This window comes from Malania oleifera, chromosome 5 (genome assembly GCF_029873635.1).
Source record: "Malania oleifera isolate guangnan ecotype guangnan chromosome 5, ASM2987363v1, whole genome shotgun sequence".
Classification (NCBI taxonomy): domain Eukaryota; kingdom Viridiplantae; phylum Streptophyta; class Magnoliopsida; order Santalales; family Ximeniaceae; genus Malania; species Malania oleifera.
The window spans coordinates 111,152,262-111,296,440 of NC_080421.1; the positions used below are offsets into that span (position 1 = coordinate 111,152,262).

The window sequence follows — 144,179 nt, forward strand, 5'->3', positions numbered from 1 at the left end:
TGTGACACATTTACCTAGCCACTTTCAATTGTGACACATTTACCAATTTCAGCTGTGACACATTTACTCAGCCACTTTTAGTTGTTACACATTTATCCAGCCACTTTCAGCTGTTTTACCCAGCATATTTCAGCTGTTTACCCAGCATATTTCAGTTATTTACATGGTTGCATTAACACACACAAGCAACATAGTCCATGTCATGCTTTATTCACAATGCATTACTTAACGTACATCTCATACATTTAACATATATTTCCACACAACATTCTATTTACTCATGCCACAATTTAGCAATAAAATTCATACACTGCCTGTAAAATAAACCAACAAACATTTAATCTTTATATACTGAAAATACCTTTCATTTCTTACATAATTATCCTGAAAATATTTCTCACTTTCATCAGTTCATTTTTGCATATACATATCTAATAAACAACCCTGAACTCAAAAAAATATAATTTAAATAGTTGACATTTTACCCATACCGAAACATATACACGTTCATATAACACAATTTATTTTTCCATTAAATTCATAAAAATTTTGATTTAATATATATTTTTCCCCTTACCTTGTTTCTTGAACTACGCCAACAGGGACCCCAAAAAGATGCCTACGGCGCTCACCTGAACCCTGAAATTAAATTCCTAGTTCCAATAAATTATTCCTGAATAAAATATTAGTTAAATATTTTTTAGGGCCATAATTCCTAAATAAGTAATAATACCCTTCAATATAGCCAAATTTCCCAAATCCCACCCTCACTTTGGAGTATGGTCTAGAAAATCCCAATTGGAAAATTACCTACACCAAAATGACGATGACGACGACTAGGATCCCGTGGTGGTGTCCAAGCATCGATTTAACCGCATATTAACAGCGAAATTGAGAAAATAGAAAAAAATTACCCTTCTCCAGGAGCAATACCTAAGTTATTCCCATGAAGAATCTGTTCCAATAGAATGTCGGCAACGAAACTAGGATTCCAACGGCATCTTCCGTTTCCCGATCCGTCGCAAACTCGCCGAGAAATTGAGAGAGAGAGAGACGGAGACGGAAGTGGCTGCACACTGTACGCAGGAAGTTTCAGGGGGGGTTGCCGCCTGCTCCATCTGACTTCTTCTCCTTCTTCTTTCTTCTTCTTCTTTCTTCTTTCTTCTTTCTTCTTCTTCTTCTTCTTTCTTTAACTTTACTTTATATATATTATAATAAATTACTTATACATATCATTCTAATTAGTTTTTTTTTTTAAATCCAATGTAAAAATATTTAATTTAATAACTAATTATTTAATTATTTAATTTATCTTAATTTAATTTAATTTCTTTATTTTTATTTTTTTTTCTTTTTCCCACGCCATTCCTTTTATTTATTTATCTGTTATTTTATTTATTATTTTTTTTCCCAAATTATTTTAATCCTTTTAAATTTCCGGATCTTTACATGTATGGTGCCTAAAGTTTCTTCAGTGCTCCTTTGAGCTTGAGAAATTATTAATAGTATTACGGACAAAGAATACTTGTGTATATGAATATATATAAAAAAATATTAAAAAAATAGCAGGTCGTTACAATACATGTCCAAACAAGATTGGCCCACATAGGACTATCAACCATACAACAAACATGTCCACACGGGACTATCAATCACACATATTACAGCACAAACCACCCTATTCATAGTAAATAGGTAAACAAAATCCTCTCATACCACTGCTAATGTTTACCCTCAATATAAACGTCCATATAACGACCTCCTCATACCACTGCCAATGTTATATGACGGTTATATCGGGTACGATATAACAACCTCCTCATACCATTGCCAACGTTATATTGCAATTTACATGAACCACAACACAATTCAATAACAAATCCAACCATTCAAACACGTCCACAAAATTACCGCAGTATTTTCAACCAACCAAAATTTTGCAACCCAACAATATTCGCCATCACAATGATTCATCATTCCACGGTACTCACAATCATTTAATTAGCAAAGTTGGTTTCATGCCACACGATTTTTCCCAATATAATATATAAACAAAACCATATTTTCATTTCCTGCACCATTTAGTATAATTTACCTAAATATATATAAAATTTCATGCCCAAAAATTATCCAGTTAAAAATTAGTAAAAATCTATTATAAAGTATTTTCCCTTACCTACTCCTCGGGATTCCTGCCTAAACCGAACAGAACGAGACCCTATATTTCAAAAATTTCAACTTACTCAAATCTTAGAAAAATACCCATTTAATACTTCTTAGGCTCCAACTAACAATATTCGTTAAGAAAACTCCAAAATAACTCACTTACCCTGATTTTGGGATGTTTCCCCAAAAGCCCAAATGAATGATCAGCTCTTGCAGCTTTGTAGAGAACGATCCTACGAACCTCGTGGTGCTTTTGGATCGTCAAACCGAGTCAAATTCAACCTGGAATTGAAAAGAGAAGGTAGAGGAGTCGTGGTTAGAGAGAGAGAAACAAAAGGAAGAATGAATTCTTCCGCTGAAAATTTGATTTTTGCCTATTTATAATCAACTTGCCACGTGGCCTCGTCGACAAAACATCTAAACTCGTCGATGAGCCCAAGAACACAGCTTGTGGACGAACTCAAGAGCTCGTCGACGAAATTCAGATATTCGCAACCCTCTCTTGGTAAACCCTTATTGACGAGACATGCATACTCGGCAACAAGGCTCATAAGATTGCACGTCGACGAGAAAATCCAGCTCGTCAACAAGCGCCTGCTTATTACCCTTTAAAATTTCTTTTCCCCTTTTCTTCTATTTCCATTTTTCCTTTTATTATCTTTATTGTTATTTTAAATAGTTAGAATTTTTCGCGTTGTTACACTTTCTCTTTGATAAGAATCACTAAAACTCGACACTTAATTTATGTTTGTGAATGAAGGTAATGGTTCCATTTCAAATGAATGTTCAAGCGTCTAGACTCAAACGATCCCTTAAGTGGTCGGTTGTGTGATTTATAGGCAGGAAAATTCAAAGAGTTTCATGGTAAATATAATAATATTCAATGTTGTGGGGGTTAGTGTCTAGTTAATTTAATATTAATTTGTTGAAGTTTTTTATCTGTACTGTGGTATAATCAACAAATTAGACTCAATCATTTTAATTCTTATGTTTTGAATATATGTGTAACACCCCGACAACAAAATAAAATATTTTTCCCTAGTTTTAAATCCAAACATTAACCTAAATAGTGGAAAGCTAATCATATAAAATAAATCTACACATAATACAATACCAGAGTGTCAAATCAACCCACGATATACAATCATCACTGTTCTCTCGAATCTACCCTTACTGATACTAAGGGTTTACAAAATATGCCACCCAAAAATACTCACTCTCAAAAAGGGCAGTACAACAACCCCTCTACTTGCGAGCCTGCTCCGCTCGCCTAGCTGGTTCACCTGAAAAATAATTCAACACTAGGATGAGCCAACGCTTAGTAAGATGAAACATGTTATGACTAGTGTGTGGCCACTGAGCTATAGTTTGGTAAAAATAATCTGATTTAAGAATAGTATGAATAGCTGAACCTGAAAATGCTGATATTACATAATGTATAATAAAACCATTAACTACATAACTTAACATGTCAATCTATATGAAATTACTTTTCATATTAATACTACTATTCCTGAAAGTCGGATAGTACTCATAATATCTGAGAAATTTCCCTAGATGGCTATATGTCATGATTTAACCCCTCATAACAGGGTTGTGCGGCCCGAAGGCAGGACCTATCCTGGCTGGCCTACCAGGGTAAGTCAACTGAACTTTGACATTCTGATTGGCCCCCTCAATCTATATCTGATGGAGAACCTGTCCCGACGTAGGCACGATCGACCTCATACCACTTACTATATGAGTAAAGTGGTTGCACTCTGAACTAAATATCTGTAGTTACGGTACCGTGCTCTGCTGAATCTGATCCATCAAGGTCTGATACTATATAGGTAGCTGATATCTTTAACATACTGTTTTATCATGATTTCTGAAAAAACCATAACCCCATAGAATTTATTTGAAATTCTAAATTAATTGACTGAAAACCTGATTTCTGTATAACTGAACTGTTATCTGTATAACTGAATATCGAGGCGTTATGGTACTAAAAAACTGATTATTCTAAAATTAGTGGAAATACATTTTTATGAGTATACTATATACTGAAAGTCCTTTATTTTATAAGCATGTAAATATCATGGTATTTCTGTTCATAAGCTATAAACATGGTATTCATGGTTTGTATAAATACGGTACTGTACTCTAATCAAGTCAAGCCGCACTAATAAATATTATCATAATCAGGCTCTGAAAAATCGTATATATATAATTTGAATAATAATTTGATAACAACCTATATTTTGTACTAAAATCATAATGAAGTTTCCTAGCATAGCATGTTTCCCTTACCTGACTACTGAAAAGCCCCGTATGGTATACTCATCCAACACCCGTAGGGCTTCCTACTCAACACCCTAAAAACAACATACGCCAGAACAAAATATCATTATTTCTTTGTCTCCATCATTTCCTACAACTGCCAGAAGGCCAAAAACTGAATAAAAGGTCTTACCCTGATTCTAGGATGAAATCCAACTTCATCCCACTGACGATCCGCTCCAGTAGACTTAGGGAGAACGTCCCCAGGAGCGTCGTGGTGGCCTTAGATCGTCGATCTAGCGAACTATGGGGCTGATATCGAAGAGAGATGGAGGAGAGACCATAGGAGAGAGAGAGAGAGAGAGAGAGAGAGAGAGGGAAGGTTTGCGTTGAATTTCTACGATTAAACCAAGTTTAGGACTATTTATATTGCGGCCTTCATCAATGAGCCACATCTTCTCATCGACGAGGTCTAGAAGGAGGTTTGTCGACAAATACCACCTCCTCATTGACGAAATTCAGAATTCAAAAAAAATAGCTGCTCGGTATTTCCTCATCGACGAGGTCCTCATGTATCCTCATCGACGAATTCCCTGTGTTCGTCGACGAGGCCCTAGGAAAATTCTTGGGTTATTACATACCAAAATGCAATGTCATCAACGAACGCTTTGGCTGCCTCCTTTTGTTACTGTTTCCATTTCCCTCCCTCTTTATTATTTAAATACCATTATTCTTCGGGTCGTTACAATATGTTTTTAACTTACGACTCATATTTAGAAGGGTTTATTCACTTGAAACCTGTTACAAGTACAAGGCTTTGTGCAGAGGCAAGGAGGTCTAAAGGGCCCCTAAGCCCTTCGTGGACAAAACCTCCTCTTGGTGTGAGGTACGATATTTTTAAGTAAGCGCATAGTGTCATTATATTGTTATATAGGGACATTTTGAGATTTTCATATAGGGGCTATACACATATGGTTGTAGCGTGGGATTGAAATCTTAAGACAATTTTCATTGATAATGTAGAGACCCGAGAAATTTAAATAATAAGAAAAATGAGGAAATTCAGTTTGGTAAAGACCAAACCATCGACAGTTTGGTGAGGGGCACAAAAATCGTCGATAGTTTTGTATTTACTATGAGTCGATTATAGGTAAAACGGTGAAAAAGGCAGGTTAAAAACCCAAACCGTCGACGGTTTTGTGAAGGGTGCAGAAAGCCGTCAATGGTTTCATCTGCAGTATTGATTTTAAAGGAGTTCTGCAAGCTTCATTTTGGGAAAACAAATAAAATCTCTCTCTCTCTCTCTCTCTCTCTTGGAACCCTATGAAGCTCTCTTCCTTCTCTTTTCATTTTCGCTCCAATTATAACCCGAATTGACGTTCAGAAGCTACCACAAGGATCTAGGGATGATTCTCTACAAGTTAATTGGAGCAGATTGTTGATTTGAGATTCTTGGGCACCACCCCAAAATCAGGGTAAGTATGATATTTTAGGATTTAATTGATTATTTGGAGTGTGTGGGCCTAGGGAATGTATTAAATGATTAATATTCTAGGGTTGAGTTGATTGAACTGGGGATAATGTGATTTCATGGTTTGGAGTTCTGAACACCATGGGTGTGGATTTAGGGTTTTTATCAGGCCTCTCAGTAAGCAGGTAAGGGGAATAAATTATAAAAGTTGTTTTTGGAAATTACTGGTCGAGTAAATATGTGAAAATGATAATATGATATTTTTCCTGAGATTATTATAATACGAATATCAAATAAAATTGTGTGGAATATGATTTATACTGGAAATGTGTTTGAAACTTGGCTATGTGATTTGCACTGAGAATAAAGAGACTATGATATATATATATATATTGAAATGTTTTATGTAGAAATGAAAATAATGGGAACCAGTTATGTTTTATATACTAAATTGTGATATCATGAGATTTGAAATATGAAAAATGTTAAAAAGTGGAATAAATTTTTTTTTATTTATTGAGAACGATGAATTGTGGTATACCAATGTGCATTTTACTAAAAAATGATGGAACATGATATATATATATATATATATATATATATATATATATATATATATATATATATATGAATAGAAAGATTATCTATGATAAATGAGGACATAAGAAATATCGGTACGTTTTATTGAGAAATGTTAAAATACGTGAAATGAGATATGTACTATTATGAGATGGAATGTGTACTGATATGATGAGAATCAAACAAAAAATGATTAGAATATTACTGATGTAATTAGATGAACCAAGATACTGAAATGAGTATACTGAAATGTGAATATTGAAATGAGAATACTAAAATGTGAATATTGAAATGAGAATTCTGAAATTTGAATATTGAAATGTGAAATAAGAATCCTAATGGTTGATTGTTGGATAAAGGGCACGGTACCGTTGCTAAGGAGGTGTTAGTGCAACCACACGGTCTTGTGGAGAGTGTGGCGTGGCTGTCGATAGAGCCAGTAAGAAGGGTAGTGTTACCACCTCACGTTTGGACCAGGAGTGGGCAGGCCAATCGTACTACAGACAGGCAGTTCATTATGTTGATCTAACCAAGTAGGCCAACCATAATTAGGTATAGCCTTCAAGCCGCATGACCTAGTCATAATGGGAAGCATGACGATGTGAATATCCTCAGGGCAAACATGATTTATAGATAGAATATGTATTTGTTACTGGTGGACACTCATGAGTTAGTTTGTGAAATGAAAATGAGAAACGAAAGAGTGTGAGTTTAATTGCATAAATAATTAGGGCGAAATATAACACTCTGCTTGAGGACTTACTGAGTAAGGTGAGTGCCCTGATAAGTATCAGTTGTAGCTGCACCCGAGTTAATCGCGTAAGGTTACAAGCGATATCAGAGCAGAAGGGCGCTACATGTATGAGCATGTAATCTCCCCTATCGTCGAGAACTTTCGCTGATGAATATTGATTGTATATGTGTAAGTATAAGAAATGGTAACATAGCTTATGAAATTATATTTTATATCTATATGATTATGAGTACATATCAGTATATTTTCTCAGATGATATAATCATTTAAATGAGTATATTATGTAATAACCCCAAAAAGGGTTATAGAAGATGAGTAAAATGATTTCCAATAATAATAATAATAATAATATTATTATTAATTAATTAATTAATTAATCGGGTTTAAAATAAATAAATAAATAAAATATTTAAAATTTATTTTTATTTTTATTAATAAAATCTATTATTAATAATATTAATTAAATATATTATTATTATTATTATTATTATTATTATTATTATTATTATTATTATTATTACATCACCTGAAGCTTACGGAAGCTTCAAGTGGTTCTTGGAAGGATTCACGCCCCCCCCCCCTTATCTTCTTCTTCTTTCTTTTCTTTTCTTTTCTTTATTATGCTGCTCTCTCCCTCTCCTCTCATTCTCTCTCCCTCTCTCCTCAATTTCGTGACAGATTTTCGCTCGATCGAAAATCCGAAGATACCGCTAGACTCCATTCTCCGCTACTGTCATTTCTATCGGAGTGGATCGGTGGTAGGAGTGGCATAGGCGTATTCCCTGGGGTAAGCCATTTTTTCTTTTTTCTTTAATTTCTTGCAAATTATAAGCTCAATTGACGAATGGACACCACCACAAGAATCTAAGGATGATTCTCTACAAGTCTAGTGGGACAAAATTCTCGTGGGAGTGTCGAGCCAAAATCCTAAATTTGTGGATAAATTGTTAGGAAATCTTAAACTCAAACAGATTACGTTTATACAGGGTGTCTTTTGGAAAGTCCGATTTACAAATGGCACTCTGCTGAAATTTTTCTATATCTTTCCAAAATTCTTCTTGTATAACTGTAATAATCACCCATTGCCCAGGATTTTAGTTCAAATGACTCTTTTTGTTGTTGCCAAAAGGGGGAGATAGAAGGGGGCAAAAATAATGGGTTTGTTTTAAATACATTAGATGCATATTGTGAGGGGGAGCCTTCTTAGGCTTAACCCTATATTTTTACTTGTTGTATTTGTCATCATCAAAAAGGGGGAGAATGTTGACCTTATTGGTCATGCCCGGTTTTGATTATGATAAATACTCATTGTATCTAATGGGTGTTTGAGAGTTTGTGTAGGAACTAAGATTGTTAAGATCAAGATGTGCACAAAGCAAGTTTGAAGACCGATTATCGCTCTTAATTGTAATATATTTCATTTGAGAAAATTGGTCTGTAATAGTAATTAGGACATTTGATTTGTAATAAGCTCACACACATCACATGCATGGTTTATTATGTAAGGTCGACCGACACCAGATTCTTTCGGTTTCTCTATTTTGGACATAAATGACCCTAGGACACACACATTTGCACTTGCATATATTAAGCACTTGAATAGGGTTTGTATGTTTCAAAACGGGACCGAAATGCACACTTGGTGCACTTTCGGTCGACCGGCCAAACACAGTTCATTTTGGCCTGATCGACCAAACCGGACCTGGGTCAATAGTTGACCAAGGTCCTAGTTGACCGAACTAGGTAGTTCAAAAATCCCGATCGACCGAAACCTCCCTGGGTCAACATTTTGACCATTTGGTCGACCGAGCCAATTTTGTACTCCAACTACCTAGTCAACCGAGGGTCCTTGGGAAAAATCCCAACGGTCTGGTCGACCGAACCAATCAGTTCAAAATGGCCCGGTCGATCAAACCTCAAAAATTTGAAAAATTGCCTTCTCCCGGGTGACCGAGCCTTTAGTTCAAAATTCCCCTAGTTGACCGAACCATATGAGATATGGTCAATCAAAACCTTTCTGGTTGACCGGACCTCTCAGGTTACCCTGATTTTTACTGCAGTTAAATATTCTTTAAACAGGGTTAAAATATTTGAAACATCATTAAACTTTATTAATAATGCCCAATAGGTCCCCAACGGTCATATTTCCTCCTATGTCTATATATATGAGTTCATTTGTGAAAATTGATGATGCATTAGTAGATTTGATTAGGGAGAAATTCTCTGAAAATCCCAAAACTCAAAATACTCATCTTTGAGCCTCCAACACTTATTCTTACCATCTTACTTCTCAAATACTTTTGTAAGTGTGATTTAAGTGTTGTTGTTCCTTAAGGATTGCTCTTTCAAGATTGTGCTTGTGTAAAGTTATTTTATTTGAGAGCACATCCTCAAGTGTTCTTAGGTGACTTTATTAATAAGTCTTTCCTAAGAAGACTTCATTGGAACTTCTGAGTATTGCATCGTCATTGCAATATCTTGAGAAGTTTATATTTGTTTTTGGTTACAAAAACTATTTTCAAATCAATCTCAAATATCTAGTGTGTTTCATCTTGATAAATCTTTGAAGAGATATTTGTTTGTGTGACAAAAATCTTTGTTGCAATATTCATTGATTTACATCATTCATTGAATGCAAAGATTAAACTCTTTTTGCAAACAAAACATATATATTACTTGAGCATCATACAACTGAGAAAATCTGCTGATTGAAATATATATATTGTCTGACTAGTATCTTTGTGTGAGCTATTAGATTGAACACATATTGTGATACAAAGATCATACTGGTTGATACTCTCACGCGCTCATTACACTGATAGCAAATATTTTGAGAGTTGAAATATTGGACGACACTGAGCTTACATATTATATCAATTGTGGTGTTTGTGATTGCGCGTATCTGGGTACACATCTGCTTTACTTGAAAGCATATTCATTATACCATTTGGTTGTATTTTTAAATACTGTTGTATTTCCAGGCATGGGCCTGAAGAGGGAGACTTGCCCAGGAATAGTCCCGGATTGGCTTAGCCCTGGTTAGGAAAGCTAGGTGCGTTGTCCTGTTAAGGCATGTAGGTTGAGGTCAGCCCGCTAATTAACCTAGTTAAGGTTGAGGTCAGCCCTGTGTTAATTTGACCTGGTTGTAACCGGTGTCGCTCCACCCTTAAGTGAGCTATTAGTGGAATCCTCGAGCTTGCGAGCTAGAGGCGAGGACGTAGGCACAGTTGGCCAAACCCCGATAACATATCGTGTGCCTTGTTTATATTTCCGCATTTTATATTTACCGCACATGTATGTTATGGTGTGAATGATGCTTTTGATTAATTTCCATATCATTTTTATCTATGCATTCAGAAATTGCACAGACAAACCCTAGGTCATGTATATATCGCCATTGGATAAATTTACCTAGGAAAAAAAGTTTAAATTTCCAATTCACCCCCCCTCTTGGGAATACACCAATTCTAACAAGCATTAATTTAGAAATGCTAAAATATTGAGCATCTGAGGCTGAAGTAGGATTTCTAGAATTTAGGGCCCAGGTGAGCGCCACGGGTGTAATTTTGGGACCCGCAAGCAAAATTCAGAAAATTAAGTGTGGGTGTTAAATGATAGTTTAAATATTAATTTGAGGTATATGGAGCCTAGGGAAGGTTAGATGAGTATTATTTTAGAGAAATAGATTAATTCATCTGGGGAAAGTGTAAATTGTAGGAGTTAAATTTCAGGCGCCAAGGACGTGAGATTTTGGGATTCTAGAGAGACTCTCAGTAAGCCAGGTAAGGGGAATAAATTATAATAGTTTTTTTATGAAAATTGTGGGTTGAGAAATATGTAAAAATGACATATGTTATTTTACTTGAAATTTATTAAGATATAAATATCATACGAAATTTGTGTGGCATATAATTTATATTGAGAAATGTTTAAATTGAGTTAGATGATTTACCCTGTGAAATATGTGATACTGAAATCTGTTTTAATATGAGAATTGAAATGTGGGAAAATGATGAAAGTGAAATGTGCAAGAAATGTATTCTCTGAGAAAATGAAGAAAGGTGAAATATGGAAATGTGTTTTGAGAAATATTGAGTAATTGTGAAATAAGATATGTATATGATAGTATGAGATGAGATGAATTATGAATTGAGAAAATATCATTTAAATGATGAAATGTGTTGAGAATACTGATATTGAAATGTGAATATGTGAAATGAAAATATTGCAATGTTAGTTCTGCAATATGAAAATGAGAAATGTGGAAATACGTGAAATATGAATGATAAAATGTCAATACCGCATAATGATTGCGGGTATGTGGTGGTAAACCCTGTTGGATGGTTATGATATTGAGCACGGTACCATTGTGAGTGGTATTAGTGCAACCACACGAACTCTTGCAGCGTGTGGCGTGACAGTCGACTGTGTCATTTTGTAGGGTTGTTGGGCCCCCTGAGTTCGGATCAGGGTTATAGGCCGGCCAATCGTACTACAGACGCTATATGTGATATGATATTTGATCTAACTGGGTCGGCCAACCGTGATTAGATCCAGCCTTCGGGCCGCACAACCTTGACCATGGCAGAAAGCATGGCATGTATAGAAAGATCCTTAGGGTGGTCATGAGTTACAGACGCGATGTTGGTATTTGATACCGAGGATACTTATGAGCCGAAAAATAAAGTGGAAATGACAAGTGAAAGAATGATAAATTGGTTAAAATGAGAAATGAAAGAAAGAATGGAAATTGAGAAATAAAGAATGATAAAATTGAGAAATAGAATCGCGTGAGTTAATAATATAAATAATTGAGGCGAAGTGAAACTCTCCACCTGAGGGCTTACTGAGTAAGGTGAGTGCCCTGATAGATATCAGATATGGTCATACCTGGCTGCATAACGTGTTATGGTAGAGGGAAGCTACCTGTATAGGCGGGTAATCTTCCTTATTCTTAGGAACTTCGCGGATAATTATGTATTGGATATCATTGAATTTGATAAATAGTTTTAAAGCTTATTAAAGCTTGTGTTGTATATCTATACGATTGTGAGAATGTGTATATCAGTGTATTTTCTTAGATGAAATGGTGATTTGAAAAGTAAAGTGTATTATAATTGTACTCATATGGCCACACACTGTAAATAATTTATTCCTTTTTATTAAGATGTGTCTCGCCCAAATTATCTAAATTTTTCAGGGGACAGAGATAGGCCAAGTGGTAGAGCTCTATGATCATAGGGAGCTGAGACCCTGATATACAGGGTGAGTTTGGACTAGGGAGGTGTGATTCCCTTGGGTTGTATTATTTTTGGGTATATTTATGTACGTTGATACTCTGGGTATTGTATTATGATTGATATGTATATATTGTCTTCCGCTGTTAGGTTGTATAATAAAATAAATTTTTACCCAATACCCAATGTGGGTCGAATCGTATGAATGATAGTAGAATTGTTGACGTGGCCGATTTGTGGATTTATGATGTGATTATTTATTTATTATTGATATTGAGAAAAAAAAATTGTATGAAAAATCGGGGCATCACATTTTATGTTATAACTAAACTCATACTGTCACACATTGTGAATAATTTATTTCATCTTACTGAGAGGTGTCTCTCCCAAATATTTAAATATTTCAGGGGACTGTAACAGACCAGGAGATATAGCTCCAAGATAGAGGGGAGCTGGTTCCTTAATAATCAGGGCAAGTGTTTTGTGTTGGGGATGTGTTTGTGTAATCCCCCTAGGGTATGTTGTTGATTTTGGAGATGCGTATAGATATGTATATATATGGATGGATAATTCTCTAGTATCTGTATTATGGATGGCATGTAAATTTTGACTTCAGCTATTAGGTTTGTTTGTATGAGATAGGTTGTGTACCCAGTACCCATTTTGGGTCGGGTTATGTTAGAATGGTATAAGAGTTTTTGACGTGGCAAATGTTTGATTATTATTTTTATATATTGGAGAAGAAAATAAAAAAAATGGTAGGAAAATTGGGGCGTCACAATTTGGTATCAGAGCCTAGGTTGCTAGGTTCTGCAGACTTTAGTAAACAGCGGAATACAATACCAGGGTTATAGGAATGAGTTTTGATGAGAGTAGGATATGGGTAGATAGGGATGTGAGTCAAATATTTTTGGAGGATAAAATTGAAAATTTTAGGTTCTATCTTGCGGCTTGGAGGTAGGAGTTCCATGGTTATTTCTGTGATTTTCTTGGGGTGACTACTTCAGGAAAACTATAGTAAACTATCACTGGTTCTTGTTTCTAAGTGGTAGGACTAAATCTTAAATTTGGATTAAGAATGTTAAGATGAATGGTTATAGAAGAATACTTTATGGGTTTTAGTTTGTTGAGTATATTAGTGGCGTTATGATGATAAAATTCTAAGACTGTTTTGTACCATTTTCAGGATGAATCCTAGAAGTAGCAGTGCATGTGCTGGAGGGATGATGCAGGGCCTTCCGGCATGGGCGGTGGAGACCCCGATGCAGTGTTACGTAGCATCACCCAACAGGTGATGGCTGAGATGACTAAGAGTTCAAGGGAGCAGAGCAGCACGATTGAGCAGTTCACACACATGAGACCCCCATCGTTCTCTGGAGGGGTCGACCCATTCCCGGAAAAGAACTGGGTCGAGGATATAGAGGAAATGTTTGCAATGCTCCCATGTATCAAGGAGCAAAAGGTATCTTTTACTGCATTCAAGTTGACTAGGGAAGCAAAGCATTGGTGGAGATCAGCGAGATTATTAAAGGAGCAGAGACCTAAGCCTGTAGTGGTGACCTGGAGCTGCTTCAGGGAGTTATTCTTCGAGCGATACTTTCCTACTAACATCAGAAGTACAAAGGCAGCATAATTTTTGCACTTGACACATAGGAAAATGACGGTACAGCAGTATGCCACCAGATTCATTGAGTTATCTCGGTTTGCCCCGTATATGGTACCAGATGAGAAAAGAAAAGGAAGGAAATTTGAGGAGGGTCTGAGACAGGGTTTGTAGGAGTAGGTAGTGGGCTTTCAGGTCCGAACCTTTTCAGAGCCAGAAGATAAAGCTACAGTGATTAAAACCAACCTACAGAGAGGTGCTAGAGCATAAAGCGAGAGAAAGAGGCCCACGCCTCTCAATTTCCAGGTAGGTTCCAGCCAGGGACCTTCGAGGAGGGAGGATAGCAAAAGAGGTCAGAGATAAGGGATGGGAGATCGAGCGATACAGGGCAGATCGATGCCCCTTCTCTATCCCAGATGCTACAGGAGACACCAGAAGAGTGTCGGGTCAGAGAGATGATATGTTACCGATGCTATCAACCTGGCAACATGGTGAGAGACTGCCGAGCACTACCAGTTATTGCACCCGCTCCTAGACCATACCGAGGAGGTCACCAGGCACCCCGAGGCAGTCAGTAGAGGAATACCGCCCCAGCACGAGTATACGCTCTGACACTTGGAGATGCTGGGGTGGCAGGAGATGTCGTGACAGGTACTATTTCAATTCTGTCATATGAAGTTGCTAATTTTTTTGATTCAAGGGTGACTCACTCTTTTATCGCCCGAGAGTTTATTAAATTTTGTGAGATAGAAACTCAGTCGCAAGACATCAGTTTGTCAATTTCTACGCCAACTGGGACTGTAGTTTTATGTAGGAAGGTACTTAAGAACTGTCTAGATTATATTTAGGGGAGGTCTTTACCTACTAATTTGGTCTTTTTAGAGATGCATAGGTTTGAGGTGATTCTGGATATGGACTGGCTAGCTGCCCACTATGCCAGTATTGACTGCCATCAGAGAGAGGTAGTGTTTAGACCTCCAGGAGAGCAGGAGTACTGATTTGTGGGGACATGTGTGTGTACCCCACTACAGAAGTTATCCGTCATTCAGGAGAGGAGGTTGTTGCTGGAGGGCTGTCAGGGATATTTGGCTTGCGTGAACGAAGTATCAAAATGGGAGCTAAGGTTAGAGGATATCCTGGTAGTGAGGGATTTTCCTGATGTATTTTCCAAGGATTTGCTGGGACTACCTCCTGATCGTAAAGTAGATTTTGAAATTGACCTAACTCCGGGAATAGCGTCGATTTCTAAAGTATCGTATAGAATAGCACCGAAAGAATTGAAAGAGTTGAAGGAACAACTATAGGAATTGTTAGGTAAGGGTTTTATTCAACCCAGCGTGTCGCCCTAGGGAGCACCGATATTGTTTGTAAGGAAGAAATATGCGTCAATGATAATGTGCATCGACCATAGAGAAATTAATAAAGTGACTATCAATAATAAGTACCCGCTTCCCCGCATCAATGATTTGTTTGACCAGCTATAGGGGACACAAAGTTTCTCAAAGATAGATCTACGGTCTGGGTACCATCAGGTGAAGGTCATGGTGGAGGATTTTTTGAAGATGGTGTTTAGGACTCGGTATGACCATTATGAATTTATGGTTATGTCATTTGGATTAACAAATGTTCCTGCAGTGTTTATGGATCTGATGAATAAAGTCTTCCACCAGTATTTGGACCAGTTTGTAGTGATGTTTATTGATGACATACTAGTGTATTCCATGAGCCCTGAGGAGCAAGAGGAACATCTGAGGATAGTGCTTCAGGTGCTAAGAGAAATAAAATTTTCTACGAAATTCTAGAAGTGCGAGTTCTAGCTAGAGCAAGTTACCTTCCTTGGACACGTGGTATCCAGGGGTGGTATTTCGGTAGATTTGAGCAAGATTGAGGCAGTAGTAGACTAGGCACGACTTAAGAATATGCAGGAAATCATAAGCTTCTTGGGATTGGCTAGGTAGTATCGCAGATTTGTTGAGGGCTTCTCTAAATTGGCAGGTCCTTTGACTAAATTGACCAGAAAAGGTGCAAAGTTTGAATGGTCTGGTGAATGCGAACAAAGTTTTCAGGAGTTGAAGCAGCAACTCATCACTACACCGATTTTCATGATTTCTTCAAGAGAAAAGGGTTTCATGATTTATAGTGATGCATCACATAAAGGGCTCGGATGTGTTTTGATGCTGTAAGGTAGAGTTGCAGCATATGCCTCCCGATAACTGAAAAAATATGAGAAGAATTATCCTACCCATGATATGGAGTTAGCCGCGGGGGTAGGTGTGAGTTTTGCACTGATCATAAGAGTTTGAAATACTTCTTCATACAGAAAGAATTAAACATGAGGTAGAGGAGATGACTAGAGCTGATAAAAGATTACAACTGCACCATCAGTAACCACCCGGGAAAGGTTAATGTAGTAGCTGATGCTCTGAACCGGAAATCAGTAGGAGCAGAGGTGTCAGTAAGGATGATTCAGAATCTGATTCAGATGGATCTAGAAAGACTTGGGGTGGAACTCATAGAGGACGATCACCAAGCATTTATTGTCATTTTGGTATTGTAGCTGACCCTACAGGAGAGAATTAAAGTTGCTCAGATGAAAGACATGGAACTAGATAAAGTACATAATGGTCAAGAAGCAGAATTCAGTATCTCAGATGATGGGGTTTTGAGGTTTCATACCCGGTTGTGTGTGCCTGTTGATGTTGAGATTAAAAGAATTATCCTGAGGGAAGCACACTGATCCCTGTATATTGTACACCCTGATAGCACTAAAATGTATAAGGATCTTCGAGAGTCTTTTTGGTGGAGCAATATGAAGAAAGAATTTGGTGAATTTGTAGATTAGTGTTTGATGTGTCAGCAGGTAAAAGTTGAGCGTCAGAGACCGACGGGATCATTGCAACCCCTTCATATTCCTGAATGGAAGTGGGGTGCACATTATAATAGATTTTGTCATAGGGTTATCGCTGACACTACATGGACAGAACGCCATTTGGGTAGTCATAGATCGACTGACGATGTAGTGACTCGAAAATTATAATAACGAAAGAAATTAGGAAAAAAAGGGATTTTTGGCTAAGGTAGGAGAAAACCGGCGATAGTTTTTTGAAGGAGTTAGAAAATCGACGACGGTTTTGGGTTTTTACAGCGGTCGGGTAAAGGTAAAATGGTAAATTAAAGGGCCAGTTAATAGAAAACCGGCGACGGTTTTCTGAGAAGCACAGAAAATTGGCGAAGGTTTTCTGGCCAGAGCTGAAAGTTATAAAGAACCTAGAGCTGTATTTTTTTTAAAAAACAAATCAAACTCTTTCTCTTTCTCTCTCTCACTCTCTCTTCAGAACCCACAAAACCCCTCCCCTTCTCTCTACAAATTCCGCTCTGTTAAGCCTCGTTTCAACGATCAAGTTAAGCCTCGTTTCAATGATCAAGAACCACCACGGGGTTCTTAGAAAGATTCTGTACAACGTAAGCAGAGCATAATTTCAGATTGGGGTTTTGGGGCACCAACCCAAAACTAAGGTAAGGATGTTATTTGGGTTTTTTTGGATTGAATATTAATTTATTTAAAATAGAAACTTAGATGTGAATATATTTTTGAGGTTAAATTGAGAAATTGAGATTTTGGTATAATTTAGGGTTGGTGTATACACGGCAGGCAGGCTAGATTTTCAATGGGAGTTTTTCCTCAGGGACCCAGGTAAATGATAAGGAGTTTATAATTCAGGAGATGGGAGTATGAAACTATTCTGGGAAATTTAGTTGATTGACAGGGAAATATATATATATATATATATATATATATATGTGTGTGTGTGTGTGTGTGTGTGTGTGTGTGTGTAATTTCAGGATTATGGAATTATGAACGCCATGGGCATAAGTTAGCAAGTTAGCAGACAAACTTAGTTTGCTAGTTAAGGGAAATATGCTATGCTAGTAAATTCAGAAATTTTATCAGTAAATTATAGTATTTGTTTGTTAAGATATAGGGTATCAATTAAACTGTTTTACAAATTTCAAAACATGAGTTTTATTAATTGTGTTGCCTGAATAGATATTTTGTTCAGTACTGAGTTTATACAGCTTTTCAGAATACCATAATTTACAGTATTTTTGGCACAAACGTATATTTTACCAGATTTTACAGAATTATAAATTACAATGTATATATACAAACAAATATTATATAGACAGATATTTTACAGACATACATTTTACATGCAAATATTATATAGACATATATTTTATAGTATTTACAGAATACCATGATTTCCAGAATTTTAAATCTATAACACTCAGATATTACAGTTCATTCAGTCAGATAATACAGATCAGATATACAGTTATTTTAGTCAGATATTACAGTATTTACAAATTAGATTTACAGTGTTAGGGTTATTTTGGAATCATGATGAAACAACAAGATAATTATACATTAGTATTATATAGTATGAGACCCTAATGAAATATTTCAGTCAGGTTAATTATTTCAATCAAATTTTGTCAGTAGAGGAGGGTACCGTTGCTATTTCAGATCAAAGTGTAGCTACATATCTCAGATAGTGTGTGGATTTCTTTCAACCATGCCTTTGGAGGGATTGCAAACTCCCCAGAAATCTGGATTGAGATGGTCAGCTTAACGAAGGAGAGATCAGTTACCGTGCTTGGAGGGATTGCAGGCTCCCTAGTATTTTGGGTTGAGGAGGCTGGTCTGATGATTGATAGAGTATCAACCGACTTATCGTAATGGGCCAACCACAGTTAAGTCCCGACTACAGGCCGCACAACCCTATCATGAGGAATTAAATCATGACATACAAATTTTCAGGGTAGTTTTCACTGTTATATATACATATATATACAGATTTACAGGATCACAGCAGATATATTATAATACTAACAGTATGATTAAATAGAAAACTCAGATATTACAGATGCATTTTAAGCCACATAGGTGTGAGTTACATAGTATTATATTTTACATGGTATTTCAGTTCAGTTATTTATCAGTAGTTATTTATGTGAACTTAGTTGTCACACACTAATAATAGCATATTTCTTCTTATTGAGCGTTGTCTCATCCTAGTAAATTAACATTTTTTAGGTGATCTAGTTAAACGAGCAGATCAAGCTCGCAGGTAGAGAGGTCGTCTACACTACCTTGTCTACAGGGTAAGTGTTATCAGGGAGTTGTATATTTTGGTAGCATTCAAGATTTTTTGAGTAGAAGATACTGGGATGATGTGTAATTATGTATGTATATTTTGGAGAGATATTGAATTCTGGTATTGTGTATATATGGTTGTATAGTTTTATGTTTTCCACTACATAAGTGTATTTCAGTAGTCATTATAGAGGTATCAGAGTAAGGTAATTTACAGTCTATATTCAAATAAAAAAAATGGTATGAAATTTCAGGTCGTTATAGACGAAGACTGCCCATTTCCTTCCTATCAGAGTTAACTACTCCATGAGCAGATTGACAGAGTTATATATGCAAGAGATAGTTAAACTTCATGGCGTATCAGTGTTCATAGTATTGGACTGAGACTCATGGTTCACATCTCGTTTCTAGAAGAAATTGCAAGGAGCCATGGGTTCCTAGTTGACGTTTAACTAGGGGTGAGCATAATTCGGGAAAACTCAAATTAACCGATTTAGTCGACCGAAATTGGTTGGTTCAGTTCGAGTAAAAAAACCAGTTCGGTTGGTTCAATTGGGCTTCACCAAAATTCGGTGAATTGAGTTTTCGGTTCAGTGAACAGGAATATAAATTCATTTAATTGATTAACCGATTTAATAATTAATTAAATTTCAAATATAAATTAATATATGTTAATTTGTTAGGGATAGGGGAAAAAAGGAGGAGCGGAGGAGCCGAGGAGGGCTACTGGTAGTAGGGTTTACTGTGTAGTGGTCCACTGTCCTCTCCACTCTCCAGTCTCCTTAACCTCTGTACCACAGCCTCTGGACTCTAGAGTTTGGTCTAGGTTCTCCCTCTAGTTCTCTTTTTGTCCTTCTCGAGTTCTCAGCTTCTCCACTTCTCAGTTCTCCCTCTTCAGCCTTCAGTATGGCCCTCTTTGGCAATTCAGCAGTTCGGCAGTTGCCGCAGTTTGACTATTCCATTCCCTTCGGCTCGCCTGACATCCCTCTTCGACTTACCTGACGTCCCTCTTCGGCTCACCTGACGTCCCTCTTCGCGGCTTCGCCTGACGTCCAGAATCCCGAATCCCTCTCAGTTCTCCCCTTTCGCGGCTTTACCTATCCCGAATCCCTCTCAGTTCTCCCTCTTCACGGCTTCACTTGTTTCGAATCCCTCTTCGGCTCTTCGCGTGGCAATGACTCTTCACTCAAGTACCTTTGACCTTCCCCTCTTTCGTCGTTTAATTCTTCTAGTTTTTTTTTTTTTAATTTTCTTCTGTTTGTTTTTAGTTTTATTATGCTTGCCTAATCATTATCAGCTAAGCTTTTCTTGGTTAGATATTGTATGGCATCCATGAGCTTATGTATTTAACTTAGAATCTTAGATGGTGCTTTCTTTTGGCTTATGGCTCATAATGGTGCTCTTCTTTTGAAATGTGTTTACTTATATTATAGTAAAATAATGAGATATAGCCTTTGTGGAAATTTGGTGGCTTAGTTATTTGATTTGCTGATTCATTTATTTGTTGTTCTTGGAACTGATCCTCTGTTGATATTATCTGTTATGATATTGTTAGTTTGAAGAATTTGTGTAATTATTGCATAAATATGTTGTGTTGGTGCTTTCTACAATGTACATTTGGAGAAGGAAAATAAATTTACTCACTTTATTATTGCACTTTACCCTTTTTTTTTTCATATATTAAAGGAAAAATGAGTGATGACTTATCTATGGATGTGGAGGTGGCAAACTTGGAAACTAATCCTCAACATCAACCTTCGAATCCCAGCATGACAAGTGAGAGTGCTACTAATCCTTCCATTGAATCTAAACAAAAAATAAGAAAGGGAATGAGACCAAAATCTGAAGTGTGGGATCACTTCACTAAATTCGTGACTAAGTCTGGTGAAATTAAGGGTAAGTGTCATTATTGTCATAATGATTATTGTGTTGATCCTAAAAAAAATGGTACAAGCACACTTAGATATCATATGGTTAGATGTGCACAAAATCCATATGTTGATGAAACAAAACAGTCACAATTAAATTATCAACTAGCCTCAAAAAATGTAGAGGGCACAGAGGCAACTCTTACAAATTGGAAATTTGACAAAGAGGCAATTAGAAAGGCATTATCTTACATGCTTACTGTTGATGAATTGCCTTTTAAAATTGTAGAGAATATGGGGTTCAAACATCTTATGAAAGTTGCATGCCGAATTCCATCAAGATGGACAATTTCTAGGGATTGTTATGACCTTTACTTGGAAGAGAGATTAAAGTTGAAAAAGTTTTTGAAAACCTCCTTTCAAAGGGTTAGTTTCACAATTGATACATGGACTTCTTTGCATAAGGTCAATTATGTGTTTGACTGCACACTTCATAGATCATGATTGGAAATTGAAGAAAAAGATTCTTAACTTTTGTCTAATTTATAGTCATAAAGGTGAAGAAATAGGTATGGGCATTGAGAGGTGTTTGCTTGACTGAGGAGTTGATAATGTGTTTACAGTGACTATAGATAATGCAAGTTCAAATGACATTGCAATCGCCTACATAAAAAAAAAGTTTCAAGTTGGAAAAAAGACATTCCAGGCGGCAAATTCATTCATATGAGATGCATTGCGCATATAATTAACCTAGTTGTGCAAGATGGTTTGAAAGAAATGAGGGATTTAGTTGCTCGTGTTAGAGATACAGTTATATATGTTAAGATTCACCAGCTAGGTTGAAAACTTTCAAGCGTTGTGCAAAAGTAGAGAAAGTAGATTGCAAAAAGATGTTATGTCTAAGATTATCCCTGAGTTAATCTAATAAGTTTTAAATTACTCCTTTTTATGAATTTATAAATACATGTGAAAAATAAATAAATAAATAATATATATATATATATATATATGTATTCCCTCAGAGCTTAGGGTATGTGATGCCCGAAGGCTCATACCCTCGCAATAAAATCATAGGGATAATGAGTAAGAAAATATACTCCCAAAATTCTGAAATTGTATATAGAATTTTTATAGGAAAATACTTAGTATGAGAGGTTTTAATATATATTAATAAGATAATAAACTAAGAAATTAAATTACCATAATACATGTAATAATAATAGGGATACATATATGCTATATATGCTATATATACTATATAATAATAAATTGCTATAATACCTAATGACATATCCTAATAATAAACCCACCTAATAGATAGTAATGATATACACACAATAATAAGAATGATAATGTAATACTAAACTTATAACAATAATAATAATAATAATAATAATAATAATAATAATAATAATAATAATAATAATAATACTAATAATGATATATCACACGTAATAATAATAATAATAATATACAAGCATATAGTAAGATATTAACATCCTATAAATATAATGATACTCACTTATGAATAATCAAAACCCTCAATATATGCACATATGGAAACAATTAATTCCTAAGATAAATAACGATGTATACAATAGTCATTATGGAAACAATTAATCCCTAGAATAAATATAGGATATATACAATAATAGTTATGGAAACAATTGAAGTCTTACCATTAATATACAATAACAATGTGGAAACAAATTAAACCCTAGAAATTATGTACTTTTATAAACATGTAAGGAAAATGAATATGATTATGGACAATAATTCACATCATGAATCTATAAAATATGCACAAACTCTAAAATATTAATATACCTTAATATGGAAATGTTGTACATAAATATGGAAAATAAATCAAATTCTTCCAAACCATATAAAAGCCAAAGAAGTAATATACATTTTATGGAAACCCTTAAGATCAATATTCAATGGTATGAAATCCCTAAAATTAGTACACAATAACAATATAGAGACAGATTAAATAAAACACTACTCAAAACCCTAATGACGTAAAATAGTCAAAACCCTAAACTAAAACAATAACCAAAACCTTAAAAGATAATATCATGAAAATAATGTAAATAATCAAGAATCATGAACATGCGTAAATGTTACAATCCTAAACAATAATACACAAAATCCCTAAATATCCTATAAACAATAAATATGATAAATATCCTAAATATATCAAAAAGCCTAAATAATGTCTACACAATAAAACAAACACCCTAAATAATATGTAACAATAAAAATAAGTATATTACAATGATTACAAAAAAAAAAACAACGATAATATAAGTACTTTAAACAAATATACAACAATAGCTATGAAAAATAAAAAATAAAAATTAAATGATATAATCCAAAACCTACGACAATAATATTAAGTAATATACACAATAAAGACAATGAAACTTTAAACCTAAATTTTAAATATTAAAACACTACCAATAACAACCAAAATAATAACATTAGATATGTGTATGTAAAACCTGAATAAAAATTCTTACACAAGGGAAGAAAATACTGAAAAAATTGATGTCAGATATACCTATATAAATATTATCATAAAAAGAAGAAAAGCCCCGCAATAAAAAGAATAGAATCAATTAACATTTTCCATGCATAAACAAAAATAATTAAAATTTAAATATGAACAAAAATCCTGCAATAAGAAGAATAAGATTAATTAGTATTTACCATTTAAAAATCAAAACAATATTACTATATTAATTATCTAACAAGTATAGTTTTAACAAATAAAACAAAATAAACACATAATAAGAAAACTTAAATAAATAAAAGTGTACACAGCATGTAAAATAAAATAAAAACAAAACAAAAACTAGTATTACAACGTCAACAATTTTACAATAATGATATTAATCAATAAAACTTAAACTTGAACATTAAACAACAAAACAAATATCCCTATAATAATAGAAAAACAAAATAAATCACACATCAACAATATTAAATTGATTTAATATACACAATAACAAAACTATAAACAAGTATATGAATACGTTATAATAATGAATCCCTACCACCTAATCCAAAATATTAAACATTCGGCTATACATATTTAAGCAACAATTTGTTTACCCAATAAAGCATTATTTAACATATATTCAATATTAATACCAAAAAAATAGATTTGAACTTTAAAAAAAAAAAAAACGTGGGTGCGTGTGTATATAAACGAAGTGTTGTGCGTGTGTAGGCAGAGGACTCACCGGGAGGATGGCTGGAGATACTGTGTGGATGTCCGGTGAGTAGCCATGGAAGAACCGAAGAGCCTACAGTGAGGAGTGGGTGCTCGGCTCTTCTGCGAAGAGCCGAGAGGAGCAGCAGGCGGTGCCTTGGCTTGCTGAATGAGGGTGGCCGGGGCTGTGTTTTGCTGCCGGAGTTGATGACCGGAGTTGGAAGGCCCGCCGCGTGTTGCAGTGAGGTGATGCTGAAGGGCGACGACGGTGACGGTGGAGAAGGCTACCGGAATTGCTGGTTGCTGCCGGAATTGCTGGTTGTTGCAGGAGCTTGGCTGGTGCGGTGGTGGCGTGATTCAGCTGGTCTGCTGTGAAGAAGCTGCTGCGGATCTGTGGTTGTAGATAAAATCTGCAGAGGCTGGGCGAGGTTGGATGGTGAGTGACGAGAGAGACAGAGAGATGAGGGAGGAAGAAGAAGATGGTTAGGGTTTTTTTTTTTGGTTGGTTTCTTGGTCTCCTGCTGCGCTGCTGTCCCCTTCCCCGGCTGTGAGAAAAGCCTATAAATAGGCTCCCCAAAACCCTAGCTACCAATAAATAATAATAATAATAATAATAATAATAAGACTAATGAAAAATAATAATAAGAATAAATAAAAATACTAATAATAATAATAATAATAATAATAATAATAATGATAATAAAATAATAAGAATAATAATAATAACAAAAACAAATAATAATAATAATAATAATAATAATAATAATAACAGAAATAAATAATAATAATAATAGTAATAATAAAGATAAAAATACTAATAATAATAAAAGTTAAAAATAATATTAATAATAATGAAAAAAAATAAATAATAATAATAAATAATATAAATAGAAGTAAAAATAAAAATAAAAGTAATAATAATAATACTAATAATAATAATAATAAGAATAAATAAAATAATAAAAATACTAATAAAATAATAATAATAATGATAAATATATTAGGCCTGGGTAAAAATGGGGTGTCTACAGTTATGTCTAGATGTGAGTACTAAATCGAATTCCACTTATCTAATGCTAGACACGACTCAAAAATATGAATTGGCTTTTGATAGGTTTAAGGATGAAGATCCTTTATTTAGAATTGAGCTTGAGACTAGGGATGGCATACCAAGTAGATTTGATTGGGAAAAACTTAGAAAGTTTGTGATGTTTTTGGAACACTTCTATGACCTCACTTTACGAATTTCAGGTTCTTTGTATGTTACAAGTAATTCATTTTTTGATGAAATTAGTGGGATTGATTGTCTTCTAAGAGTGTGGGAAAGTAGTGATGACCTAGAGTTGAGTTTAATGATCATGAAAATGAAGGATAAATACAACAAGTACTGGGGAAACATTGACAAAATGAATATGTTGATTTTTGTTGCATCCGTTCTTGACCCTAGACGTAAGTTGGGATTTGTACAATATGCACTTTCTACAATGTATGAAGGTGAAAAAGGTTTATTGCTAGGGAAAAAGGTTCAGGATACAACATTTGAGTTGTTTGGTGAGTATAAGAAGTGGTCACAATGTAAAAATGAAGAATCAAACAAAAGTGAAACTTCAAGCTCCACTAGCTCCACTAGTCAAGAGGAAGTAGCACAATGAAAGTTCAAAGCTTTGTATCAAAAGTACAAGACTCAAATTGGAGGTGGAGAAAATAAATCAGAGTTAGAAAGGTATTTGGGGGAGGATTGTGAAAAAGACATGGACAACTTTGATATTTTGGAGTGATGGAGGCTAAATAGTCCAAGGTTTCCCATCCTTTCACATATGGTTCGTGACGCAGTGCCTATCTCTACAGTTGCTTCAGAGTTTGCTTTTAGCACTGGTGGGCGTGTTATGGATGCCTTTAGGAGTTCTTTGACTCTTAAAATTTTGCAAGCTCTTATATGTACACAAGATTGGATCCGGGGTTCATATACTCCAATTAAGGTTGAAGAAGACATTGATGACCTTGAAAATCTAGAAAAAGGTAATATTATATTTACATATTGTCAAAAATTTTCATTTTTTCATTGAATGATTAATTATTACAACTTACAAGTGCTTTTATACAATTTTTTTAGAGTTGTCAATGGTTGCATTGGAGTCCACATTTGGTGAATAAGTCAATCAAAGAAAGACAAAGGGTTAGTTTCATATTAAGATTATGCATAAATGTTTTGTCATAGAAATTACATGTTATCAATTATCATTATTGACAATATATAATTTATTGTTTTGGCTTATTGTTGAAAACTTAGAATTTTAATGGTTTGTCATTTTCATATATTTATAGGTTACAACACAGGCCATAGAAGCTAACGAGTGGGAGTTTGTAATATTGTAAGCCATGAAGTGGTAGCTGATGTATGAAGCATTGAAAGCCCCAATTTTTGTTTTAATTTTTCAGAAACAATTTGCATTTCATGTTTGTTTTTGGTCTATAGTATTATAGTAAGGACTTTGAACTCTTGAGCTCAAAGCCAAGCAGTCAAGCATATGTTGTAGATGATTAAATTTCATGTTTTGTATATGATTATGTTTTTTAGGAAGAATTTCAGGATAGTTTTAGGAAGAATTTTAGGATTAGATTGATTAGAATTTCATGTTTGGTATGCTTATTAGATTTTATGATTTTATCTAAGCATGGTTCTATTTTTAAATTGATTAGATTTTATCTAAGCAGCATAAGGCACCTAGTTGGGCAGCTTGCCAGATCTGAGCCTCTGAATCTAATGGTTTCAATATGAATTTGTTTCTTGAGAATTAGGAGCTGCTCAATTAAGCTCATGGTGGATAATGTAATGGTGTAAATTTCACTTTTATAGGTTAATAGTAAAATATTTTTTTTATTAATAAAATGAATAGATGCAAAATATTTTTTTTTAAATAAAATTAATAAATGAGTTGCAGAATTGGTAAAAAAATTTATAATTATATTCTGTTTTTAATAATTAGTTTTAAATAATTTCGGTTAAATTTGGTTAATCAAATTACCCGAATAGGTAATTCGGTTGGGCGAGATTCGGTTAATATCCCTTAGTCGGTCGGTTTAGTTAATGGAAATGATTAACTAAAATTTTTTATTAATTCGGTTAATTAACCGAATTTCACCGAACCAACCATTTGCTCACCCCTACGTTCAGCACAACATTTCATCCTCAGAGAGATAGGCAGATGGAGAAAACGAAATAGATAAAGGAGGATATGTTACGAGCATGTGTGCTGGACTTTGGGGACAGTTAGATACAGTTCATACCATTGGTCGAGTTTGCTTATAATAATAGCTATCAGACTAACATCGAGATGACACCATATGAGGCGTTGTATGATAGAAGGTGTCGATCCCCGTTGTACTAAGAAAGATAGATTTTGGGGCCAGAGCTGATACAACAAACTCATGATAAAGTCTGACTCGTCAGAGACAGGATTAGGACAGCACAGAGTTGGTAGAAAAGCTATGCAGACACTCGTCGACGAGAGTTAGAGTTTGACGCAGGGGATCATGTATTTTTGAAGATTGCACTAATGAAAGGGATTATGAGATTTGGAAAGAAGGGTAAACTAAGCCCTAGGTACATTGGACCATTTGAGATTCTTGAGAAAGTGGGTCCAGTGGCCTACAGATTGGCATTACCATTGGTGCTGTCTAAAATTCATGATGTATTCCATGTATCCATGCTGAGGAAATACGTCTCAGATCCTTCTCATGTGATCGGTTATAAGGCACTCGAGTTTGGTGATGTTTTGTCTTATGAGGAAGTGCCAGTGCATATTCTGGATCAGAAAGAATATGAACTACGCACGAAAAGAATTCCATTGGTAAAAGTGTTATGGTGCAATCAAGCAATTGAGGAGGCTTCGTGGGAGTTAGAGGAACAGATGCACCAGAGATATCCACACCTATTCAGTAGAGCTCAGAACTAAACTAGTAAGAATAAAAGTAAATGACAGTGTATATATTTTGACTTGTATAGTGTGGGGTAGGATAGATAATGTTTTTGGTTTTAGGATATGAATGGTTTTGGGAGAATTTTCTTTGAATGATTGTAATCTGCCATAACCCTCCCTTGTAACTACAGTATTCCTTCGCCATAAGTGAGAGTAATTAATAAAAAAATTTAGGGTTTTCCTTAAGGTTAAAATGTGATAGATAACAAATTTTGAGTACGAAATTTATATAAGGAGGGGCGAATGTTAAGACCGGGAAATTTAAATAATAAGAAAAATAAGGAAAATGAGGAAATTCAGTTTGGTGAAGACCAAACCATCGACAGTTTGGTAAGAGACGCAGAAAATCATCGACGATTTTGTATTTAATGTGGGTTGATTACAGGTAAAACGGTAAAAATGGGAGGTTAAAAACTCTAATCGTCGACAATTTTGTGAAGGGTGCAGAAAATCGTCGACGGTTTTGTCTACTGTGTTGATTTTAAAGGAGTCTTGCGAGTTTCATTTTGAGAAAACAAACAAAATTTCTCTCTCTCTCTCTCTCTCTCTCTCTCTCTCTCTCTCTCTCTCTCTCTCTCTCTCTCTCTCTTTCTCTCTCGCAGAACCCTACCAAGCTCTCTTCCTTCTCTCTTCATTTTCACTCCGATTATAGCCCGGACGATCAGAAGCTACCACAAGGATCTAGGGATGATTCTCTACAAGTTAATTAGAGCATATTGTTGATTTGGGATTCCTGGGCACCACACCAAAGTCAAGGTAAGTATGATATTTTAGGGTTTAATTGATTATTTGGAGTATGTGGGCCTAGGGAATGTATTAAATGAAAAATAGTTTGGGGTTGAGTTGATTGAACTGGGAATAATGCGATTTCATGGTTTGGAGTTTTGAACACCGTAGGCGTTGATTTAAGGTTTTTATCAGGCCTCTCAGTAAACAGGTAAGGGGAATAAATTATAAAAGTTATTTTTGGAAATTACAAGTTGAGTAAATATGTGAAAATGAGAATATGATATTTTGCCTGAGATTATTATGATATGAATATCAAATAAAATTGTGTGGCATATGATTTATGCTGAAAATGTGTTTGAAACTGGGTTATTTGATTTGCACTGAAAATAAAGAGACTATGATATATATATTGAAATGTTTTATGCAGAAATGAAAATAATGGAAACGAGTTATGTTTTATATATTGAATTGTGATAATATGAGATTTGAAATATGGAAAATGTTGAAAAGTGGAATACAAAATTGTTTTATTGAGAATGATGAATTATGGTATACCAATGCGTATTTTATTGGAAAATGATGGAACATGATATACATACATACATATATATATATATATATGGTTAGAAATGTTTTCTATGATAAATGAGGAAATAAGAAATATCGGTACATTTTATTGAGAAATGTTGAAATACGTGAAATGAGATATGTACTATTATGAGATGGAATGTGTACTAATATGATGAGAATGAAATAGAAAATGATGAGAATATTACTAATGTGATGAGATGAGCCAACATACTAAAATGAGAATACTGAAATGTGAGAATTGAAATGAGAATACTGAAATGTGAACATTGAAATGAGAATTCTGAAATGTGAATACTGAAATGTGATTACTGAAATGTGAAATGAGAATCCTGATGGTCGATTATTGGATAGAGAGCACAGTACCGTTGCTAACGAGGTGTTAGTGCAACCACACGGTCTCTTGGAGAGTGTGGCGTGGCAGTTGATTAAGCTAGTGAGAAGGGTAGTGTTGCCACCATGCGTCCGGACCAGGAGTGGGCAAGCCAATCGTACTACAAACAGGAATCGGGGAGGCCAACCGTGGTTAGGTCCAGCCTTCGGGGGACACAACCCAGTCATGGGGGAAAGCATGATGATGTGAACATCCTCAGGGCAACCATGAGTTACAGACAGAATGTGTATTTGTTACTGGTGAACACTCATGAGCTAGTTTGTGAAATGAAAATGAGAAATGAAAGAGTTTTTAGTTTAATTGCATAAATAATTAGGGTGAAGTAAAGCTCTCCGCTTGAGGACTTACTGAGTAAGTTGAGTGCCCAAATAAGTATCAGTTGTAGTTACACTCGAGTTAATCGGGTAAGGTTACAAATGATATCAGAGCAGAGGGGCGCTACCTGTATGGGCATGTAATCTCCCATATCCTCGGGAACTTTCGCTGATAAATATTGGTTGTATATGTGCAAGTATAAGAAATGGTAACATAACTTATGAAATTATATTTTATATCTATATGATTATGAGTACATATCGGTATATTTTCTCAGATGATATAATAATTTAAATGAGTATATTATGTTACAACTAAACTCATACTGCCACACACTATGAAAAATTTATTCCGTCCTACTAAGAGGTGTCTCACCCAAATATTTAAATATTTTAGGGAACCGTAACAGACCAAGAGATAGAGCTCCAAGATAGAGGGGAGCTGGTACCCTAATAATCAAGGTAAGTGTTTTGTGTTGGGGATGTGTTTGTGTAATCCCCCTAGGGTATGTTGTTGATTTTGGAGATGTGTATATATGGATGGATAGTTCTCTAGTATCTGTATTATGGATGGTATGTAAATTTTGACTTCCGCTGTTAGGTTTGTTTGTATGAGATAAACTATTTACCCAGTACCCATTTCGGGTTCGATTATGTTAGAATGGTATCAAAGTTTTTGACATGACAGATGTTTGATTAATATTTTTATAAATTGGAGATGAAAATAAAAAAAAATGGTATGAAAATCGGGGTGTCACAGATAAGATAGTAGAAATTGTGCAAAAGTTTTATGGACATAGACACATTAACAAACCAAGTAACTTGTTACATTTTTGTTTTCTTTTATTTCTCTCTTAATTTGCTATATGAGTGTGCATATGCCTAGCTTTCCAAAAATTGGTATAAAAGCACTAGATTTGTGCTAGGTTTTTCTAGGGTTTCTATATTCATAGCAATAAGGATAGTAGGGTGAAAACTAGATTTGACAAGTTTGATAGGAAAGGAAACTTCAATTTATGGAAAGTGCAAGTAACCAGTATTGTTCAATAAAAGGTTTACAAGGCACAAGCAAGGTAGAAATTGGAGAAGATGGATGAAGACGATTGGATGGAGCTAGAACATATCATCTTCAGTGCTAATTGATCATATTTGGGAGATATTGTCATATGTGATGTGATGGAGGAGAAAGCTGACAAGGCTCTAAAAACAAAATTAGAGAGCCTATATATAGCGAGAATATTGCTAACAAATTGCTTTCAAAGAAGCCACTAATATTTCTTCATATTCTTGAGAGTGGGGTTCTGAATAAGCATATGAATTAATTTAATCAAATTCTCGACAATTTGCTCAAAGTGGGTATTGGGATTGAAGATGAAAAATAATGCATTGATCTTGTTATCTTTTCTTATCCCTTCCATTGAACACTCAATTATAATATTACTCTATAGGAAGTACACCTCGATATATATATATATATATATATATATATATATAAAATTAAGTGTTCAATGGAAGGGATAAGAAAAGATAACAAGATCAATGCATTATTTTTCATCTTCAATCCCAATACCCACTTTGAGCAAATTGTCGAGAATTTGATTAAATTAATTCATATGCTTATTCAGAACCCCACTTTCTATAGGAAGTACACCTCGATATATATATATATATATATACGGTTTCCAGGTTAGGTCAAATGAAGCCAGAAGGACACTCAATAAGGAGGACTAGGAACCAAAGGACTTGGTTGCTTTAGGCGATAGTTCTTTTTAGGATAGATGCACTATGGATTTTGGGTGCTCCTTTCATTATTGTCTAAATAAGGAGTTGTTTGATACATATAGGTAGGTTAATAATTTTTAGGGATGATCATCCTTATCTTGCAATTGTTGTTGGTACTATGAAAGTTAAAATGTTTGATTACAATGTTAGGGCATTACACAAAGTTAAACACGTTTCTAAGTTGAAGAAGAGCTTGCTTTCTCTTGATGGTTCTCTGTATGGATTTTCAACAACTCTAAGGTTAGGCTTTAAAGGGTAAAGAGTTGATTACAATCTACATTGGATACTGTGTAATACAATATTTATGGGAAGTGCAAGAACCACTCATTAGATACCAACACATTTGACACTACACTCTAGCATATGGGTTTAGGACATATGAGTAGGCGAGGTATAACAAAATTATATAAGAGGAAATTACTAAAAGGATTGAAGAAGTGTAGAGTTTAATTTTACAGATATTGTGATTTTGATAAATAGTGAAAAGTGGAATTCCAGTTATCCTCCCAAAAGAGCATGACCATTGTTGGAATTGGTGTGATCACGAGAGGGGGGGGGTGAATTGGGTTTTAAAACATTTTGGCTAATTTGAACTTTTACCGATTCACCACATGTCATATCCCATTCAATGTACATGCGTGTATGTAAAACGATTTTAATAATGAAAGCAAACATACACGTGTACAGTATATCTTATTTAAATCAAATGTGTGTATGCAAATAATTATGAAATTAAATAAACTTTCACACACATACTGAAATTAAAGTGCATGAATTTAAATAAGATAGAGAGAGAGTGACACACAGATTTGTTATCGAGGTTTGGCCAAACCAGCATACGTTCCTGCCTTAGGCATGCCCCCAAAGGATTCCACTAACCCTGCTCACTTAAACGGGCGGAGTAGAAACCGTTACAACCTTTCCTTTGGGATAAGGTAAATCCCAGCTCAATTACCAAGCTAAACCCAACTGGTCTCCCTTACGACATGGAGACACCCTAGTTCAATTTCTCGTGCTGAACCTAACCAGTCTCACTTACGGGGCTGAGACTCTCTAGCTCAATTTATAGGCTGAACCCAGCCGGTACATTTAAAACTATTTTTGTACATAAAACATACTTCTGAAATTATAAGCAGAGATGTACACATTAAGCTCAAAGATATGCACTCTAATATAATATGAGTTATGCTCAGTAAAGAAAGGGTGTTTTCTCAAAACAATATTTTCAATCTTTGAGAAATGATGTGTATGATAAAATACTCAAAGATATGACTCTAATAAAAATATTCTCCCAAAAGTATTTTTCAAAGAATAACTGAAGAACATAGGGTTTTGCATTCAACTAATTTTTGCGCAAATAAAATATACGTGAATATATGTTCTCGAATGAAGATTTTTGCAAATAAAAATTATTTGGAGAAATTGGGATTTAAGCTAAAAAATATTTGTGCAATAGAAAATTTCTCCCAAGAATATTTATCAATAGAAATAACTAGGAGAAACCAAAGCTACACTCTCAAAAATGATTTTCAAAAATAAATAAAAAGTGAGAGTATATGCATGTGAATATAAAAATAAATACCTAAAATAAATATACTCTCTTCCAAAGTGATTTCGAAATAAGTGAATGGAGAGAGAATTGAAGAGTTTTTTTTAAAAGATTTTACCCCAAAAGAATAATTTTAGCAATAAAAATTGATTTGGGGAAACTCTGATTAACAAAGGTTTAGAGAGAATTTGGAGTTAATCAAAGTTACTAATATGAGTTATGGAGGGGGTATTTATAGATTTTTAGAAAATTTGACCGTTGAGGGATACGCTTGGTATTTTAAAAATGTTTAATTAAAAAATTAACGACGTTTTAGCCCTTAAAAAATTTCCAACTCGAGAGGTTCGGTCGACCAAGGACAAGGTTCAGTCGACCACTTTTATAAGTTCGGTCGACTAGGGCAATTTTAAACTATAGATTTGGTTGACTGTCTCAGGGAAATTTTGAACCCTTCATGGGTTCGGTCGACCATGGCTAGAGGCTGGTTGACCATTCATGAGGTTCGGTCGACCAAGGCCAATTTGAAGTACAAGGTATTTGAAGTACAAGGTTTGGTCAACCAAGTAGCTGGAGTGTCAAACACTTTATGGTTTGGTCGACCGTGTACGGTACGTTCAAAACAGAACGATCGACTGAGGGAAGTCAATATGTTGACTTCGGACTTATTTGGTCAACCAAGCCAATTTGTGCATGCTGGGTTCGGTCGGCCAAGGCATGATCAAAGGTTGACTCTGTGGGTGAATAGTATTTCGATCGACCGTGGTAATATTACACACAATCAATCGATCGACCGAGCATGCACAACTTACAATTATGCCCTCAGGGTGAGTTCGGTCGGCTGAAGTGGTTTAACATATAAAAGGTCGGTCGACCGACGCTTTTTAATTAAGCCTAAAAATCTGACGTCAGTCGATCGAAAAGCTATTCCAAAACCTTTGTTTGATTTTAGTTTTTATGAAAAGGGTTTTTGGTTAAACTCTAGGTGCCATAAGGTCAGTCTACAGTCATTTGAGCATTCAAGTCTTATCATGCAGGTGCATGCATTATTACAAACCAAATAATAAGAAAACTTAAATGCAATACAAATTAAAATGAATGTCTTCGTCTTTTGCTCTCCAGTCTTCATAGAATATGCTAGAATGATGATAAGCTTGAAGTTCCTCCTAACTTCCACTTCCCTTTATGTGTGTGTTTGAATTAAAGACATGTTCAATCACTAAATACACACATAAGTAACGTGTGCTTTGTCAGCATCAAAATAGGGATCAAACTTAAAAAGCCAACAGTCATTCTAGATTATTTTCACACTTATATATTGGGACATGCAAAGGTGCTAACCAGGAATGGAGCTAGTACTTTGTTAGCTTCATCAACAATTTCTCTAGGAAACTATAGGTTACTCTATGAAGAAAAAGCCAGAGGTACTCTTCAAATTCAAGTAATGGAAGGCAAAAATCGAGAAACATATATGAAAGTCAAATAAGTGCTTCATGTTAGATAATAGGCTAGAATACAAGTCAGATGAGTTCCTAAATTGTTGCTTGTGTTGAGGGAATGATCGAACATCTTAAAATTTGTATTACTTCGCAGTAGAATGAGTTGGTTTAAAAGATGAACAAGGAACTACTTGAGAAAATTAGGAGCATGAGACTACATGTCGGATTGGCTAAGCTTTTTTATTTTTTGGGGCAGTCGTATAATTTTTTATATTATTGACAAGTCACCTCTATCAATCTAGATGGTAAAATGGCTAAAGAAGTTTAGATAGGTCACTGGGTTGACTGCTCTACATTGAGAATCTTCGGTACCCAACATAACTCACATTCCTATGAGTTTCAATTAAAAATAGACCTAAATCCAATAGGTGCATTTTTAATGGGTATGAAAAATGGGTTAAATGGTTCAAGTCGTGGGATATAGCTAGAGGACAATAAGGTGCAGATGAATAGAGACATAGTGTTTAATAAGGTGTCCATACTAAGGTACAAAAAAGATGAACAAAGCAATAAAGTTGACATAGAGGGACCACGAATGAAAGTGGAGTTTGGTCGACAATAAAATTAGTAACCAAAGATGCCATCTATTGAGCAATATGATCAACGAGAATCATATGAGTATAATGTAGCTATAAACAGACCCATACATATTACCTGAGCACCAAAGAGATATTGCCTTGGGGATATGGTCTCCTTTGCCTTAGTAGAAGTTTCGATCCGTATTATTTCCAAAATGCCTTCCAAGTCTAGAGAGAATAGGAAGATGGAAGCTATGATGGAAGAGGTGGATTATTTAGACAAAAACTAGACTTGGGAGTTGGTGGAACTTCTTAAAGGAATAAAAGCAATGGGGTGTAAATGGTCATTCAAGAAGAAAGATATTGTTTTTAAAGGAGATAGTATATAATTCAAGGCTATACTAGTTTTAAAAGGGTATTTTCATAGTGAAGGGACAAACTATGTTAAGGTATTATCTTTAGTTGTCCGACATACTCCAATTCAAGTTTTATTGGCCACAACAACTTAATTTGATTTGCAGTTAAAGAAGTTGAGTCTTAGACTGACATTTATTCACAGTGACTTGGAGAAGTAGATTTATATGGAGTAATTGGGAAGTTTCAATGAATTTGGGAAGGAGAACTTGGTTGCAAGTTGAGGAGATCATTGTATTGGTTTAAAGCAATTACTAAGGTAGTGGTACAGACCCTTTGATTCATACACAATGAGTATATGATATTCACATTATGAGTATGATTATAGTGTCTACTTTAATGTTCTAGTTGGTAGTTAATGTTATCTTCCTACAATTATTTGTGGATGATATGTTTGTCCTAACTTATAGGCAATTTATCTTCCTACTATTATATGTGGATGATGTGTTAATTAGTGCAAAGAATATCTGTGATGCTAATGATTTAAAATATTTGTTTTTTAAGGACTTTAAGACGAATAATCTTTATGCTTCAAGGAAAATCATGGGGATGGAGATATGGAAAGATATGAAAGATTGGAAGCTTCGGTTTTTCTAATACTTACATAGAGAATGTGTTTGGGATATTTTGCATAAGTAATTTTATGCCGATGTCTACCTTATTAGCACATTATTTCAGAATATCTTTAATAAAATGTTCGCAATTAGAAGAGGATGTGGAGGATACGTTGAGGGTATCATACACTAATGTTATGGAATGTTTTATTGTTTTTCATGGTCTGTACTCATCTGAAACTTGCACGTGCAAGTAGTATGGGGAGTAAGTTTATGACAAATCCTATCAAGGAGTAATGGAAATCTTTGAAGTGGGTTCTTACGTATTTGAAAGGCATTGTGTATTCTGATATTGAGTTTAGTACAATATAAAATTCAACTTTTGTTGAGGGATTTTTTGATGCAAATTATACAAAAAGATTTGGATGATAAGAGGTCTTATGTTTACACAATGGCAAGCAGCTTTATCTATTGGAAATTCATCTTATAATCAATTGTTACTTTATCTACCACTGAGGTAGAGTATGTGATAGTGATAAAGGTTGTGAATGAGGCTATATGGTAAAAGGGATCAGTAATTTAACTTTGAATAGGGTAAACTATTCATTTGTATTAGGACAGTTAAAGCTCCATTCACTTAGAGACAAATCAAGTTTATCATGTTAAAACAAAACACATTGCAATCATATATCACAACAAACAAAAGTTTATTGCTATTAGTAAGATTTAGTTGGTTAAAGTGGTTACACAAGAAAATATAACAAATATATTGGGGAAAGTTATTACTAAGGAGAAATTTTTGCATTACTTGAACTTACTCCGTGTTACTAATTGTTAAACTAGTGGTTTGCAACTTCAGATGGAGATATATGTCCGAAAGTTTAAGGGGCGAATGTAGTGCCCCGAACCTGGTGGTGCCCGGAGTGCTTTTTCCTACTCATATATCTCTGATACCATGATCATAACGACTCGAACCCAAACAGGGGTCCCAGGTGTCCCTGTCCGTAACTCAATATAAACATGCAACAAAAGATAATTAAACCTCAAAACATTTTACTATAGTTCTAACCATCCCAATTAACCATATGTGTCTCCATGTTATAAATTACATCCCAAAATAAAACACAAACATAGTAACCCAGTGCCTCACTTACACTTACAATAACTCAAAAATCTAATCCTAGCACCATAGCACGCTAGGCTCGATTCCCTGTAGGGCTTGAAAAATGAGTTGGATATTAGGGTGAGACACTTTTCAGTAAGACGAATTAGATTAACATCAGTGTGTGGCTATCATGAGTTTTAATGTGATCATAAAACATTCATATATTTAACTTTAACTGAAATGGTGTTTGAAAACTATACTCATACCTGTATAACTGAAAATACATAGTTTCCCTGATAACATACTTTCGGCTCATTATAGCCCATTTTTCATAAATAACATATATGCATAGAGAACCTTCCTGATTGGACTATCATGTTACATCATATAACATCATACATCATATAACATCATGTATAAACCCCCATGATCGGGTTGTGCGGTCCAAAGATTGGACTTAGCTTTGGCCGGCCTACCACCAAACTAAGGCTAGCCTACCACCAAACTAAGTTAACATGATTCATCTGCAAGTATGTCTGTAGGAACGATTTGCCTTACCGCATCCTGGTCTAGACTCAGGAGGGTTCCTCAACTCTTTGCATGTCAAATCGTCTATCTATTGCCTACACTTCTACTACAGTGTGGCTGCATTGGTCCTTCTTACTAGCTATGGTACCGAGCTTCCATAGTATTGAGTCCCTCAGGGTTCATAAACCACATATGTAATTTACATAGTAAAAATAGTAACATGATCTCGTTTTCATAATTCAATATAAAACCATCATATTCATAATTCTGTATAGAACCTCTCATTTTCATAAATCAGTATAAAACCGTTATATCATAACTTTCGGTATAAAATCGGTATATCATAACTCTCGGTATAAAAATCGTCATTTCATAGATCCACATTATTCTTAACATTTCCTGAAATCAGTATAAAATCATATCTTTCACTCTGTAATACCATAAAAACATCAAGTTTAATTATATAATAATAATGAACATTCTTATGCCACTCGTTTTGAGTGATACATCATAATATCATAAACTGTCCAGGGAAGATATGATAAATCATATATTTGAGTTAAATTAAACCCTATAATATGATATTGTTATAATATATATAAAGCAAGTAAAAGAAAAAAAAGAAAAAAATAATAATAAGGAAGCCAGAAGGCTTCCTGCGAATTGTAGAGAAGCTTCATGCGTCTCAGTCTTCTTCTCTTTATGTTATCGTCATCTCCGTCTCCGCCTCTCTCTCTCTCTCTCTCTCTCTCTCCTCAATTTCATTGGCCTAATGAGTGTCGATCGAGAAACGGAAGGTGCCGTTGGATTCCTAGTTCCGCCACCGACATTTTTGGGTAAGATAACTTTCCCTTAATTTCTCCATTTCTCGTTAAATCTGCTGTTAAATCGATGATCAGGTACCACCATGGGGTCCTAGTCGTGATCGTTGTCATTTTGCCGTAGGTAATTTTTCAATTGGGGTTTTCTAGGCCCCACTCCAAAAGGAGAGTAAGATTTGAAAATTTTGGAAAATTGATTATATTAAAATAGTATTTTATTTAGGATTAATTTAATGAAATTAGGATTTTTGATTCAGGGTTCGGGTGAACGCCGCAGGTACTTTTCGGGGTCCTTGTTGGCGTAGTTCAAGAAACCACGTAAGGGGAAATTATATATTAAATCAGATTTTATGAAACTAAAGGTAATAATTTATGTTATATTATATGTATGTTTTGGTGTGAATTATTAAAATGCTAACCATGTAAAACTATTATTTCTGAGCCTAGAACCACTTATTTAGTTATGTATTAGTGGAAATGAACTGAAAATAGTGAAAGGAATTTTCTGGATAATTATGTAAGAAATGGAAATTGTATTTTCAGTAATTAAATGCTAAATGTGGGTTGGCCTATTTTACAGGAATATGTATGAATTTTACTGTTAAATTGTGTGGCATGAGATTTTATGCAAATATATGTTAAATGTATGAGATGCAGACTAAGTAAGTAAAGAATTGAAAATAAAATATGTTATTGAGTATGTTGCTTGTGTATGCTAAATGCAACCATGTAAATGTAAGACAGCTGAAAGACAGTCATATTAGCAGATTCTAGCACACTTCTGTGTAGATTAACTGATGACAGCTGAAAGGAGCTATAGACTAATTGATGATGGCTAAAGATCAGCTATAGTACGAAGGAAATGAAATGAAAATGTTATTCAATGACAATGGAATGAAAATGACAAATGTGAATGATGTAATGTAGAAGATCACGTAAAGTGAAATGCAATGCAATGTTTAAGTTATGAACATGAATAGAAAAGTATGATTGATTAATAACAAAGAGAATAATGTATTATGACATTAGAAGTACCTATGTACGTAGAACACGTTATGATTGAGTGAGGCGTACTTTTCGCCTGAGGACTTGCTGAGAAAGGCAAGTGCACTAGTAGCTTTAGATGTGGCAGTAGCTGCATAATGTACTAGGGCAGATGGAACCTACTTGTATGGGCGGGTAAATTTTCCTATCCTTAGGGGCTTCGCCGGTAAGCTATTATTGAACGATGTGAGTATGAGATCAATCTAACACTTGAGGGCTTACTGAGTAAGGTGAGTGCCCTGGTATGCTTTAGTAGTGACCTTAGGGTTAACTAAATATTAGAGCAGAAGGGTGCTACTTATATGGGCGGGTAATCATCCCTATCCTTAGGTAATCTCGTGGGTTAAATCTCTGTATGTGAATGATTAGGTTCAGAGAATGATTTTAGTATTTATGATAACGTTTTGCAAATGATATTAAAATAAAATTTATATACCTTATATTAGCCACACATTATTTTAATATATTGTTTCTTCCCTTATTGAGATGTGTCTCACCCGAATATGAATTTATCTTTTTCAAAATTTCCTTAAGATCAAGCTTAGAGAGCTCGAGGTTTTATCACATTTTTGGGAGATATAAGAAAAATGGTATAAACATTTTAATGATGTTTTTGGAAATGTAGATATTTTATGTTTTATATTTTAAGTCTTCTAGATTTTATGAATGGTTGTGAAACATATTAGTGTTGTGAATACTGGATGTTTTTGGGGATATTTATATATGTTGAATACAAGTGGATGATTAATTTATTATGGTTGGTAGATAAGAATAGTAAACTCTAGTATTATATAATGAGAGATTATATTTATGTTTTCCGCATGTACTAGTATGTGGATTATCAGGGAAATGAATGGATTAGTAGCACTCCGGGCCTATGCAGGGGGTCGGGGCGTTACATGACATATTTAAAATTGTTTATTCACTTGAAAAATGTTACAAGTAAGAGGAATGATGTTTTCAAGCCAAAGATGCGAAAACCTCATTTATGCTTAAATTGAGTCAAGTTCACCCCCTTTTGGTATGGTACGACATTTTCAAGCCAAGGGGTAGAGTCGTTATATTATTAAATGTGGGCATTTTAAGAGTTTTGGGAGCTATATATGGATGCTTGTAGGTTGAAATGATAAGGTAATTTCGATTGATGAGATAGTGAGGATTGCATAGGAGAAAATATTAGGTGCACTAGGTGTACCATTTGACTGGTATACCAACTCAATAAAAAATGAACACTTGTGTTGGAGGTGAATTCGTTACTAAAAAACTTGAATAATGAAATAGAAAAACTCCCTTCACACTAAAAAACTTGAATAATGAAATAGAATAACTCACTTTACACTAAAAAACTTAAATAACGAAATAGAACTCCCAATAAAATAGAATAACTCCCTTTCACATTAAAAAACTTGAATAATAAAATTGAAGAAATTATGAATTAGTAGATATTGGTAAACTACTCAACCGTTTAGTTTTTTCCTCATTTGGCTTGGTCCTTTGTGTCATTTGTGTTGCGAAGTCCAAAAACCCTTATTCCTAAACCCACAACTTGAGGGAGGAATGAACCAGCAGCGTTCCAGTAATTGAACAGCACAGACCTCTGGACAAAGCAAGCACGCTCGTTGTGGGGGGAATGGCAGCCATGGCGGGGCAAAAGCATTGTAGTCTTGAAAGCGGACATTACCTTGGAGAGATCTCCGCCCTCTGTTTTCTCCACCTCCCTCCCCATCTCTCTTCCTCTCCTTATCTCCTTGCTGGTACGTTTCATTATTCAATAACCTACACTTCTTTTTTCGGTTTTAGCAGCTTTTTGCTGTTTCTGATTCGAGCTCGTTTAATCTTCTTCTTCTTCTTCTTCTTCTTCTTCTTCTTCTTTTTAAATTTCTCCGCTGAATATGATTTTTTTCCTCGAGTAGTTTGTTTTATTTTACTTTCCGGGTTTGAAACAAAATGCGGTGGAAGCGATAAAACTTCAAGCTTCTTGTTGGACTTTGTCCTTGTGTTCATATAAATACTGCACTAAAAACCCTTTCTTTGTTTTTGGAAGCGTGGGTTTTAGGTCTCAAGTTTGAATCTTTGTAGATTTACAGTGAGCCGAGTACAATTTTGTGTTGCATTGTGTCCAAATTCAAGCAAATCTAAATCGTCAAAACTCCAGCTCCCAAGCATGAAAGATGTACATTCTAATTTACGTTTACTCGGTTATGCAGGGGACGTTGTGATTAAATGGATAATTTGGTTTCTCCTTCTCCATTGAGCCACACAATTTCTACTGAGAGCACCAACGGAGACGAATAAATAGAATTTAAGGCCAAACTATTTTTCAATTCCAGTTTAGGTTAACTGCCTAAGGTTATTCTTATTTGTGTTCTTAAAGTTGAAAATTTTGACTGGCCATGCTCTGTAACTAGGTGTAACATACTATAGAACTTGAAGCTGACATTTCTCTGTTTTTTGAAATTGAAGGCATATATCATACTGGGGATTCCATCTGTTGATTTAACCACATGAAATGACTTTGATAACAGAAAGACCATTGCTTCCTATTGCATTTTATAACTAACTGTTTGTTATGTAGTGGCTCAAGTTTGCCATTATTGATTGGCCTACAATTATGGATAGATTGACTTATGGAGTTCAGAATCTTCAGATAGGTGGAATGATCCTGATTAGATAGGTTAACCAATCTTTAGGATAGATTGATCGCCTTGTGTAGTTGTTTTTGTTATAATCAAACACCAAATCAGAAGCAACAGTGAAACAAATAAAAAATATAAACAGAAAATATAATACAAAACAAAGTCCAAGATTTAGCTGTTTCAGCTTTGAAGCCTACGTTTGCAGGCAAGTGAGGAGAAAATTCTTCACTATGGATTAAATAGAGGTATAGTGAAAATCGGAATCACACAATGCTCAAAGCCTTGAGCTGGATAAGCCCAATCGCCCCAACGGCCCAACCTCACCCCAATAAAAGTAAAAAATGACCAAGCCCTTTGAACGTAACAAATATATATGACTCACAAATACAAAAGGATGGTCAAGTAAGGTCAATCCTGTCTTTGGCTCCACCCCTTGGGAAAAGACCATATACAGTGGGCCCTCGAAAAGGAATTCAAGTCAAATTCAAAAAATTCCACCCACAACCTCAATCACCTGGCTTGAATTTTATTGAAGTACTAAACCACAAAACAGTGAGGCGGAGTATCATATGCAAGGCTGTGAGCACTCCCAAATTACAGTACACTTTAGACTTTCACTAGCTTAGTGTCCTCCATGAGCTGAGGAGGAACAATATGTACTGTACTATAGTGGAGTTGGCAATGTATGTATATCACAGTTTGTTCTCACCTTGATACGTCATGTGCAGTTAGTTTTGTGAGAATTAAGCAGATATATTGGGAAGGAACATTGGCAGGTGGTGAAATGGATTCTTTGGTATTTTCAGGGAGGTACTATAGGTGTTTGCCTAAAGTTTTCCATTCATGGGGGGGTCTTTCACATGTTATGTTTTTGCATTTGTCAGTTCTATTGTCTGTTGGAAAGCACCTTTGCAGCAATAGTTGTGTTGTAAACCATAGTTTTTAGGATCTTATGATTCATGAGTTGATTCATACGATTCGTATCAATTCCACCCCAAATGGATTCAAATCATACTTGAAAATCTAAAAACAACTGAATTGTTGCCGAATCTATTCACTTTGTGAATCTAATGAATTGATCTGAGTCTATCGATTCACACGATTCTCTAGACCTATCATATACAAACCCAACTAATTTAAAACCCAATAATACATTTCTTTTTTTCATTGCTTTTGTTTTTATATGTTACTTTTCATTCCTTGTCTAGTCTACATTAGTTTTGTGCTAAGAAAGATTAGAAAAGAACTTTAGGTCTTATGTTGCCGTCATGAAACTATTCATCACTCTTGGAGGAGTATAGTGTTTGGCCATTGAGAAGAAGGGGTAAAATAATCATTAGCTAATGATAATACTTGCGTTTTGTTGTGTTTTTAAGATTCAAAAGTTGACTTTTTAGTAGTATATTTAGTAATTATCAATTTTTAAGTTAATTATTTTCATTTTTTAATCCAAAAAAAACATGAAATATTATTATTTTTTAATTGCTGATAAACATTAAAAGTTCGAATTCTTATTAATTTTTCTTGAGTCCTTCCCTTAAATAGTTTAAGTTCATTTTTTTTTTTAATTATTTCTTGACACATTTGGCATTCCTTACTTTTCATTGTTTAGGGAAAGCTTACACATTAAATATGATTTTTTTTTTTTAATTGTCAAAGTTTAAAAGTAATTTACTGTTTTGCTTCTTGTTCATGTATCAATAAATGCATGTCCTTCAGAATTGATTTTGGAAGTTTGTACGGAATCTTACTATTTGATTCCATTCTTGATTTCCAAAAATGGAATTTTGATTAATGATTCAAATCTCGATTTGACAACTATGTTGTCAACTAATGAGGCAGACCACCATAGAGGCACAAAGAAGTTATTTGGTTGAGAGGGCTATTTGAGAAATCAGTTGGATTATGTGTTGACATCTGTCCATTATGATAGTTAGAGTGTTCACTTGACTAAGGATCAATTGCTTTCCCTTTAATTTCTAAAAAATATGCCGTTTAGCGATAGATGGCAGTTCATGGTTGGTTTAGAGATTGTCTTGCTATTTTTTATGAATGACTAAATGGTATGCTTCTTAAGTTAACATCAAGATGCATGTAAGTATTAAATACATCATCATCATCTAGCATACATAGTTACTATTTGTTGTTCATGGTTGGTTTAGAGATTGTCTTGCTATTTTTTATGAATGACTAAATGGTATGCTTCTTAAGTTAACATCAAGATACATGTAAGTACTAAATACATCATCATCATCTAGCATACATAGTTACTATTTGTTGTATTATTATTTATTGTGGATATCTTGTCCAATACAGGAACAGGTTCACAAATGTTACTCTATGATCTAGATGGGGGAAAACTTTTAAAATCATTTCATGTGTTCAAAGGCATCCGTGTGCATGGAATTTCTTGTAGTTTTACTAATTGCGTAGAAGAACCCCTATCCTCTATGCTTGCTTTCAAGATTGCTGTGTTTGGAGAAAGGAGAGTAAAATTATTTACCCTAAGCATTGAGATGGTATTAAGACCCCAAAATCATATGAAAGTATGGGTGGATTTGGTTCTACTTCATTTATTGCCAAAATATAGTCACTGGGTTCTGGATGTTTGCTTCTTGAAGGTAAGAAAAATCAAAATTCTCTTGGTGCTGAACCATATTCTTACTCTAGCCATTTCTAAACGGATAATTTTGAAGATTCATACTTGTATGCTGTTAATTTTCTGGTGGATTTGTTTTAGGACTGCATAACTTCTCTGCGTGAAGGGAGGTGTTTTCTTGCTGTAGGGTGTAGTGACAATTCAGTTGGCCTCTGGGATATCCAAAGATCATGTGTGATTCTTGAAGCTAGATGTCCAGGTTTGTCTTCGTGGGTGGGCGTCAATATTCATGACCACTTGATTTTCTATTTGAGCCAATGCACCTAGGGTTAGCTAGTTAAATTTTGAGTGTGTTTGGGTTTGCAAGTGTCAAAATTTTCTGCTCCCAAAATTCATTTTCTCGATACTTGTTTTTAGATTATAGTACTGAGTAATGTTTGGAATCAAGGTTCATGTTGTGCACTGATTGGATCAAGGTTCATGTTGTGCACTGATGTTGCTGAAGAATTTACTTGCTTTCAATATCTTTTGAGAAACTTGTAGAAGCAATGAATACAGATGAAGTAATAACTCATCTATTTATTTTGTGGTTTGGTTATCTTGTGGGACAAAACTAAATAGTTTGGATAAATTTTATTGTTGAGTTCTGGAGGATATTTTTGGTAATATTATATTTGTTATTGCCTTCCTCCTTCTGACACTCTTATTCAATTGTAGAAAGGTGCCTTTTGTATTCCATGAGGTTGTGGGGTGAAGAACTTGAGGCCCTCTGTATTGCATCTGGAACAATCTACAATGAGGTGCCTAATCTTTTCAAATATGTTTTGTCCAAATTATCACATGCTTCATTGCCTCTTTTAACAACTTTGCAAGTGTGTTAGCACTATAATATTGAGATTATTTTATCATATCATGGGTAATTCACTTTTATTTCATGGAAGTATCCTTGAAGGGGCTGGATTAAATGTTTTCTGTCCTTGAATGTGACTATGCGTGATTTTATGTGGTTAAGTTCATGGTTTTGAATCGCGGTAGCAGGCAGTGTAACGTAACAGTAATGGGTGTAACAGGAAGTGGTTATGTGGTTAAGTTCATGGTTTTGAATCACGGTAGCAGGCAGCGTAACGTAACAGTAATGGGTGTAACAGGAAGCGGAAGTAGCGGATGTTGTATTATGGGGAGCAAGTGTAACGGCTGTGAATTTTTTTCACGCACGCACAACCTTGTGCATATTAGTGTACTTGCATGTTTTAAGCTTTTAACCCTTATTGGAAAGAGTTTTAGTGTATTTTGAATCCTTTAGTTCAACTAGGTTGTTTGGTAAGGGCAAGAAGTTTACATTTGTTTTAAACCATCATTGACAGAAAAATTACATGTGTGTGCGTGTTTATACTTCTCATTATTCTAAGTGTACTAAATTAATTAATAAAAAAAACATTACACACTCCATTAATCTATCAGACACATAAGTCATGAATAATACAAATATAAAATAACTAGAAAATGAAGAAGGTCAAAGTTGAAAAGTATAGAACATAAATATAGAATTACTAATATTATCAAAATAAAACATTTTCCTAACAAGTTAGTTTTTTCAATTTGTTAATAAATGCATCTCTTGTGAGTATTTAAAAAAAATAGAAAATTTTGTATCATTATCATCCTTATAATCTTTCCCTCTCTTGCCACATAGTATATTGAGAATGATTTATGAAAAGGGGAGAAAAAAAAGTGAGAAGAAAAAGTAAAAAGTAAAATAATTTTTTTGGCATAACAGTCCTATGGCGTGTTACGTAATAGCCGTAGCGGTCTTTACAAACACGGTCTGTAATGGCCGTGAACTTTCTTCCCGCCGATTTGGGGGCATGTAACGACATCGGTGACCCAAAAAACCATTACATAATGCTATTACATAATGGTCGTGGCTGTTATTTAAAACCGTGGTTAAGTTAGTTGGTATGGTTTATACTAGATGGCATTTTCAATTTCTTCCAACTGCCATTATTATGATAAACAATAATAAAAGGAGCGTAGGCCTTAAAGATGTAGGATTTTTTATTTTTTTTTAGTATTTGTCTCCTCTTAAATTGTTGATTATTAAATTCTTTTGAGTTTTGATTGTCTAATCCACATTCTTCTTTGTATTCCTCCATACAATGTCCTAGACTTAAATGAAGTTATTTTCCATCATGCATCTATTGGTGTCATTTTGCATCTAATGGTTTCTGTTGCCCATGTATCCACTTTGAATTACAATTATTGAAATTATTGCAGTAGTGCCAATTAATTTTTATTTTTTTACTCATGGAATCATGTGGATATTGGAATAGTTTCTTATAACAAATTCTTTAGTTGTATAGTTTATTGAGACAACTTGGGTTTGGCAGATTATTGTATGGAAGCTTGTTCCTCAAACTTGTGGTCCATATTCGGCAAATCTAATGAAAGACCAAGCTTATCCGTGTAGTTCTTTCGAAAATACTCTCCAGCGTCATGGTCAGCAATATGAAGCTGTTTGCATACATAGACTTGCTGGACATGAAGGTTCAATTTTTCGAATAGCATGGTCCTCCAACGGTTCCAAACTGATCTCTGTGTCTGACGATCGCAGGTGAATAAGTTTCATCTTTTTTGTTTCATGCTGTTGTATCTTCAGGAAGATTTCTATTCAGTGAGTTTATTTCTTTGATTGTGCAGTGCTCGTATCTGGACAGTTCATGCTGGGGAAGAAAATTCTAATAATTCAGTGGAGGGTATTAGCTCCAACTCTGCGGACTTCGTGTTTTTTGGTCATGATGCTCGGGTTTGGGACTGCTTTATTACTGATTCTGTAAGCCCTGCAAAAGCACTGATTTCCTGTTTTCTCAAGTGTAATATGCAATTTCTGAATAATAAAAAATTTATCCTTGTTTATTTCATTTTAATGATTATCAACTCACTTTATGATGTTTCTCTTAGTTGATTGTCACTGCTGGTGAGGATTGTACTTGCCGCGTATGGGGACCAGATGGTAAACAACTCAAGATGGTTAAAGAGCACATGTAAGTTTTTTATTGAATATTGAGAATATTGAATTATTCGCATGAGATTTAAAGGCCTTTAATTTTATATTTTAAATGGAATATTTTTTAAAAACTACTACTTTATGCCAAATTATGGCCATAATTGATCTGAGCCCTGTTCCTTGATATGCTGCTTGGATACCATATTCTGAAGAAGGTATATTAGCTTGTAGCGCCTTTTGTAGTTTTTGTGGACACATTTGTTTATACATTGTTTCTACTAAAGATTTTATAGTTCAGACCTTCAAATTAATTTGTGTTTACACTTTTCACTAGTCACTGGAATAAGTTGACATTTTAAAATCAAATTGAAAAATGAAACATACACATCCTTGTCAATTTGGAGTTTCGCCAGAAATTATTTTGACTATATTAAATTTATTTATTTATTTTGATACTAATCTGTTAAATTATTTTGCCACAATTCATTAGAATATAAAGAATATACAAAGAGAAAAATAAGAAATCCTCCTAAATAAAAATTAAAAAACAGCAGAATAAAACAAATAGAGAAAAAACAGCATCAGACTAATAAAGCTAGCCAATCCTGTTGAATATTAGAAAGCCTCGCTCCTTTAAAAGAACCAGCAGCAGCACAACAAAAGTGAAGATAAGTAATGCATCTTCTCCAATAACAAAGAAGAATTCAGCTTTTTCTCTGCAAAAATTTGAGCATTACGTTCCAACCATAAACCCCACAAATAATATGTTAAATTTATAATAAAATTTGATGTTAAATAGTGTTATTTCACAATCCCAGTATAGTAAATGTTCCTTCTGATACCAGAGCTAGAAAGTGTGCGCACTTTATTGGCTCTAGGTATCCCACTAGCTTAAGAATTTATCTTCTAGTATCAGTTTAATTTTAGTGGGTGCTTCAAATAAAAAGTCACTTTGCTTTTTTTTTTTTGGTTACTGTGCAGAGGGAGGGGCATATGGCGATGTTTGTATGATCCATCCTCTTCACTTCTCATTACTGCTGGGTTTGACTCTGCAATTAAAGTACATCGACAGCATGCTCCTTTCTCTAGGAGCGTGGAGCAACCTGCTGAGGGGGTAAGAGAGTTCACTGACAAAACACAGATATTCACTAGTCGTATCCCAAAGTCATCAGAGCACACTGGACTCATGGACAGGTAACATTGTTAATATTGGAATCTCTCCATAATACTGCCCACCATTACCAAAGCCTGATACCTTGAATTTCCAAATAGAATGGCAAATGATGCAAGAGCAAACCCTCTATGCACATTTATGTTAAATTTTATAGTGTGTGAATTGTGCAGAACTCTTTCCCGAAATATGCTGTTGGCTCTCATTTTGATTGGGTTATAGTAGCATGTATCCAAAATGACCATGATTATACAAGTATAGGCATCATGTGTTTGTTGCTCTTAGAAAGTCAAGAAAATGAGAACTGGTCGACTTACACCCCCTAAACTATACTATCTATTTGAACTTCTAAATGTGATAGTTGCACCCCTCAAACTATATTTGTGGTTGCAAAAAAATCCTCTTCTGTTAACAAATAATGTTGAATCTAACAAATTGCTGTAATTTATATGCCACATGAATGGTTAGTAATTTTTTAGACAAAATTACCCTTATTAGTCTAAGGAATATTGTCATTGATAAATTTTACTATGAGTGTGGCAAAGATAATTGTAAGGAAAAAAAAAGACCAAAATTATTTTATGCTCGAATGACCAGAAAAAAAAAGAAAAAGAAAAAAAAAAAAAATAACATGTTAAAGGGTAGAAAAAATTAATTGAATTGTAGGCAAAATTTTTGAGGAATTAAATAATTAGCTGTATAAAATAAAAATGTACTATATAAGCATTTTATGTGCAGTATAATATACATTAATAAAATAGAATGTGCTATATATTGCAGTCTATATATCTTATGAAATTACATTTTACGATCCAAAAAACTTAACAAAAGGAGTAATTTAAACTTAATAAAAAGAAATAATTTTTTACTATATATAAAATTTTAATCATTTATATATAGTGGATATAAATGATATCAGAAACTTCACAATAGATGTTCTATTATAATGTTATAAATTAATAATATTTGGTCATGAATTTTAAAAACATTGATTTTACTTTCAATACCTTACAAGTGGTTTCCCACCATAACAGTGCTTTTTCTGAAACTTTTACTCAGGAAAAAAGAGAGCATTCTTAATGTTAGGGTGTAAAGATGGAAAAAAAGTTGAGCCCCTTTTCTAGAGCGTGTGGGTGAGCATTCAGTCAGTAGGGTTAATTAACCAAATTAACCGAAAAATATCAATCAAAGAATCTTGTTAACCAAACCAAACCAAACCTAAATTTTATAATAGCCGAACTCCAAAACCAACCAACCAAAATTTTGATTAAATCGGTTAACTAATTTTAACTGATAAAATATTTTAATATGTAATATATACAGAGTATATAATATATATAATTATTAATTATTAACATATACTAGTCAATTAATTCGGTTAACCAAACATATTAAACCCTAAAACTGAATCAAAAATAAAAAACCGAAATTCAGTAAAAATGAAAATCAAACTGAACTGAATAAATTTTTAGCTGAACCGATCTGACTGAATTTATTTGATAATGCGGTTAATTTGGTTTGGCCTAGCATGTAGTGAAGCAGCATTGAAGAGAAGTATAATGGTAAGCATGTGGAGGCATATCAATGTTGTTTGATTCTTGTTGTCAAGAAGTTGCTACTAGGTTAGATTGAGTAAGATTAAAATAAAAGGGCATTAAGGTATTTTAAATATTTTAGTTAACGGATGTTAACTCCACTACCCCTATAATAGTTTAGGGGGTCCCGTAAGCGTCGCTTTTAAAAGTTTAAGGGTTTTCCCTAAAACAATTAATAGATTGAACAGAGCCAAAAAAAATATAAACTGTTTCTTTTTTCCTCTCTGGGTTTGGTTTGATGGATAATTGAATGGATTATTTGAGTATCATGGATGTGGAGGTACTTTCATGTTCTGCACATGCCCTTGTGTTCTCCTATGGTATGCCTTAGTGTTTTATCTCTTATTATTTTGTTGAATTACTCTTTTAGATACCTTTACTAACTGGAAATCTTTACTCGTGGGTACTTGTTGCAGCAAAAGCGAGTATGTACGTTGCTTGCACTTTGCACGTGAAGATGTCTTTTATGTTGCTACAAACTGTGGTTATATTTACCATGCTAAACTATCTGTTGCCACTGGGCATATAAAGTGGAGTCAACTTGTCCAAGTCAGTCAACAAGGGCCAATTATTTGTATGGACTTCTTATCTGGAAACTTATCTGAGTTTTCCGGTTCAATTGAGGATTGGATTGCTGTTGGTGATGGTAAAGGAAACATGACAATTGTCAGAGTTGGTGGTGATGTTTCTACTCCTGATGTGGACCTTACATTCAGTTGGTTGGCTGAGAGAGAGAGACAGCTGTTAAGAACCTATTGGTGCAAGTCATTGGGAAATAGGTGATGGCAGTTCTTTACCTTTTATGTATATGTTCTATTTCTGCTATTCCAAGCCTGGGACAATGTCGTACATTAAATATGTTCCATGATTCGAGGTATCATGTCCCGTATATGTCTCTACATCTGAATGTTAAAGACTGTGATTATTGAATATGTTGACTTTGTTTTGTCCTCATTGTTCCAATTGTTAAAAAGGACTTGCTTGCGTATTCGTATACTGATCATCGAGGAAGCCCATTTTTGCGGAGGTAGAGATTGCACACAAATTGCTGGTCCCATGTCCTGTTTGTGTGGTTACCACAGTGTGTTTTTTATGACTGCCAGTGATGAGATATCAGTCTTCTATTCAGCTTCTCTCTATGCAGTGTTGTTACTCTTTGATTGGTAATGTGTTGTGATTTATTATATAGGTACATCTTCACCGCTGATCCTAGAGGAACATTGAAGTTGTGGAGGTTATCTTATCCTATACTTTCTGTTTTGGACAATTCTGTAAGAAGTTGCAGTGTGTCTCTGCTAGCAGAATTTGTGTCTTGTTTTGGAATACGGATAATGTGTTTGGATGCATCATTTGAGGAAGAGGTATCTGCATTTCATCATCTTTCCTTAACTTACATTTAACTGATCACCCTAAAATTTTGACATCAGGTTCTTTTTGACATAATCTGTGGCAGTTTCTTCACATCACTAAGACGAAGTCACCTTTTTCAAAGTAATCTAACCGAATTGGATTGATAGTAGTCAACTAAATCAAAATAACAAATTAAACTACTTGGGCTTTTATGTGTTCCATTGTGTCACAGGTCTGTTATTTATGCTCATCTATTTTCCTCCATCTTTTATGAGTTTTATGAATATTTTGCTATACTTTTGAGAGCAAAAGATAAAGAAAATACATATTTTGAGATGCATACAGGAGAAGAGGCTCTATTTCTTGGAGCTTCTGTGAGTTTATTTGATTGATTAATCATGCATGTGAAAGAGGGATTAAAAGATAAAAGCTCTTAATATTATAGTGTTCCAATGTGATTTTATGAACTTTTCGAGCTCAGAATAGAGTCTGAATCTTAGTTGTAGTTCTCATTTACTTTTTTTACAGGTGCTGGTATGTGGGGATCTGCGTGGTAACATGCTTCTATTCCCTTTGATGAAGGCCTTGTTGCTGGGTGACCCAATCAATTCAGATGGGAGGATAAGTCCACTAAGTTATTTTAGGGGGGCTCATGGGATATCAAGTGTGTCCAGCATTTCAATAGCTGAATTTAATCCCAATCAAATTGAAATATGTTCGGTAGGCCCTGAATCCATTGGACATGTAAAGTAGTCAGATATCTTGCGTTCAGATTTTATAATATACAACATTTTGAGGAGCTTTGAACCTTTTTTTAAAAAAAAAATTTTTCTTCTTTTGGTAGCATAGCAATAAATTGTGTTATTTCTTTTGTTATGCCTTTCTTTTCAGACAGGTGGCGATGGGTGCATATGCCACATGGAATATGACAGAATTCGACAAAACTTGGACTTTATAGGGATGAGGCAAGTGAAAGAATTAAGCTTGATTGAATCTGTCTCACCTGATGGTAACTCTGTTGATGATCTGGGAAACAACAATTATGCAAAAGGATTTGCATCTGCAGATTTTATTATATGGAACTTAAAAACTGAAACAAAGGTTATCTCTCTCTCTCTCTCTCTCTCTCTCTCTCTTTCTCTCTCTCTCAAGTGACTCATATTTTCCATTAGTTTTTCATTTTGGTACCTAATGGAGCATGTTGAAGCAGGTTCTGCAAGTTTCATGTGGTGGATGGCGTCGTCCTCATTCTTATTATCTTGGTGATGTGCCAGAGATGAAGCATTGCTTTGTTTATATCAAGGTAAAAAAGAAAGAAAACATAAATACCATGAGGATTATTAGTGTTCGATGTCTGTCACACGGTAAGAAGTTGCAGAACCTTGGACCATGCATCCATAGAAGTAGTTGTCCGTAGAAAAATGCGGTGAATAACTGAGCTGTTAGTATTATGTTGTGGGTTAAATATGGCCCTGGTGGTGGGGTTGCTTCAGATCTTGACAAGAGCCAAGGGCTAGCAAGGGTGATCCATGACAAGTTGAGTGTGATTTTAAGGTTGATTGGGTATGTCATAAGCAATGAATCTCAGTCTGATCTAATGATTAGATGTTGACCTGCGGTCTAATCATTCCTATTCTGTTCTTGTAACAATACTTGGGAAATTTTCTTCTACATGGCTTCTTTAACTGGCTCCATGGCTCGACCATTTGCATGACTGTTTGATGGAGTGCAGTTGGTGTCCCTTTTTTTGCTTTTATAAGAATAAAGAACTTTACATTATGTCTGGTTTGTGGAATGGAATAGACTAGGAATAGAGTAATTATTATGTAGGAATATTCTAGTTTACAAAATAAATTTGATTCCTATTAAGATAATGATGATAACAAAGTTGGTGCTGTTTAACCATAGCAAAAATAGACTAGAGGTACATATTCTTAAATTTCATGAAAGATTTTCATATGCTATTCTATGTTGGTTGGAATTTTGCTTGGTCATTTACTTTAAAATAGCACCATATTTTTTTTTCTTGTAAATTATTATATTCCTATACATTAGTCATTATATTCCCACCCTATTCCATTCCTTGTACCAAATGCAATTTTAGAATGGCTTAATTAGGTTTTATGTAGGGGAAGCCATTGAGTCTTTGATTGACACTTATCTTGTAATACAATTAGGATGCTTAAAGGCTAAATTGATACCTCCTTCTCAGCCCTCTTTTTCTTTCTGAATGGATTCTTTTTCTCATAATATGTGATGGGAGCAATGCTTTCAAACCGCACCTCAAGGCATGCCTTGAGATGCAATGAGGCAAAATTGTGTCCGCATGCAAGAAGTGCAGTGTGCCTTAGAGACTTGTGCATGCATTTGCTTTAGATATGCATTAGGGGAGGGTAAGGACAAAGGCTTGGCCCTAGAAGATATTTTGAATATCCTAGACCAGACATCAGAAACATTTTAAATATAAATTTGGTTGACGAGGGCTATCTCATGCCTGCACATGGTGTGCGTTGTGTTCATTTTACACGTTCCGCTCTTTTTATCTATGATTATACCTTTATACTTCTAAGGTAAAAAATTCCAAAAAATGAAATGCTTATGCTTACACCTTGTGTCTTGGAGGTTGAAACAACTTGTCTTATGCTTTCACTTTTGAAAACGTTGGAGGGGACTGTAGTTCTAATTTAACTTTTTTTTTTTTTATGCCTTGTTGAAGCCTTTCTCTATGACTGTCATGTTAAACCTTGAGCTGTAACTCAGATTGAGCCTGGCATTTTTTATTTTTTTATTTTATAATAATTGTATAATTTTGTTACTCCAGGCCAAGGCAATAGAAATGCATTTTTGGATGTTGACTTACACCCTGTGTTTTCTTGCTGATCGTAGAGTATGCTGTTACATTTTGTCTATCATAATTCCCAATTTTCATATTTTTTTTTTTTTGGGTGCAGGATGAAATTATTTTTATTCATAGACATTGTGTTCTAGATGGAGAGAAGAAAATATATCCCCAGAATTTGCATGTGCAATTCCACGGGAGAGAGATGCATTGCTTATGTTTTGTTACTGAAGATTCAGAGTCCGATGCAAATGGACTTCAGAGTCCGATTTCTAGATCTAGCTGGATTGCAACTGGGTGTGAAGATGGAACTGTAAGGTTGACGAGGTAAAGATAATGATGCTTTGCAATGCAGAAATTTTCTTTACTTTTTATTATCCTGCAACATTATTCTGCTCGAGTTCAATTTGGTGAGCTCCCTGCATGCTAGATTTTTATAGTATTAGTATTCTTTTTTCATTTGTGCATGATGTGAACTTCCCGATCCCTCATCTATCACAAACTCAGCAATTGATATGATGGCTACATATGACCAGTTACTTGTGTGATGGTGGCTCAGGTATACTCCTGGCGTTGAAAATTGGTCTGCATCAAAATTGCTTGGGGAGCATGTTGGTGGGTCAGCTGTGAGATCAATATGTTCTGCATCAAAGATGCACATACTTGCTGCAAATGTAACTGATGTCTCTAACGGGAGTAGTAGTCAAGTCCCTGCCTGGGAGGGCAGGGAAAATCCATTATTATTAATTTCTGTTGGTGCGAAGCGAGTCCTAACTTCTTGGAAACTAAGAAATAGGAGGATAGATGAGAAGGATGAAGCTCTTAATGGAAATGGTTTTAAGCCTTCCTCAGTAGTTTTCTCGTCAATGTCATTCAAGTGGCTTTCCACTGACATGCCAACCAAGTATTCTAAAGTTCATAAAAAAGCAGAAGACTCCGTAAAAATAGTTGGGGCTGTTGAACATGATTCTAGTGTGAAAACTCATGCATCATCTAGATCACTATTTTCAGAAAATAGGGAGATGGAATGCCTTAAAGATAAATATGAAAATGACTGGAGATACCTGGCTGTTACTGCTTTTCTTGTTAAAAATGCTTCTTCCAGGTTAAGTTGAATAATATAATATAATAGTTCTGCTGATTTATTTTAGTTCTGAATTATTGCAGTTGTAAAATTTCTTAAAATCTTTGTTCATGCTGCGTTGCTTTCAGGTTTACAGTCTGCTTTGTTGTTGTTGCTTGTTCAGATGCCACATTGGTATTGCGTGCTCTCATTTTACCCTTCCGGTTTTGGTATGCCTAAATTCACCCATCATTAAGTTGTAATGGTTTTCTATAAGTGTTATTCTGGGAAAAAAAAATTTCTTGTCTTCTATCAAATGCTTACTCCTCCCCCCCAGGGGGGAAATTTTTTTTTATTGTAGGTTCGATGTTGCTCTTTTGGTTCCCCTATCATCACCAGTATTGGCACTGCAACATGTCATCATTCCTGCACATCTTTCTTCTAAAGGTTGGGCTATTGTTTGGTTATCAAGTCTACAAGTTCCTGTAACTATTCTTAGATCTTAAAACCTTTTACCCTGATACCAGCTGAGGACCAAGAAATCACATGGCCCATTGCATCTGTAATAATCACAAATCACCATGTTATTGTTGAAACTTGCTTGAACATGAGGAACCCAAGCAAAAAATTTCTCTGAACTCTTTTATGTTGTATAAAGAACTATTTGAAACTTGGATGCTGGAAGTTTTTCCCCCTCTATTTTCTACAAGGACAGAAATATCAAACTAAAGGCAGCGCATTTACGTTGATCATTGTTGTGAAAATATCACATTAAATTCAAAGGGAGAGTTAGATTTCAATTTGAATATCTTAGGTTAGAGTCCTCTGTAAGCCGTGTGTGCCTTCTTGAGAAGATAATGGAATGCCTTTTGGATTACTGAGGCCCAGAATCCAGATAAGCTGTGGGCTTGTAACCACTGAAAATTTTCTGCTATATAGTTGGAATGTGAAAATTTCTAGTGCAATTTTGATGTTTGAGGATTTGATGCAATCATAGACGTACTTTGCTGTTTAGCATACTGGTGCTTACTTCCTCACCTGGAATTATGAATTTGGTAACTCAATTTGCAGATAACACTCAGAGTGCGAGTGCCTTCATTGTAATAAGTGGATCTACTGATGGAAGTATTGCCTTTTGGGAACTGAGTGAATGCATTATAGCTTTTATGCAGCGGGTGTCAACATTCAACACAGATTCCATTGATTGTCAGAAACGGCCACGCACAGGAAGAGGAAGCCAAGGTGGACGATTGTGGAGATCATTAAGCTGTAGTGCTCCTAAGAACAAGCCGCACGCTGGTTTGCTGGCTGTGAAAGCTGAAACAGAAACCAATGGAAGTATGCATAATCATGTTGTATGTGGAACATCGTCAAAATCCGGTCATCCTGAAAATAATGCAACAGCTCATGTTCAAGATGCTCAGAATCGTTCCCTTGAATTAGAAGTGAAGAAAGATGATTTCTTTTCTGAGATATGTGAAATACAGCCCTTGCATGTCTTGAATAATGTTCACCAGTCTGGAGTGAATTGTCTTCATGTTTCACAGGTTAACAATGGTCAAAGCTTTGGTTCTGTATATGATGTTTTAAGTGGGGGTGATGATCAATCACTTCACTGTATAAGATTTGATTTGGCGCTGCTACCAGCATGCCCAGATTCCAATGTTAAGATACCAGACCTAGAACCAATCGCTGAATGTGATAGTATGAAGAATGTTATTTGTAGTGGGGATCATAAAAGTAGAATTAGATTCTTATATCACAACAGCATTGCCTCAGCTCACAGCTCTGCCGTGAAAGGTAAAATAATGAACCTTTTTCATTAGATTTTTTCAAACGATTGCTTAAATATTCATCTGGATTCTCTGTTCGAAACTAGTGGCAGTTTGAGGCATTTATTTTTGTATTCCATTTTCCAATACCACTAATTTCCCTTTCAAAGACGCCGGTTTCAACATACTATGCTTTTTAAATAGCCTTTGCCCCTTTCCTCCTTTTTGGTTGCTGGTCATTGCTTTATTATTATATAGTTGTGTGGTTGCTCCATAATTTGAGGTCTTTCATTTATTGGAAATTATATTTGGAAATTATATGTGGTTAATTTTATAACTACTAAGCACAGAAACATAGAAAATTTCACAAATTTTTAGTTTTATAATTAAGTTGTAAATCTTTTGAAGACGGTTCAAATTACATGATGTAAAATTTATGGAAGTCTTACAGCTATTTTTTATGAGGACCTACACAGGATCATGAAAAGGGGATGTTTATTATTAGATTAAAAGTTCGCATATAGCTTGCCTGTTGGTCAAACCTCTTCTCCATCCAATTCAGTCAAAACCAATCAAGGTTGAAATTTTAAATTTTTCTAAAGATCTCCAAAAAGGTACTCCAAGTTTGATTATTGTGGCTGGGACCCACTATGCTCTCATGGGGCTGGAATTTGATCAGCAGGTAGTACATGAGATAAATTTTTAATCTAAAGGTAGTTGTAAATGGCATCATTTGAACCCTCAATTTCTTTTCTTTTGTTTTCATGTTTTTATATGTTTTCTGAAATTTAATTGACTGTGAAGACAATCAGTTTAGAGTCTTTTCAACAATGATTTTTTCGTGGAGAAATTGTAGAATGCATGTGATTGATGGACTGAGATCAGGTTTCATTTTATGAAGGCATTTGGGCAGATGGGAGTTGGGTGTTTTCTACTGGTCTTGATCAGCGTGTCAGATGCTGGCAGCTTGAAAAGCATGGTAAACTGACCGAGCGTGAACACTTAATTATCAGTGTTCCAGAGCCAGAGGCATTGGATGCCAGAGCATGTGGCAGGTGTGCGAAGCATTCAATATTTACCTTATTACATTCAAAAGATCAGATTTTTCTTTGAGAAAAATTAGTGCAAAATGCTGAAGACATTTTGTGTGTGTGTGTGTGCGTTATTTGTGTGTTTTACAGGGACTATTACCAGATTGCAGTAGCTGGAAGAGGGATGCAAATGGTTGAGTTCTCTGCGTCTGCTTACACTGATGGTGGAGAGTGAAATGGCTCTTGGTTATTTTCATTTCAATTCACAGGTGAAGCTTCTTATGTTGGCAATTGGGTATGAGAATGCCCATGTTGTCTGTTAGATAATATTGTATGAGAAAAAAATTAGGGGAGTTCACTAGCTAGATCCTGAGATTGCTGGACTAGAGCATTTTTGGCTTTTGATGGTCATGGTGATAGCAGCGAAAATTGAGAATTCTAGGTGCCTGTTAAAATAGGTTGACTACTTTATAACACAACAACCAAGCCTTAAGTTGCAGATGCTCAAACCATCTCAGTGGCCCTTCCCTCATCTTATGCTATGCCTAAATGACCACGAATATGTCCATTCCTTAAGTTATCTTTTAACATTACACCACTCATCCACCTAATCTTTTACTTTTTGGGTGTGTTGTTTCTTAGTTGCCCAACATTTTGATCTTATAAAAATTTCCGTTTAATTTGAAGGTATTCTACAATCACACAACAGGCACAAACCACTCCTCCATTTTTCCTAACTTTAACTATATATGTAATACATCTTTGATTTCTCCTTCGCATAATAAAACTAAGGCATCAAAATCTACTAGTGCTATCATAGAGTGGAGCGATTTTTGCTAGCTTATGGACTCTTTGGATCGATAGGAACACTAGAATCTTTAGGGGCTGCACATCCTGCCCTAGTTTCTTGTGGGATAGAATGATGTTCTTGGTTTTGTTTTGGGCCCATTTTTTTTTTTTTTTTGGTTTTTTGGGGTTTATGTTGTCCAACCTTCAAGGGATTGGAAGGCAGCTATTATGTAATTTATCTGGTTGTAGTTTATAGTATCTCAAGGATATCTTGTCCTCCTCCATTGTGCATTGTTTTGGTTCTTAATACAACTTTTTTCTTATTTAAAACAGTTAATCTTTTCTCAAATATTCCTCCTACCATGACAAATTATATTTCATATATTCTATCTTATTTCTACTTATCCTAAAACTCTAGATTCTAAGGCTCCTCTCTATAATTCAAACTTAGATTCTACTCTATTGTCATCAATCTATCATTTGCAAACAAGAAGAAACTCATCCTTCATATTCCTAGCAAGTTTATCGATCACCTATGCAAAAAGATATGGACTAAAACTAGATTGTGTTCACCCAGTATGATTGGAAATTCCTAGACTCTCCACCTGTCGTCCTGATACTAGTCATTTCTCTATCGTACATTATCCTTAATGACATTGGGTACACGTACTACATACACTTTTTTTGTTCTCCCCTCCCCCCTCTCTATCCATCACCTATGCAAAAGATATGGACTAAAACTAGATTGTCTACACCCAGTATGATTGAAAATTCCCTAGACTCTCCACCTATTGTCCTGATAGTAGTCATTTCTCTATCGTACATTATCCTTAATGACATTGGTACACCTACCACATACACTTTTTTTTGTTCTCCCCCCCTCCCTCTAACCCTCAGAATTGTATCCTATCATAAGCTTTCTCTAGGTCAATAAAATCCATATCCAAATCCCTCTGCTGTTACCTAAACTTTCCCATTATTCTTCGTAAAATATATACAGCTTTTATAGTCGATCTCACTAGCATAAAACTAAACTGATTTTTTGAGACACTTGTTTCTAACCACAATCTTGTTCAGTTAGCCTTTTCCAATTTCCTTTTATGACTAAATTCCATGATAATTATTATAAGTTAGAACATCTCTCTTATTTTTTTTATATATATGGTAAAGTGCTTTTCCTCCATTTTTTTTTACATTGTCTTAGTTCTTATAATTTTATTAAATTAATTAATTAACCTAATAATTCCATTATCACCTAGGCATTTCCAAACTTCAATGGGGATGTCATTTGGTCCACTTTTCCATTTTTTATCCTTTTTAATGCAAACTTAACTTTATTAACCCTAACTTTGTGAATATATCACAATTTTCCTTTTCCTCATTTGTCAATTCTAAGTTTAATCTTTTTACTTGGTCTTTAAATAATAAATATCCAAAAAGTTCACTCCTTTAAAATTCCCATAGCCAACACACCAAAGTGATGCCATGTAAAGAATCTTCTCCCAAATTAGCAAGAAGTCAACTTCTTCTGAATCTTCCCTTAAAAAAATGTGCATTATATTCCGACGATAGGCCCCATATCACTGCAAAGAAAGCGCATTTCCATAGTGCTGCCCTGTCCTTTCTCCTTCCAAAGCCAACAAAAGAAATTGCTGAAAAATCCTTCATCGTCTTTGGACAAACCTAACTCTCACCTAATAACTTATTCCCCAGTCCACACCCTCCAGGCAAAATCACACTGCATAAAAGGATGGGATGCAGCCTGAACCAATGAACTGTTATAATAAAGCGCACAAAACATTTGGAGAGTGCCTTCATCATTCTCCTATCTTGACAGTTTGCAACAAGTCATTTATATTGATTCTGTTGAGCAAACCAACTAGATAAAACTAATAAAAGCCTTGATTTTGGGGGTGACTCTAGCCGTCCAAATACACTATCATCCTAATTTTTTATGCATTTTATATTACTTAACTCGTTGCTCTTTCTTTCTCTAGCTCTAGCAAGTTTAGATGTCTCTTCCCAGTTTACCCTTATTTTGTATCTAGTCTAGTATATAAATTATTTTATGCTCTATGTTTAGTTTTGTTAACTGTCTTTTTTGTCTCTTTTCTTGCGTTTTAATCTTTTCAAAGTTTTCCATATTTCTATATTTTTCTCGCCATGTTTTAAACCACATTCTTTTTGTCTCACTGCTATTTGGACATCTTGACCCAACCACGAACTCTCTTTACTAGCTGAGGGTCTTCCTCTAGATTTACCTAAAATCTCTCTTGTTATCTTTTAATAGAGCTAGCTATCCTATTCCAATTGTCCAATCATCATCTTTGATAATCTTATCTTTAAATTTTATTATATTTTCTCCCTTTAGTTCCACCACCTTGTTCTCTCGTATTGATTTATGCTATCCTTTCTCCACCATTTTTCAATACATACATCAAATGCTAGAACTCTATATTTTATAGTTAAACTTTCACTTAGGATAGCTTTACAATTCTTACATGATAACGATATATGCTACTAGTTATGAAAAAATCTATTTGACTTTTGTTTTGTCCGCTCTTGAAGGTTACAAGAGGATACATAGAGGACATGGATATGGAGATAAAAATGAGTCCTGTGATAGTGTTACTACTTTATAATAGTCTGGGAAATTCTAAATGCATTTGAAAATGTGGAACATCCTTCCTCTTGGGAAAAATTCAAAAATGAATGTGCTCCATCATTGGTTTTTATTTTTTTTTCAAAATAGAAAAACCGAAAGGATAGACCATGTCATCATTGATATGATGTGTTGATATCTTGAGTTTCATATTGTTGAGAGCTAGGGTAGGGAAAGCCTTAAATGCCTGCTGTTGATTTTTCCTTGTTAAACAAACTTTTGTAATTTATCATCGAAATATGTCTGCGATGCACATTTGACGCTGACAATTCTGTACTCTTGGAATAGGGGGTCCTAATGGCTGCAAAATATTTCCTTCTTCTGTCTAGCAACCTGGTTGCTGCTTGTTTCCCTGCCAAAGAACAGAACCCCCTATTAAACACCAGAGCTCTGGGTCTGTGAGGATTGGAGTATGTGGGTTTCCTGAGAGAAATTCCTCTCTCTTTATCTCTTTTTTTTTTTTCTTTTGTTTTCTTTTGTTTTCTTCTTCTTTAGTACATATTCTCATTAACACCCGTATTATTGGGCCTTTGATATGGATTCTATGCCAACTTCTTGACACATTTTTAATGGTATTGGGAGCATTTACTAGTGAAAGGACTTCCACGCCCTTCGGTGTATTTTGGTTTGCTGGGTTAACGGAGGAGCTAACTTCCCTCTCCCTTTTTATGGGGTGGAGAGGTTGTTGGTCCTAGCTCTTTCAACCAGAGTTTTCTTTAGAAAGTAAAATGTTTAATTTGACCTCTACTAGCGTTACGAGTTTCTGACGATTACAAGCTTCTGATCTTACACTACAGGTGAAATAGCCAGTAGCCGAACTGAAGTTTTTACTCAAAGATGAAGCATCTCTCACTTTCCTGGAACAAAGTTGGTGGCATAGGCCCAGGCATTGTTGTTCACAGGATCTGCGAGATGATCAGCCAGGTTTTCTAGAGGTCCCTTCCCTGTGACGACGGCCTGCACAAAGAACCCAAACATGGAGAACATGGCTAGTCTCCCATTCTTAATCTCTTTCACCTTGAGCTCTGCAAATGCCTCAGGATCATCAGCAAGTCCCAACGGGTCGAAGCTGCCACCTGGGTACAGAGGGTCAGTGACCTCACCAAGCGGCCCTCCGGCAATACGGTAACCCTCAACGGCACCCATGAGGATCACTTGAGTTGCCCATATGGCCAAAATGCTCTGGGCATGTACCAGGCTTGGATTCCCAAGATAGTCGAGGCCACCCTCACTGAAGATCTGAGCACCGGCTTTAAACCACATGGCCTCACCGAACTTTACTCCATTACGGGAGAGAAGCTCTGGAAAGACACACCCCAGAGCCCCCAGCATGGCCCACCTGGCATGAATGACCTCAAGCTCACGGTTCTTGGCAAAAGTCTCAGGGTCTGCTGATAGCCCTGCTGTATCCCACCCATAGTCACCGGGAAATTCCCCAGTGAGGTAAGATGGTGCCTCGCCGGAGAATGGTCCGAGGTACTTGACACGATCGGGGCCATACCAGGGGCTCACAGAGGAAGCAGCTGGCTTTCCAGCTGTCTTCCTCATTGAGACTCTTACAGTGCTGGGGACAATCGATATGAACTCTGTTCTCGAGTTCAGGGTAAGTGTTTTGCCTGCAAATGGAGATGAGAGAGCCATGGCTGTTGTGTTATTTGTAAGAGAGGTTGGGTGCTGTGGTTCTGTTGGAGTAATTTGTTGAATGATGTGGGATTCCCAGGCATTCTTTATATAGAAGTGTGGTGAGGCCCACTATCCTATCCATGTGGATCTTCAGCTTTCCTCTGATTGGCTAGTGAATTGATGACATGGGTTGAGGAGTTCAACTCTGCCTCTTCACCAATCAATGAATGCTATCGTGGATTTCCTTTGAATCATTGGGAGACAATCATGGCCTTACCCTATTTGCGACTCTGTACTCATTCTTGATGGGCTGCCGTACAATTTTATTTGTTTATTTTATTTTTGAGGCTTTGTATTTTGTTTTTTTTTTTTTGCTTGGCTTGCATTTGTGTGAGTTGTGTTTGAGATTGTTGGTTTGAATTTTGGATTTAAACCTGTGGATTTGAATGAAATTTGATATAATTTTATATTATATTTTATTTAAATTTGTATAAATTTTAAATTTAACCTTTAAATTTCAAGTTAAAGGTTAATTTAACTTCTTAATAAATGTCAGAAATGCTTTGTTACTTCAAGTGGTTGTATTTAGAACTTGCAAAACATTAGAGAAAAAAAATATATGAAGAAATTATGTTGACAAATGAGAAAATAAAATGTATAGTAAGTCAATTAACGTAACTTTTATTGTACACTACTAGCATTTAACTTTTCTTCTTTCTTTTTGATTAAAGCTGGAATACATTTTATTATAATAATGTTTGATATATAAAAGAAAAATAACAAAAAATAAATAATTTTTTTCCTTATTTTCTTTTTTTCTTAAACAATTTTTTTTGAAAACCTAGTTTGCATGGAAGAATTGGTAATAGGCTAGGGCAAGGCTGTTTGAGGTGGAAACCAAGTATAAGCCTAATGTAACAGTCTCGATTCAATTTTGATAAGATATTATTTGCCTTATTTGCACCTATAAACGTTAAAACCAAAATTATTTTTGTATGATTAGACTTTTGTACGATCCATTTGCATAATAATACCTTTGAGGTGACTTTGACACTTAATCTCATCCCAATGACACAAAAGTAAGCACAACATCGAAGAAAAAGCTGAATAGATGTTGATATTTTATTGAAGGTAAAGAGATGTGAAAAAAATCATATATTCAAATAATCTAAAGCATGAATGAAATGTAGGGAAGAATATAATGTGAATGAGCCTTCTTTCATTGTATTATTATTTCTTGTTAAGAATTTGGTGGTTTGTATGTGCTTAAAATTTTCTTAATATAGTACCGTGTCCATGATGTATGTTCAAGTACTTATCCTAAAACTCTAGATTCTAAAGCTCTTCTCCATAATTTGAACTTAGATTCCGTCTATTGCCATCAATGTATCATTTGCAAACAAGAAGAAATTCATCCTGCATATTCCTTGTAAGTTTATCCATCACCTATGCAAAAAGATATGGACTAAAACTAGATTGTGTACACCTAGTATGATTGAAAATTCCCTAAACTCTCCACCTATCGTCTTGATGCTAGTCATTTCTCTATCGTGCATTATCGTCAAGTCAAGTCGACACGGTAAAATATTTGAACTTGACTCAACTCGAAAATGTTAACCTCGAAATTCGATTCAGACCCGATCAATTTATAATTGTTTAACTTGAACTCAGCTCAACTATAAGATCTTAAAACTCAGGCTCAACTAGATTAAACTCGACTTGATATATACAATATATATATATATATATATATATATATATAATGTACAGGTAATATTAAGTATATTATATACAATATATATTATACGACATATATAATACAAAAAATAAAATTAAAAATTTAGTTAGACTTTAAACTAGACTCGAGTATTATTACTGAACTTGAACTCGACTTGTTAAAATACTTGAATAATTCAACTAGACTCAAATTCCGGTAGAATCGAGTCGAGTCGAGTCGAGTTGCGTTCGAGTAGTTCACGAGTAAGCTTGATACGCATTCACGCCAAGTCCACACCCAAATTCATGTAGTTGGTTTGTTTAGTTATGTTATGTTTAGGAGTATGAATTTTAAGTTCTAAATTTAGATTTGTGTGAATTTGAACAAGATATACACAAATTTTTAAGAACTCTTCTAAGCATAAAATTAATTTTTTTCGTCTACTAAAAAATGGGGTTAGGAGAAAATTATAAGTTCATTAACTTTTATTTAGTTTGACCACACAATATTTTGCTTGTTAAAAATTCAATATCAATAAAAATGTTTTGTTTGGAAACATTAATTGTTATATTATAAGCATGTCTAATTATGAGTTTTTTAAAAAGATATAAAGAATTATAGATCACAATATTTAATAGTCGCATATAAGAAAACTTGGACAAAATAGTAACATTGCACATAAGAGTCATAACTTTTGATTATATTATACAACATTGGAATTTTTCATGCAAGTGAGACTCACTTATAACTATTTTTTATGTCATTGAGACTCATATTTTCGTAGAACGACGGTGAATAAAACCCAAGCTTTACTTTTGTGGTTTGTTGTTGATTTGCCAAAGTCTAGGATTTGAAATCCTTTAGGCAAAGAATTTGGCATTAGGGTTGGTACCTCAAAATATCTTCACTCAAAAGGAAGGATGGTTTCTATTCCACTATTAAACCTTCTTACATAACCGATGGGGAGATTTTAATATTCACATTGATGAGAGGGATGGTTACAAAACCATATTCAAAACCTTCACATAAATGCCCATAAAACCTATGTAACTCCCACAAGCACAATAATACCCATTAATGTCGAATTGATGGAGGTTCAACCTTTACCACTATAAAAAAGGGAATTAGAGAAGAGGTAAGCATCTAATTCATATCCACTTTTTTCTACTATTACAATTCATAGTCTCTCATTTTTCCCTTACTTAGGCATCGAAGTGATCCTTCAGAGTGCACCCTGGGGCTTCCAAGTCATTCTTGCTTTATCTCTTTTAGGTGGTTGTGATCAAGGAGCGTTTCTCGAAAATCGTTTGATTTTCAAGTAGCAATAGTTGGCGCCGTATGTGGAAATTTCTTGAGAGGTTTTGTTTTCCAATCCTTGATCATGACTACATCACACAATTCAAATTCAGAACCTGTTGTGGGTGACCAATCACCTCAATCTATACGTTCTACACCAATTGATAATTCCGCTATAATGAGAGGTGAGTTCCTTGCATTCCAAAAAAGGATGGAGGACATGTTCAATATGATCCCGCAACAGAAAAGGGATCATAAGGAACTTGTCCCACACTCTGATTGATTAGAACTTGAGTCATATGGAAAGGTTGCAGTACCACCAGAGATCGTTGATAAGGCTTCCGATCCAGCGAAGAAAGGTTGAAGATGTGAATAGCGTGGGTATCTATGAACAACAATCATACGAACTGGAATAAAAATTTTAAAAAATTTGATCAATTGGAGAAAATGATGAAGAAAGCTTGCAATAACCCATCCTTCGGGGAGTCCTCAATCAAATATTCAGAGCCACCTTTCACTAAAGAGGTAATGAATGTTTTCTTGCCTAGCAAGTTTAAAATGCCAAATATAAAGGGATACGATGGCTTGTCTGATTGATCACTTAGACACCTTTAAAGTGTTGATGCAATTGTAAGGTGCACTGGATGCAATCATGTGCTGAGCATTTGCAGCCACTTTAAAAGGGAATTTCATGGCATGGTATCAAACTTTGAAGCCTGGTTCAATCAGATCTTTTTTCCGAAATGGAGCAATAGTTCACTAAACACTTCATCAGCTGTCGGAGTATAGCAAAAACTTCGGGTCATCTGATGAGCCTTGTTCAAGAAGAAAAGGAGACATTAAAGAAATTCATGCATCATTTTAGCAACGCAACCCTAGAGATTTGAAACTTAGATAACAGAGTAGTAGTAACAGCCTTGACAACGAATCTCCAGCTAGGGGATTTCTTGAATTCACTAGGAAAGAAGCCACCATCCAATATAGGAGAGCTGATGGCACTTGCTCAGAAGTACATCAACCTAGAAGAGGCGATGGTCACAAGGAGGAGCCAAACCGACCTAAAAATAAAGGTATTGAAAGATACGGAAGAAATGACGAGAGTAGGGAAAAGACAAGAGAATAGTAGACTGCCCAGCACCTCAAGGGAGTTAGGACCTGTGCCTAAGTTCTAGCCCTACACTCCCTTAACATTTCTTAAGCAAATGTCTTGATGCACATCAAGGTAAAAGGTTATGTTTCATGGCCAGAGCCTATGCGCGCACCATCATATAAACGAAACACATCTAAATTCTGTAAGTTCCACAAGGATCATAGGCATGGTACAAAAGAACGTATCCACCTGAAGAACGAAATTGAAGCTCTAATAAGAAGAGAATAATTATCAAGGTTTGTGAAAAGAGGTGACCGCCAAGAAGAAGCCCGTGATTATAAAAAAACCAGAAGACGAGTGGAAGGAAGAATAAATCATGGGAAAGAATACTGTAATCTTTAGGGGACCAACTAGTGGGGGTAGTAGTGGAGGTGCTTGGCAGAGGTAGGCAAAACAGGTGCTCCTTATAGAAGAACAGAAACATAATCATTATGTAGAGACTCGGAAAAAAGGAATAATAAAAAAAACAAAGGAAAAGAAGGAATTTGGTTTGGTGTAGATCAAGCCGTCGACGGTTTGGCGGGGGAGTAGAAAACCGTCGATAATTTTGTAATTACTGTGGCACGGATAAGGGTAAAATAGTGAAAAGGTTTGGTTAAAAGCCAAACTGTCGATGGTTTTGTCTAGCAATGCTTAATAAAATAAGTCGTGCAACTCATTTTCTGAAAGGAAATTTAATCTTCCTTTTTCTCTCTCTTAGGGCCACGGTTCTCCCTCCTTCTCTCCTCGATTTCTCACCTAATTTTAGTTTGAATCAGCTAATAAATTTGATTTCGAGATCCCGAAGGTGATTTTCTATAGTTTAACCAAAGTAATTTTGTGAATCGGGCATTTCAGGCACCACTCCAAAGGCAGGGTAAGGAGGTCATTTTTAAAAGTTTAGCTAGTTATTGGTGATATGTGGACCTAGGTATGTTGAATGATTGTCATTTTGAGGTTAAGTTGATTGAATTAGGGTTTATGGATACAGGCTTTGTGTAGGCGCCACAGACATGGTATTGGATTCCCTGTAAGCATAGTTCCAGGAAATAGGTAAGGGGATAGATTATGTCAAGTATTTTTAGAAAGTTTACCATTAAAAATATAGTATTTGATTAAGAAATTGCATATATGAGTTAATGTAAGTTTTTGGGAAATCTGATGTTTGAACTGAGAAAACCCTGGAAATAGATTTATTGTTATTTTTCAGAAAAATATAATCTTCCCAGATAGTTAGCATATTATAAAATAGCACTTGTGTGGCATGAATATAAATACTTTATTGCAGATATTAGCATGTCAAATTATTTTATGATTGCATAGAACAAGCATGTTTATATAATGGATTTTTAGAAAATCTATAAATAGTACAGAGCTTATGATATTTTCAGTATATTGTGATAATTCAGCCGACCCAAAAGCTGTGATAATTCAGCCAGCTCAAATGCCGTGATAATTCAATCGGCCCAGATGTCGTGATAATTCAGTTGACCTATATGCCGTGATAATTCAATCAGCTTAGATGCTGTGATATTCCAGCTGGCTCAGATGTCGTGATATTTTAGCCGGCCCGGATGCCATGACTAAATATATTTATAATAGTTTATTCAAAAACATTATTATGACAGATTTTACACAGAACCATGAAACAATTATATTAGATTTATTTATTAAATGTATTATATGATAGTAAAACCCGGATGACTTAGTTTTGTTTTAGAGCACAGTGCCTAGCTATCAGTTCAGATTAGTGCTACCACACGTCTTAGAAAGAGTGTCAGTGAATGGATAGTCGATTGAGTCCAGTGTAGTAGTGTGCCCCCTGGTAGTCTAGACCAGGCTGGGTAGGCCAATTGTACTTACAGACAAGTCAGTTTTATCTTAGCATGGTAAGCCAACCATTGCTAGGTCCCACATACGGTCTGCACAACCCAATTATGTGGGAGTAATATATGATATCAGTTAGCTATCCATCTCGGAGAGAATTTCAGTATTATATAGATATAGCAGACGATTATATGCATACAAAAATTTATTATGACACAGTATGTTTATGTTGAAATACGATTTCTTCAAACTTATATAAAATAGATTTTTCTTGACTTATTAGTTATAGTTAATTCAGTTACAGTTAATTATGTACATTATTTGTTTATAATACAATAGAACTCATATGCCACACACTGATGCTAATCTATCTCACTTAATGAGAGGTGTCTCACCCTAGAATTCAAACATTTCAAGAAACCCAGACAGACGAGTGGAGCAAGCTACAAGATAGAGGAGGTTTTAGTAGTGCCCTAGCTGTAGGGTAAGTGTTTGAGTTGGAAGAGGGATTTTGTGTGATTCCAAAGAATATTTCTATGGATTTTTGGGGATGTATATGTATAATTATGAAGTTAGTAGGACTTTGGTATTGTGTATAAGGTTCAGGTATATCATGTTTTCCGCTGCACAGTTGATATGTATTTATGAATAGGTATATCCCCGATACCCCACTTTGGGTCTATGTTGACTTTGTTTACAGGTTGTGGTATTAGAGTTTATTAAGTAAAATGGGAAAAAAATATATAGCTAGAATTTTCGGGGCGTTGCATTGTGGTATCAGAGCCTATGTTGCTAGGTTCTGTAGACTTTAGTGCACAGTGAAAAACAATACCAAAGTATAGGAATAGATCTTGAAGAAGACAGGAAATGAGTAGATCAGAATTTTAGTGAGTCAATGTTGGAAGTTAAGATGAGAATCTAGGGTTTTGTTCTGCAGTCTGGAGGCAGGAACTTTGTAGTGGTTTCTATGATTTTCCTGGAATGACGATTTCAGGAAAACCATGGTAAACTATTGTCAGGTTTTGTTTCTAAATTGGAGGATTGAATCTTAAATTGAGAATAAGGACGTTAGGTTAATGGGTTATATGATATTCTTAGTTAGATTAATGTATTAGTCATGTTATGAAGTTAGGATTCTAAGATTATGTTGTTTTATTTTCAGGATGGATCCTAAGAATGATAATACGAATGCTGCTGGTGGTAATGATGTGGGGCCCTCTATTATGGGTGGTAGCGATTCTAATGCAGTCCTGCGCAGTGTTGCTCAATAGGTTACGGCTGAGATAGCACGGAGTTCTAGGGAGCAGGGATGCCTGTCAGTGGACCAAGGCTACACTATAGAGCAGTTCACTAGGATGAATAATCCGACCTTTTCAGGGAGTGTAGACCCAATTGTGGGAGAGAACTGGATACAAGAGATTGAAAAGATCCTAACTGTACTACGCTGCACCAATGAGCAGAGAGTATTGTATGCCACATTCATACTGGAAGGAGAGGCTGAGCGTTGGTGGTCTACTGTGAGACTTCTAGAGGAGCAGAGACCAGTACCTATAGCCATGACTTGGAGCCGGTTTAAAGAGATGTTTTTCGACTGATATTTCCTTGCCACCACTAGAGAAGCTAAAGTGTAGGAGTTTTTGAATCTGACTCAGGGGCACCTGACAGTTCAACAGTACGTGGCAAAGTTTGTTGAGCTGTCTCGCTTTGCCCCGTACATAGTTCCATATGAGGTAAAGAAGGCAAGAAAATTTGAGAGAGGCTTAAGGCAAGAAATTTATGAACAAGTGGCAATTTTGAAGGTGTAGGATTGTGCAGAATTGGTAGATAGGGCTGCAGTAGCGGAGACGAGCAGGTAAAGGGGTGTTGAGGTGCAAAGTCAGAGGAAGAGGCCCACGCCTCCTGGATTTCAGGCAGGCACTAGTTGGGGCCCATGGAGGGGAGTCAGATATAGTGCAGGTTAGAGATAAGAGATAGGAAGTCGTGGATTTCAGGGCGAGCAAACTTACCATATTTGCCCTAGATGTGGTAGGAGACATGTGGGAGAGTGCTGAGTGGGGAGAAATGTCTGCTACTAGTGTGGTAGATCGGGTCACTTGGCACGAGATTGTCATACGTAGCTGAGCAATGCTCCCACCCTTAGAAAATTCTATGGAAACAATCAAGCACCCCAAGGTGGCCAACAGAGGAATACTGTGCAGGCACTGGTCTACGCACTAACACCAGGAGATGCTAAGGCGGCTGGCGATGTGGTGACATGTATTATTACTATGCTTTGAATTAAAGCTATTATTTTATTTGATTTAGGGGCCACACACTCTTTTGTATCTACAAGGTATATCATGTTATGTGGGGTAAAAACTCAATTGCTAGACACCGAATTATCAGTAGCCACACTGCCAGGATTAGTGAGGTGTCGAAGGTCATTTAAAGGGTATCCAGTGGATATTTAGGGGAGAGTGCTACCAGATGACCTTGTAGTGTTAGACATGCATGGATTCGATATGATATTAGGAATGGGCTAGTTAGCGACCAACTATGCTAGCATCGACTATCATCAGAAAGAGGTGGTATTTAGACCTCGTAGAGAGCAGAAGTTCAGATTTGTGGGGTCGCGCGTGCATTCCTTACCACAATTAGTGTCAGCTATTAAAGCGATGAGACTACTCTTGGACGAATGCCAGGGTACATAACTTGTGTGAAGGGAATGCCATAGAAAGAATTGAAACTTATCGATATTCTAGTAGTGAAGGAATTTTCAGATGTATTTCTAGAGAAGCTACCTGGATTACCTCCTAACCATGAGATTGAATTTGCCATTGATTTTCATCCAGAGACGACACTAATTTCTAAAGATCCCTAGAGAATGGCTCTAGAAAAATTGAAAGAACTAAAAGATCAGTTGCAAGAATTATTAGATAAGGGATTTATCAGACCTACTGTATCGCCCTGGGGAGTACCAGTTCTTTTTGTAAAGAAGAAAGACGGGTCGATGAGGATGTGCATTGACTATAGAGAGATAAATAAAGTGACAATTAAGAACAAGTATTATCTTCCTCGTATTGATGACTTGTTCAATTAGCTCTAGGGAACACGGGTCTATTCTAAGATTGATCTTTGCTCTAGGTACCATCAAGTAAAGGTCAAAGCAGAGGATGTTCCTAAGACAGCGTTCCGAACTCAGTATGACCACTATGAATTTTTGGGAATGCTCCTACTGCATTCATGGACCTGAAGAACAGAGTTTTTCATCAATTTTTGGACCAGTTTGTAGTGGTTTTTATTGATGATGTACTGGTCTATTCGAGGAGTCCCGAGGAGCATGACACACATTTGAGGCTGATACTTTAGATACTTAAAGAAAGGGAATTGTATGCCAAATTCAAGAAGTGTGAACTCTGGTTAGAGAAAGTTACATTCCTTAGGCATGTGGTATCCAAGGATGGTATCTCTGTAGATCCAAGCATGATAGAAGCGGTAGTGAATTGGGAGAAACTGAGGAATGTTTAGGAGATCAGAAGTTTCTTGAGACTAGCAGGATATTATCACCAGTTCATAGAGAGATTTTCTAGGCTATCAAGGCCTCTGACACGGCTAACAAGGAAGAATGCTAAGTTTGAATGAAATGACGATTGTGAGTAGAGCTTCCAGGAATTGAAGCAGTGGCTCGTCATTGTAACAGTTTTGACTATTTTATCAGGAGATGGTGGATTTGTAATCTACAATGATGCATCTCAAAAGGGGTTTAGATGCATTCTAATGCAATAGGGGAAAGTTGTAGCCTATGCTTCTCGTCAACTTAAAGAGTATGAGAAGAATTACCCTGTGCATGATTTAGAGTTGGCTGCAGTGGTCTATGCATTAAAGATCTGGAGACATTATCTGTATAGTGGAGGGTGTGAAATATTTACAGACCATAAGAGTTTGAAATATTTCTTCACGCTGAAGGAGCTGAATATGAGGCAGAGGAGATGGCTAGAAATTATTAAAGATTCTGATTGTATCATCGGTTACCACCTAGGGAAGGCTAATGTGGTAGCTAATGCGTTAAGCCGTAAATCAGGGTGCGCATTCGTATCAGCAATAGTAACTGCACGTCATATCAGAATGGATTTAGAAAGACTTGGTGCAGAGCTGGTAGAGGGTAGTTATCAAGCATTAATTGCTCATCTGGTACTTTAGACGACTTTGTTGGAGAAATATTAAGATTGCGCTGATGCAAGACGCAAAAGATCAGAGATAGAGTGCAGAGCGGACAGGGATCAGATGACGGAGCTCTGAGGTTTCGTATGGCGCCAAAATTAAAAAGGCTATTTTGGAAAAGGTGCATTGTTCCCTGTATACAGTACATCCAAGAAGTACAAAAATATTCAGGGATTTGCAGATATCCTTCTGGTGGAGTAATATGAAGAGAGAAATTGCTGAATATGTAGAGCGGTGTTTGACATGCCAGCAGGTGAAGGCTAAACATCAAAGACCGGCGGGACCATTGCAACCACTTCACATCCCCGAATAGAAGTGGGAGCATATTTCTATGGACTTTGTATAGAGGTTACCATCGGCACTTTATGGATAGGACGCCATCTGGGTAGTCATTGATAGATTGACAAAGACTGCCCATTTTCTTCCCATCAGAGTTAACTAATCCATGGGTAGATTGACAAAACTGTATATACATAAGATAGTCAGATTGCATGGAGTGCCTGTATCCATCATTTTTGATCGGGATCCACGTTTCACGTCTTAGTTTTGGAAAAGCTTATAAAGAGCTTTGGGATCCTAGTTGAATTTTAGCATGGTCTTTCATCCTCAAACCGATGGACAAACAGAGAGGACTATACAAATATTGGAGGATATGTTGCGTTCCTGTGTGCTAGATTGGAGGTAGTTAGATTCAGTACCTGCCACTAGTGGAATTTACTTACAACAACAGCCACCAGACTAGTATTGGGATGACCCCATATGAGGCATTATATGGTCAGAGATGTCGATCTCTGTTATATTGAGATGAAATTGGAGAAAAGAAAATATTGGGGCCAGAAATGGTACAGCTAGCTTCTGAGAAAATCAAGCTTATCTAGGAAAGAATTAGAACAGCTTAGAGCCAACAGAAAATCTATGCAGATACCTGTCAACAAGCATTGGAATTTGATGTAGGTGATAATGTGTTCTTGAAAATTGCACCAATGAAAGGAGTAATGAGATTTGGGAAGAAGGGAAAGTTTAGCCCTAGGTATATTGGGTCATTTGAGATATTGGACAGAGTTGACCTAGTTGCCTACAGGTTAGCGTTACCCCCAACGCTATCTAGAATCCATGATGTATTTCATGTGTCCATGTTGAAGAAATATGTCCTAAATCCATCTCATATAATAAGTTGTGAGGCACTGGAGATTGGTGAGACCTTATTTTATGATGAGGTGCCCGTTCAGATCTTAGATCATAAAGAGCAGGAATTATGCACTAAGAAAATCCCCCTAATGAAAGTACTCTGGAGGAATCATGCAGTTGACAAAATTTCGTGGAAGTTAGAGGAGAAAATGCATCAGAAGTACCCACATTTATTTAGTGGGATTCATCATTAGCCAGCGAAAGATAATGGTTCAGGTAAGAAATCATGTATGTAAGTAGATTTTTGTGCAAGTTAATTAGTTGAATGTAATAGTATTCTGTATTGGTTGGTTTTGGGAGAGTTTTGATTTAGTTATTGTAATCTCCCATAACCGTATATGTGACCACGGTATTCCTCTGCCATAAGTGAGGATAATTAATAAAATTGTAGCATTTTCCCTTAAGATTGGTACTATAAAATATATGAAAAATTTTGAGGATGAAGTTTTTATAAGTAGGGGAGAATGTAAAGACCCGGAAAAAAGGAATAACAAGAAAAACTAAGGAAAAGAAGGAATTTGGTTTGGTATAGACCAAGCTATCGACGGTTTAGTGGGGGAGCAGAAAATCGTCGACGATTTTGTAATTACTGCGGCACGATTAAGGGTAAAATGGTGAAAATGTTTGGTTAAAAGCCAAACCATCAACGGTTTCAGGAAAACCATCGATGTTTTTGTTTGGTAGTGCTTAATAAAATAAGTCATGTAGCTTATTTTCTTAGAGGAAATTTAATCTTCCTCTTTCTCACTCTTAGGGTTGCGGCTCTCCCTCCTTCTCTCTTTGATTTCTCACCTAATTTCAGTTTGAATCAACTGATAAACGTGATTTCGGGATCCTGGTGGCGATTCTCTGCAGTTTAACTGGAGTAATTTTATGAATCGGATATTTCAGGCACCACTCCAAAATTAGGGTAAGGAGGTTATTTTTTAGAGTTTAGCTCGTTATTGGTAATATGTGGGCCTAGGTATGTTGAATGGTTGTTATTCTGGGGTTACAATGATTGAATTAGGGTTTATGGATACAGGCTTTGTGCGGGCGCCGTAGGCATGGTATTGGATTCCCTATAGGCATAGTTCCAGGAAACAGGTAAGGGGATAGATTATGTCAAGTATTTTTGGAAAGTTTACCATTAAAAATATAGTATTTGATTAAGAAATTATGAGTTAATGTAAGTTTTTGGGAAATCTAATGATTGAATTGAGAAAAATATAATCTTACCAGACAGTTAGCATATTATAAAATAGCACTCACTTGTGTGGCATGAGTATAAATACTTTATTACAAATATTAGCATTTTAGATTATTTTATGGTTATAGAGAATAAGCATGTTTATATAACGAATTTTTAGAAAATCTATAAACTATATAGAATTTATGATATTTTCAGTATATTGTGATAAGTCAATCGGCCCAAATGTCGTGATAATTCAGACGGCTCAAATGCTGTGATAATTTAGCTGCCCTAGATGCCATGATAATTCAACCGGCTCAAATGCCATGATAACTCAGCCTGCCCAGATGCCGTGATATTCCAACCGGCTCAGATGCCGTGATATTTCAGTCGCTCCAGATGCCGTGACTAGATATATTTATAACAGTTTATTCAGAAACATTATTATGATAGATTTTACACAGAACCAAGAAACAGTTATATTACAATTATTTATGAAATGTATTATATGATAGCAGAACCTGAATGACTTAGTTTAGTTTTAGAGCACGGTACCGTAACTATCAATTCAGATTAGTGTCACCACATGTCTCAAATAGAGTGTCGGTGAATGGATAGTGGATTGAGCCCAGTGTAGTAGTGTGCCCCTATGGAAGTCTATACCAGGTTGGGCAGGCCAATCATATTTACAGACGAGTCAATTTTGGCTTAGCATGGTAGGCCAACCATCGCTAGGTCCCACCTACGGGCTGCACAACCCAATCATGTGGGGGTAATACATGATATCGGCTAGCTATCCATCCCAAGGAGAATTTTAGTATTATACAAATATAGCCTATAATTTATACGCATACAAAAATTTATTATGAAACAGTATGTTTATGTTGAAATATGATTTCTTCAGATTTATACAAAATAGATTATTCCTGACTTATCAGTTACAGTTAATTATGTATAGTATATGTTTATAACACAATAGAACTCATGTGCCACACATTGATGCTAATTTATTCCACTTACTGAGAGGTGTCTCACCCCAGAATTCAAACATTTCAGGAAATCCAGACAGACGAGCGGAGCGAGCTCCAAGATAGAGGAGGTTTTAGTACTACCCTAGCTGCAGGGTAAGTGTTTGAGTTAGAAGAGAGATTTTGTGTGAATCCCTAGAATATTTCTATGGATTTTTTAGGGATGTATATATATATAATTATGAAGGTAGTAGGACTCTGGTATTGTGTATAAGGTTCAGGTATATCATGTTTTCCATTGCACAGTTGATATGTATTTATGAACAGATATATCTCCGGTATCCCACTTTGAGTGGCTAAGTTCTATAACTTGGGTTGTGGGTCAATGTCTGTTGCTTTCCATGGTTTATTAGTTTTCTTACGATATTATTGTTAAACTTTTATTTTGCTAAAACCGAAAATTGAAGGCATCGTTGATAAATCACTGGCTCTTGTTTCTTGTTTTGTTGTTGACGTTAGGTACATCAAAACCTTGATTTAATCTAGGATTTTCATCAATAAATTTTTACATGAAATTCGATTGATGCTTAATGAGAGTTTTTATTTCATTCCATTTGGATGTGGTAAATTTACTCGAACTTTAGTCTAAAAATTTCATCTTATTAATGCCTTGATTGGATTAACAAGAAGAAGAGTAAGACCTAGGGAATTAGTAAACGGTGGAAGCAAAAAGATGTTGAACCTGTAACCTAAGTGTTTGGTAAATTGTTTTAGTGAATCTGTTTTGTTTTGGTACTTCCTATTTCGCTTACTGTTTTCTTAAACATAAAAAAATCCAAAAAGATTTTCACACCATTTCATAGCAACAAATTTTTACTAAACTTTCACAAATACTTTGATACTCAGTGGTCCCTATAAAATACGATCATGGACTCATCCTTTATACAACTTGACACTTTTGCACTTAGAAGCACAACTCAGAATGAGTCAATAGACTTTAATATACACATTGATGAGAGTGATGGTTACAAAACCATATTTAAAACCTCCACATAAATGTCCATACAACCTATGTAACCCACATAAGCACAATAATGTCCATTAATGTCAGATTGATGTAGGGTCAACCTCCACCACCATAAAAAGGGAATTGGAGAAGAGGTAAGCATCTCATTCATATTCACTTCTTTCTACTGTTGCAATTCATAACTTTTCATTAGTCCCTTGCTTAGGCATCAAATTGATCCCTCGGAGTACACCCCAGTTCATACAAGTCATTCTTACTTTATCTCTTTTCAGGTGATCGTAATCAATGAATGTTTCCTAAAAATCATTTTATTTTCAGGTAGAAACAGAGATTAAGAGGATTTTAGGGAAGGTAGCTCCCGTGTGATCGCTCCTACGGAGCATTAGGAAGGATACCACACTAATTGGGTTGGGGGGGGGAGCTAGAACTTAGAGCTTGCAAAGCCCATGAAATAGTTATAAATGATGATTTTTTCATGTAAGATATAGAATTAGTTACTTTCTGTACTACATCAGCAATATATCATTAACTAAAGTTCATTCAAATTAATTTCGGCTACAATAAAAAAATTTTTTATAAGAAATGGTTTTTTCATTATGAATTCATACCGAAATATATCTCTCACTTGCATGTGTTCAAATATTTATGACAGACATTATGTGATCGGTGAAGTGCGATAATTGTTCCTCACTCAACTCTGTCTGTGTGTTCCTGATTATGCAGCATCCTATTCGTCAACACGCTATCCACCTGACAAAAGTTGAGGTGTCCAAAAGGCCACGACGACTCACTTGGCCCAAAAGTTTGGAATCCCATGAACGGGCCCATTAAGCTATATATGGGCCGTGGCGGACGCTTAGCCTCCTCCAACTGGCCCAATCACCTCCGCCTGCCCCACTTCCGTGACCCGGCCACTTTTAATCGCCTCGTTGTTGTCACTTGTTGCGACGTCGTTTCGCAGTCAACTAGTAAGTCCCGTGTGAAGGCTTGGGCCGCTAGCCAGCTAGCTAGTTTCACACCTCGGCTTGGCTCTAAGCATAATTTTGGGATTTGGTGGGTGATGGAGAGGTCGTGGTTGGTGAACGAACCTCATTGAATCTTACATGAACCCTCGTCATGTTATAATTAAAACTATAAATTGTAATTATAATTTATAATTATTAAATTATAATTATTAACTTATTATTAATAATTATAAGCATGCAATGAATTTTTTTTTTTTTCATGAGCAAATTTTTTTCAATAGCTATAAATAAAAAATATGTGTGAAAAAGGAAAAAATCATGTTTGCACTATTTTCTAATCATGAATACATTAAAAAGTGAAGATTTTCTAAAATAATATGAAAAATATTTTCTCTTCTCAATCTCTTATGAGATATGTAAGCAATCAAAACTTGATGAATTCTCGTTGTTGAAGGTCTCGGTTTGAATCCTATGAGGGTTAAAAACGAGCACACACACAGGCACCTTTTCTGAGATTTGACAAAATGATAAAGGACCTCTCCTGAAGTTTCAAAAATTCTATTAGCATTCCAAGAAATTTCAAAACATCTTATATCTCACATAATTTTTGTTAAAAAAATACAGCATTCTGTCCCCTTAAAAGACTTGTCTTTTTTACAAAATATAAAGGGAGATTTGTGTCTTTTTAACAATTTGAAGAGAGGTCTCTAAATTTTTTAAAACCTCTAAGAAGATCAATGTATTTTACCCTTATTATTATTATTATTATTATTATTATTATTATTAGTGAGATGATTTATTGAAGATGTTGACTTGTTCTATGTTAAGACCTTTCTTAGACTTAAGATGTTGAGGACTCACCAACCCCCTATCAAATGGCATACCAACCCCAATGTAATGGTATTAACTAATATAAGATGAGGGAAGTGTCATGGTAGTGTTTTTTTCAATGGGAGTCATGCATACACAATGAGATTTCCATAAGTAATTGGAGAAAATAATTAAAGAGTGAACTCATGACTATGTAAAGTATCATTTAAATACTCATCATCATTTGCTTTAGAACAAATTAACTATATATATTGAATTGAAGGCAATACTCACATAAAGTTAAAAGACCCATGTTAGCATATATATATATATGAACTCGTTATCATTTGATTTAGAATAAATTAACTATATATATTGAATTGAAGTCAATACCCACATAAAGTTAAAAGACTATGTTGGTGAAATTGTGGGTGAGAGGATGAAAGCATCTTGAATTAGGAGATTTTGGTGGCTCTATATTCAAGAGAAGGACTAAAATTTCACATCAACAATATAGAAGAATATAATGATCTTGAACTTTAATTAGATGAGTCGTACACACATATCAAGGGGTAGGGTTTTTGTGATTTGGGTCTATTGAACATTTATTAGGCTTGGAAAAAATAGTTTATTTCTCGTCTTATATACTCTTCTCAACCTCTTACAAGCATTGAATGTTAGGCCAACCTTCAATATAAAAATATCAAATTGTAACCATCGAAATGTCCTCTAGGTCAGGTTGGTCGGTTTGTAAATAAGTGAAAAGTTATATACTTGTACATGCCTACTTAAGTAATAAATTATAAATAAGTATTCCTTGATATAATATTAGAAATTTATTTAACATTTTAGCTTATTTAAATAGAAATATTGACCTTAATCGCTCTCTAAACACTTAAATTAAATTTAAATATTAAAAAATTATTTTAAAAATAAAATTTAGGATGCATAATTTTTCCACAAATTTAACTTTGGATGAGTCAATATTGGAAAGCAAAATAATAGAAGCCCATTTCCCTTCATTAATTGATATATGGGAACCAACTAGACGCCCACAATCTACATTTACCCTCCTAAAATACTTAGGTGGTCCAACTAGAACTTATTTTAGTTGGACTTTCCTAGTTAATTTGTAATACCACGACCCTTTAGGTGGGCGCGGAATGCTACTAATTTATTTATTTACCTAATAATCCACATACTAATATCATGTACGTAATGAAAAACATAAATATAGTCTTTAATCATATAATACCAGAGTTTATTATTCCTATCCATATTCCAAATTAACTATTCACTACCTGTACTCACATATATACATGTCTCCAAAACATTATCCACAAATACCAGTATTCACAACTATTCATCTATCTGAAGACTTCAATACATAAAACATAAAATATACATCTCAAAATTAACATTAAAATATACATTTTTCTCTTTCTATTTCCAAAAATGTTATAAAACATCGAACTCTCTAAGTTCGATTTTGAGGAAATCCTGAAAAAGATAAATTCATATTTAGGTGAGACACATCTCAGTATGAGAAGAAATAATATATTAAAACAACATGTGACTAACATGAATTTATATAACAACATAATATTTAACATTTGAAAATCGTTAACATAATTTCTGAAATCATTCTCTGAACCTAATCAATCACATGCAAAAGATTTAACCCATGAAATTACCCAAGGATATGGGTGATTACCCGCCTATACAAGTAATACCTCTCTGCTCTGATACATTTGGCAACTCGAAGGTTACAATTAAAGCATAGCAAGACACTCACCTTACTCAATAAGTCCTCAAGTATTAAATTGATCTCGTTCTCACATAGTTCAAACAAAGGTTTACCAGCGAAAGCCCCAAGGATAGAAAAATCTACCCACCCAGACAAGTAGGTTCCCTCTGCCCTAGTACATTATGCAGCTACTATCACATCTGAAGTTACTAGCGCACTCACCTTTCTTAGTAAACCCTCAGGCGAAGAGTATGCCTCGCTTAATCGTAACATGTTTAACGACCATAGATACTTTTAATATCATAATACATTATTCTTTCTGTCATTATTCAACCATTCACCTATGTTTATGTTCATAACTTTAACATTTCATTTTATTTCACTTTAAGTGACTAATTTCTATTTTACATTGTTCACATTTCACACTTTATTTTCGTTTCATTCATTTCCATTTCATTTCATTACATACATAACATCTTTCAGCTGTTTTACCCAACATCTTTCAACTGTTTTACCAAGCATTTTTCAGCTGTTTTACCCAATATTTTTCAGTTATTTTACCCAACATCTTTTATCTGTTTTATCTAACATTTTTTAATTGTTTTACCCAACATCTTTCAACTGTTTACAGGGTTGCATTAACACACACAAGCGGCATATTTCATATCATATTTAATTTTCAATGTATTACTTACTTAACTTACATCTTATACATTTAACATATATTTGCGCAAAATTTACATTTACTTATGCCACACAATTTAGTAATAAAATTCATACACTGCCTGTAAAATAAGTCAACCAACATTTAATATTTATATACTGAAAATACCTTTTATTTCTTACATAATTATTTTAAAAATATTTTCCACTTTTATCAGTTCATTTTCGCATATACATATCTAATAAACAGCCCTAAACTAGAAAAAAAACATAATTTAAATGGTTGACATTTAAACTCATACTGAAAAATATACACGTATATATAATACAATTCATTTCCTATTAAATTCCTAAAAATTTTAGTTTAATATATATTTGTCCCCTTACATGGTTTCTTAAACTACGCCAACAGGGATCTCGAAAAATGCTTATGGCGCTCACTCAAGCCTTGAATCAAAAATATTAATTCTATTAACTTAATCCTAAATAAAATATTATTTTAATATTTCCTAAACCCATAGATTTCAAATAAATAATTATACTTTCAAATATAACCAATTTACCTAATTTTCCAAATCTCACTCTCACTTTGGAGTGGGGTTTAGAAAACCTCAATTGAAAATTTACTCACGTCAAAATGACGACAATCATGATTAGGATCTCGTAATGGTGTCTGATTGTCGATTTAATGGTAGATTTAAGGAGAAATTAAGGATTTAGAGAAAATATACATTTTCTCAGAAGTGGTGCCTACGCCACTCCCACGATAAATTCGCTCCAGTAGAAATGTCGGTGGCGGAGTTAGGAACCCAACGGTACCTCTCGTTTTCTGATTGGCGCTCGTTAGGCCGACAAAATTGAAGAGAGATAGAGAGGAGAATGATGGAGGAGTGAGACGGAGACAGAGAGGGAAATTGAGAGAGATGCAGAGAGGCGTTGAAGAAGAAGATGGAATTGGATTTCAAATTGAAATCCAATCCATCTTATTACATTAAATATATATTATTTTATTATTAAATCTTTTATATATATATATTTATTCCATTTTTTTTACTATTCATTTTTTACTATTCACAGTCTCCGCTGGCTCATAGAGTAAATTCTCACCATTCACAGGTATCAGCGTATTTACTTAGAATTTAAATCCCGATATCCTTTTTACCTTTCCACCGCGCCATACCCGTGAAGTATTTATAGTTCTTGTTATTTATATTCATAAGGTATACATTTGCGGGCTATATTATAAATTGAGGGCTCGTGCATGAATCAACCATTGACTCATTGAGAGAGAGAGAGAGAGAGAGGCGTTAATGCGCGTGGGGCTGAAATCCCCCTACTTCAAAGCTAACAATCCAAGCCGGACAAACGGGAGCCAGTGAGCCGACGACCGGACGAGGTAGGTGAGCGACGGGCTACTGCCGGTAACACCTACGAATTAAACCTGCGCGGACTGAATCAAAAATGCGACTCATGAGGGCATTTTGATTCTCTTCACCGTGGGATCAGCCGTCGTGGTCCTTCCCCACCAAACCAACCAGCCAACCGAAAACGGGCCCCACGACTTCCTCCATCCGACGGCGACCGTTCACCCCCGGCCAAACCATCGGCCGTCGGATCATATATCCCTTCCCACCAAGGCACCATGGAATCGCAACTGTTCGTCCCGGTAACCGGTTTTCTGGACCACCCGTCTATAAATACGGGTCCGAAGGATATGAAGACTCACCGAGTTAAGAGGGAAATCCAAAGGCTGTTTTCTCTCCCCTGTTATAGGTACCTTTTTTCTAGCCCTACTGTTTCTCCTGTGTTTTCTGTTTCTGCTTTTCTGGTTTTGGGAAAAAACACTTCCCAGATCTTGATATTCTTACTTACTGTCTGTGCAAATGCTGCTTGGTTTTTTGTTCTCCTTTGATTGCGTTTGACTGAAATGCTAACGGATCTGGATAAATGCTGGATATTTTCTAATGATGTGCTTTGGAGATGGGCGGATTTGTGTTTTGTGGAGTTCGTATAGTGTGTCTAAGAAAAGGGAAAATTTGAACGATCTCGTGGTCTTTGCTTTGGAAATTCTTAGAAAATATGTTCATTTGCTCTTCTTCTTTATGAATATGATGTTGCGATGGTCGGAGATTTGGTTTTCGGTTCTGATTTTCTCGCCAGTATGGCCTATATGTCCGAAGTTTAATCGCCTTATCCTTCTCTCAGACCATATCTGATGAAGTGATCTAGTATACTCGCTCGCATTGCGGTGGAATTTGGCAGATCTGGCGTCGCTTTCGTGTGTTATAAATTTCATTCTTCTTTCTTTCTAATTCACGTTGTGATTCCCAAAACACTGCATATAAACTCTGCTGGCACCCTTCAAAGATTGAAATTTCGGTCGCCTGCTTTTTGTTCTGCTGCTTTTTTTTTTTAATATTTTATTTTTATAACAAAATGTTTTCTAAAGAATTTAGTAGTTTCATTGGTATGAAGCTGTGATCCATATTCTGTGTTAGCATTTATTGTAAATCCCTACTCATACTGCATCAAACATGGGCTTTGTGGTCCAGTAGAAATTCTTTTGTTTGTACTGAGCAGTGAATAGTACCATTCCTAGGTGATAATATTTTGTGACAGAAAATAGATGTATCTATCCTAGTTGTCCAGAAAAGGGTAAAAACATTTCTGCTGCAAAAATCCTGGTCCACTTCTCTGTGCATCTATTTAGAGTTAAATCTAGGCAGTATATTTCTAGCTATTATATGCTATATTCTGTGCTTGGAGCTTGGATTTTCTAGCGTGCTTTTGGTTCTGCTTTGGCACTCTGTCAGCCATGCCCAAAATCTGAAAACAATCTTTGTTTTGGGTTCAATATTCGTATAAGTTTATTTCAGAATAATTTTTTTAGGAATCCATTTTCCTTTTAACCGTTCTGAAGAATATGACCTTAAAAAAAATACTCAATACACATTCCATTCCCACTCTTCTCAATTGTAAAACGCATAAACTGCAAAGCATCTTAATCTCCAAGTATATCTATGTTTTATATTATTTTCTTACTATTTCTCTGTATTATACTCTTCTACATGGATAACTTTGCCCCCCTAAAATTAAGGAAGCATTTTTTATGCTCGCTGCTGCTTATCATATTATTAAGATGCTTGTGTGATTTGTAGCTTGAGAGTATGGAGACTTTCCTGTTCACCTCTGAGTCTGTGAATGAGGGCCACCCCGACAAGCTCTGCGATCAGATCTCCGATGCAGTGCTTGATGCCTGCCTTGCCCAGGACGCGGAAAGTAAAGTTGCCTGCGAGACATGCACAAAGACCAACATGGTCATGGTCTTTGGAGAGATCACCACCAAAGCAAACGTAGATTATGAGAAGATTGTCCGTGACACATGCCGTTCCATTGGATTTGTTTCTGATGATGTAGGTCTTGATGCTGATAACTGTAAGGTCCTGGTCAACATTGAACAGCAGAGTCCTGATATTGCCCAGGGTGTCCATGGCCACCTCACAAAACGCCCGGAAGAGATCGGTGCTGGTGACCAAGGCCACATGTTTGGCTATGCTACTGATGAGACCCCTGAACTTATGCCTCTAAGCCATGTCCTTGCAACCAAGCTTGGGGCTCGCCTCACCGAAGTTAGAAAGAATGGCACTTGCCCCTGGCTAAGACCAGACGGGAAGACCCAAGTCACAGTCGAGTACCAAAATGAAAATGGTGCTATGGTTCCCATCCGTGTCCATACTGTCCTCATCTCCACCCAGCATGATGAGACTGTCACAAATGATGAGATCGCTGCTGACCTCAAGGAGCATGTTATCAAGCCTGTGATCCCTGAGAAGTACCTTGATGAGAAGACCATCTTCCACCTCAACCCCTCTGGCCGTTTTGTCATTGGGGGTCCTCATGGTGATGCAGGTCTCACTGGACGTAAAATCATCATTGACACATATGGTGGTTGGGGCGCCCATGGTGGCGGTGCTTTCTCTGGGAAGGACCCTACGAAGGTGGACAGAAGTGGTGCCTATATTGTGAGGCAGGCTGCAAAGAGCATTGTAGCGAACGGGCTTGCTCGTAGGTGTATTGTGCAGGTGTCTTATGCAATTGGGGTACCTGACCCCTTGTCTGTCTTTGTTGACACATATGGAACTGGAAAGATTCCTGACAAGGAGATCCTAAAGATAGTGAAGGAGAACTTCGACTTCAGGCCCGGGATGATTTCCATTAACCTGGATCTCAAGAGGGGTGGAAATGGCAGGTTCCTGAAGACTGCTGCCTATGGGCATTTTGGAAGGGATGACCCAGACTTTACCTGGGAAGTTGTGAAGCCCCTCAAGTGGGAGAAGGCCTAATCAAAATATTGATCCCCGCTTGTATTGGTACCTAAATTCAACACTGGCTGTATTGGCAGTGGATGAATAATTTACATGTTTTCCTTCCTGCTTCACTACATTTTAAAGAAAACCCTCTTTTAATCTGAAAAATCTTTTATATTTCTTTCATTTTTCAATTTGTTTCCTGTGTTGGTGCTAATGCAATTTTGTTCTTAAATCCAATACTGGTGAATTTGTAAGCAGCTCTCTGCCCCTCTTATTGATAACAGAATATATCATCAGGAGAGCAATGAAATGCAGTAATGTGTTATTTGGCAGAGAATTGATTTGCTTTATTGTACTCTCTCTCTCTCTCTCTCAGGATAAAATAATTAAATTGTCATGATAATTGTAGTCTTTACATGTGCAAATTTATAAAAGAATAGTGGCAGCAGATACATTTGGATTTGAACATCTTTGCCTTGTTGCAATCTTTCAATTTATGGTTTTGCTCTCCATTTTATTATCCACTATTTCCTTCTATTTTGGGCTATATCAACGTTATTCTCTTGTATTAGGGGTAAATTACATGATAGTTAATGGTTATTTTAGTTCCATGAGGAGATTTTCATGTGGATGCATGTTTAGGTGCGATGGTGCAAAAAATTGGCACTAATCCTAGAGAGAGGAAAACCCAGTGCACCTACCCTCACTATAACCCCTCATATCCACAGACCGATATCTTGCCTTACCTTTTGCAACTTCATTACTACAATCATTATTTTGTGAATGAAAAACACCAATGCCATCATTCTCCTTTCCCACTATAGAGATACAACTTCTCTACTGACTTCTTGGACTGAGCAAATGTTGTCATCCTCATCTAAGGGCATCCTCTCACACCTATTAAGAGTCCCTATTCTTGGTAAATTACTCTTTAGTAGCATCCTTAGGCTGACAAAATGACACACAACATTCCCAAGATGAGTTCAGGATTTCTTGTCATGCTCCAGTTTACTTGATTAATTTCTAATCTTATATTTTTTATAGTAATCAGATGCTCAGAGCGCTCGAATTGATCACTAAACACTAATGGGTCTCCTAATCAATTCCAAAATCTAAGATATTATAGAGAGATACGACTTGGTGGGCTAAAATCGAAGTTTGTTAAGGGCAGCCCACTTTTCGTAACATTTCCTTAGCTAGTTCAAGTATTACTCGTATCACGTGTATCTCTTTATTTTCTTTCTAACCACATGTCATTCTACCATTGAATAACTCAAATTGTCTTATTTCCAATTAATTGAAGCCTTATACACAACCATGATCCTTTCTCGATAAATAATAGTCACATCTTTAATTATCACTTTATACCACTCTTCTTGCCACACTTGAAGATCATTTGACCCTCTTTCTCACTTGAGGCTCTCTCTAAACCATAACTTCTGTTGAAATATTTTACTAAACTATACGATTTTGTGGGGTTTCAAAGTTTTCCATTGATGAATTTTATAAAACATTCATGAGGAGTATTTAATGTAATGTGGGTTTGTCCCACATTGGAAAAAAGTAGAAAAGGAAAGGTCATTAATAAATGACAAGGAGGAATAATCTCTGAAAATTGGTTAAGAATAAGTGCTACTGTATACTCTAGTGCACCTTGTGAAGCACCATTTGCAGATGCACATGCACTCGCGCGTGCGCAGCGTTGACTGTAGGGTGCTAGTGGCGCACAAACACTTAACACTTAGCACGCTTGCATCGTTGTGAGATCGTGACCGTTGATCATGATCGGATGGTTAAAAACTAATCTTATGTTTTTTTAAGATCAAGTGGCGTGACCAAATGGCGCGACCAAGAGACCAGGTGCAACCTAGTCAATGGTATCATCGACTGTACATGAATTCCTGAGAGTCTCGACTAGAGGCTCGACCAGGTCGACGCCGGGTGCAACCAGGTCGAATCTCCTTCTTCATTTGAACAGATGTAACCTTTCGAAAAATGCATAATTTTGTCTATAAATAGACAAAATTAACTCCACGAAATAGGCAGAAAATTCATCATTCTCTCCTTCTCTTTCTTACATAAAGCTTCCAAAAATTATATCTTTTTCAAATCTAAATTCTATTATCTACAGAAATAGAATTCCAAAAAATTTGTTCAAATTATTTCAAGGGTGTTTGTGATCAGTTTTCATTTGTGTATAACACAAACTGATATCAGATCATATTATGGATTTCATTGTATCCTGAAAACGTATTTGATTACTCAATACACACCAATTTGGTGGGGACAAATAACGTTTTGAGGAAAATGACATTGTAACATGTCTTAAAGCATTTTCTAATCTGCAGTATTTTCTCTCTCTTATTCCTGTAACTTCTATCTCTAAAGCCATCAATATCTTTATGCCATCATCTTGCTACTAGACAATTTAACTCCTGAGGATTGTCTTGTTCTCATCTCTTAACAACCTCTACTATATTTCATTACTTGTGTGCAACATAGCCTCCCATTCACATCCAAGAACCCATGCACAATGAAGCTCATTTGATGGGGCATAACTACATGAACCAAACTCTATTACATTTATTGCTAGTTGAAACACCTAGTGTTGTGTACACGTCCCTTTAAATTTCAAGGTCCACACAAGCCTAAAGTTTATTTTTATCTCTTGACAACCTCTACTATATTTCATTACTCGTGTGCAACACAGCCTCCCATCCACATCCAAGAACCCGTATTTACCAATTTTAGCAAATCTTTTCCTAGGTTTAGCTATTGAGTCATGCACAATGAAGCTCATTTGATGGGGGCATACCTACATGAACCAAACTCTAATACATTTATTGCTAGTTGAAACACCTAGTGTTGTGAACACATCCCTTTAAATTTCAAGGTCCACATAAATAATAGTCACATATTTAATTATCACTTTATACCACTCTTCTTGCCACACTTGAAGATCATTTGACCCTCATTCTCACTTGAGGCTCTCTCTAAACCATAACTTCTGTTGAAATATGTTCTAAAATATATGATTTTGTGGGTTTTCAAAGTCTTCCATTGATGAATTTTCTAAAGCATTCATGAGGAGTATTTAATGTAATGTGGGTTTGTCCCACATTGGAAAAAGTAGAAAAGGAAAGGTCATTAATAAATGACAAGGAGGAATAATGTCTGAAAATTGGTTAAGAGTAAGTGCTACTGTGTACTCTAGTGCACCCTATGAAGCACCGTCCGCACACGCACACATACTCGCGCGTGCGCAGCTTTGGCTGTAGGGTGCTAGTGGCGCACAAGCACTTGACACTTTGCACACTTGCATCGTTGCGAGATCGTGACCGTTGATCATGATCGGATGGTTAAAAACTAATCTTATATTTTTTTAAGATCAAGTGGTGTGACCAAGTGGCGCGACCAGGAGACCAGGTGCGACCTAGTCAATGGTATCATCGACTGAACATGAATCCCTGAGAGTCTCGACTAGAGGCTCGACCAGGTCGAATCTGCTTCTTGATTTGAACAGATGCAACCTTTCAGAAAAGGCATAATTCTGTCTATAAATAGACAGAATTAACTCCACGAAATATGCAGAAAATTCATCATTCTCTCCTTCTCTTTCTTACATAAAGCTTCCACAAATTATATCTTTTTCAAATTTGAATTCTCTTATCTACAGAAATAGAATTCTAGAAAATTTGTTCAGATTATCTAAAGGGTGTTTGTGATCAGTTTTCATTTGTGTATAACACAAACTGATATCAGATCATATTATGTGTTTCATTGTATCCTGAAAACGTATTTGGTGACTCAATACACACCAATTTGGTGGGGGAAAATAACGTTTTGAGGAAAATGACATTGTAACATGTCTTGAAGCATTTTCTAATCTGCAATATTTTCTCTATCTTATTCCTATAACTTCTATCTTTAAAGCCATCAATATCTTTATGCCATCATCTTGCTACTAGACAATTTAACTCCTAAGGATTGTCTTGTTCTCATCTCTTGACAACCTCTACTATATTTCATTACTTGTGTGCAACACAGCCTCCCATCCACATCTAAGAACCCGTATTTACCAATTTTAGAAAATCTTTTCCTAGGTTTAGCTATTGATTCGTGCACAATGAAGCTCATTTGATGGGGCATACCTACATGAACCAAACTCTAATACATTTATTGCTAGTTGAAACACCTAGTGTTGTGTACACATCCCTTTAAATTTCAAGGTCCACATAAATAATAGTCACATATTTAATTATCACTTTATACCACTCTTCTTGCCACACTTGAAGATCATTTGACCCTCATTCTCACTTGAGGCTCTCTCTAAACCATAACTTCTGTTGAAATATTTTCTAAAATATATGATTTTCTGGGTTTTCAAAGTCTTCCATTGATGAATTTTCTAAAGCATTCATGAGGAGTATTTAATGTAATGTGGGTTTGTCCCACATTGGAAAAAGTAGAAAAAGAAAGGTCATTAATAAATGACAAGGAGGAATAATCTCTGAAAATTGGTTTAAAGTAAGTGCTACTGTGTACTCTAGTGCACCCTGTGAAGCACCGTCCGCACACGCACATGCACTCGCACGTGCGCAACGTTGGTTGTAGGGTGCTTGTGGCACACAAGCACTTAGCACTTTGCACACTTGCATCGTTGCGAGATCGTGACTGTTGATCATGATCGGATGGTTAAAAACTAATCTTATATTTTTTTAAGATCAAGTGGTGTGACCAAGTGGCACGACCAGGAGACCAGGTGCGACCTAGTCAATGGTATCATCGACTGAACATGAATTCCTGAGAGTCTCGACTAGAGGCTCGACGAGGTCGACGCCGGGTTCGACCAGGTCGAATCTGCTTCTTCATTTGAACAAATGTAACCTTTCGAAAAAGACATAAATTTGTCTATAAATAGACAGAATTAACTACACGAAATATGCAGAAAATTCATCATTCTCTCCTTCTCTTTCTTACATAAAGCTTCCACAAATTATATCTTTTTCAAATTTGAATTCTATTATCTACAGAAATCGAATTCCAAAAAATTTGTTCAGATTATTTCAAGGGTGTTTGTGATCAGTTTTCATTTGTGTATAACACAAAGTGATATCAGATCATATTATGAGTTTCATTGTATCCTGAAAACGTATTTGATGACTCAATACACACCAATTTGGTGGGGGCAAATAACGTTTTGAGGAAAATGACATTGTAACGTGTCTTGAAGCATTTTCTAATCTGCAGTATTTTCTCTATCTTATTCCTATAACTTCTATATCTAAAGCCATCAATATGTTTATGCCATTATCTTGCTACTAGACAATTTAACTCCTAAGGATTGTCTTGTTCTCATCTCTTGACAACCTCTACTATATTTCATTACTTGTGTGCAACACAACCTCCCATCCACATCTAAGAACCCGTATTTACCAATTTTAGCAAATCTTTTCCTAGGTTTGGCTATTGAGTCATGCACAATGAAGCTCATTTGATGGGGCATACCTACAGGAACCAAACTCTAATACATTTATTGCTAGTTGAAACACCTAGTGTTGTGTACACGTCCCTTTAAATTTCAAGGTCCACACAAGCCTAAAGTTTGTTGTTATCATCCTCTTACATCTTAGATAATTTTTTCGCACCCTTATGTATTAATAAAATCTCTTTCCCTTGTTGCTCTTTTTTAAGTTCTTGTTCCTTTCCACTTTTTCTCCAAAATCTTCATCCCTTATTACTATCTCTTTGGTCTGCATGCCTCACACTTGTGCCTTCTTTTGTTTGTCTCCGTAATTCCCCTCACACTAGTGCATCCCCATTCATAATTGTTGAAACATTTCACACACTAAGTAAAGACCCACATCAACATCCCATTCAATTATATATACATGTGTCCTTCAGTTATTTTGTAATCTTAACCTAGTGCTTTGAGAGTGTTGTATTATATGGCTCATATTGAATGGAACACATGTACAAAGAAAACATTTTGGCTTGAAATTTATTATTTTATTGGTTGTGACGATTAATGAGTTGGGGGTGCAAAGGCAACACCCCCGCGGTACGATACAGGGGTATTTGAGCAATTTTTCTAATACACCTGTATGACTAGGGTTAGTATAAATACATATGACGTAACCCTACTTTTTATAATAATGAAATTCAGTCGTCGTTCACTCCTGTGGATGTAGGCATACTGTCAAACCACATTAAATCAGTGTATTTTTGTTGCTCTATCACTTTATTTTTTCGTACTATTCATTATAATTGTCACACGTTTCACAAAAATTGGTATTAGCGCACAAGTCACATTGTCTGAGATTTCTTTAGCAAAGTTCGACATGGCCAAGTTTGATGAATCTGGAAATTTCAGATTATGACATAAGAAGGTCAAGGATTTGTTAGTGCAATAGGACATGGTGAAGGCACTATACGAAAAGCAGCTAGAAGGCATGAATGACATAAATTGGGAGGAACTGGAAGCGAAGGTTGTGGCAACTATTAGACTTTATCTGGCTGATGACGTGATGTATCACGTCGTGGATGAGGAATCACTGGCAGCAGTTTGGTTGAAATTGGAAAGCTAGTATATGTCCAAGTCATTGACAAACAAGCTTTATCTTAAACAAAATTTGTATGGTCTTAAGATGTCAGAGGGCTCAAATATGAACCAGCACATCAATGTGTTCAACCAGATCATCAGTGATTTGAAGTGAGTTGATGTGAAGTTCGAAGATGAAGACAAGGCGTTGATGTTATTGAATTCTCTACCTGCTTCTCCTACATATGAATATTTGGTTACAACTCTTATGTACGGAAAACAAAACAAAAAACAAAAAAAAACAAAAAAAAAACATAAAAAAAACTCTCGAATTGGAGGAGATCGCAAGTGCTCTATTAGGTTTTCATTAGAGGAAGAAAGCTAGTGATGAGAATTTACAAGGTGAACAACTTGTGGTGAGGGGTAACCAGGAACGTGGGAGAAACAAGTCTCGGAGCGGATCGAGTAACAATAAATCTCAATCTAATTCCAGGAAGAGGTGGAACTTAGAGTGTTATAAGTGTGGAAAAAAAGAGGCACATAAAATGATATTATCTAGAGAAAGAGAAAGGGAATACAGAGAATAAAAAGGGTCCATCAAAGTCCAAGAATGTAGTGGAAGAAGAAGACTCAGAGAGCGGTGACAAGGATATGCTTTCTGTTTCATCCAGTTTGAGATCATCTCACAGATTCTTGGATTTTGGATTCAGCATGCTCCTATCATGTGACACCAAATAAAGATTAGTTTGACACCTACATGTTAGTAAATTATGGTTCTGTTTTGATAGGTAACGATGCATCATGCAAAGTTGTTGGAATAGGGAATATCAGAATTAAAATGTTTGATGGTATTGTTAGAACGTTGTGTGATGTTAGAAATATACCGGATTTAAAGAAGAATATGATTTCATTGGACACTTTAGATTGTGATGGGTTTAATTACAAGTCTACAAGTGGAGTAATGAAGGTAGTAAAGGTGTCTTAATAGTGATGAAGGGGCAAAAACTAGTAGGAAATATTTATACACTGATAGGTACCACAGTTGTAGGTGGAGTTGCAATTGTAGAGTCTGAGTCAAATAGTACAATCTTGTGGCATATGCGGTTCGGTTATATAGGTGAGTGTGGGATGATGGAGCTTCATAAGAGAAATCTATTGAAGGTATTAAAACATGCAAGCTTAATTTCTGCAAGTATAGTATTCTTGGGAAACAGATTAGGGTGCAGTTCAAGAAAACCACACACAAGACAGAGAGAATTCTTGACTATGTTCATACAGATGTTTGGGGGCCAGTAAGGGTAGCATCGTAGGGAGGACATATGTATTTCGTGAGTTTTATTGATGACTACTCACGAAAGGTTTGGGTGTATTTCATGCAACACAAGTCAAAAATGTTTTCCAAGTTCAACTTGTCGAACGCTAAAGTAGAAAACCAAACAAGGAGGAAGATCAAATGTCTTAGGTCCAACAATGTAATTGAGTACACTGAGTCAAAGTTCATGGATTGCGTGAGCAACATGGGATTGAGAGACACTTCATAGTACGCAAGACATCATAATGGAACGGTGTAGCGGAAAGGATGAACAGAACAATAGCTAAAAGAGTTTGGTGTCTCAGGTTGAATGCAGGGCATGCAAAGAACTTCTGGACAAAAGCAGTGAATATGACATGTTTATTAATTAACAAGCCACTTAGTGCAGCACTAGATAGGAAAGTATAAGAGGATGTGTGAGGTTGTGGTGTTTGAGAGTGTTTAGATGTCCAGTCTACATGCATGTTTCTACTGAGGAACGATTGAAGCTTAATGCAAAGTCTAGGCAGCGTATCTTTCTAGGATATCAGAAAAGGGTGAAAGACTTCAAGCTATGGGATCCGAAGGCGAGCAAGGTGGTGATTAGTATAGATGTGGTTTTTGATAAGAAATTCATGTTGCAGCATACTCAGGAAGAAGAGGAATAGGTGCCAAAAAATTACAAAAACAATGAGCATGTGGTGCAGGTGAAGCTAGAGACCCATGCTAGAGAAGACAATGTTCAAAATTCATGGAGTTCTAGTTCAAGAGATCAACAACATCACAATATAGCTATAGACAGACCTAGATGCACTATCAAGTCACCCACCAAGTATGGTTTTGAAGATTTGGTTTCTTATGCAATCATTACTAGTAGCGGGGATCCTACTTCTTTTCAAGAGGCAGTACATAGCCAAAAAAAGAGTAGATGGATGGGTGCTATGATGGAGGAGATGGAGTCTCTACTTAAAAACCTGACACGGGAGTTGGTGAAGCTTCCAGAGGAGAAGAGAGTGATAGGATGCAAATGGGTGTATAAGAAGAAAGAATCAATATTAGAAAAAGAGGGAGAAAAGTTCAAGGCGTCTAGTATCAAAGGGTTACTCACAGAGGAAAGGGGTTAACTATGATGAGATCTTCTCCTTTGTGATCAGATACACTTCCATTAGGGCAATGTTGGGTTTGGTAGCACATTTTGATATGCACTTAGAGAAAATGGATGTAAAGACAACTTTTTTTCATGGTGGTTTGGAGGAGCTGATTTACATGGTACATCTAGAAGGGTTCAGTCAGCCTAGACAGGAAAACTTGGTTTGTAAATTGAGAAAATCACTTTATGGACTGAAGTAGTCTCCGAGGCAAAAGCACAAGCGATTTGACTCCTACATGATTCAAATTGGCTACAGGAGATGTAAGTATGATTGTTGTGTTTATGTGAAGAGCCTTGATGATGATTCATTTATTTTTCTGTTGCTTTATGTGGATAATATGTTGATTGCTGCGAAGAGTATGAGCGAGGTCAACAAGTTGAAAACTTTGTTGAGTAAAGAATTTGACATGAAAGATTTGGGTGCGGTCAAAAAGATTATTGAGATAAAGATACACAAGGACAGAGCTTCTAAGATATTATGGTTATCTCAGCATAGCTATGTTGAGAGGGTGTTGGAGAGGTTCAGCATGGATAATGCAAAACCATTGAGTACACCTTTGACAATTCATTTTAGATTGTTTACAGCTCAGTGCCTGAAGACAGATGATAAAGTTCAAGACATGTCAAAGGTTCCATATACCAGTGCAGTAGGGTGCTTGATGTATGTTATGGTTTGTATAAGACCGGATCTAACACAAGCTGTTAGTGTGGTGAGCAAGTTTCTATCAAATTGGAGACAACAATATTGGGATGTAGTCAAGTGGATTTTCAGATACTTGAGGGATACTACAGACTACAACATCATATTTGAAAGACAATAGGGTGATCCTTCAGTTATGGGATATGTGGATGCAGATTATGCAAGGGATTTGGATGACAAGAGGTCTACCACATGTTATGTTGGAGGTCCATGGTTCAGTCTCTAGTTATATTATCTACTACTTAGTTAGAGTATATGGTAGTGGCTGAGGCTACCAAGGAAGTTTTGTATCTTAAAGGGTTGGTCAAGGAGCTGGGTGTTAAGTAAGGTGGACTTCAATTGCATTGTGATAGTCAGAGTGTCATTTATTTGGCAAAAAACTAGGTGTATCATGCAAGTACCCAGCACATAGATGTGAGATTTCACGAGATTAGGGAATTGGTTTCTTTTGGTGAACTATTGCTTGAGAAAATTCACACTTTTGAGAATGCAGTAGACATGTTGACAAAGCATGTTACCATAGAGAAGTTCAAGCACTGTTTGGACTTAATTAATGTCTCCAGATGCTAGATGGGAGATGTCTCAACCTATTATCCTAGGTGGAGTTCCAAGTTATGTTTTTTTTTTTCTCCTAAGGGGTGAATATTTGCCAAGGTGGAGATTGTTGTAGTATGTGACTCATATTGAGTGGAACACTGTACAGAGAAAGGAGACTGATGCCAGAAGTAGTGTGGAGAATAACGATGCTCCACTTCTGACATCAGTTTTTTTGGACTTGTAATTTATTGTTTTATTGTTTGGGTCGATTAATGGGTTGGCATGGTACGATACAGGGGTATTTGAGGAATTTTTCTAATACCTCTGTACGATTAGGGTTAGTATAAATACATATGATATAACCTTACTTTCTATAATAATGAAATCCAGTCACCACCCGCCCTTGTGGATGTAGGCATACTGTCTAACCACATTAAATCTGTGTGTTTTTGTTGTTCTATCTCTTTGTTTTTCCATACTATACATCATAATTGTCGCATGTTTCACAACAGAAGCATGGTATTTAGGTCTTACATTTGAATTTATATGGATTTGGACAAAATACAACAACAACAAAACCAAACCTTAGTCCCACTAGGTGAGGATGGACTTGGACAAATTGTAGTATAAAATTGCGCTGAATTTCTTCCAAATCCACACAAATTCAAATTTATGTCACAAAATTTATATTCTCAAATAGTACCTAAATATATTTGTATTACTGGTCATGGCAAACATATTCATGTCACAGTTTAACTTTTTAAACATGTGATGTAAACCTCCTATTCTAAGTCTTGAGCCCAATTTGTCCTAAATCCTCAATCATATCATCAATATTCAACAAAGATGTTGCATAGAGGACAAAAAGGCATATTTGTTTCCCACTTGCCGTTTAATATTCTTTTATTTTTAATTTTTATAATTATTAAAAAATGAACTTACCTTTTTAGTTTTTCAACTTTCCTATATAAATATTGGAAAGTTAAAAAACAAAGAGTCATTTTTGTAATTATTAAAAAACTTTAAATAAAAAAATTGTTTTCCACAATAGGTCTAAAATATTTTACAAACAAAAAACAACAATAAAAATGTGTCCACTTGGTTTGGAGGCACGTGGAATGCAATCTAAGGCATGTAAGACGCTAGTGGTAAGGCCCACTTGAGCAACTGTTGGAGAAATGTCCCAGAAGGGAGACGATTTTCGTTCAAGGGGGAGTAGGAACTCACAAGTGAGGGAGAGATTGTTGAGAATTCCACTTGTGAGCTTGTCCCACATTGGAAAATTAAAGTGAATAATGGGTGCTTATATACATGGATGGACCCAAGACCCAATTAGCTTAAGCTTTTAGGTCAAATTAGTATTCACCCATGCGTATCAAGCCCACCCATGGGCTTCTCCGGTCCTAACAAGTGGTATCAGAGTCGATGATTCATAACTCTGAGTAAGCGACATCGTAAAAAAAAGTTGAGACGGGAAGCTAATTCTCCTGACGTGCTAACAGTTGGAGGACCAAGTGTGTGGCTAAGGCCAATAAGGATCATCTAGGTTGCGGATGGATCCGAATAAGGTCAATACGTGGGAGGTAGGATTAAGTTGGAGGCACGTGGAATGCAATCTGAGGCATGTAAGATGCCAGTGGTAAGGCCCACTTGAGCAACTGTTGGAGAATTGTCCTAGAAGGGAGACGATTTCCATTCAAGGGCGAGTAGGAACTCACAAGTGAGGGGGAGATTGTTGAGAATTCCACTTGTGAGTTTGTCCCACATTGGAAAATTAAAGTGAATGATGGGTGCTTATATACATGGATGGACCCAAGACCCAATTAGCTTGAGCTTTTGGGTCAAATTGGTGTTTACCCATGCGTATCAAGCCCACCCATGGGCTCCTCCGGTCCTAACAAGTAGTATATTGGGGTGTTCAACATTTATTTATTCAATTAAATGAATCATTTCCAATGGTTAAATTGCAAATCCCCTTCTTATTGAATGCGCAACACTACACCCTTTAAAAACTGTAATCGAGCTAATTAATCGACCTAATTGACCTTCCACTGACCCTTTGCAAATCGTTATTGACCATAGCCCTTCTTTCTCATCCAAATGAATCATATTAAAAACCTAGGACAAACACACTGTTGCTATCTAAATGTTAAAAGTTGTACCGTTTCTTTAATGTGGCGACAATAATTTTCTCGCTTGAGAAACCTATCTTATCAGCCTCACTAACACATGAGCATTCACGTAAAAAAAATTACTAATAGAATGTGTTGCAACTGCTAAATTGCAACATACTAGAGTTGTAACAAGACTAAAACTAAGTAAAAAGTCTGGTGATTAATCATGTAATTTGCACCTTATATTATTATAGTATGAAACCAAAATTTGTCGATGTCAAATGATCTGCTTTGGTCAATACATCATGTGAGTACGAAACAACTTTGTGTGATTATAAAATTACTTGATACTATTAACTTTAATCATGGATCACAAAACTTTGAACAATTCTTTCCAAATTTTGATGTAAAAGCAATAGGTGCTTGAACATAATGATTCAAACTAGCGAATGGAGGTCAAAAACTGTGTCCTATTTTTCTATCAAGGGACAAGGTATTGGGCAAAAAAAAAAATATTAGATCAAATTGAAACTTTATGCATAAATGCCCTATAAAGAAAACTTGAGAGCAATGAAAACGAAAGCATTAATAGGGATAGAGAACTTTGTTCTAAACAAATAAAAAAAAATTTAAAAAAAAAGTTGTTATATTTTTATATTAAATACTATTAAATATTAAATTAGACTCGTATAATTTAAAATAAAGATTAAATGTCAATAATGTGTAAAATTAAAATTTTATTTATTAATTAATTATATTTTTATTTAGTTTCTTACATTTTTTGATAATCAACATAAAAAGATAAAAAACAAATTTATATTTTCTTTCTTTCTTTTATTATTTTTCAAGTTCTAAACAAGACTTCAAAAAAAATCAGGAAGGACTAAAAAGGTCACGCCGACTTACTCTTTATTTCTCAAGATAATTCTTTAAAAAGATCTTTTGTACACATGCTGACATACTCTTTTTTTCTCAAAATAATTCTTTGAAAAGATTTTTTGTATGTGCGCATGTGTGCGTACATATATATAGGTATATATAAAGAGAGAGGGTATGTTAAATGACCAACATAATCTTTGAATAATGAATATTTAGTAATTAAAAGCAATTTAAGACCTAATTAATTCAAAAAAATATAACAGGATTACAGATTCAAACTTTCTCCCTTTTAAATCTGTTTCTAGGCCTGCATTTGCTGGGCGTAGGAGTGAGAGGATCAAGAAAATTTTGCAAATTTTTTTTCCTGCATTTGCCTGGTTTGTAGAAGTTTATATTTTTAATTCTTATTTTTATTTCTGATTTTCGACTTCGTAAATTCCCATTTCCCACGAAATGGGAGACAGGAAATCACGACAGAAGCTCTAGAAAATTTTCTCACCTAGGTTTACTATCTAGGAGACCATTACCGTAGTAGGCTCTGGTTCAGCTTCCCATCAGATTCTTGTCCAAGAAGCATCTGAATGAACCACAGAAGAAGAAGATTCACAATTTCACCAACTAATTTGGCAAACATCAGCCAAAATGGCACATCTTACTTCTCCGATACATAAATAAATAGGTCAGTGTTCTTCAAATTTTGCATGAATTTGAAAGGTGTCCAAGGCACCAGCTCTACACGAAATCTAAACTTTACAGTCTATAAAACAGGTACAAATACATACACCTACTGGGTTTTTATCGGATCCAAGGTTGAGTTAGTGAATCTCAGATCAGCTAGATCCATAGTCCAACAACTCCCACCTGAACGGACTGTCTCCTCCGTTACACACGTAGGGGGAGGTTTTGAAGAGAAGAGCCACGCAGACGCAGACTGCGGCAATGGCCACCATAGAAAGCATTGCTGGCCTGTACACTAGAGAAGATCTAGCATTTCCATAAGCCAACTTCTGATCACATAGCTTGCACTGCCTCTGGGATCTTGATTCCATTCTTGCAATTTCAAAGCTGAGGGTGCTGGTGGTTAGGGCATCATTTGCCTTTTGGTTGGTGTTTAGATCGACAGGAACACTGGGTATGTCGAGCACCACTTGCCCAGCTACTGGTCTCTTGTTGATCTTTCTCTGGATCAGATGGATATAGGAGTAGTGTCCTCGTAAACGAGCATAGTCTTCGGGTGTGAAACCGGTGGTGTCCCGAGCAGTCTTCCATGCTTCGATTCCCACCTGAAACAAATGGAAAGCAATTTCAGAATCTTCGAATGACAGTGAAACAAATAGATTGTGTTCTAAACGAAATTCAGAGAGAACACACTTTTTTTCTTGTTTCCCCAATAGCACACATCCCTAGTCTTACCCAGCGTTAACAAGAGGTGTTAAGAGAATATAAAAAGAAAGAGCATAGAACATGCTATACAGCACAAAAGCAGAAAAATACCATCCCAGGATCATCAGTTAATGCATCGAGAACACCCTCAGAACCATCTCTACCAGCTGCAATGTGCAGAGGTGTTAAACCTGCAGGGCCTACAACATTGGGTCTAAACAAGAATCGATCACCGTGCCCTTCATCAACTGAAGGCTTGAGCTCAAATTCTAATTCAACTGCAACTTTCTCAGGGGCATATTTCAGCAAAAGCTCCACCAGATGCCTGCAATTTCTCCGCACAGCTTTGTGAAGGAGACCCAACTCTGAGAGTGCAAGCTTCAAGGAAGTGTGCTCTCCCAAACCCACAGTTCCATCAAGCAGAATGTCCAAGAGCTTCTTCACAACAGCACACCAATCGTGTTCCATGGAGAACTCCATAAGCCACTTAAACCGTCTAAAAGAAAAGGCATCTGAACTAGGATCCAAGTGGCCCAATTTTGACTTCAAGTGACTTCTGTGGAGAAGCCAGCCCATTTCATGGATAAAGTTTATGGCTTGATTCTTGGCTTCTACTTTCCCAGTTCTTCCATAAATATCTTCATTAACCTCACTAAAATCCACTGCATTTTCAAGCATACAAATTTCTGAACAAACATCTTTCTCTGCAACTATAAAAGGAAAGAAGCTGCTGCCAAGACCATGGTCTTCAACCTGGGCAAAATAAAGTCAACATAAACTTCGGTGTATAGAGAGGGGACGCATGTCAAGTATCATCCAGGTTCCAATAAACAACATTGCCATTAATGAGAAGTGCAGAAACATGTCAGCATGAACAATATGAAAGGAAACAAATTAAGAACCAAAGAATCAGCCATCAATTAAAATGAAAAACAGAAATATGGTTATATTAAAATTAATTTTTTACAAAAAATATAATCTAAAGTTTTTTATTTGTTAAACATTATCATCAGCACCGACAAAAATCCGAGTCGCAGAGGTAGAAGAAGAAAAATATTCATTAGATACAAGTACAACATCTAACCATCCCCCAGCTCCAAACTAAAAGGATGCCACATAAACATGATCATAGCAATAGATCGTTATCACAAGGGCATCTAAAGAGCAGGATAGGATGCATAAAATTTTAACCCACTGATTCAGACATGTGTGCACACATATATGCAGAGACAACATATTGAAATGGTTTAAGATTAGCAAGGTATATACAGCATCCAATGCCTTCTGACAACCTTACTAACATGTAAAGGGAGAGAGGAGACACACTCAAGTTGTCACTGATCCTTGAAAGGTTTATGGCCTTCTATTTTGACTTTGTAGATTTTTGTATGCAGATTAACAGAACAGAGGACCGCCTACATTTTTAGGCCGCCCACTCAGCACAGTTATTTTACGTGTAGGTTTGGGAAATTGTGTTTATATTATTGAACATTTCTTAGTATTGTGTAATTTCTTGTTTTATTGGGGGTAAATATGTGCTTCAGTTAGTAGTGGGAATAAACTATTGGATTCTGCCTGGAGCATATTCTCTCCCTCTCTTTTCTTATTTCTTCTTCTCCCCTCTCTGTTTCTGTCCCTGAATTGTCCCTCAATTCTCTCTGTTTCTTATCAAAACTGCAGTAAAGGATCTAGCAGGACTAAACCCAAAAGCTCCCCAATAATGAGGAATGGAGACACAACAAAGACAACATGCCAGGTGTCACAAGCCAAGCTTGTTCAGGGCATTATGCTTGCCTGTAACTGCTGGTCGTGTGTGCATGGGATGGTTACCAACTTACCATCATGTAAAAACCAGTATCGGTTTTCTGCTTTGAGTAGGTGTAATACTTAGTGTCAAAGAGGACTGACTCCTCAGACAATTTGATGTTTCCTAGTACCAGAGCTAAAATAGCATATGAAGCTCTTTAAGGGAAGATGAGTGTTCATCACTCTTGCAAACTCACTAGCTTTTGTAAACTTGTTTAGCCACACTTTGGCCTACTTGCCTCCCTCGCTAAACAAATGTTGCTTATGGAGGTGGTGTTAATGAATTGCATAGCTTCAATGTCTACCACTTGCCTGCCACTTGTTTTCATGAATTGCTTACTGCTTCCACTTACTTTAAACCACAGTAATCCTTGGCTGACTAGTTAAACAATAGTGTTTTAACTAGTGCCACATGGCCCTTCACAATATGTGAAATATTCTGCCAGTAACACCAAAGTATGACAAAGTTTTATTCACTGTATACACCTTAGTTCCTCACTTATATAGACCTTAGTCAAAGGGAGGATCAATTCATCCACCAGCACCACCACACGATCCCTTGATCAACAAATACAACACAGGCAGTAAAAGCAATCCAACTAATGCAAACCCTTTTTTTTCTTGTTATTCCTCAATGTCAATACAGCAGTGAGGGAAGGTAAAACCAAAGAGAGCAAATCAATTGATCTTCCTGTATCTCCTATTCTTCTACTTCTTTTCGAACAAATTCATCAGGGACGAACAAGGCACTACAAAGAAACAACAAAAATTAAACAATCTTCTAGTTCTCCTTCATCTTCCCTCATTTTTATTTTAATAACTAATTATCATGTACCCCCAATATGAACTCTTTAGACAATAAACAATACTCAAATAAAGAAGAAAGTAAAACCAAATACAGTGGGCAGTGAAATGTTAGAGTATGTCCCAACAATCGAGTGGCATGATGACAACATTTATGAAGATAATCCAACACATTGTAAAGAAATCTACTACGGAAAGCGAGTCAGCCATGGTACCAAACATTCAGAATCCAATTATTAGTATCACTCAAAAAATACTGACTACGTAGTCTCCTGCTCAGTCCATCATAATGTGGTACCTCCAAACACCTCAACAGATGAACTCCAGAAAAAAGAAAAGCTCAAAACAGAACCAACAAGCAATTGTAAGTACTTTTGGTGAGAAATAAAATTAGACGTGTCATGAGGAAACTTGAAGAGCATCATCACCTCAATGAATCCTCTTCCAGTCACCATTGGGATGGAGCAGGAGAAATTGAGGCACTGGAGGTCATCATCCTCCTTCAGCATATCACCACCCTCAATTAACTCATGAGTAGCTTCCTGGACCAGATACTTCCCCTCTAGTGCACAGAGTAACCTGGGGAAAAAAAATAAAACCACCATGGGAGGAAGGACATTCAGTTCCATATACAAAACAGAGATAATTAAAACAAATCTAAAATTTCACCTCAAACCCCCAAAAAACCACAAGAGAAGGAAACCCAATATATATATAGACACAAGCAATTCTGTGTCCTGTGTAAGAAATGCAGCAAGACAACATCAGAGAAAGGAATATGGTAGTCTAGCAGATACCTCATTGCAGGCCGAAACAAATTAAAGCCTTTAACTGAAAATTGAGCTTCCTCAGACACAGGTATTGCAATAGGCTTGACACTTAAAATTTTAGCATAATTATTACTTTTGAGAGGCAATGGCATGTCTACGACCACCTGACCTGCAGTGGTAGAAAAAAATTCAATAAGAATACTCAATTTCCATATAGAAGCGTTTTTACTGCAATGGCATGTTTATAACCACCTGACCTGTAGTGGTAGAAAAAATTTCAATAAGAATACTCAATTTCCATATAGAAGCGTTTTTACTAACTTCTAATATTTAGTTTGCAGTGATTAGGGGAGGCAAACAGAAGAACTCAACAAACCATTGTATATAAATGCTATTTGATGCTGCACCCTTGTATATACCCATCCAGTACTCCAAAAAGTGTCATCGGAAACACCCAGAAGCCTACTTAAACTGGTGCTTAAATCACAGCAGAGCTGTACAAACCAATGAAGACTTGGAAAGTTTTAAGTTTTACATGAAGAAAGGAAATGCAATTCCTACTAGCAAATTTAATTGGAAGACTCATACCTCTTCCCATGCAGACTCGGCCAAACGAAGATAAATTGTTAGAATAATACAACCAGGTCTAATGTAGCTTTCGATGTCTGTAGGACTGTGCGACAACCAGTCAAGAATCTGAAAGTTTAAACATTTTATATAATTAAAATTTCTGTGAGGGAATGACACTAAAGTCCAAACTACTGAACTCAAACAATCATAAGATTTAGGAGTACCTGTGCTCGCAGAACAAGAGGAAAATCATTTGGTTCCTTCCCAAATAATTTGAAAACAATCCGATCTGTGCGACTCTGGAATGAAAGAAAAAACAATATCAAAAAAAATAAATATTAAAATAAAAGCAATTTCACGCAGAAACACATTTGGTCCAAAGAGGGGATGATTCATCCACAACGTGAACTATCATCAGTTGACTCTTAAGAGCACAAGCAATCAACTTTTTGTAGCTGATAGATCCATAGCATCCCAAATCAGGCTGCATTAGGAGGGGAAGAATAACCTTCAGGCAATTATTAGAAATTTTACACAAATTCACTACTAACTTGGCTGGAGATGGAAGTACAACAACAACGAAAAAACCAAGTCTTAGTCCCACTAGGTGGGGTCGGCTATATGAATCATTTTTCGCTAATTTATACGATCATGGACCATTTATTTTGATAGATTCAGGGATATTAAATTCCTACTCACTATCTCCTCCCAAATTATTTTAGGTCTACCCCTACCCCTTCTACTACCCCCACAATAATTAAGTCACTCTTCCTCACAGGTGCACTATATGGCCTACATTGCAAGTGTCCATACCATATGAGTCATCCCTCCTTTATCTTATCTTCTATAGGAGCTACACCTAACTTACCACGAATATGTTCATTCCTTAAAGCATTCTCATCTTGGCAACTTTAACTTTTTGGATATTATGTTTCTTGGTCGCCCAACATTCCGATCCATATAGCATAACTGGTCTTATAGCAGTCCTATAAAACTTCCCTTCCAATTTTAAGGGTATTCTACGATCACAGAGCACACTTGAAGCACTTCTCTATTTTACCCAACTTGCTTTAACTCTATGCATTACATCATCTTCAATTTCTCCTTCAGCTTGCATAATAGATCCAACGTATCGAAATCTACAAGTGCTATTTATTTTTTCATCATCAAGTTTAACTTTGTCTCCAATATTTCTCCTATCATTACTAAAATTACATTTCATATATTATGTCTTATTTTTACTTATCATAAAAAGCTTCTTTCCATAATTCGAGCTCAACCTCTACTCCGTCCCTAGTTTTGTCAATAAATACAATATCATCTGCAAACAACATACACCATGGAACCTCCTTTTGAATACTTAGCCGGAGATGGAAGTAGAAGAGAAAATTTGGCATATAAAACTATATGACACTAAAAATGTTGTTGATAAAACAAATTTTCTCTGTCTTTCCCTTTATTATTGGCAACCAAGAGAGAAGATGATAACTGCCTTCCCAAGTATACAATATCCATGTGATCAAAAGAGCACAAAAGGTAAAGGAGGCAACAATGACAATGATTTAAAGTGATAAGCAAAGAAAAAGAAGAAGGGGGGTCAATAGATGATAAGCGGGAGACTTTGTGCTCCTCGGCTATTCTTCCAGAAAAATTAGTCTCTATTAATTAGTGATCTGCTGGGTAAGTGCAATCAACCTATCTCCAGCTATGCAAAAAAGAAGGAACAAAAAAAATATTCAGTTTGAACCACTTCAAGGATTATACTAAAAATTTAGCAACAAAGCGAACAACTCAAACAACCACATTGACTCATCATAAAGTCGTGAAAATTCAGCAGTTCCACATGTTTTTCATTTTTTAGGGTCAGAAAAATTCTTAACCGCAAGAAGCACAGCAGCATTGGTGAATGGTGAGACCAACAAAAACAACAAATGAAAGTGAACATCCTGAAATAGAATAAATAGCATATCCACAGACAAAATGAACTGATGCCATCATGAGACAATGATACATACGTCCAAATCCAACCTCAAGAACAAAAAAAACAGCACAAAAATGGTTTTCCAGAGCAGACAGTCAGTGTTATACATATACAAACACACAGAGATAAATAAGACAGTGATTAATATAATACTTGCAAAATTTTGAGTCCAGAGTAATTATATTCACGGTAACATGTTATTGACAAACATAAATTCCAAAAAGTAACAACACAATGGAAAAAGAAAATAAAAAGTAAAATAATTCTACCATCACTAGAGCAGACCACACATTAAATACTGTGAAGAATAGGATAATCAGCAATTTCCATACATCAGAAATTCATTTTTCATGTTTGGAGAATTTTCAAATCCAAAGAGTCCATATCCTGTAAGCATGCATATTTGCCATGCATGATCCCCCAAATGTGGCAGATTACTAGTCATTTTCTCCACCACAATGCAGCTACATGTCCAGTTATAGTGCCTGATGAACCCCTTTTCCAATTGTGATGCTTAGATACAAGATGCTCCAAAACAATAGCAAGACATTTCCAACAATGTTACGAAGAACACAGGACATTCCAGCTAGTAAAATGATTAAGGCATTGCAGTATGGCACATCTCCTAAAATGCAGTACCTTGGAGGTATGCTTAAGTAGATATAATTTCTACACAAAGAGTCAAGAAGGGAAATGAATAGTGAAGATAGTTAAATGTGTTTGGACCAATTTGCCCCCTATAATTTATCTATTGGAGGTTGTTTATATTAGCCCTTGGGTAAATAAAAAGAGGAAATGGAAGGAATGGCGTATAGATGTAGCTCGCCCATTTTGGGGGGTCTACACAATTTTTACTTTTGATAGAAAAAGAAATTCATAAAAAGGGTGAAAGGGAAATGAATATGGGTGGTTAACAAATGTCCGTGTCCATTTTACCCCTACAATGTAACCATGGAGGTTGTTTTATCAGATTTTCAAAATTCCAATTCCAATTTTATTTTATTTATAGAAAATTAGATGCAAAAATGCATTTCCTAATTTTTAAAAATTGAACTAAAGATGTATATTTTATATAATTTTTTTTGCAAAAATAAAAAACTTCACATTTCACTTTTTGACAAATAAAATTCATATAAGATTTTTTATTTTTTTATATTTGAAAAATTACAAAGAAAAATCTTGATATTGCAGTTTTAGAAAGAATTATAAGTAATTTAAAAATAATAAAATTTTGATTCATATTCCAAAATTATGTCACAATTTTTACTTTAAAATTTAAAATTTTTAATTGAAGAATGCCCATATTTTTTAGGGCAAAAGACACTCACCTCCCCTCGAATTTCGCAAAAAGATAGAAACCTCCCCTAAGGTTTCAAAAAATACCACAAACCTCCCCTGAGGTTTCAAAAATGTCACAGACATCTCTTGAGGTTTGTCAAGTAGACAGAGACATCCCCTCAAAAAGCTTGTCTTTTTGTAAAATATAAGAAGAGGTTTGTGTCTTTTTGACAAACATCAGGGAAGGTCCTTGTGATTTTTTAAGCCTCAAGAAAGGTTTCGAATTTTTAAAACCTCAAGGGAGGTTAGTGTCTTTTATCCCTATTTTTTATTTTAAAAAATGACAAAAGGTGAAATGACATGATTTTTTTTTTTTTTTTTTTGTAAAGAGATCATACATGTCACATTTTAGCTTTTGAAAAAAAATTCATATAATATTTTTTTATTTTTAAATAATCTAAGAAACAAAAAACATGTATGTAGCAGTTCAAAGAATAGTTTTAAATAAATTTTTTTAAAAAAAATTGAAAATAACAAATTAGCTAGATTTGTATTTTAAGTATTTGAATTTGACATTTCATTTTTTTTTTTTTTTTAAATCAACATTTAGACGTTGAAATATGGAATTGTGCTACATGGTGACAAATGCCCAAACCCAATTCTACAAATAGATTTTGAGCACACTGATTACGCGTCAAAACTACGTAATTGGGCATTTTAACCCGGGCTTTACGGTTTATATTTTTAATTAAATATCTAAAATTGTCCAATATTTTAATAAAATGCCAAAATCATCATTCTTGAACTTTATTGTACTATTTATGAAGTTTTGGTAATTTTTTGTCGCAGAAAAATTCCCGGAAATCAAAACCAACACCTGTTCGTATTTTATGCATAACTTTTCCGTCCGAGCTCCGATCGAGACGATTCAAATTTCTGGAGAAAGAGGAAAGGATTATCTACAACTTTCATGTTTTGAGTTTTATGAGATACGGGCTCCAGAAGAGCATAATTCGCAATGAATAGAGAACAAAAAAATATAATAATTCGGGTCCTCTAAACGGGTCGGGTCTCCTATCCGGGTCCTAGGGCTGTGTTCCCCTCTCCCCTTTTTATTCCTTTTTTTTTCTCCCTTTCTCTCCCCTGTTGGGCGCTGCCCCAGCCGCACACTCTTCTTCTTCTTCTTCTTCTTCTTCTTCTTTGTTTTATTTTATTTCAATTTCTGCTTTGCTCTTTTCTTTCCTACTTTTCCCTTCTCTTCTTCCCCTTTCTCTTCTTGTTTTTCCTTGGTTCTGTCTTTGTTTTCTCCTATTATTCTTCCCTATTCTCTTCTCCAATCTTTCCCTACTTTTCTTCCTTAAATCCCACTGCAACCTGCCCCTGTTCCAGCAGCTCCTGCACGACACTGGCAGCAACTCTCTTACAGCAGCCTGCTGCACACGGCCAGCAACCATGGTTTTAAATAAAGGCCGCGACCGTTACGTAACGCCGTTACGTAAAGGTTTTTTGGGTTACCGATACCGTTACACACCGCGAAATCGGTGGGAAGAAAAATCACGGCCGTAGCGGCCGTTACGGACCGCAACCGTTACGTAAAGGCCGCTACGGCCGTTACGTAACCGCTACAGAACTGTTACACCAAAAAAAAATTTTATTTTTTATTTTTTCTTCTCACTTTTTCTCTCTCTTTCATATATCATTCTTAATATACCAAATGGCAAGAGGGGGAAAAATTATAATGAGGATGACAATGATACAAAATTTACTTTTTCTTTAAATACTGACAATAGATGCATTAATTAACAATTTCAAAATACTAACTTATTAGGAATTTTTTTTTTTAATAATATTAGTAATGTGATATTTATGTTCTTTATTTTTCAACTTCAACCTTTTTTCTTTTCTAACTATTTTATATTTATATTATTCGTATGTCTTATGTGTCTAATAGATTAATGGAGTGTATAATGTATTTTATTTTGTTAATTCATTTAGCACACATAAGAATTTATCACAGATAAGAACAATGAGAAGTATAAATACGCACACACACGTAATTTTCTATCAATGATGGTTTAAAAAAATGTAAACTTGTTGCCCTTACCAAATAACTTAGTTACTCGAACTAAAGGGTCCAAAATACACTAAAACCCTTTCTAAGAATGGCCAAAAGCTTAAAACATGCAAGTACGCTAATATGCACAAGGTTGTGCGTGCTTCAAAAAAATTCACGGCCGTTACACCCGCTTCCCGTTATGTAACACCCGCTACTCCCGCTTCCCGTTACACCTGTTACCGTTACGTTACGCTACCCGCTACCGCGATTTAAAACCATGCCAGCAACACAGCAGCCCCTTGCTGCCACGCACCACACCAGAGCATCCCTCGGCCAGCGCTCATCCTTGGCCTTCTCCCAGCATAGCCGCAAACTCCCATACTAGCAGCAGTTCCTGTTCGCATCAGCTCCACAAAACAGCAACTCCTTCCTGCTGTCCAAGCCACACACAGCAGCTGCATCTGCTGCCATGGCCCTCTCTCTCTCTCTCTCTCTCTCTCTCTCTTCTTTCCTCTGCTCTTTTCTTTCTTTTATTTTAAATTACAGCAGGATACTGTTTTTTTCTTCTTCTTTATTTGGTTATTATTTAGAGTTTTGAAAAGATTATATGAATGAGTGTTAAAGTGGTTAATTTATTTTAGTGAAGTTTAATTTTTACTTATCTATTTGGCTTTTAATTGATGTTATTGTTAAATTTGAAGAATTTAGATTAGTTTTGCTTAGAGCTCTTATTCAGTTAAAGATTCGATTTTTATTACGCGTGTGTGTGTTGGGTTTAGTTTCTATTGGGTGTTTTTAATTCCATGTTTTAGGTGACCATTTTTAAACTAACGCGTGTTAAGTTTCCTTGAGTAAATTAGGATTTCCATTAGTGTTCTTTAGTTCAATGCATGTTAGTTTTAGGAATTTAATTTACATGTCATTTAATTCATAAAAAGTGAAATGAACAATCTTGAAAAACCCTGAATCTGAACCAAGTTCAGTGCATTTTTGTTTTCGATTGGACGAACGTAAAATCTGAGATTAAACGCATTCCCTGAGGAGACGATCTAGCCCTTGGGCTTAATATTACACGACAGAACTCCTATACTTGGGATAGTTTTCGAGCTGCTCATTTTTCGAGTGAGTCACACACCTATTCCTATACACACAACCTTAATTTTGTAAAAGATAAAAATAAATTTTATATATATATATATATATAAGCATGCATTGATAGGTTTATGTGCATGCAAAATAATAGATCTAGGAATTTTTAATATATTTTCTAAAAATTTTTCAATTTTTAATGGTTAAAATAAATAAAATACATAACTAAATAGCTCAATAAAAGATTCCCTTTTCTAGTAAAAAGAGTTTTGAAGTCTCTTGAAGGGGTGATTCACGCAATCGGTGGTCCACACTTTTGTTGACGGCTAACAAGCCCACGTTCCTTTATAATTATGAAAGTTAATAATAAAATCTTGGCAACTGTATTATGCAAAGTTGTGCTCAATGCACAAGCTTTGAATTGTCTAGTAATGGAGGTTCCAGCTTGCTACTAACAGGTTTCATGTTAGGAGATGGTTGGACTGAAGAACTTGAGACTCAAGACATTAATCATGTGGCATGATCATCACTAGCCACTCTCATTCTTTCAATAATGATACCGACAATTCAGGGGATGACAACAATGATCGATGCACTGATAAGTTCTTGTAAACTTTGAGAACATGAACTATTTGCATTATAATCAACGAATAAATTCTATTGCAACTATAATAGGGACATTTAAGGTTGCAACCAAACTTCTTTTTTTTTTTTGTAGGAAACAAGAAACAAAACTAAAAATGAAAAAACAAAATTGCATGTCTGCTCTTCTAAATATTTTTGTAATGTGACTATCAATACGATATTTTTCACTCTCTCTCTGTGGGTGTATATCCCTTGACCTTTTTTTTTTTTTTTTAATTTTTGTTATTATGTTTTCTTCACACCAAAATGTAACACTTGGATGCATAAATATACACTAAATCAACCATTTAACCTATAGTACCCTAGACACATGAATTCACTTGCAGATGAATTCACTTAACTATTCGTTTACAAATGAAATGAAACCCTTTTTTCTTTTGCATTCCAAACATAGTTGAAATCTTTGTTCAAATGAAATGAATCATTTTTTTCCTTTTTCGTTCCAAACAGAGTTCTACTCAAATAAACTTCACCAATATTTCTTAAATACTATTGTTTTGTAATTATCCATGATCGCAGAAATTGACGGAAAAGGATTCATATAGCCAACCTCACATATTGGGACTTAAGGTTTGGTTTGTTGTTGCCCTTTAGTATTGTTTTTTGTATTTTTTATGCATCAAAAATCAATGATAAGTCCAAGGAAGAATGTTTTATTTGCAAGAAATATGAAAATAACACACACATTTAGAACCAAGTTCAGCAGTGAAAATGTGTAACCATCCTCATATGTATTTACTAGAAAATCTCTAATATGCATTGTTATTCCAAGTGAATATGTAAATATATTTAATTTATTTAGTTTTAGATTATTTATTTTTACAAAAATATATTACCAAATAGAAGAAACTGCGGATCATATTTCAATAAATTAGCCAATACCAATTTTTTTTAACAAATTAATTTTGCATCATCATAATTGATATAACCTAAAAGAGACCCCTGCATTAAAACTCGGCATTAACTTATGCAAGACAAAAAAATGAAAAGACATCAAGAGATCAATGGAAATAAGGTAACGTCCATTAATTAAAGCAAGGGCTTAGCACACCAATCTTTACTTCCTAGTAACATATCCATAGCCAAAGTGTAACTCCTGCGATCCATTAATATCAAAAAGGAGGTATCCCAAATGCCTATAAAAATAACCCCTAAGGAAGGTAAGACATCTCATTTCATCTTATTCTCACTCACTCCTTTACTGTTGCGATCATATAGTCCTTCCAAATTCCCAAACTTAGGCATCAAAGTGATCCCCCAAGGTATACCCCGGATCCTCCAAGTCATTTTTCTTTTATTCTTGGCTGGTAATAAAAGTTGTGATTGGTCCAAATTCTCCCGAACAAATTTTGGCAGCAATAGCCAGTGTTGTCTATGGGAAACTTGGAAGGATTTCTTTCTAAAACTCAATCATGGCAGCATCACACAATTTCGAGTCTAAACCCATTGCTGGGGATTAATCATCCTAGTCGATTCACTCCCCACCACGAGACAATTCGCAGCAAATTGTGCTTTTAGACCAATTTCTAGCCTTCAAGAGGAGGGTAGAAGACATGTTTAACATGATCTTACAACAAAAAAAAAAGATCATGTAGAACATGGCACAAGGGTTGTTCAAGCAAAAACGACACCCAATAAGGTGATGGTACCACATGAAGCTTTCTTGAAAATTTCATATATGACAACGAAAGTAAAAGGAGCCAACAGTGTGGGCATTAACGAGCAATGGTCCAAGGAATTTGAAGAAAAACTCAAAAAAAAAATTGATCAACTGGAAAAACTGATAAAATAAGTTTGCAACCAACCCTTAATAAGGGAAACCTCAACTAGATCTTTTGATCCCCCCTTTACGAAAGGAATAGTGGAGATTCCTTAACCGAGTAAATTCAAAATGCCCATCTGATAAGCATCACTCATGAGGCAACAAAAGATGAGTTTTTCTTCAGCAAAAAATTGGTCCATCTAATAAGCACCACTCATGAGACAAAAAAAATGTCCATATAATGAGCACCACTCATGAATCCCAAAAATGCCCATTTGATGAGTACAGCTCATGGGACAGCAAGAGATGGGCACTGCTCAATAAAGTATAGGTCCATATGATGAGCAACGCTCATAAGGAAACAAGAAATAGACACCACTTGGCAGAGTATTTGCTCATCTAATGAACATCACTCATGAGACCCAAAAATGTCCATATGATGAGTACTGCTCAAGAGGTAGCAAGAGATGAGCACTACTTGGCAAAGTATAGGCTCATCTGATGAACATCACTCATCAAGCAACAAGAAAAGGACACTGTTGTACAGAGTATTGGCCCATCTGATGAGCACCACTTATGAGGTCCAAAAGTGTCCATCTCATGACTTAATCCAAATCTTGTGATAATAAAAGGACTTAAGTAAATACTGTATACTCTCAAGCCAAAAAGATAACTCTAAGACTCAAAAGAAAAGGGGCAACCGATATAACCTCAAAGAGACCTCAACATTAAAACTCGGTATTAGCTTATGTAAGACCAAAAAATGAGAAGACATCAAAGGATCAATGTAAATGAGGTAACGTCCATTAATTAAAGCAAGGGGTTAGCATACCAATTTTTACTCCCTAGCAACATATCTATAGCCAAAGTGTAACTCCTAATATCCATTAGTAGGGAAATCAACAAGAAGGTATCTCAAATGCCTATAAAAAGGACCCCCTAAGGAAGGTAAGGCATCTCATATCATCTCAACCTCACTCCTTTTACTGTTGCGATCATATAGTCCTTCCAAATTCCCTAACTTGGGCATCGGAGTAATCCCCCGAGGTGCACCTCGAGTCTTCCAAGTCACTTTTCTTTCATCCTTGGCAGGTGATCAAAGTCATGATCGGTCTAAATTCTCCCAAACAAATTTTGGCAGCAACAATAATTAAGTTTATAAATTAATGTACTTATATTCTTAGACTCGAAGCTATCTAAATAGATATATTATATAAAGTAAGGCAAAAGGCGCCAACTTCCTTTAGGTTTCACGAAAAATACATACCTCCATAAGGTTTCAAAAACCCTATAGATGGTCCTCCATCAGGTTTGGTAAGAAGACACAAACCTCCCCTAATGCTTTAAGAATTTCACGATTTCCCAGGACATTTCATTTCTAGGTCATTTGTACCCCCTTCGTCAATTTTCCATGAAGTCCAAGGAAGGGGTTTAAGTGTTCCAAAAGTGTCCAAGGAGGTCCCTAGGATCCTAAAAACCTCAAGGGAGATCTACATCTTCTTGCCTTGGGGGAGATCAGTGTCCTTTGCCCAATAAAGTATATGAACATTATACTTTCTCTAAATTAATTAAAATTTGATATTTTCAAAGTCTTATTTTTAAAAATTAAAATAAAGTTTAATATAGACCTAATTCTAAAAGGTTAATATTTCACCACATGATTGAATTATCCTATTTTATTAGCACTTGTAATATAATTATCTAGTTATATAGTCTATTTATTTTTTAAAGGGAAAAAGATACTCACCTCCTTTGAGGTTTGACAAAAAGACAAAGATCTCCCCAGAGATTTCAAAAATGCCACAAACCTCCCCTCAGGTTTTAGAAATGCCAAAAACCTCCCCTAAGGTTGCCAAAAAAACACGAACTTCCCCTAAAAAACTTGTCTTTTTGTAAAATACAAGGGAAGGTTTGTGCCGTTTTGACAAGCCTCAGGGAGGGGTCCCTGGAATTCTTGAAACCTCAAGAAAGGTCCTTTGAATTTTTGAACCTCAAGGGAGGTCATTGTCTTTTTGTCAAACCTTAGGGAGGATAGTGACTTTTGCCTTTTTTTAAAATAATTTAAAATATTTGATGCAATTAGACTTATTCTAATTTTGATATGAAAAATAAACATTACTAATAAGACTTTTTCTTCTATAAATTAAAACTTTAAAAATTAAAAAAAAAAGTATACGGTAAATACCAAGAAAGTCAAATGAGACGTCTTTATTGACACAAAAAAGCTTAGGTAAAGTTAGGGTTAAGCTACTAATGTGTAGACCAAGAAAGTCACATGAGACGGTCATTACTGACACAAAAAAAGGTTAGGTAAAGTTAGGGTTAAGCTACTAATTTATAGAGATATAAACACACCTAGATATTAACATTGTCAGTTATATAGATTCAGTTGTTGAAAGGCATACACAAGCATAGTAAGTTTTTATATGATAAAAATGAGGAGGGTATTGTCTGGAGAAGTCTTGTTCTCCTTTCATCGTTCTCTTTATTTTCTATTTTAATAAATTTTTTCTTATCCACAAAAAAAATAAAAAATAAAACACTAACATGAAAATTTTAGAATCATCCATAGTACATACTTCCGTAAAGATTTTGTGTAAATGTATGTAGCATCCTATGTACAACGCTCCCACACCATCCAAGGAATCTAGGAAAGACATGATGTATGCAGCCTTATCTCCATATTTGGAGAGGCTATCTCCATAACTTGAACCAATGCATTCATGTTTCAATATTACACCCTCATCATTGGGTGGTCAAGGTTCACCCTCATAAAAAATTTATTAAATTATTTAAATTTATAAAGCTGGGGGAGTGTTGTACATAAATTTTGAACATATCAGAAAATTTAGTAGTTAACAAACAACAAATTCACCTGCCCAGGGAACAGGAACACACAATTTATATTACAAGATAATAATAGTTCGTTTTAAATTATATTATTTTATTATTTTTATATTTTATGGGATGATACTTTTTAATTCATTAATTTGACATAGTAGTTTCCAATGGCAGGATGTTTAATTCATAGACATTTTTAATGTGTGAGTTTAAATTCATGTTTTGAGCAGGCAAACACCCAAAAAAATAAAAAAGGGTGCACACATGAATGCACACACGGATGCGCACACACACGCACAAAAAGGAAGATTCAATACAAGATATGAAATTAAACTATTTTATTACTTAATTTTAAAAGTTGGAAGTGTAATAAATGAAACTTGATCAGTAATTTTTTAACATGAATGATGTGAAATTTTTCAAACTTCGTTATAGAATTTAAATTTTTCCCACTCTCTAGTTATTGATCAAACTTTTAATTGATTACATAGAAATTTTCAATACATTACTTTGATATGGTGGGTTTTAATTGTAGAAGTTTTAGAAGTAAATTATTTGTATAGAGATTTTTTTTCTGTGTTTTCTAGGCTAAAAGCATGTTTGTCTTGTTTTTTAACATACAGGGATATTTTGAATTCAAATAGACATTGTAACGTGTTTTATACAGTAGAAGTATATTTTGTCTTGTACAACCAAGGCACATTTTTGTTCATTAAAAAAATTTCTTACACTATTTGTACTTTTATATAGTATAAATAAAGATATAGGTCAGAGATAATGTTCAGAGTTTCTAAATTTAGATAAGGATTAAGAATGAGCAAGAAGAAAACTATGACACTACTCCAGTTTATTCATGAAATATTTTTTGCACAAAAAAAATATTGAAGTAGAATGACAGATTGCTAGTTTTAGTTTTCCAGAACAAAAATGTACCACATTCTAGAATGTTATACCAATTTGTCAGTCCCTAGGGTTTTAACATTTTCCAGTTACTACAGTTGCAAATGAAATAAGGCTTTAAGCAATCTAACAAAATAGCACTATCTCAATGCCATGTCATGCAATTAAAAGCCAAACCCTAAATCAACAAAAGCAAATTACCTGAGCATCACCACTGGAACTAGAAGGTGATTGAGCAGATGCTGAATCAGAATGCCCGCTTGTCTGAGGTGGACTAGACTGATTAGAGTCTTGTCGTACCCATAACGGGCACTCAATAGACTGACCTCCAAGGTCTACAGCAACCGTTGATCTTTCTATATCTTCCCCACAGTCATCTGAGTCAATATATATGTCATTCAAATCAAAATTATTCAACTTTATCCTATCCACTGTAGCATCTCTGACTTCTGAGCGGGCTGGAACGCTGCCATTATTTGGGAATAGTGTACCAGCTTTTGAAGATGACATGGTTTGTATATCTCCACCCATAGAATAAGCTGCACAAACCCCTTTCTGTGGCATCTGAGAAGCAGGTACTGTGACTTGCTGCTTTTTAGGTCTTTGAGCTCCTTGAGAACCATTAGCAAGCAAAGCGGACATGATTCCTGGGTTCTCAACCGAAGCCCCAATATTCTGAATATCTGCAGATTCCTGCAACAGTCCAGATATATTTCTGCCCCCATGCACACCAGCATTGCTAGCAAGGCTGCTTAGAAGATGAGATAGCAGATCCTGATCCTTTGTCTGCTCTGATTTATTGGCTGCATTTCATGAAAAGCCAATTCACACAACCTAAATAATTTTACCAATCACGCCAAAAATTCAAGGAAGAAAGCAAATGACATCATGCCAAAAGAATTGCTTCTGTACCTAAATAATTTTTACCAATCACACCAAAAATTCAAGGAAGAAAAGAAATGACATCATTCCAAAAGAATAGCTTCTGCGCTTTTTTTTCCTTTCTTGCAGGGGGAATGGTCAGAGAAAAGGAACAGAAGTGAAGGTAAACAATAGTTCATAGTTGTCAGCAACTAGCCAACTACCATTATTAACATGGATTGGAGTTCCAATAACCACAAGGGCTCAAGCAAAGGAAATGGTCAACAAGAAAAGGTGCAGGAGAGAAGGTAAGCATAAGCTCTAGGTTATCAATGACAACCATTTCAACATAAATTGGAGTTCCAAGGAGCAAGGACCAGAAGATTATAATCATACAGTTTCCATTGAAGTGCAATTGGTGCTATTTCACAGTCTGCCGGTCATAATCAACACAATTATAGAAACACCAAAATTTGAGCAAGAAGGAAATTTCAGGTTTATCTGGTAAAATTCTTTGTATTAAAGCTAACAATTTATTGCAGATTTAAGCAGCAGCATTAGCAGTTATTCAGTAAATTTAATTTTTGGCAGTAATTACTGCAGCATACTAGTTGCTGTTCAAGCTAGTGTAAATGAGTTTACCATTCACACCACGGAAAGTGGTACTAGTCACATTGTTATGACAGTAAATTAGCACAGGTTATCTAATCCTTGAAAAAAATTTCTTCAACTAGTTATATTTTTGTAATTGAGATTGGTTTCACCACAATTATAAGGACTACGAATAATGGCTACTAGAGTTAACAGCTCATGTAATTTAACCCAAACAAACTAGTTATGAATAGATCTTTTAGGAACAAATAAAGTAGATTTTTTTTTTAGTTCCTCCTATTGCCAATCCAAGGTTTTGCCCATGCAGCCTCCTATTCTCTCTTATATTTCTTCTTCTTTCTCTATTTCTTTTCATACTTTAACTGTCTCGCATTCTTCAAGAATTTCCTTCCACTGTTTCTAAACCTATTCTAAACTGGGGATAGATGGCTAAAACTTAGAAACAAAAACACAAAGTCAAATAATTTTGGTTTTCTAAGACATCTAAATAAAAGTTTAGTTCCATTGCAGTCACAAGGATATAATAACAAACCAACCACAATAACAAGATACATTTCTCAGTCCTCTTACTCTGAGGCCTCAATCCATGTAACTAAGAGGTACAATAGCAAAATTAGTTCCCATCACAAAATTTCCCTTCATTCAATTCTCTTAATCTCTTCAACTGCTGCACCTGATAAACATTCTTAATTCTCATCTCAGCACCAAGCTGCATTAGCCAATCAACTAACAGTGGCACAACTTCAATTTAATATTTATCAATGTAACATTCTACTAAGAATGAAGAAGATTCTTAATCTGTTTATATTACATTAGTACTTCAACACTGAAAGACTGATGCCATTCTTCAACACAGGCCACCGTATATTTTTTTCAAAATTTATTTAGAGGAACAACAGAGTTTCAGCTCATTCATGATGCATGCAAACAAGCAGGTGCATTCTCTTCCTTACCTCTCACTCTGCAATTGATAAAAGCATCCTTATCATCATTGTTCATTAAACAAATTATCACCATAGGTTTCATTACTGAGAGATGTAATCATGGTTCAAAGTTCAAACTTCTAACTAACTCCGCTCACTTTCCTGAGCACCATGGCTGTATATTGGCTAAAGCATAAAAGGAACATTGGGATAAAATTAGAAATGGTACAACAAAGATTATATTATTGACTAGTTTATTGCGAGGAAAACAAAATATAGCCATGCAATCTTTAAGATCAGTGAGTTAGAACATGTCAAAAAGAATTTATAATACCATCACTTCTGGCTTTAGATAGAAACGTAATAAGGAAGAATTACCCATACAAATTTGACAAGTTAGTAAAAAAAAACAGAAACACCTCTCCCCCAAACACACACACAAAAAAAGAAGTTTTCCCTAATGAATTAATATGCTATGCAGCTAAAGCCAAACAATGAATTAGCAGAATATTTTTCACATAAAATTGATTCTAATCATTGCTATAGAAAATTTAAGTTAATACTTACAATGCATGTTGGTAAGTATTCTTAGTAAACTTATCAATAGATAACTGCTGGCCTGCTCATCATTCAGGGAACTTCCACTATTAACAGCGGCATCAGGATGTGTTTTCCTCCTCCTTTTGTTGTGGCCAGCTAAACGCCTACGACAACTTCGCTTCCCCTCATCAAACTCTTGAAGAGCATGAAACCTTTGACAAAGTTTAACACATTAGCATCTAATACTGAGTCATCGTCAAAATATACACCTAAATTGTATAAAATAAGAAGCTATGAGCATTGGGAACATTAGGGGGAGCTAAAACATCGGTAGCCATTTTCATTTTTTTATGCTACAACACAAAGTAGAAAAATTAGCACTCCAACCTTCTAATAGTACTGCCTAAGATCATGTAAAATGTTAGAAAAGGATTCGTATGGTTAACACTTCTTAGTGAGGTATGCTAGGTATTTGGTTTGGAGAATCACATGTTTGTGAATAGGATGCCATTCCCGTGGGAATCCAAATTATCAAAAAATAAAAAGGAAAGGTCTTGTGGGCATAACAATCCCTTGGGAATCTCAAATGCCCACCAAGAAGGATACCCAAAATGAACTAAACATGGGTGTCCAGGATTCCAACTCATATTCCTAGGAATCCTCAAAGATTCCTTGAACCAAACAACTGGTCAAGATTTAGTTGTTCTTGTTGTTTAATAAAAAAAAAATTAAAAAGGAAAGAAAGAAACATTTTGTAATTGAGTAGAAGACTCAATTTCAAGCAGTGTTCAATCAATTACTGATAACTTGATGTGCTGTTATAAACAAAAAAGATCCCTTTTTACATGGGCGGCATCCCCTTGATGCATCTTTTTGAATAAACTTTTTCTTTTCTGATCAAAAAATTTATCAACAAAAAGATTTGTCTTGAGTCATTTCATTGCTTTTCATCCAACAGATACATACATATATATATATATATATATATATATATATATATATATATATCCATGTTGATTCTTTTCTAAAACTTGACTGGATAGACTTGTTCCATGTATTTCCCATCGTATCATGTAAGTGGCATTTTCATTCAGCAATAATTACTAATTATTATGAATATTGATGGACAAAATACTTTAAAGCGACATAAAAATGAACACCAACCTACTGCATTGCTGACAAAACCGCTGCATAACATTTCCAACAAGTGCTCTACTGGCTTTGGAGTGCATCTCACAAACTTTATGCCGTCTGTGATAATCCTTGGCATTACTCAGGTCAGCCCCACAATCCTCTACCTGACAAACAGCGCGATTTGAAGTAACTCCAACAAACTTGGTCTTCTTCCCACTCGTGCCCTCCCAAGTCCCCAACTCCTTTTCAGTAACTGGGTACCCATTTCCATGTCCACCAAGTTTCAATGTAAGTCCACCTGCCTCGTCATTCAATTTGTCATCTTCAACCACAATAACCCTCCTTCGTTTCTCCAATTCTCTCTTTTCCTTCTCCGTACCAGGACTCACCTCATCCGAGCATGATGACGAACTGTTTGACGAATTCCCACCCTCAGGAATCCCTGCCCCCAGGGGAAAAAATTGCCGGCTCAGGTTATCATCAGGCGCTGGATTCAATTGGCTAGCAATAAAAAGATCACCATCCCACTTCCAGTCATTCAGGTCCCATTCCAGATTCCTCTTCCCCAACCTCCTCAAATCTTGAGTTCCCATGCCAAAGAAATGATGAGCTTCACCCCCAATTCTCGCCTCCATTAATCAAATCCGCAAGCTCAATAGATCCCAAATCAGGCAACGGCAGCAAAAACAGCACAGATTACAGAAAGTGAAACCTTGTCACAAATCGCAGCTCAAAACCCCCAAACAAAAACCTAAATACTTCACTTAATCAGCCTCAGTTCGCCCCCAAAAGTCAAGAAACAGCACTCCGACGCATCCATGGTTCCAATTAAGAACAACCCACATACCAAATAAACCCCAAAACCAGAAATTCAAACCCAACAGTAATAATTCAAGCACCCAAATCCCTAATTCCCAGCTTCAAGCTCTTCAGATCACAAACTGACAAACCCAGCTCGAAACCAACAGTAATTGAACTAGTGAAAAAAAAAAACAAGAAACGCACCAAGTTCAACAGAAACGGTAACAGTACTTGCCCAATAGTGCTAAACCCAGCTCTGAATCCAGGAAATCACCGCCGTCCCGCGAGATCGCCGTCTACCTGTACAGGGTTTGAGAGAGAGAAAGGGCAAAGAAGGAAAGTTAAGGTTGGGGTGGAAATGAAAGGATCGTGGCCTATGTTGGGAAGATTTACAATCAAACAATAAAAACATAGGAAAATACATAACGCATAACGAACAAAAAAAAAATATAAATCAATGAGAATGGAAAGGAGGAGTGATGGTGATGGTGACGATGGTGGTGGGTAGGTCCACTCCTTCCCACCCCTCACACGGCGTGTCTCTCCCCCTCACGTTAAAAAGAGGTGCCTTTGCCCCTGCTTTTTCTTTTCATTTTCCCACTTCCCCTCTCAATTATTGTACTCAAATTTTTTCTTCCCTTCCACTATGCATTGCTTCCCTAAAAAATGTAGGAATGTGTTCTTGCATTTCATGGGGTTTCTTTCTCTATGTATTTATTTATTTATTTATAATATTAATTATAAGATAGTAACTTTATGCTTTTTTCAACTTTATTTTTTTTATAACAGCAAACTCGTATTTTAGTTCGTATAAAATGCGAGATGATAATTTCAAATAATTTGATAATGATGAGATGAACATTTTATTATACATTGTACAAAATATTTAATTAAATAATTTCATAGGAAAGAGATAGTACAAGGTAAAGAAAACACAAAAAAGAGTGCGTCAATTTAGTCAACTTGCATAAAATTGATGATAATTTTTTTATAGTAATTTGAATTAACAATATTGAGAAAACATTTACACTATTATAATCAATGGGAGGAGGTTGATCAAAGCAACTATTGTCAAAATGGAAATGTAATTGAAGAATCGAACAAAATGCTAGGGGCGAGTTGGACCCTTCTTTTTGACAAACTTTTTCCTTTTAAAAATTAAAAATTGAGCACAACATGTTTTATGAACATATTCTTAACTTTTAAATAAAAATATGGCTATTGACTTTGTTTGGATAACTTTTAAAAGTTAGATTTTATAGAAGGTAAAAGTTTTTTTTTTCGTAATAATTTTTTCCTATTATTTGGCTGTCATTTAGTTTCTTTCCTGAATACTACAAAATTATCAGTGTATCAATAACTTTTCTTCAAATGGCATATCTCTCTCTGGTCAATTTAAACATTTTAAGCATTGTGCAATTTTTCACCGGACACTTTAAGATCAGTTTTTAATTTGAATAGTTCATTTTCTTTTTTATAAAAGGACCAAATAAATATGACAACTTATGATTTGTCAAATGAAAATAGGTACTTGATATACATGGAGAGAATTCGTCTTGTGGAATGGGATTGAAACAACAAAGAAGATGCCAATCAAACCAGCTATTCATACGGAAAAAAAAAAATACCATATAAACCTAGTTGATGTGTTGTGATAATGGTCATAGCAATTATAGCCACAACACCATTGTGCAACTAAGGGCCAATAAATGTTGATTATGTATCCTCTCACCACTTGAAAAACAATTTAACACGGCAAACATGCTTCACAATTAATGCCTTTTTTCCAAAAATAAAGAACCCACACTCATACATACATAGGCATGGAAGCCAATACTATAATCCAAATATGTAATAGCAACCAAACTATATAATTGTTGTCTTTTGCTAACATAGGTTGCCACCAAAGCATCGTCCAACCAATATTGTTTTATTTGTTTTTATATACAACTTTCCTTTCAAGCCTTTAAGCTATAGTTAAGTTTGACTATATTGCTAATGTGCAACAAGTTTCTTTTGGATCGAAGTGGAGTCTTGTATATGTTAAGGGGATGTTTGATATATCTAAATGACCTCTAAATAGAAGTTTTATGTCTAAATTAGTTCACTAAACTGGTTCCAAAAAGTTGCGTTTCTAGGGCATGTTATATCAAGGGATGGAGTTTCAATGGATCCCAATAAAATAGAGGCAGTGGTGAATTGGGAAAGGTCGAGGAATGTTCAGGAGATCAGGAATTTCTTAGGACTGGTGGGGTATTATCATCGATTTGTAGAGTAATTCTCAAGATTATCAGGGCCTTTGACAGGACTAATCAGGAAAAATTCCAGATTTGTATGGGATGACGAATGCAAGCAGAGTTTCCAAGAATTAAAACAACGGCTCGTCACTACACTAGTACTGAGGATTCCATCTAGTGATGGTTATGTAATTTATAGTGACGCATCTTTGAAAGAGCTAGGTTGTGTGTTGATGCAGCATGGTAAGATTGTACCTTATGTCTCCCAACAGTTGAAAAAATATGAAAAGAACTACCCTACCCACGATTTGGAATTGGCTGCAGTGGTACACGCACTAAAGATTTTGAGGCATTACTTGTATGGTGAGAGATGCGAGATATTCTCTGATCATAAAAGTTTAAAGTACTTCATCACGCAAAAAGAGTTGTATATGCAGCAAAATAGATGGTTAAAACTCATCAAGGATTATGATTGCACCGTCAGCCACCACCCAGGTAAAGCAAATGTGGTGGCTAATGCACTGAGCCGTAAATTAGAGGGTACAGCATAGTTAGCAGCAGTAATTCAGCACCCAATTCAGATGGATTTGGAACGGCTCAATGTGGAGTTAGTGGAGGATGGTCACCAGGCATTTATTGTCAGTCTGGTTGTGCAACCTATGTCATATGAAAATATTAAAGCCGCTCAGGGAGATGACCCCAGAATTAGTAGAGGTAATAGCCAAAGTACAAGATGGTCAGGGAGAGGAGTTTAACATTTCTGATGATGGGGCTCTGAGGTTTCACACCAAATTATGTGTGCCTACAGATGATGATATTAGGAGAACGATTTTAGAGAAGGCTCACATATCTCTATACACGGTTCATCTTGGTAGTACTAAAATGTATAGGGATCTGCAAGAGTATTTCTGGTGGAGTGGCATGAAAAGGGAGATTGCCCAATTTGTGCAGCAGTGCTTGACGTGCTAGTAGATTAAGGCTGAGCACCAGAGGTTGGTAGGGCAGTTGCAGCCATTATACATCCCTAAGTGGAAATGGGACCACATATCCATGGATTTCATCACTGGACTACCGCCGGCACCGCATGGTTAGAATGCTATCTGGATAATTGTTGATCGACTGACGAAAACAGCTCACTTTCTACCTATTAAAGTTAGCTACCCTATTAATATATTGGAAGAGATCTACATTCAAAAGATTGTTCAACCCCATGGAGTGTTAGTATCTATAGTCTCAGACCGTGACCCATGCTTTATATCACGATTTTGGAAGAGCTTGCAGGAGGCCTTGGGGTCTCAGTTAGCATTTAACACCGCTTTCCATCCTTAGACAAATGGAAAGACAGAGAGAATGATCCAAGTACTTGAGAATATGCTGCAAGCATGTGTAATGGATTTCGAGAGTAGTTGGACCCAGTTTTTGTCGCTGGTTGAATTTGCTTACAATAACAACTATCAAACTAGCATCGGTATGACATCGTACGATGCGCTTTATGGTAGGAGGTGTCGTTCTCCTTTATACTGGGATGAATTAGGTGAGAGGCAAGTTTTGGGACCAGAAATAGTGCAACAAGCATACGATAAAATCTAGCTTATTTGAGATATAATCAGTGCAACTCAAAGTCGGTAGAAAAGTTACGTAGATACTCGCCGTCAGGAATTGAAATTTAAAGTAGGTGACCATGTGTTTTTGAAAATAGCACCATTGAAGGGAGTTATGAGGTTTGGGAAGAAGGGTAAGTTGAGCCCTAGGTTTATTGGCCCATTTGAGATACTTGAGAAGATTTGGTCAGTTGCCTATCGACTAGCTTTACCACCAACTCTGTATAAAATATATGACGTGTAACGACCCAAAAATTACACCATTTTTTTTTTCTAAAAATAAATGAAATTACTCTGATACCCTTGCTATAACATCTCAGACCTCAAATGGGCACTGAGGTATTCCTGTACATATAGACACACTTGTGCAGCAGAAAACATAAAATCATACATCCATATATATATATACACAATACCAGAATTCAGTATTTCCCATATTATAATTACATACACCAGTACCATCTCCTCAAAAACTCAATCCCTCTGTTCACACTTACCCTATACACAAGGCAATGGCCCACTCTATCTGCTCGCCTGCTCTGCTCGCCTAGCTGGTTATCTTGAAAAATGTTAAAAAGTAATGGGATGAGTCGACGCTCAATAAGTGGAAACATGCTATTACTAGTGTGTGGCGACCAAGTTGCATAACTATTATAATAACATCCGAAACTGTGTAAGCTGGTAAATCAGTAAAAATATATCTTACATTTATCGCAGTTTAAAATATAACTGTATCATCTGAATTTTTTACTTTTCATACTACTAATATCATACTATATTTATCAATGCTGTAAAACTGTATACATATACATAATTGTGATTTTCCCTGAAAATATGTATGTCATGATTTAACACCTCATAATAGGGTTGTGCGGCCCGTAGGCAGGACTTAACTCTAGTTGGCCTAGCGGGTAAGTCATTGTACTCTACCCTTTCTTAGTCCGGCCAAACTACATCCTCTCCTAGGCACGGAACTGGACTGCTACTTCATCAAACTGGGCCCCCTCAACCCAGCAAACTAGGGAGCTGCATCCACTCCGAGCGCAGTTGACAGTACCCACACACTATCTAAGATACATGGTTGCACTCTCTTCTGTAAATAACAATGGTACCGCGCTCTATAAACTGTATCTGTCTGTAATATTTTCTCAAGGATCTGATACTGTATAAATATATATATATATATATATATATATATATATACTATAATTATCTTTGCAGTTTTCATCATGTTTTCAAAATAACCATAACACTATAATTCTGTACTGAATATACTGTATATCTGAATAATATAACTGTAGCATGTGGATGTTATAACTGTATATCTGACTGTATAATCTCTCTATATAATCTGTCTATACAATCTGTTTGTATAATCTGAGTGTTATGGTATTAGAAAACATGGCATTCTATAAATACTATAATATACTAATCTGAATAAAATCTGTAATACTTGTCTGATAAATTTCTGTGTATATCTGTCTATATTTGTATAACATGATATCCTGGAAAAAACGGTATAAATTTTATATATTAGGTAAATATCTACTCAAGCCACACAAACATTAAAAACTCTTATTCTATAAAAACTAGATAATAAATTGGTATATATATGTATGTATGTGTGTATATACATAAAATCTATGATAACATTGTTAAAACTCCTAGCATAGCATATTTTCCTTACTTGATTTCTACGAAAGCCTCTTATTGTGTCTGGTCCTACACCCACAAGGTACCCCACTCAACACTCGAAAAACAACATCTCCTAGAATAAAATATCATTATTTTTCTATGTACAACATTTTATATAACTATGGGAAAGGCAAATACTGAATAAAATACCTTACCCTAAAATTGGGATGGAATTCGAATCACTCCCACCAACGATCCACTCCGGTAGACTTGCAGAGAACTTTCCCAAGAGCATCGTGGTGGCCTCAGATCGTCGATCCAGTGAGAAACGAGGCCGGAATTGAAGAGAGAAGGGGAGAGGGACGTTTAGAGAGAGAAAAGAGGAATTCCTGCGCCTAAAGTTTGTAAAAATCTGGTTTTAAGAGTACTTAGAGCCCCGGATTTGTCGATGAGACACGTCATCTCGTCGACGAGTCCCTGAAGAAACTTCATCGATGAACCTGAACCCCTCGTTGACGAATTTCAGGTTGCCAAAAACCCCTTCTTAGTATCTTCTCATCGACGAGACGTGTCCTCGTCGACGAGACCCTCATGTATTCTCATCGACGAATCCCCTGTGTTCATCGACGAGATCCTATTTAATTTCCTGAGTTATTACATGACGTATTTCATATTTCTATGTTAAGGAAATACGTTTTAGATCCTTCCCATGTCATCAGCTATGTAGAACTGGAATTTAGTGATGCTCTAGCTTATAAGGAAACTCCAGTACAGATCTTAGATAGGAAGGAACGAGAATTGCGCAGTAAGAAAATACCACTAGTAAAAGTCTTGTGGAAGAATCACGCAGTGAAAGAAGTTTCTTGGGAGCTTGAGGAGAAAATCAGACGGAAATACTCACACCTATTTAGTGGGGCACAATAGTGATTTGTAAAGTTCAAATAATGACAATTTTATTTTGTTTAGTACAGAATAATGAATTTGTAATTGTAATTTAGAATATAGGATAGATAGTGTTTTGGTTTTGGAAGAATTTTCTTTTATGATTATATTTGTAATCTCCCAAGACCCTGAATGTAACTGTGGTATTCCTTAGCCATAAGTGAGGGTTGGTACAAAAATAAGTAGGTCATGTTATTCTAAGAATGACGTTCAATACATATAGTAAATTTCGAGGATGAAATTTTTATAAGGAAGGGAGAATGTAAGACTCGAAGAATTATAGTAATTAATTAATAAAAGAAAAGAGAGAAATAGGAAATTTTTAAAAGGGGACTTACAAGGTTTCGTCAACGAATGCAAGGCGCTCGTCGACGAGCATCCTTCTTGGGTTTGTCGACGAGGACATTCATCTCGTTGACGAGAAGTTACCGAGAGGGCCGTTTTCAGGGCCTAAATCTCGTCGACGAGGAGTAGGCGTTCATCGACGAGAATACTACTTGGACTTGTCGACGAGGAGACATGACTCGTCAACGAGGCCACGTGGACAACACTGTAATAACCCCAAAAAGAGACTATATAAGTTTAGTGGGGTGATTCCTAAAAAAAAAATTAAAAAATAATAATAATAATTAATTAATTAATCGAATTTAAAAAAAAAGAAAAAATAATAATAATTAAATTTTATTTTATTTTTTATTAATAAAATATTTTATTATTAATATTAATTAAATATATTATTATTATTATATTAATATATATATATATATATATATATTAAATCACCTGAAGCTTCAGGTGTGTTCTTGATTTCACGCCCCCCTGCTTCTTCTTCTTCTTCTTCTTCTTTTCTTTTTCCTTTTTTTTTTTTTGTCTGCATGCAGACACTCTCTCTCTTCTTTTATTCTCTCTCCCTCTCCCCTCGATTTCATGACGGATTTTCGGCCGATCGAAAATCGGAAGATACCGTTGGACTCCATTCTCTATTACCGTTATTTCTACCGAAGCGGATCGGTGGTAGGAGCGGCATAGACGTAACTCCTGGGGTAAGCCAATTTTCTTTTTTCTTTTTTAATTTCTTGCAAATTATAAATCTGATTGACGAATGGGCACCATCATGAGAATCTAGGGGTGATTCTCTACAAGTCTAGTGGGATGGAATTCTCGTGGTATCGTTGTGGGTAAAATCCCAAATTTGGGGTACGGGGGTTATTAAGGGGCTTATTTTTAATTAATCAGTATTATATTAGAAATGCTAAAATATTGGGCATCTGGGGTTAAAGTAGGATTTCTGAAATTTAGGGTCCGGGTGAGCGCCGCGGGTGTAATTTTGGGACCCGTAGATAAAATTCAGAAAATTAAGTGGGGGTGTTAAATGTTAGTTTAAATGATAATTTGGGGTATATGGAGCCTAGGGAAGGTTAGATGAATATTGTTTTGGAGAAATAGATTAATTAATCTAGGAAAAATGTAAATTGCAGGAGTTGAATTTCGAGCGCCAAGGGCGTAGGAGTTGGGGTGTTAACGAGACTCTCAGTAAGCCAAGTAAGGGGAATAAATTATAGCAGTGTTTTTAGAATTACTATTTGAATGAATACGTGAAAATGAGCATATGATATTTTGTCTGAAAATTATTATGATATAAATATCAGATAAATTGTGTGGCATTTGAGTAATTTTAAATTGTATTATTTTGGAATGTGAAATTAATATTTTATGAATAATAGATGAAAACTGTGTGGTATATGATGTATGTTGAAAAATGTGAAATATAATTATGTGTATTTTCTGAGAAAATAGTGAATGAGAATGATTGATGTGATATTTATACATGAGTAGAAATTATTTGTATGAAAAATGAGTTTGTACAAATTACTGATATGAGTATTTTGAGAAATGTGGAAATACGCGAAATATGATATATATTATTATGAGATAATGAAAGTGCACAAAAAATGATGAGAATATTTATAATGAACTGAATTGAGATATACTGAAATATGATTGATGATATGCCAATACCGCACAATAATTGCGGGTGGGTGGTATTCCTTTCCTACTGATGTCGTTGGGGAGGTATGCTCAGTATGAAAATTGTGTTGTAAAGATCCTACTGATGCCGTTGGGGAGGTATGCTCCGTATGGAAATTGTGTTATGAAGTTCCTATTAATGCTGTTGGGGAGGTATGCTCAATATGAAAATTGTGTTATGAAGTTCCTAGTGATGCCATTGGGGAGGTATGCTCAGTATGGAAATTGTGTGTGAAGTCCCTACTGATGTCGTTGGGGAGGTATGCTCAGCATGGAAATTGTGTGTGAAGTCCCTACTGATGCCGTTGGGGAGGTATGCTCAGTATGGAGACTATGTGTGTATGTGAAGTCCCTACTGATGCCGTTGGGGAGGTATGCTCAATATGGAGATTGTGTGTGTGTGTGTGTGTGTGTGTGAAATCCCTACTGATGCCGTTGGGGAGGTATGCTCAGTATGGAGACTATATGTGTATATAAGTTCCTACTGATGTCGTTGGGGAGGTATGCTCAGTATGGAGACTGTGTGTGTGTGTGTGTGAAGTCCATACTGATGTCGTTGGGGAGGTATGCTCGGTATGGAGATTATGTGTGTATGTGAAGTTCCTACTGATGTCGTTGGGGAGGTATGCTCAGTATGGAGACTATGTGTGTGTGTGTATGTGTGTGTATGTGAAGTTCCTACTGATGTCGTTGGGGAGGTATGCTCAGTATGAAGACTGTGTGTGTGTGTGAGATTCCTACTGATGCCGTTGGGGAGGTATGCTCAGTATGGAAATAGTGAATATGTTGAGAATGGGAATTATGTGATATAATGTATTATGTAAAGTACATAAATGTGAATTTATGTATACATAGATATGTAATAAGTTAAAATGGGGAATGATTATGAGAAATGAAAGAGTGTGTGTTTTATAAAATAAATAATTGAGGCGAAGTGAAACTCTCCGCCTGAGGGCTTACTGAGTAAGGTGAGTGCCCTGATATGTATCAAATGTAGTCATTCCTAACTACATAACGTGTTAGGGTAGAGGGAAGCTGCCTGTATGGGCGGACAATCTTCCCTATTCTCAGGAACTTCGAGGGTAATTATGTGTATTGGAAATGAATAAACTTAAAAAATGTTTTTAAAGCTTATAAAAGCTTGTGCTGTATATTTATATGATTATGTGAATGTGAGTATCAATGTATTTTCTCAGATGAAATATTGTTTTGAAAAATAAAGCATGTTATAACTGAACTCATATGGCCACACACTATAAATAATTTATTTCTTCTTACTAAGATGTGTCTCACCCAAATTATTATCTAAATTTTTCAAGGAACAGGGATAGGCCAGGTGATAGGGCCTTGTGATCATAGGGGGCTGGAACCCTGATATACAGGGTGAGTTTGGACTAGGGAGGTGTGATTCCCTAGGGTTGTATTATTTTTGGGTATGAGATAGTATCGTGTAAATATGTATTTTAGTACTCTGGATATTGTATTCTAGATGATATGATTATACTGTCTTCCACTGTTAGGTTTTATCAATAAAATGACTTTTTACCCGGTACCCAATGTGGGACGGGTCATATGGATGGTAGTAAGGTTGTTGACGTGGCCGATTTATGAATGTTATTGAGGACGAGTGAGTATTTATTTATTATTTATGGATGTTGTCGATGACGTGTAATTTATTTATGAAAAAAAAAAATTGGTACAAAAATCGGGGCGTCATAAACACTCTATATATAGCCCTAAAACGGATTTTTAACAAAAAAAAATCATTTTAACAATTTCACTCTCTCTCTAACTCAGTTCCTCTGACTTCTCTCTACAAATTCGGCTCTGTCTCTCCCCAGTTCGACGATCAGAAGCTACCACGGTGATCCTGTGGAGATTCTCTACAACATAGTCGGAGCGAAATGTTGATTTGAGAAGTTTGTGAACCATCCTAAAACCAGAGTACGTAGAATATTTGAGTATTGTTAGTATTACCAAGTTCATTTGAGCCTAAATTTTGTATTATATGAGAATATGCTGGGGTTTTGTGAAGTAAAATTAGGGTATTATATTTTCAGAAATAGGGTGTTTTGCGGCCCTGCAAGAGTGGGTTGAGGACCCCAGTGGATATCTTTTCAGAAATCCAGATAAATAAGGAATAGATTATAATTTCTAAGATGGAAAAATAAAGAGTATTCTAGGTATTTGGTTGATTGACAGGATATAAATGCTATGGAATTATAAATGCTAGAAGTGTAATTTAAAACGTTAGTAGGCGAGCCTAAATTATCAGGTAAGGGAAATGTGCTATACTAAGAGATTTTAGCATGGTTTTTAGTATAAATTATATGTTTTACCATATTATTATTTAGATTATAAAATATTAGTATAATAGAAAATATAGATTTCAGAGCATGTGAATCCAATTATTTAATTGTGTGGCATGAGCTAGTAACAGAGTAGTACAATATTTATACAGTTTACAAATACCATGTTTTACAGTATATAACATAAAATATCATGTGATATACATGTTTTATAGAATGATAAATTTTCAGTACACATATGGATAGAAATTATACAGTATATTTAGAAACATGATTTATAGTATATGTACAAAAATATATATTTTCAGCAATTTCAAAATACCATGATTTCAAAACCATAACACCTAAATGTTCAGATATTTAGACAAATATTTAGTTATAAAGATATTAAATATTCAGTCAGTTATTCAGATTAGTTTTTCAGTGCTATGGTTATTTCAAAATCATGGTAAAATAGTAATATAGATATATAAGTTACATATGTATATAGTATTAGACCTTGATGGACCAGATTCAGTCAGCAGAGCACGGTACCTTGCTATTTTCAGTTCAGAGTGTAACCACATAACTTAGATAGTATGTGAATTTTCAGCAGTCGATCGTGTCTATGTTGTGGACAGGCTCCCAGTCAGTTAGGGTTGAGGAGAGCGATCTGACTTTCGGAGTTCAGTTAACTTATTCTGGTCGGCCAACTAGTGATAGGTCTCACCTGTGGGCCGCACAACCCTGTCATGAGGGGTTAAATCATTACTTTCAGTTATCCATCCAAGGAATTTTCTCAGTTATTTTATATATATATATATATATATATATATCTAGATTTACAGAAACCGTAGACATACCTATGAATATTAGAAGTATTATAAATAGAAAATTCAGATAAACAGTTTATGTTAAGTAACATAGATATGAGCTATATTGTACATTATCTATACGTTTTTTCTCAGATTCAATTATTTATGGTATTTCTAAATTAGATTTTATAAATATGTAAACTCACTTGCCACACACTAGTAATAGTATATTTCGTCTTACTGAGCATTGTCTCATTCCAATGATTTAACATTTTTCAGGTGATCCAGTTAGGCAAGTAGATCAGGTTCGTAGATAAAGAGGACTACAGTACTGCCCTGTTTGTAGGGTGAGTGTTTTTGGGAAGTCATTTTTGAGTAGTCCTTAGGTCTAGATGAGGGTATTTTGGAAATAGTTATGTATGCATATTTTGGGAAAAATTCTAACACTCTAGTATTGTATATATTGACATGATTGTATGTATTCTACTTTTCGCTACATAGATAGTTTATTGGGTTCCAGATTCCATGGTCCCTATCTGGTCCTTGATGATGGTTTGGTTTTATTAGAAGGTATCGGAGTAGGGAAATTTTATAGTTATATATTTAAAAAACATGACATGAAAAATCAGGTCGTTATAGTTTGACTTACATTGCAAGTGCTCAAATCATTTAAACTGTCTATCCCTTATTTTAATTTTTATCGGTGCAATAAGCTTATCATAAAGGGTGTCCCCAAATCACAAAGCTCCCCACTTTGCTAGAGTAAGGGGAGGGTTGTCTCGGTACATGTAACTTTACCCCTACTTTTATAGAGATAGGTTATTTTCTTGGATTCAAATTCATGACCAAACTGCCATAAAAGAGCAACCTTACTTTTGATCCAAAATTCTCCAGGGCATTGGCGCAGTGGAAAGCAGACGGGCAATCCAGTAGGAGCATCGGGGGTTTGAATGCTGTTGATGCACTCAGTTGTAGACTCCCAATTGATGCAATGTAGCTGTGTCCCGAGGCAAGTGTCCGAAAAAAGGTCTTGAGAGGCAAGTTAGCCAAACGTCTAACCTGATTGTGAATAAGTTGTGTCCACATTCGAATTAACCTGGGTGGCAAATAAGGGGAAGGCCACCGTCTCGTGGGTTTGATACCGCACTGAGGGATCCAAAGGGTTTGTCGGTGGCAGAAGTTCTCATATAAAAATGATAATATTAATAATAATGCAATAAATTTGTTATAAATATGTTTATTTATGAACTTTTCAAAAGATGTAAATGTTCTAAAAATCAAATAAAAGTTTGTGAGTCGGAACCAAAGTTTGCACTGACGAAAAATTCTCGGAGCGGAGGAAAGAGAAAGTAGATCCATCCGGAATCCATGGCGGCGGCGGCAGGATCCGAGCGCGGTCACCCGTATGTTCCAGGAGACTTATTTCTACCGGATTTCGTACCCGGTTTCCTCTCTCAATCTGCCATCGTCGGCGTTTACGCACTGTCTTCGCTGCTTGTCATCTCCCTCATTTGGATCCTCTCTGGTACATACTCCTCCTCCTCCTCCTCCTCCTCCTGTTAACATGTTTCTCTTCTTCTTTGTCCTTTTCCATTTTCCCCATTCATTCGCTATTTCTCACTACACTGCTCTGACCAAGACTTGATCACGTTTAACATTTCATTTTTCTTGTCTGCATCCTTCTGTGGTAATTAGCTTCGTTTTCCTTGATAAGTAAGATAACTGCCTCCTACTGTAATTAATTCATTTTTCTGTGGACTCTGTTTCATCACATCCTCAATTTCAGTACAATTAGTTTGCTTATGATAATGACGTGGGAATGCACATTTCGAGATTTTTATCTCCATATATTATGTCAAGAGTTGGATCAGAGTACAGTCAAACCTGCGCAGTCTCATATTCAAACCCATCTCTAAAGGAAAATTTTGAGATGCAACTCGACCTGAGTTCGGTCAGTTGTTGAACTCACATTTCGAGATTTTTACCTCCATATATTATGTCAAGAGTTGGATCAGAGTACAGTCAAACCTGCGTAGTCTCATATTCAAACCCGTCTCTAAAGGAAAATTTTGAGATCCAACTCGATCTGAGTTTGGTCAAGTTGTTGAACTTGAGCTCTCAACTCCATGAAGAGATCTTGAGGTTCGCGGTTGAAAGAAGCTTGATTTAATTATAGAATAATATTAAAAAATTTATATAAATCTTATTTGAAGCTCCTTAGGTTCCAGATAGGTATTAAAGCTTTAACTTGATTCAAGCTATAAGAGTGGCTTGGGTTTGACTTGAACTCTAATAAAGTCATGCCTAGGTAATGTGAGTTGAGTTTGAGTAGCTTGTATGGTGGCTTTGACTCTCTTATGAGAAAATTTGGTCCTTTCGGTTTTCTATAGGTAGAACTATTGTGAGCGGTTTAAACTTTGACCCTTCTTTCTTCCAATTATGTTCTCGTACCCAAGCCCTGAAAAAACATCAAGAGTATTGATCCCGACCCAAGTCATAAATTACCATCCTAGATTGCTTGCAAAACCCATAAAAAGCAGATCTTCTGTGACTTGATGGTCAAGCCTCCTCGTCCAACGAGTCAGTCTATACTGTGGGTCCCACATTGGTCCACATGTAGTTCAGTAGGAATCACTATTTTAGAGTGATTTCCATGGTTTTAAATAAAGACCGCGACCGTTACGTAATGGTTTTTTGGGTTACTGATACTGTTACACACCACGAAATTGATGGGAAGAAAAATCACGGCCGTAGCAGCCGTTACGGACTGCGACCATTACGTAAAGGCCACTACGACCGTTACCTAACCGCTACAGGACTTACACCAAAAAATTATTTTATTTTTTACTTTTTCTTCTCACTTTTTCCATCTATTTCATATATCATTCTCAATATACCGAGTGGCATGAGGGGGACAAAATTATAAAGAGGATGAAAATGATACAAAATTTACTATTTCTTTAAATACTCACAATAGATGCATTAATTAACAATTTGAAAATACTAACTTGTTAGTAAAATATTTTATTTTGATAATATTAGTAATGTGATATTTATTTATGTTCTATATTTTTCAACTTCAACCTTCTTTATTTTCTAGCTATTTTATATTTGTATTATTCGTATGTCTTATGTGTCTAATAGATTAATGGAGTGTATAATGTTTCTTGTTTTATTAATTAATTTAGCACATATAAGAATTTATCACAGATAAGAACAATGAGAAGTATAAATATGCACATATACGTAATTTTTCTATCAATGGTGATTTAAAAAAAATGTAAACTTGTTGCCCTTACCAAATAACTTAGTTACTCGAACTAAAGGATCCAAAATGCACTAAAAATTTTTCTAAGAAGGGCTAAAAGTTTAAAACATGCAAGTACGCTAATATGCACAAGGTTGTGCATGCTTCAAAAAAATTCATGGCCGTTACACCCGCTTCCTATTATGTGACATCCGTTACTCCCGCTTCCCATTACACCTATTACCATTATGTTATGCTACTCGCTACCGCGATTTAAAAGCATGGTGATTTCCTTGGACGGGAAAGGTTGATCGAGGGACCTAACTTTTTCTCCTCTCTTAAACTCCTGACTGTCAGCTGCGCTACTCCTCTCTTTCTCTATCTCCATGGGCAAATAGAACATAAGTAAAATGGAGCAAAAGCTGCAAACTACAAAGAAAGGTAGAAACAGTCAACTCTAGTGATTGGCCTATCATTCTCATCTCTGGTCACTGTAATATGAAATATACAATTGCACAAGACTTTGTCTAAGTAAGGATAATTGAGTAAGAAAATAAAGTTGGTAGAGCTGCCAATCATTCACCCCTAAATTTTGTTGTGTTTAGGTGCCAACTAATTTGGATATGGATCAAGCCCTTAGAAGCCACAATCGTCTGCATCATGGGTCAATTCCTGGTCTTTAAATTGGACTATTATTTGCAATATGATCTATTATACACAAATTTAGTTGAACTCCATTCTAATTTTTGGGTTGGAATGCATCATGCATGCAAAGGCTTTAATATTTGGTTGGCTTAACATATGGGCGGATCCTTATTTTTTAGGCTAATTATTGTGTATTTTATGTGCCATGCATTTATTGTTGTGCTCTTTCAAGTGCATGCATTTAGTTATTTGCATGGTGATTGGATTTTTCAAAGCATATGATAACATGCATGGTTATCTTTCAACTTTGCTAGTATATTTTCAAGCCATGTCTTCGATTGATTCAAATGCATAGGAGTTATGTTGCATGGACCATTAAATGTATGGTTGGCTGTTATGCATGTTGGGTGTATAAAAGGGAGAGGTTATATCATGGGCATAGAGTGGGAGTGTGGAGTGTGAGGCAGACAAGCCAAGAGGAAATGAGCAAATGATGTAGGTCAGCAATGATATTACTGCCAAGAGAGAAATTGCAAGAGAAATATAGGAGAAGAGAGGAGAGGAGAGGGGAAGAAGAACAAGAAGGAAAGAAGAGGATGGGGGGAATCGCATATTCACTTTCAATTCAGAAACTTATCAAAATCTAACTTCCACATGGCTTTACACCTTATTTTATAAGAAAGTGTAAATTATAGAAAATTACATATAAAGCCCTGAAGATACATGAAATTACACCACCTGCCACATAATCACCACAAGTTGTAATTCCTGTCCTACGTCAGTAGGTTGCGTTTGGTTTGTAGAATGCTTATTTTTAGGAATAAATTAGTTATATTAGGCTAATTGCAATTAGTTACACAAAAAATTATGTTGTTACCATAAGCAACTAACAAAGTGAAACTTTCTATAAGTCCATAATGAGGAATAGATAAGAAATAACTATTTCCAAATTTCACCATGGGAATATCTATTTCTTTCTTATTACATGTTGGGTGAAATAATTAGGAATATACGAGAAATGGCCATTACCTCTATTTCTTTGCTTCCCATTGTATTTCATCTTATTCCAAGAAAAAGTTATTTCGCCAATCAAATGTGACTTAAAGGCAAAAAATGAATGTTGTCAGGGATTCACCTTGGATTCTTCCTCCTCTCCTTTTTTTTTCCTTTGGTTAGAAAGGGTTTGTGTGTTTTTACAACTCATTGAAGAGAAGTGTGAAGCTTTCTTGGTGTAATTTTTGTTCACCTTGATAGTGGATTTTTTGTTGTTGTTGTATCGTCTATGGATGTAGGCCTTGTGTCAAACCATGTAAATTTATTGGGTTGTGGTTACTCTATTTTTTTTCTTTTAATTTTATCTTCTGCCCATTGTATGTGGCTGATCCTTGTGGTCCAACAATGCCTAATGATTGTGTTAGCTTGTTTGTTGAGAGTCCATCCATTCCCATTGAAGAATGCTTTCTACTTTTTAACTCCTATTCCATAACCAGCCACTATAATAGTTTTTTTTTTTTTGGGGGGGGCGGGGCGAAGGGTTCCAAACTCGATGAAGCTTTCCACTACAAGCTCTTTTTGTTCTATTTACTCTATTTATTTCCTTCCAATTTTATTTTATTTCTTTGCCAATTGGATGTGGCTTGTTCTCGTGGTCCAACAATGCCTAATGATTGTGTTAGATCGTTTATCGAAACTTTGTCCATTCCCACAAAAGATAACTTCCAATTTTTTGAACTCTTGCCCAATGCCACTCCATTTTAGGAGGCCTCTAAATGATAGAGAGTTGGTTGAGCTGTCCTCATTGTTGATTTTATTGAATATTTGTCATCTTTCTTCAAGGAAGGATGTTCATTCTTGGCCCTTAGATCATTTGGGCCTATATTCTTGTAAATCATTTTATGAGTTCTTGACCTATTCAAATTCCTCTTTTGCTCTTTATTCTATTGTTTGGAAGACCAAAGTACCCCCAAAAATTAGGGATTGTATTTGGTTAGCCATGCTTAATAGACTCAACACAAATAACTTGTTGCAAATTAGGAGACTTTCTCTAGATCTTTATGTGCTTTACTATGATAATTCAGGACAACATCTCATTTATTTTTGCATTGTGATTTTGCTTGGAGTGTATGGAACAAGCTATATAGTGTTTTGGGAGAAAGTTGGGTTTGTCCAGAATTTATGGAGGAACTTTTGGCTATTTAATTTATGGGTTTTAGAAGGAGGAAGAATAGGGCTACAACAACATATAACAAACCAGGCCTCAAGTCCCAATAGGTGGTGTTGACTACATGAATTTTTTTCTGCCAATTTATGCAATCATGGACAATTTCCTTCAACAAATTCAGGGTTATTAAATCCTCACTATCTCATTTCAAGTTATTTTAGATCTATCCTTATCCCTTCTACAGCCCCTCACGGTAACTAATTCACTCTTCCTCACTGGCGCACTATTTGACCTATGTTGCAGGTTCCCAAATCACCTAAGTCATCCTTCCCTTATCTTATCTTCCATAGAAGTTACACCTAACTTATCACGAATATGTTCATTCAATCATTCCTTAATGTATCTTTTAATGTTATGTCGCTTATCCATCTTAGCGGCTTCTACTTTTTTTTTAATCTGCATTTGCATATTCAAGATGTCCTGCATTCTCATCTCGACCACTTTTTACTTTTTGGATTTGTTGTTTCTTAGTTGCCCAACATTCTGATCAATATTATATAGCTGGTCTTATATCCGTCCCATAGATCTTCCCTTTTAATTTTAAAAGTATTCTACGATCACACAACATACTCGATGCACTTCTCCATTTTATGCATTGCATCTTATTTAATTTCTCGTTCAGCTTGCATAATGGATCCAAGGTATCAAAATCTAATAGTGCTATTGATTTCTCCATCATCAAGTGTAACTTTGTCTATGATAATCCTCCTACCATGATTGAAATTACATTTATTCTATCTTATTTCTACTTATTCTAAAGCTTCTAGATTCTAAAACTTCTTTCCATAATTCTAACTTAGAGTCTACTCCACCCCTAGTTTCATCAATCAAGACTATATTATTTGCGAACAATATACACCATGAAACCTCATTTTGGACTCTCTTAATAAGTTTATTCATCACTAAAGTGAAAAGATAAGGGCTCAAAGCAGATCCTTGATATACACCTACTATGATTGGAAATTCCTTAATCCCTCCACTTGTAGTCATAATGCTAGTCATTACTCCATTATACATATCCTTAATGACTTCAGTATACTTACTGCATACACTTTTTTTTTTTTGTTTTCTAAAATCCATTATAGAACTTCCTTGGGTACCCTATTATATTCTTCCTCTAAGTCAATAAATACCATATGCAAGTCCCTCTTTTTTTCTCTAAAATTTTTCATTAATCTTCTTAAAAGATATGTAACTTCTGTAGTAGATTTCTCAGACATTTGTTTGTGTGTCTATGTTTATTTTATTTTATTTTATTTTTTTTAAATAATGATTGTTACACCCACTTCCAGCTACACCTGTTACCTTTAGGCTTCAACAACTGTTAACTCTTTTTAAAACCCTGTTCATAAATATATTGGGCAAAAGACTTGGCTAACACAAATGGGTGGGCATTAAGTTGCAAGGTAAAGTAGAACAAGGTCAATGTTATGGTTAGAGAATATCCATGGACAATCTCAAAAAGACTCTTTAGTATATCATGATGTGTAAGAAGCAAGACCTTGAAAAGAGTCATGTTGGAGAATAATTAAGAAGAATTAGGTTAAGGGATTGTTGGGTTTAATTAGTAGTTTATTATGTGTTTAGTTTAATCAGTATAATAGTATGTGTATTTTGGGGGCTTGTTTGTAATATTTGTGTAAAGTAAGGGTATTTTTGTAATTTTAATGTAGTTTTAGGGGTTTATGTGTAATTTCATGTAGAGAGGCTTTCTTAAAAATAATGTGTGAAAGCCATGTTATAGGCAATTGTTGATGAATTTGAATTGTTGATTGAACGTGAGTTTCCCCTTGGTATCTCCTCTCTCCTCCCTTCCACTTCCTCTCATCTAATTTCTCCATGGCTGCAGAACCTTGATTCTGCCCCTGCATCATTTGGTATTAGAGCCCGACCACAATCTTCATTCTTCCATTTCAGTCCACCCATTCTCCCTCACTCTTCTCCTTCTCTTCTTCTCCTCTTCTTCTATTTCTCTTCCTTAGAAATAGAAGAAGAATTGGATTGATAATTGTTGGGTTAAGTTAGTAGTTTATTATGTGTGTTTAGTATTAATTAGTGTAGGATTATGTGTATTTGGTGGTTGTTTGTTCATGAATTTGAATTGTTGAATTGAATGTGAGTTCCCTCTGGTATCTCCTCCTCCCTTCCCTTCCTTTCCCTTCCTCTCTTCTATTTCTTTTAAATTCTCCCAAGGCTGCAGAACTTGATGCTGCCCCTGCATCATATCGGTTCGCTAAATTATTGTTTGAAAACTCCACAGAAGCTAACAAGTTCTAGGCTTATCCTCTAATATGCACCAGAGTAGGTCATGAAACCATGATTAACCACCTCACTACCTTAGTTTGACCAAGAGTCTAAGGATGAGAGCAATTGAAAACTGTTATCAGCTGGGTGCCAAACGGTTTCAGGTCTTCTATAAATAGCTAACAAACTTCACATCCCTATCGAAACTATTGGAGTGGGTAACCGATGAAAGAAGAGCTTGGCTATGTGTGACATGTTTTGCTACACAATGAAATGGGTCATTTTTTATGCCTATTGACCACAACAAAAATTGGAATCATGACCCCAGTAGTTTTAGGTAACCCTGGATTGAAGTCCATGCCAAGATCCTTCCAAGGTATATGCAGAAGGGGAATGGAGTATATAGATATAGACTACTGTTCTGTTTTGTGGGCTTTGTAATTGGTGCGACATTAAGACACAATCCCAACAACATCTTCAAGTATCTTCTACTAGAAGAGTGGACTTATCCCTACCAAAATGGCCAGGTAGACCGTCGGCATGCATCTCTAAACTACATACCTAACTAATTGACTTAATCATGGCAGTTATCATTTTTTTTTTTTTTGGGTTTTTTGTTTGTTTGTTTGTTTGTTTCTTTTTTTGTGGAAAAGGATACAAAAGTTACAAAAGCAAGGGTACTCATCCTTTATGTGCTCAAAGCCCACGACACAAACACTTAAGTATAGAAGTGCTACAAATCAAACTCTGTCGTATATATCATATTTTTTCTATGACCATATGCATTATATTTTTAGTTTGTATCATTGAACTTCATGCTTATGTAGGCTATGGGGTAACCCTCTTTATTTAACACTCCAATACCTATTCCAAATGCATCACAGGCAAACTTGAAGGCTTAAGAGAAGTGTGGATGTGATACAATGGGTGCATGTGATACAATGGATGCCTAAATATTGTGATTATCACCCATAAAGCTTTAGCAACAAGAATATACGAATAAAACTCCCTTTTTAAGTAATGGG

General features: G+C 35.6%; 5 protein-coding genes across 6 annotated transcripts in view; 3 read left to right on the forward strand and 2 right to left on the reverse strand.

Moving 5' to 3' along the window:
- The first annotated feature begins 41,652 nt into the window (after positions 1 to 41,652).
- LOC131155691 (uncharacterized) lies at positions 41,653 to 64,750 on the forward strand. Of its 2 annotated transcripts, none has more exons than XM_058109000.1 (21): positions 41,653 to 41,885; positions 45,084 to 45,388; positions 45,508 to 45,625; positions 46,084 to 46,166; positions 47,754 to 47,977; positions 48,064 to 48,196; positions 48,325 to 48,407; positions 49,352 to 49,564; positions 51,553 to 51,915; positions 52,326 to 52,497; positions 53,015 to 53,206; positions 53,378 to 53,587; positions 53,697 to 53,789; positions 55,438 to 55,652; positions 55,885 to 56,430; positions 56,538 to 56,618; positions 56,750 to 56,835; positions 57,460 to 58,188; positions 59,062 to 59,215; positions 59,342 to 59,460; positions 63,440 to 64,750. In XM_058109000.1, the coding sequence occupies exons 1-20, from the start codon at positions 41,762 to 41,764 to the stop codon at positions 59,424 to 59,426; spliced, it is 4,209 nt and encodes a 1,402-aa protein (XP_057964983.1). In that variant the 5' UTR covers positions 41,653 to 41,761; the 3' UTR covers positions 59,427 to 59,460; positions 63,440 to 64,750. The 2 variants fall into 2 exon arrangements, with proteins under 2 accessions (XP_057964983.1, XP_057964984.1); XM_058109001.1 differs by having other exon boundaries at positions 55,885 to 55,940; positions 56,573 to 56,618.
- On the reverse strand, positions 63,353 to 64,283 carry LOC131155692 (chlorophyll a-b binding protein of LHCII type 1-like). The gene has a single exon (XM_058109003.1). It carries the CDS (start codon positions 64,281 to 64,283, stop codon positions 63,492 to 63,494), a length of 792 nt encoding a protein of 263 aa, XP_057964986.1. The 3' UTR covers positions 63,353 to 63,491.
- A 19,688-nt stretch (positions 64,751 to 84,438) lies between the features above and the next one.
- Positions 84,439 to 87,615, forward strand: LOC131155558 (S-adenosylmethionine synthase 5). The gene is made up of 2 exons (XM_058108778.1): positions 84,439 to 84,746; positions 86,132 to 87,615. Exon 2 carries the CDS (start codon positions 86,141 to 86,143, stop codon positions 87,314 to 87,316), a length of 1,176 nt encoding a protein of 391 aa, XP_057964761.1. The 5' UTR covers positions 84,439 to 84,746; positions 86,132 to 86,140; the 3' UTR covers positions 87,317 to 87,615.
- Positions 87,616 to 101,117: 13,502 nt separating this feature from the next.
- Positions 101,118 to 123,822, reverse strand: LOC131155086 (squamosa promoter-binding-like protein 1). Its single transcript, XM_058108006.1, has 10 exons — positions 122,481 to 123,822; positions 121,344 to 121,528; positions 118,582 to 119,183; positions 106,053 to 106,127; positions 105,847 to 105,954; positions 105,635 to 105,752; positions 105,286 to 105,427; positions 104,917 to 105,067; positions 101,990 to 102,631; positions 101,118 to 101,778 (listed from the first exon to the last, which is right to left on the reverse strand). Exons 1-10 carry the CDS (start codon positions 123,083 to 123,085, stop codon positions 101,326 to 101,328), a joined length of 3,081 nt encoding a protein of 1,026 aa, XP_057963989.1. The 5' UTR covers positions 123,086 to 123,822; the 3' UTR covers positions 101,118 to 101,325.
- A 12,231-nt stretch (positions 123,823 to 136,053) lies between these two features.
- LOC131156340 (probable 3-beta-hydroxysteroid-Delta(8),Delta(7)-isomerase) overlaps positions 136,054 to 144,179 on the forward strand; it is a 10,072-nt gene continuing 1,946 nt past the window's right edge. The window contains exon 1 of the mRNA XM_058109945.1: positions 136,054 to 136,322. Coding sequence (XP_057965928.1) covers positions 136,166 to 136,322 — 157 coding nt within the window. The 5' untranslated portion in view covers positions 136,054 to 136,165. The remainder of the gene's footprint in view (positions 136,323 to 144,179) is intronic.

Excerpts from the sequence above, each read along its gene's own strand:
- LOC131155691 (XM_058109000.1), top strand. The coding sequence starts at position 41,762 with ATGGCAGCCATGGCGGGGCAAAAGCATTGTAGTCTTGAAAGCGGACAT. Across the intron at positions 47,978-48,063 it reads TCTGTGTCTGACGATCGCAG|TGCTCGTATCTGGACAGTTC; the intron begins GTGAATAAGTTT and ends TTGATTGTGCAG. Across the intron at positions 56,431-56,537 it reads GTTAAAAATGCTTCTTCCAG|GTTTACAGTCTGCTTTGTTG; the intron begins GTTAAGTTGAAT and ends CGTTGCTTTCAG.
- LOC131155692 (XM_058109003.1), bottom strand. The coding sequence starts at position 64,283 with ATGGCTCTCTCATCTCCATTTGCAGGCAAAACACTTACCCTGAACTCG.
- LOC131155558 (XM_058108778.1), top strand. The coding sequence starts at position 86,141 with ATGGAGACTTTCCTGTTCACCTCTGAGTCTGTGAATGAGGGCCACCCC.
- LOC131155086 (XM_058108006.1), bottom strand. The coding sequence starts at position 123,085 with ATGGAGGCGAGAATTGGGGGTGAAGCTCATCATTTCTTTGGCATGGGA. Across the intron at positions 106,128-118,581 it reads GTTCCAGTGGTGATGCTCAG|AGTCGCACAGATCGGATTGT; the intron begins GTAATTTGCTTT and ends CTTTCATTCCAG. Across the intron at positions 105,955-106,052 it reads CTCTTGTTCTGCGAGCACAG|ATTCTTGACTGGTTGTCGCA; the intron begins GTACTCCTAAAT and ends TTAAACTTTCAG.